The sequence below is a fragment of the Eubalaena glacialis genome, chromosome 3, assembly GCF_028564815.1.
Source record: "Eubalaena glacialis isolate mEubGla1 chromosome 3, mEubGla1.1.hap2.+ XY, whole genome shotgun sequence".
Taxonomy (NCBI): domain Eukaryota; kingdom Metazoa; phylum Chordata; class Mammalia; order Artiodactyla; family Balaenidae; genus Eubalaena; species Eubalaena glacialis.
In genome coordinates, this window is record NC_083718.1 from 62,517,037 (window position 1) to 62,661,215 (window position 144,179).

General features: G+C 39.3%; 1 protein-coding gene across 2 annotated transcripts; it reads right to left on the reverse strand.

Annotated features, from left to right (window-relative positions):
• Nucleotides 1–17,163: 17,163 nt before the first annotated feature.
• On the reverse strand, nucleotides 17,164–86,240 carry PRRX1 (paired related homeobox 1). 2 transcript variants are annotated; one of them, XM_061185730.1, is made up of 5 exons: nucleotides 85,713–86,036; nucleotides 32,251–32,426; nucleotides 27,629–27,810; nucleotides 23,762–23,833; nucleotides 17,967–18,051 (listed from the first exon to the last, which is right to left on the reverse strand). In XM_061185730.1, exons 1-4 carry the CDS (start codon nucleotides 85,951–85,953, stop codon nucleotides 23,779–23,781), a joined length of 654 nt encoding a protein of 217 aa, XP_061041713.1. In that variant the 5' UTR covers nucleotides 85,954–86,036; the 3' UTR covers nucleotides 17,967–18,051; nucleotides 23,762–23,778. The 2 variants fall into 2 exon arrangements, with proteins under 2 accessions (XP_061041714.1, XP_061041713.1); XM_061185731.1 differs by lacking the exon at nucleotides 23,762–23,833 and having other exon boundaries at nucleotides 17,164–18,051; nucleotides 85,713–86,240.
• Between the last annotated feature and the right edge of the window lie 57,939 nt (nucleotides 86,241–144,179).

A 144,179-nucleotide genomic window follows, 5' to 3' on the forward strand; every position in this document is an offset into this window, starting at 1 on the left:
ATCTATATTTCTGTTTTTGTGCAGTACCAAACTGTCTTGATTACTGTAGCTTTGTAATATAGTCTGAAGTCAGGGAGCCTGATTCCTCCAGCTCCATTTTTCATTCTCAAGATTGCTTTGGCTATTCGGGGTCTTTTGTGTTTCCATACAAATTGTGAAATTTTTTGTTCTAGTTCTGTGAAAAATGCCAGTGGTAGTTTGATAGGGATTGCATTGAATCTGTAGATTGCTTTGGGTAGCAGAGTCATTTTCACAATGTTGATTCTTCCAATCCAAGAACATGGTATATCTCTCCATCTATTTGTATCATCTTTAATTTCTTTCATCAGTGTCCTATAATTTTCTGCATACAAGTCTTTTGTCTCCTTAGGTAGGTTTATTCCTAGGTATTTTATTCTTTTTGTTGCAATGGTAAACGGGAGTGTTTTCTTAATTTCACTTTCAGATTTTTCATCATTAGTATACAGGAATGCAAGAGATTTCTGTGCATTAATTTTGTATCCTGCTACTTTACCAAATTCATTGATTAGCTCTAGTAGTTTTCTGGTAGCATCTTTTGGATTCTCTATGTATAGTATCATGTCATCTGCAAACAGTGACAGCTTTACTTCTTCTTTTCCGATTTGGATTCCTTTTATTTCTTTTTCTTCTCTGATTGCTGTGGCTAACACTTCCAAAACTATGTTGAATAATAGTGGTGAGAGTGGGCAACCTTGTCTTGTTCCTGATCTTAGTGGAAATGGTTTCAGTTTTTCACCATTGAGGACAATGTTGGCTGTGGGTTTGTCATATATGGCCTTTATTATGTTGAGGAAAGTTCCCTCTATGCCTACTTTCTGCAGGACTTTTATCATAAATGGGTGTTGAATTTTGTCGAAAGCTTTCTCTGCATCTATTGAGATGATCATATGGTTTTTCTCCTTCAATTTGTTAATATGATGTATCACGTTGATTGATTTGCGTATATTGAAGAATCCTTGCATTCCTGGAATAAACCCCACTTGATCATGGTGTATGATCCTTTTAATGTGCTGTTGGATTCTGTTTGCTAGTATTTTGTTGAGGATTTCTGCATCTATGTTCATCAGTGATATTGGCCTGTAGTTTTCTTTCTTTGTGACATCTTTGCCTGGTTTTGGTATCAGGGTGATGGTGGCCTCGTAGAATGAGTTGGGGAGTGTTCCTCCCTCTGCAATATTTTGGAAGAGTTTGAGAAGGATAGGTGTTAGCTCTTCTCTAAATGTTTGATAGAATTCGCCTGTGAAGCCATCTGGTCCTGGGCTTTTGTGTGTTGGAAGATTTTTAATCACAGTTTCAATTTCAGTGCTTGTGATTGGTCTGTTCATATTTTCTATTTCTTCCTGGTTCAGTCTCGGCAGGTTGTGCATTTCTAAGAATCTGTCCATTTCTTCCAGGTTGTCCATTTTATTGGCATAGAGTTGCTTGTAGTAATCTCTTATGATCGTTTGTATTTCTGCAGTGTCAGTGGTTACTTCTCCTTTTTCATTTCTAATTCTATTAATTTGAGTCTTCTCCTTTTTTCTCTTGATGAGTCTGGCTAATGGTTTATCAATTTTGTTTATCTTCTCAAAGAACCAGCTTTTAGTTTCATTGATTTTTGCTATTGTTTCCTTCATTTCTTTTTCATTTATTTCTGATCTGATCTTTATGATTTCTTTCCTTCTGCTAGCTTTGGGGTTTTTTTGTTCTTCTTTCTCTAATTGCTTTAGGTGCAAGGTTAGGTTGTTTATTCGAGATGTTTCCTGTTTCTTGATGTAGGCTTGTATTGCTATAAACTTCCCTCTTAGAACTGCTTTTGCTGCATCCCATAGGTTTTGGATCGTCGTGTCTCCATTGTCATTTGTTTCTAGGTATTTTTTGATTTCCCCTTTGATTTCTTCAGTGATCACTTCGTTATTAAGTAGTGTATTGTGTAGCCTCCATGTGTTTGTATTTTTTACAGATCTTTTCCTGTAATTGATATCTAGTCTCATAGCGTTGTGGTCGGAAAAGATACTTGATACGATTTCAATTTTTTAAAATTTACCAAGGCTTGATCTGTGACCCAAGATATGATCTATCCTGGAGAATGTTCCATGAGCACTTGAGAAAAATGTGTATTCTGTTGTTTTTGGGTGGAATGTCCTATAAATATCAATTAAGTCCATCTTGTTTAATGTATCATTTAAAGCTTGTGTTTCCTTATTTATTTTCATTTTGGATGATCTGTCCATTGGTGAAAGTGGGGTGTTAAAGTCCCCTACTATGATTGTGTTACTGTCGATTTCCCCTTTTATGGCTGTTAGTATTTGCCTTATGTATTGAGGTGCTCCTATGTTGGGTGCATAAAGATTTACAATTGTTATACCTTCCTCTTGGATCGATCCCTTGATCATTATATAGTGTCCGTCTTTGTCTCTTGTAATTGTCTTTATTTTAAAGTCTATTTTGTCTGATATGAGAATTGCTACTCCAGCTTTCTTTTGATTTCCATTTGCATGGAATATCTTTTTCCATCCCCTCACTTTCAGTCTGTATGTGTCTCTAGGTCTGAAGTGGGTCTCTTGTAGACAGCATATATATGGGTCTTGTTTTTGTATCCATTCAGCCAGTCTGTGTCTTTTGGTGGGAGCATTTAATCCATTTACATTTAAGGTAGTTATCGATATGTATGTTCCTATTCCCATTTTCTTAAATGTTTTGGGTTTGTTATTGTAGGTGTTTTCCTTCTCTTGTGTTTCTTGCCTAGAGAAGTTCCTTTAGCATTTGTTGTAAAGCTGGTTTGGTGGTGCTGAACTCTCTCAGCTTTTGCTTGTCTGTAAAGGTTTTAATTTCTCCATCAAATCTGAATGAGATCCTTGCTGGGTAGAGTAATCTTGGTTGTAGGTTTTTCTCCTTCATCACTTTAAGTATATCCTGCCACTCCCTTCTGGCTTGCAGCGTTTCTGCTGAAAGATCAGCTGTTAACCTTATGGGGATGCCCTTGTGTGTTATCTGTTGTTTTTCCCTTGCTGCTTTTAATATGTTTTCTTTATATTTAATTTTTGATAGTTTGATTAATATGTGTCTTGGTGTGTTTCTCCTTGGATTTATCCTGTATGGGACTCTCTGTGCTTCCAGGACTTGATTAACTATTTCCTTTCCCATATTAGGGAAGTTTTCAACTATAATCTCTTCAAATATTTTCTCAGTCCCTTTCTTTTTCTCTTCTTCTTCTGGGACCCCTATAATTCGAATGTTGGTGCGTTTAATGTTGTCCCAGAGGTCTCTGAGACTGTCCTCAGTTCTTTTCATTCTTTTTTCTTTATTCTGCTCTGCAGTAGTTATTTCCACCATTTTATCTTCCAGGTCACTTATCCGTTCTTCTGCCTCAGTTATTCTGCTATTGATCCCATCTAGAGTATTTTTAATTTCATTTATTGTGCTTGTCATCGTTTCTTGGTTCCTCTTTAGTTCTTCTACGTCCTTGTTAAATGTTTCTTGCATTTTGTCTATTCTATTTCCAAGACTTTGGATCATCCTTACTATCATTATTCTGAATTCTTTTTCAGGTAGACTACCTATTTCCTCTTCATTTGTTAGGTCTGGTGTGTTTTGACCCTGCTCCTTCATCTGCTGTGTGTTTTTCTGTCTTCTCATTTTGCTTATCTTACTGTGTTTGGGGTCTCCTTTTCACAGGCTGCAGGTTCGTAGTTCCTGTTGTTTTTGGTATCTGTCTCCAGTGGCTAAGGTTGGTTCAGTGGGTTGTGTAGGTTTCCTGGTGGAGGGAACTAGTGCCTGTGTTCTGGTGGATGAGGCTGGATGTTGTCTTTCTGGTGGGTTCGTCCACGTCTGGTGGTGTGTTTTGGGGTGTCTGTGGCCTTATTATGATTTTAGGCAGCCTCTCTGTTAATGGATGGGGCTGTGTTCCTCTCTTGCTAGTTGTTTGGCATAGGGTGTCCAGCACTGTAGCTTGCTGGTCGTTGAGTGAAGCTGGGTCTTGATGTTGAGATGGAGATCTGTGAGAGATTTTCGCCGTTTGGTATTACGTGGAGCTGGGAGGTCTCTTGTGGACCAGTGTCCTGAAGTTGGCTCTCCCACCTCAGAGGCACAGCCCTGATGCCTGGCTGGAGCACCAAGAGCCTTTCATCCACACGGCTCAGAATAAAAGGGAGAAAAAATGGAAAGAAAGAAAAAAAGAGGATAAAATAAAATAAAATAAAGCAATTATAATAAAAAATAAGAAAAAAAATTATTAAGAGTAAATTTATTAAGAAAAAAAATTTTTTTTAATTTTTAAAAATAGATTTATTAATTTTTTATACTAAAAATAAGAAAAAAATTATGTAGAAAAAATTTATTAAGAAAAAAAAATTTTTTAATTTTTTAAAATAAAAAATATGAAAAAACTTATTAAAAATTTTTTTAAAAATAGAAAATAAGGAAAAAATTATTAAGAAAACATTTATTAGGGAAAAAAAAAATTTTTAAGCCAAAAAATAAAAAATAAAAACGGACGGACCTAACCCTAGGACTAACGGTGAGAGCAAAGCTATACAGACAAAATCTCACCCAGAAGCATACACATCTACACTCACAAAAAAAAGGAAAAGGGGAAAAGTTAATATATCCTGCTCCCAAAGTCCATCTCCTAAATTTGGGATGATTCGTTGTCTAGTCAGGTATTCAACAGATGCAGGCACATCAAGTTGTTTGTGGAGCTTTAATCCGCTGCTTCTGAGGCTGCTGGGAGAGATTTCCCTTTCTCTTCTTTGTTCGTACAGCTCCCGGGGTTCAGCTTTGGATTTGGACCCGCCTCTGCATGTAGGTCGCCTGAGGGCGTCTGTTCCCCGCCCAGACAGAACGGGGTTAAAGGAGCAGCTGATTCGGGGGCTCTGGCTCAGTCAGGCCGGGGGGAGGGAGCGGTACGGAGGAGGCGGGGCGAGCCTGCGGCGGCAGAAGCCGGCGTGACGTTGCAGCAGCCTGAGGCGCGCCGTGCGCTCTCCCAGGGAAGTTGTCCCCGGATTACGGGAGCCTGGCCGTGGCGGGCTGCACAGGCTCCCGGGAGGGGCGGTGTGGAGAATGACCTGTGCTCGCCCACAGGCTGTTTGGTGGCGGCAGCAGCAGCCTTAGCGTCTCATGCCCGTCTCTGGGGTCCGCGCTGATAGCCGCGGCTCGCACCCGTCTCTGGAGTTCGTTTAAGTGGCGCTCTGAATCCCCTCTCCTTGCACGCCGCGAAACAAAGAGGCAAGAAAAAGTCTCCTGCCTCTTCGGCAGCTGCAGACCTTTTCTCGTGCACCCTCCCGGCTAGTTGTGGTGCGCTAGACCCTTCAGGCTGTGTTCACGCAGCCAACCCCAGTCCTCTCCCTGGGATCCGACCGAAGCCCGCGCCTCAGCTCCCAGCCCACGCCCGCCCCGGCGGGTGAGCAGACAAGCCTCTCGGGCTGGTGAGTGCTGCTCGGCGCCGAGCCTCTGTGCGGGAATCTCTCCGTTTTTCCCTCTGCGTCCCTGTTGCTGTGGGATCCGCGCTGATAGCCGCGGCTCGCGCCCGTCTCTGAAGCTCGTTTAGGCGGCGCTCTGAATCCCCTCTCCTTGCGCGCCGCGAAACAAAGAGGCAAGAAAAATTCTCTTGCCTCTTTGGCAGCTGCAGTCTTTTTCCCGGACTCCCTCCCGGCTAGCACCGAAGCCCGAGCCCCAGCTCCCAGGCCCCGCCCGCCCCGGCGGCTGAGCAGACAAGCCTCTCGGGCTGGTGAGTGCTGGTCGGCACCGCTCCTCTGTGCGGGAATCTCCGCTTTGCCCTCCGCACCACTGTGGCTGCGCTCTCCTCCGTGGCTCCGAAGCTTCCCCCCTCTGCTACCCGCAGTCTCTGCCCACGAAGGGGCTTCCTAGTGTGTGGAAACCTTTCCTCCTTCACAGCTCCCTCCCACTGGTGCAGGTCCCGTCCCTATTCTTTTGTCTCTGTTATTTCTTTTTTCTTTTGCCCTACCCAAGTACGTGGGGATTTTCTTGCCTTTTGGGAGGTCTGACGTCTTCTGCCAGCGTTCAGTGGGTGTTCTGTAGGAGCAGTTCCACGTGTAGATGTATTTCTCATGTATCTGTGGGGAGGAAGGTGATCTCCGCGTCTTACTCTTCCGCCATCTTGCCCCTCCCTCCCCCTTCTTTGTTTCTTGTAATAGTCTTTGTGTTAAAGTCCATTTTGTCTGATATGAGAATTGCTGCTCCAGCTTTCTTTTGATTTCCTTTTGCATGGAATATCTGTTTTCATTCCCTCACTTTCAGTCTGTATATGTCCCTAGGTCTGAAGTTGGTCTCTTGTAGACAGCATATATACGGTCTTGTTTTTTTTTTGTTTGTTTGTTTGTTTTTTAAATTTATTTTATTTATTTATTTATGGCTGTGTTGGGTCCTCCTTTCTGTGTTAGGGCTTTCTCTAGTTGTGGCAAGAGGGGGCCACTCTTCATCGCGGCACGCGGGCCTCTCACCACCGTGGCCTCACTTGTTGCGGAGCACAAGCTCCAGACGCGCAGGCTCAGTAGCTGTGACTCACGGGCCCAGCTGCTCTGCGGCATGTGGGATCTTCTCAGAGCAGGGCTCAAACCCGTGTCCCCTGCATTGGCAGGCAGACTCTCAACCACTGCGCCACCAGGGAAGCCCTACGGTCTTGTTTTTGTATACATTCAGCCAGTCTATGTGTTTTGGTTGGAGCATTTAATCTATCTACATTTAATGTAATTATCGATATGTATGTTCCTATTAACATTTTCTTAATTGTTGGGTTTGTTATTGTAGGTCTTTTCCTTGTCTCGTGTTTCCTGCCTAGAGAAGTTCCTTTAGCATTTGTTGTAAACCTGGTTTGGTGGTGCTGAATTCTCTTAGCTTTCGCTTGTCTGTAAAAATTGTAATTTCTCCGTCGAATCTGAATGAGATCATTGCTGGGTAGGGTAATCTTGGTTGTAGGTTTTTCCCTTTCATCATTTTAACTATGTCCTACCACTCCCTTCTGGCTTGCAGAGTTTCTGCTGAAAGATCAGTTGTTAACCTTATGGGGATTCCCTTGTATGTTATTTGTTGTTTTTCCCTTGCTGCTTTTAATGTTTTTTCTTTTTATTTAATTTTTGATAGTTTGATTAATATGTGCCTTGGTGTGTTTCTCCTCGGATATATCCTGTATGGGACTCTCTGTGCTTCCTGGACTTGAATGACTATTTCTTTTCCCATATTAAAGAAGTTTTCAAGTATAATCTCTTCAAATATTTTCTCAGTCCTTTTCTTTTTCTCTTCTTCTTCTGGGACCCCTATAATTTGAATGTTGGTGTGTTTAATGTTGTCCCAGAGGTTTCTGAGGCTATCCTCAATTCTTTTCATTCTTTTTTCGTTATTCTTCTCTGTGGTAGTTATTTCCATTATTTTATCTTCTAGGTCACTTATCCATTCTTCTGCCTCAGTTATTCTGCTATTGATTCCTTCTAGAGAATTTTTAATTTCATTTATTGTGTTGTTCATCATTGTTTGTTTGCACTTTAGTTCTTCTAGGTCCTTGTTAAACGTTTCTTGTATTTTCTCCATTCTATTTCCAAGATTTGGGATTATCTTTGCTATGATTACTCTGAATTCTTTTTCAGGTAGACTACCTATTTCCTCTTCATTTGTTTGGTCTGGTGGGTTTTTCCTTGTTCCTTCATCTGCTGTGTATTTCTCTGTCTTCTCATTTTGCTTAATTTACTGTGTTTGGCATCTCCTTTTTGCAGGCTGCTGGTTCGTAGTTCCTGTTGTTTTTGGTGTTTGCCCCCAGTGGGTAAGTTTGGTTCAGTGGGTTTTGTAGGCTTCCTGGTCGAGGGTACTGGTGCCTGTGTTCTGGTGGATGAGGCTGGATCTTGTCTTTCTGGTGGGCAGGACCACTTCTGGTGGTGTGTTTTGGGGTGTCTATGAACTTAGTATGATTTTAGGCAGCCTCTCTGCTAATGGGTGGGTTTGTGTTCCTGTCTTGCTAGTTGTTTGGCATGGGGTGTCCAGCACTGGAGCTTGCTGGTCGTTGAGTGGAGCTGGGTCTTAGCATTGAGACAGAGATCTCTGCGAGAGCTCTCACCCATTGATATTATGTGGGGTGGGAGGTCTCTGGTGGATAATGTCCTGAATTCAGCTCTCCCACCTCAGAGGCTCAGGCCTGACAGCCGGCCAGAGCACCAAGACCCTGTCAGCCACATGGCTGGAGAAGGTGGGCTATGAGTTGGGTTTCAGCCATTTCCCTGTTGTAGCTCTGTCCCAGCTGTCTCCAAATGTCACCCAGATACATTGGGTTATTCTACCATTCCTCAGAACTTGTACATGCCAGTCTAGGATTTGTAGATGTCCTCCTGATACTCTTCATTGAAATAGCTTGCATTCATGGTGGTGAGAGATATGCTAATAGTGTTGGTTCTCTTCAGTTCAGAGACTGGGACAGACTGAGCCTTCATGTGGCCAAGTCAGGAACAGCAGGCCAACGGTCCCAAAGTGATAACATGTCAGATTCCAAGAAGGCTTTTTGCAGTGCCTGAGCAGTATTCCCAAGCAGCCGCTCTCCTCAGCTGCAGCACTCTGACCGGGGAACTCAGTTAGACCCTCAAACGAGATTTTCTGTCGGCCCTAGAGCCTGAATGCCCACCCAGGCAAGGAGGTGAGGAGAGCGTCTCCCAGCCCCATCTCACCAGAAGAGCGGGCACCTTCATAGTTTTTAAGAAATCAAGTAGTTCTGATTTACTTGAAGCACCCAGTGTGCCCCTCCCAATCCTATGCCTTACCTCCTTATTCAGAAATTGCCTTTTCTGAAATAGTTTTCTGAAATTGGTTTTCATTTCATCTTTTTATTTATTTATATGTATGTGTATTTTTAGCACATGCATCTGTGTTTATAAACAATATATGATTTTAGTGTGCATTTTTAAACTTTATATAAATAGTGTCATATATCCTTCTGCAACTTTTATTTTTTCTTCTCAAAGTTATGTTTCTGAGAGGTCCCCAAGTAGATATGTGTAGCCATTTCTCATTTATTCATTTTTTATTTCTGAATAATATTCCATTGTATGAATATATCACAGTTTGTTTATTCTCTCTTTGATGGACATTTTATTTGTTTCCAATATTTTATTATTGCAAACCGTGCTATAATGAACATTTCTGTTCACATCTTTCTGTGCACATGTGTGGGTTTCTCTAGCTGTCCAGGATTGCTAGCCTTATTTTACCTCTGAGTAACTGAGTGACACTAAGCAAATAAATATGTGGCTCTAAGAAATAGTTTTCAGATGTCTTCAATTTGTAGATGACCTGGCTATCTTACTTTCAAGAATCCTGCCTTTTTATAACTAGAATAACATTTTGAGATATTTTCCAGGAACTCCAGAGTGTCCGGCACTAATTTATTGAAAGTGATATTTAGTGTACTCATTTACTACAATATTCAATTAATTAGGTATTATCCAAAGGGCACAAGATGCTATAAAACTGTATATTATAATATTCAAATGTCCAGTATGGGAGAATAAGATTGTGTGCTCATGGAAAACAGTGAGTCAATGAGTTACAAGGATCTTGAAATGCATGTGATATTGAAGGAAGGAAGAATGGAAAGGGAGGAGAAAGGGGGAGGAGGTGTTAGGTTGGGCTGAGTTGCAGTTAACAAATAGACCTTGTCATGTAATGGATTGACAGAATAAAACTTTATTTCCCCACCATATAATACTCCAGAATGTTTCCAGGTCAGCGAGAGTTGCAGCGTTGCTTCCTGAAGTCACTTTTCCAAGTCCCAGGTTGACTGTTGCTTTACCATCCTTAAAATGTGGTTCCCAATGTTGATCAGAGGCTGTCATATCAGGCAGCCAGAGGGACGAAGAGCAAGGGAAAGCATAGATGGGAGCTATGAGCCAGGACTGAAGTTGTCAAATATCGCTTCTCTCATTCCATTGTCTGAAAATTAGTCACAAGACCACACCTTACTGCAAGGGATGCTGGGGAATGAGACCTACCCATGTGCACAGAAAGAAGAGTAAATGGACTTTGTTGAAATGCTAGCTGTCTCTGCTACAAGAATGAGGAAAGGAATTGGTATGATTTTAACTGAAGTATTTGCAGCAAACATTTGCCAACATTAGTGAGAAGAAAGAGTTAATACCAATTGAGATGGAAAGCAATTTATAGTCAAAAATGTTTCTCTCTCTTTCCTTGCTCGGGACAACCTGCTTGTGTTATTTTTATCTGCCTACATTTCATTTCCTTCTCTTTCATCTGGTAACAACAGGTCCCCAATACTCAATCCACATAGTTTTGGGAAGGATGCCCCTAGCAAAAGAGAATAGTGCTTCGTATTAGCCAGAGCCCTCCCCCCCGCAAAGAAAGCACAGATGGAGGTAATGGCTGACATGCAGGTAGTTTATTTGGAGAATGATCCCAGGGAGCAGGATTGAGGGGCTTAGGGAATAAAAAGGAAAAAAGGGAAACCAACACAAGGATCCATTATCAAGGTGGCCACCACTGCTATGGGGACTGATGTCCAATAATTGTATGCCTGAAAACGAAAGTGGGGAGCATTTATACATTGGTTTAGTTGATGTTCTGTCTACAAGACTCTGGAAATATGCTGGGGACTGAGTGTTTCAGTAGTGACTAGAGGTAGAAGTGAGGACAAGAGGAGTTCACTGGTGCTCAGGTGGTGCCTGAAAAAGGCAGACACCCCTGGTCTGGAGGCTCAGTACACCTCCACCCCCAGGGCACAATGATTGGGTCATGAGTGTGCATAAACCAAGCCAGGACATTAAAGTCCTCTCCCAGGATATTTATAACAAGAGCTGGTTTCTCAGATCTTTCTGCTAAAGCTGAAGGGATGTAAGTCTGCCTCTGCCAGCAGCCACTTTCCTTACTCCATGGAGAAAATTTGCCTGCAGAGATGAGAGACAGAGTGTTCTGGTGATGTCAGGTCTCTTCCGGTAGCTGAGCTTCTCAGAGCTACCCTGATTCCCATGGCTCCTCTTTTCTTCCTCTGGCCTACCTCCCATCCATCTAATAAACACGCTAATTAAACTGCCTCAACATAATTTCGGTTGGGTTTCTGCCACTTGCAACAGAAATGTACCTAACAATATAGAAATGGGTAAGTAAAAGAAGAGTGTCATTTATTATAGGCCCTCAAATCTAGAACTCCATGACCTGACGTATTCTGTGCAACCAGGAGGATCTCAACCCATTGCCAGATCTCCAAGACTCCCGAGGGTCAGACTATAGCAAACTTTGTGAACTGTAACAGAAATTTCCCCTTTTTAAGCAAAGTTAGGAAGTTTGAAACACAGTGGAAAGTACATGGGCTTAAGAGGAGCTAAAGCAATAATTGAAATCTCCCTTCTCAACCCCTTCTCAAAGCTCTCTGCTGTTCTCTCTCCCCATAGACCTGATGTAAGGTATCAAACCCCAACCCATGTAAATCACAATAAATTGGGATGTTGGTTGATAGGGGGCAGATTAGCTCTGTTCAAAACTCTCCTGTCACCCTGTCCCAAGGAAGATTTGAAAGAAGCCTTCAAGCTGAAGTCCTACAGATGCACAAAACTCTGAGTCCTATTTCTAAGAGAAAAAAAAAGTGGGCTCAAGATGGGTTCAGATTCAAAATTTATGACTCAAAAAGCTTTCTGGCACTGATTTCTAGTTAATGGAGTCTCCAGAAATTAAATCAAAAGACAGCCAAGCCAAGTCTCTCATCCATGGGGATGCTAGAGCCATACCCAGGCAAGAGTACAAATGAAGGTCCGCATATTTACATCCACACACTTATATTATAAATCAGGCTAACAAACCACTGAACAATTATGTTCCACTCTCCTCCATTAATGAATCCCTCCATAATGACCAGAAAAACCAGGTTCACATCCAGAATTCTCAGACTGTTTGCTTTGTAATTTCTTTCACAACATGGCAGTGTAGGGAAGGGCCAGGACCTAGCCCCCAGCCTGTGGCCTACCCACTTCCCTTCTCACCTCAGCCCCATCCCACACCAACAGTAGACATGCGCACACAGGTGGCAACTGCAGCACACATATCCTAGGACAATCTACATACCCCATCCCCCGAAAACAGTGGTCCCAGGAAAAGAGGCCTATGGAAACCCTGAAAGCAGGTTCCAGATCATTCTGACAGGAAATTCCAAATCCCAAGTGCCTGAAGGATGGTCTACAATGAGTGGTGCAGATTCCAGGTGGGCACATCCATCTGGCCCCATAGACTATTTGCACAGTCAGAGGAGTGCTAATGAGACCCAAGGCAGGGTGTGTGGACTTTGCCAGGTCTAAGGGTATGGGCCTCATTCCAGTGTCTGGGATCCCAAGGGCTACTCTGGCTCCAGCAGTATTTCTCTGGGTTCAGTGGGCAACCCTAGTGTCCTTTAAGTAAAGCTCTTTGTAATTTGAACTAGTGCGATAAGTTTCTGCCACTGAAAGGATCCTTAATTTTTATTTATTTATTTATTTATTTATTTATTTATTTTTTATTTATGGCTGTGTTGGGTCTTCGTTTCTGTGCGAGGGCTTTCTCTAGTTGCGGCAAGCGGGGCCACTCCTCATCGTGGTGCGCGGGCCTCTCACTATTGCGGCCTGTCTTGTTGCGGAGCACAGGCTCCAGACACGCAGGCTCAGTAATTGTGGCTCACGGGCCTAGTTGCTCCGCGGCATGTGGGATCCTCCCAGACCAGGGCTCGAAGCCGTGTCCCCTGCATTGGCAGGCAGATTCTCAACCACTGTGCCACCAGGGAAGCCCCAGGATCCTTATTAATACACTTTCAGTGCCAAAAGTCTCAAGCAAGTGGTCTATAGCCATTGCTTCCATTTTTTTAAAGCACTTCTTACCATAACTTGCCAAAATGTACCTTCTTCTTTCAGCACTCTAGAACACTGTACTCTAGAAAATCACTAATCCAATGGCCTTTTCCCCACCCCCAGTTAGCTGGTCTGCTCTACAGCATTTGAGTATATTAAGCATTCCCTTCTTTTTGAAAACTTCTCTTTCCTTAACTCTGGGATAACAAACAAGCTGACCTCTCTCCTATTTCTCAAAAATCTCCTTGTAAATTGCTTTCAGTAACTCTCTCCCTAATTGGAGATGTTCTTCAAAGTCCTGTCTTTCTCCCTGGGCTAAACTACTTCCAACAGCCACTTATTAAAATATTTATTTGAGTCACAATGACACTTTCTCTTCTCGAAGAACTTATTCACACTTGTACCTCAAGGTGTCACCTCCTTAAAGATGAATCCCAAACTTCTATCATCCTTAACCTTGGTTCCAAGCCCTACTTCTTCACTTACTGGACACTTATATTTCAGTTTTTTGTTTTGTATTTTTGGCCATGCCACTCAGCATGTGGGATCTTAGTTCCCTGAGTAGGGACCAAACCCATGCCCCCTGCAGTGAAAGCGTGGAGTCTTAACCACTGGACTGCCAGGGAAGTCCCTACATTTCAGTTTTCAAATGGTACTATATAATACATCTAAAACTGCAATTATCTTCTCCTGTAATTGGGTCTCTCCCATTTTTGTTGATTTTTGTCAGTTTTGTCAGTGATTCATCCCCCTAGTCCCCAGGTTTCAAATCAGGGTTGTCTTTGACTCCATTCTCTTTCTCCCATCATAAAGTCCTATTGATTCTTTCCTTGCAAGATATTTCTTATTCATCCTTTGTTTTTTGTTCCCCTTCTCTCTGTTCTGCTTCCAGTTTCTGTTCTGCGCTAGTTTACCTTTATTCTTTTACCACAACAATCCTGCTAAAGAAGTATTTTTTGCATGGCATTTTTTTTTTTCCTGCTTTATAACTTTCAATGAATCTCTATGGCCTGAGGAAAAGTCCACACTCCTTTGTCTGACACATAATACCTTGCAAGATGAAGACTCAGCTTCAATCTTCAGTGTTTTCTTCTACTCCACTTGAAAATAAACTCTCCATCCCATCTAGGCCCATCTTGCCGTGCTCCTGGAACAAATTCCTCATTCCCGTATCCCTGCCTTCTTCCTTTCCTCTGCATACCACTCCCCCTACCTGAAAGTCATCACTTTCCCTTCTCCTGCCCAAATCCTTGCTGATGAAACTCAAGTCCCAGTTCCTCCGTGAAACCCTCTCCCATTCCAGTTCACAGTGTTTTCTTGCTTCCTCTTCTGAACTCCCATCTGCTCTATTTCTTTGACACATTAATTTATTTTCTTGAACTACTGCATAAATTTGTTCATGCTGTAGTTGCCTTTTAAATCAGATTTTAATTTGTATGAAAAAACTCGATTCCTATTTAGTTTTTCTATCACGCCTCCACCAGTTACCACACACAATGCTATAACAATAGGTGCTTAAGAAATTTTACTTTGTTACTTCTTTTTTCTAAAAGAAAAGGCTGTGCTTTATATAAAATCTGTTTTGTCTAATGATATCTGTTATTGTGGATACTAAAGATGTGGATGAAAAATAGCAAAACTCTCCTAAAAGATCCACTTTACACTTATCCATTATACTAAAAAAGTCCCCTCTTTCTCCCACCATTTGTCTTTGTTTGTGAGAACAATAGATTATTTCCCTTTTTTAGAAAATATTATTACACTCTGATAAAAGTTCTCTTGTTCATAAATCCCTCTTACCTTCACTCTTTTCTGAGTGCAATCTTAGATCTTAGCAGATATGTTTTTGAAGGTCAAAGAGAAAAGAACCAGCAGACTCAGCAAACATAGTAGTATCCTTCTTTCTTTTTATTGAAAAGGAATCATTTCTATTCTAGCGCAAACAATGTATATTTTACATCATAAAGCAAGATATAATTTACATATTACATTTCTTATGAGATCTTTATACCTTAAATGTCATTCCCTTTTTTATCCGGTCACTTCTTCCTGCTTGATTTAACCTGCCAAGTACCCTACAAATCAGCACCTTGTTTGGGGGGGGACTGGGGACACAGACAGATAGTTTGTATGTATTCATCTGTTATCTGGGTATAGATGATAAGGAACAGGGATATGCCTTTGAATTTTGTGTCCCTGAGGCCCTCTGTTGACACCTGGTTTAGGAGCCAGAAGGCTACTCCTCCAAATCACATATCAAACTTCTATTTTTTTAATCAATAACGAATGAACAAAATTGAGTGCTTGTACCCTGTGTACATTTCTCCATCAGATGCTTACATAATAGATGTCTGTGGTATTGATTCACTAGCAATAAAAGCTCCTGTGGCGGACAGCATTGGTTACTCTATGATATTCCTGGACAGCACTTGCCCAGGTGTTGGGTAAATTTGCCTAATTTCATCCAGCACTGGGGTTATGGGTTCAGGCTTTCTCTTCATCACTGGAAATGAATGTCAGGATGCAAGTTTCAAATGACCTTGTTTTACATGATCCTCTATCTCTTTACTCCGTCTTCTAAGATTTCCCCCTTTTTAGCAAAACCTTTTCACGTATGATGTCTCTTCCCTGTACTATATAACCCAAATCCTCTTTTAGCTGTTCTCCCCAAACTCCAAAAGTTCACCAATTTCTTGGACTGCTCTCATTTCACAAAGAATGTTTTAATCTGTTAGGATACACTGTTCCTTTGAAACTTGATAATCTGCAGCAGCTAGTGGGACAAAAGAATTAGTTGAAGAATACTTAGGAAGCAAGTAATGTGTGTTGTTCAGCCAGCCTACATAAACCATTCAGTAAGAAATGTTTTAATAGTATGTTAAAAGAAGAGGGAATCAGCTGATGAAAGCAAAATGCATAAGATGGGCTTCCTTCTTAATAAAAGAAGTTCAGTATCAATATAGGAAATACATTTTCAGATTGGTGGCTGTTTGACTGAAAAAATACCACCATTAGCTTAATCTGATATGCCAGGGAAAATAACAAATCTGTACTGAAAGTGCATCTTAAATCCCAAATCCTTGCCTGTCACTCAGAGTTGGCATATTTGGCCAAAGTCAACCTAAACCTTTTCAAATTACTGATTAAAATTATTAGAAATCCAAGTTGGTCAGGATGAAAACATAAGTCAAAGATATATCTATTCTGTGTGTCTTAAATTGTTCTTTGGTCAAATGATGTGATTTTTTGAGAGGTCTGCATATATAAACCTATTTCTCATTTCCAAATACAAGGTTATAAGTATTTACAGTAAGGTAGCATTTCCTTGCTAGAAAACAAGGCTTCTGGGTACAGCAGCCTTCTATTAACATGGTATACTTTTATATTCCCTTTCCTCCCATGGCTACAAAGCGCTGGACATACAGAGAATACAGGAAAGAATGAAGAAGCAAATGATTAGAGCCTCACAACACCCCTGTGAGGTAGGTAAGTATTGTTAAACCCATTTTACAAAAAAGGTAAACCAAGGCACAGCATGGTAACATGGTTTGGTCAAGTTTACCTGACAAGTTACAAAAGCACGGGTGGAAACAAAGAGAAAGAAACAAAGAAAAGGTCAGTCCTGGCTCCCAGCCCTAGACACGAAACTTTATTTCAATATATTAGAAGATAAAAATAGCCCACAATTGCCTTTTAAATTTTTAGAATTTAGATAAACCTTTAAGTATTCCACTTAAAGATGTATCTTTCAGATTTCTGTTGAGTGGAAAAAGGACAGATGACTAAACGGGTTTCCCTCTTCTAAGTGTAATTCCCGTGATAGATCAGAATGTATCAGCATTCCACCAGAGTTCAGGTGCCAAACTCAAGGACATTTTCATAGCCTCAAATAGTTTCTAATTTATTTAAAACCCTAATGTGAAAATTAGACCTGTTTTCAAACAGCTGCCCTATCAATTGCTCTGTGGCCGTAATGAGAATTTCATGTAGAGAAAGAAAGGAAATGAGATCCCTAATAAAAAGTCTTATCACTGTAGAAATAAAGACACTGGTGATGGTGTGAAATTTGCTCTTTGTAGTGTTTGAGAAACTGCAAACTCAAGCTTGCAAGAATATTTTATATATATATAATATATAAATATATACAGTATATATATAAGTGTGCATCTGACTACCCTTAAGGCACCAAGAGATATAGGCCATGCCTTTCACAACTTAGTCTTTGTTTTCCTAGAGAAATGTCTCTCCCTCTCTCAAGTGAAAAATATGTCTTCTATCAAATAGCGTTATGACAGCAAATCATTCAAGAAACAACAAATATCTTTAACTTAGGATGGCTGATTGATTGGATAGGGGTGAAGGGTGGTAGTGATGGTAATATTATCCTCTATAGTTTAGAGCTTAAATCTAGAGCTTAGATCTAGAACTTAGAGCTTAGAATTAGCCAGACATAGCCAATCACACTGGATCAGACAGGCCAGTGACCAGATGTTGTATACAATTGCTTTTTCTTTCCAGTAGCTGATAGTACAAGCTTACCATGACCAACAGAGATGGAGACAATGAGAAAGGGAATTATGTCTGGCACAGATTCTTCAGAAAGACTTTGGCTTTTCAGAAGTTCCTAGAGCTTCTGTACAGAGAACTAGGAAGAAGGATAGTGTAAGACACTGAGGTTCAAACAGGTCAATGAGGAGACTATAGGCAATTATTCTGAATATATATACATATATGGTTTCTTTGGCTGCTGTAGATTCTTTTAAAACCCATACAATCATGGGGGTGGGTGGGCTGAACTTAACTGAAGAAGCTCAGAGTATATCAAGCAAAGCATATGAATAGAAGGAAAAACAAAATTAACACACACAGAAACAAGTGGTGGTGGTATCCCAGAGGGAGGAGGAACATTTGTTAACTAATTTTCATTTTGCTCCTCTCCTGCTTTTCTCTGCCATGGTCCCAATAGTTTAGTTCTGTGTTTGTTTGTTTGTTTGTTTGTTTTTATTTTTTTCCAGCAGATGTAGAAATGACAGAGCAGGATAGGTGTCTTATGGTTTTTGATTTCTTCTTAGGCCTGTTTAATTATTTTTTTCCTCAGTTGACTGTTGGCACCTGGTTCCTCTGTAAACTATATTCCTTGGCCTTCAGTCTCAGGTTGGCAATGCTGTTGGCCATGTTGATGCCCTGTGCAGGGCTATTGTTGGCACATGTGGCAGAATAAGTAGCCATGGCGCTGTAGGGACAAAGGAGAGAGCAGGGAGAATAACAGGCATTAGTTTCATAAAGCTGTAAGTCTGTGCCCCAGATGGGTACAAGTCTCAGGATGGGGGCAGGCAGGGGCAGGTGAGTTGGACTACATGACCTCTGAGGTCCCTTACAGCCCCAGATTCCATTAGTCTAAGGCCCTTGGAAAAGGGTGGCAGTGTTTTGAAGGGCAGGGAAAAGCAGTGGAGCGTGGAACAAGACGAGGGGAAAAGTATTTTCTGTGTTGGATACAGTGAGTAATGATTTATTTCTGGGATGAGAGAAGAAAGCTGCTTATGGTGGATAACAGGTGTTTCATCAGTTGACCAGTTAAAACAGTGTTTAATCTTGTCCTGACTACATCATCAGCTTGTGGGAGTGAGGAGGAAGAGAAGGAGGCATTTGAACAAGGGGCATTTTTCATTCCTCATTCTAGGTAGCTGACATTAATCCTAATATATTTTAGATAATCACTGAATACCATATTAAATAGTGTACTTGGAGAACCAGTTAAATAATCTAAGATGACTTCTCTGCCTTTGTTGATCCACTGGTTGATAGTACCAAGCACTGCCAAATCAAGAGGTTTCCATTCCAATTGGCCTTGATTTTATAACTTACTCAAAAGTACTTGAGCAGCTTACACTGTCTTTTGGGTCAGTTATTTTGGAAATGTTTAAATCTCTTAGATAAACTAGCAAATGCTCCAGTTTCAGTATTCCTGACCTCAGAGGTAACTGTTTCTGACTGTTCTTATTGCTGAGAAAAACCCAAAGTTGTTTTTCATTGTCAGAGACTGTAATTAAGACCTAGGAATACCACTGGGCAGAAATTTGTAATTGGTGGTTTTCTGTTAATTGTATCCATGAATTTCTTTTAAAGGAAAAGTAAAGGTTTCTTAGACTTGGATGCAAATTATCCATTACTTGATATTAAACAGCTATAAGGGAACTCATTTTAATTAAATGAAAATGTTCCTAGTTGTTTCTAAGATTAGCAAAATACCTTTCAACTGAGGGCTGGAATGAGATAGACTTATAAATGGAATGACATGTGCTCTTCTGGTGCCTGCATTCCTATGCAATTTTGTCAGCCACACAGGAGTTTGTGGTTCTGGGGATCAAGTGACAGACCAGAAAGAAAAAACTAAAGCTACTCTACAAATAGAGAGACTGTGTCATTAATACTTATTTGGGACACCACATAGTCAAGATTTACAGTCAAGACTTATAGTCAAGACTCACAAGAGCCTATTTCAGCTCAGTTACTAGCAATTAACCCAGGAAAATTGGGTTAAAAAGTATAATTAGGTCTTTCCAGAAATATAATCCTTAATTTAAGACCCTTATAACACTGGTGTGTGTGTGAGTGTGAGTGTCTATGGTTGTGTCCTATGGCAGGGGGAAGACTCAGACGGGTCCCAAAATAACCCTACACTCTTCTATTTCATTGTTGTGTGTTTCACTCTTACTCATTTCTGGGTACATGATCTTAACTGTCTACACAAAGTTAGATGTATCTATAGCACCCTGTACTTTTCCTTTTAGGACTTATTTTAATTCCTCATACTATAAACCCCATAGATGAGATACCACATCTGCCTTGTTCACCACTGTGTCCCCAGGTAGAACTAACACCATATCTAGCACATATTTGGCATTCAAGAAAGTATTTAATGAATAGATAAGTAACTGACAAATATCTAGATATTGTATGATTAAACTGATCCCTGCTCAATATCAGTGATCTCTGTCATCCTGCTGTGAGTAATGATTTCTAAAAATATTTTACCAACATGCTTTTATTTTAAGGAACCAGTCCTTCCCGTTAATTTTGCTATCTTAATCGAATGTGCAAAATCAAAAGGGACATGGCAAAAGCAAGACTGATGATTGCATATTCTTAATCCACCATAAATAGCTTTTAACAGTAAAAAATGAACAAATATTGGTGCAGGTTAGACTTATAGAATAGACTATTACTTCTACTACTGTCTACCGAAAGACAAAGACAGAAAGAGTCCCAATTCATGTAGGTTTCAATTAGGAGTGAGATAAATAATCAGAACAACCTGTTAAAATGGGGCAAGTTTTTTTCTTTGTTACAATATACCAAGAAGTCTCATTTATTTTCAAAACCCATATACATATTATCATTTAAGTTCTGTATGAATTACATGCTTCCATTCAAGACCCTACCAGAAATATATGCAAATCCATAAATCCCATACTCAAGAAATTTCTAGGATATACTGAAATCTAAGATTTCAAAGAAATAAAAGATCTAAGTAGCTAAGAAAAAAGATAATTGGATTTGGGAAATGTACCTAAGTTATAGATTATGACATCAACCAAATCAGCCTTTCTCAGCCAGATTTCTGTGAGAGAATTCAGTCCTAAAGATGGTACATAGTACAATTTTAAATGCATAGGAGATAAGCTGAGATTTTGAGTTATCTGTATTATTTAAGTACTGAGAATAAAATTAAATGGCTTCTGAAAACAGGAGGCTAAAACTTCATGAGAGAGCAGAAAGAAAAAAAAAATTCTCTGATGGCAAACTGTAGATTGTCATGGAGTGTTGTGCTTTTACGTATTTGGCCCAATTTCTTGGGGGATATGTTTTCCATCCTTTCAGATTCTGGACAAGCAAAGTCCTATTTAATAGAGATACTCTCTTTTTGTGATGATCAAAGGTGTGGTCACTTTCCTTAGCAGACAAAGGGAATTAGAACCATGGAGAATTAGTTTACTGAAGATGATGTTCCTGTTTTCTACAAATGTCTACTGTATTTGCGATTTCAATTTTCTATTATATAACCATTTTGCTGCAGTTACTTCATAATTTTCTAGTATCATCTGGTTTTCTAGTCTGAAGACTTAGTATGGTTAACACGTATCTTGGAAATACTGAGATTCTCTAACGCAGGCCAGATGTTAATATCCCAGACGAGATGAATGTTGATCCACTTCCCATCTCAAAACCAAATTAATGAAATTAGAGTTATATTTTACACAGGAGATTGGATTTTCACTGAGACATTTTTCCTTAAATAGCAATCTGTGTTTGCAGAGTTGAGAACAGCACCCTTGTCTAATTGTACTGTGGTGCTGTTCTAAGGACACCGTGTTAGTGAGACCATGACAATGACTTATATGTAGCTCTCAAGTTAGAGGGATGCGAGAATAAAAAAGCAGTTGATATTAATGAATGAGTTTTGCAATATCCTATACGCTTGATAAGTGATAAGGTTTTCACTCTATAAATGTTTAGGAAAGCTATAAACTTTCAAAAATCGGTCTAACATTTCAGCATCGCATAGCCATAAGAAATAGGATGAAAGAACAGAGACCATCTTAATTCACAGCCTCTAAACAAACATTTAGAGTACGCAACTTTATAGTGGAGGCTAAAGTGATATTGTGTGCACACACTAAAGAAAACGAGTATGTTTTCCCTCCAGTAGTTTGACATGAATCTAGTTTCTCAACTTAAACTAAAACTGCCATTTAGGTAAGTAGGGACCAGTCCTTTGACATACCAGTAATAAGCAAGACGTGTCACAGGTCAGAAAAGACAAAATTAATCCAAGAGCAGCTTAGTCATGCTTTAAAAAGGCATTAGAAGTATGATGGAGAGGACCCACTTCCAAAAGTGACAACAGATGCAAGAGAGCCTTGAGTGGCTGTCAGTCTGAAAGATTGTTCATGACCACCTGTTTTCCATGTCACCAAAACTTCTAAAGCTCTGTGTTAGGAAAAGAACGAGAACCCTGAAATGTTTTCTCACAAGACAGAAACCAATGAGGTTAATAAGCTGTTTTCAACCAAATTAATGGGGCCATTCACACCATGTAAAATGACCTCTCCTTCCTAAACAGGATTAAGCTTCCTGGGCTAAAAAGATGAGGTTGAAACTAGGTAATTTATTAAGCACATGATAACACCAAGAGCCTGCTTTCCAACACGTAGAGATCCTGTCCATTGGTCTTCTGCCTATTCCTCTAACAGGATGCAGACATGAGATGAGAACTAAGACTGGGCTTATAGGGTTTGGCCAAAGCAATATTTCTATTTAGTTTTGAAGAATGTAAAGTTCTCTGTGTCTGTGACCAAGAAACGACATTGCCGTGTACAGGGCATTGAGGAATTAGAGATGAAAAAGAAATACTTGTATCCCATCTGTTGATTCAGCAAATCTGCTCTGGGACTTGCACAGAGCTGACACATTTAAGTAAGCTTGAAATTTTTCTCTCTCCTTATTTGGAGATTCCTAACAGATGGAGCCCAGCCACAGACAGCAGAATGCTAACCACCAGCAGGGTTAGAGTTTTGTTTTCACTGGGGACAAATCATTTTTGATAATTTCAAGCTACCTTGAGAGGTTGTCGTGAGGGATAACATGTTAAAATGACTGCCAAACACCAAGGAAGTATGGAAAATACTATACATGGTATGGTTTTAAAGCCAGGAAACTTATGAACGTCTCCCCCTCTGCTTTCTAATCACCCAGAGTGCAAATCCCACAAATCATGAAACAATTGAGGAGAGCTGAGGGAAAAATACTACCTGACTCAGTTTTTGACTCTAACTTTGTTTTCTATTTGGCCCTTTTGGACAAATGATGACAAGCTATGCAAAATTTCACCCCAAAGACAGATCTGTCAGCCCAAGAAGTCTATGTGTCTTCCTGAGATCCTAAGGCTTCCCAGCTTGGGATTTTTCGAAAGGCTGTAGAGCTTGAGGTTTTCATGACTCTGTCTGTGATGTGTAGAGGTTGGAGATCATCCGTTTGGTTTGTTCTTTTGTCAATGCAAGAACAGCAGGGGTATACTTGCTTCATCTAAGAAAATTCAATATGAGTTTTCCTAGGGAAAATTTACTTTTAAAGAGAGACCGGATAAATTCTTTTGGAAGTGACCTTTTGTGATTTAAATAATCATTTCCAACTTCTGTTTTTAAAACTCAGAAGTTGATTTTTTTAAACGTACATTTAGCTCTTAAAGTGGACACATTTGGGCCATATTTCATTACTAAGCCTTCAGTTTGCACTGCATGTTCAGTGATGCTTCCACCATTTTAAACTTTTCTTTCTAGAAATGTTTTATATATGAAGACTTGCATCTTTCTGTTGTCTCAGTGATTTTTGTTTCTCTTTTTGAAATGCACATTGCTTAACCGTAGGTTCCAAACGCCCCTGTGTGATATATAATAGGGAAACTATCGCTAGCTCAAGCTTAGATACAAGGTTACATAAGAGATTCATGACCCAACTGGCCTGAAGAACAACAAGAGCCAGGACAAGAACATAGTTCTTCTGACCTCTGTCCCATCTCCTCTAAAACCTCACTATTCAAAGTATGTGCCAAGTGTCAACAGCATGGGCATCACATGGGAGCATGTTAGAGGTACATTTCCCAGGTCCTGCCCCAGACTTACTGAATCTCATTCTGCATCGTACCATGATTCCAGGTGATTCATACGCCCAGTAATCTTTGCAGAGCCCTGCTCTAGGCTATCAGACTACCCTTAACTCTATGGACGTCTTTTCTTGCAGCTTTGGTTTCCAATGGTGTTCCCCACTTGAGGACCTCACTGCTTTCATTTCTAGGACTGTTAAGCCCCACTTTCTTGAATATACTTAATTCCCATTTAAACCCTACCCCCAGCAGCCGCCCTCTTCCCCCTCTGACAAGTTACCTTTTCAGTGTCTTCCGTTAGAATCCGTTATGAAGCCCCTCGTGTAAACAACATCTTGGGAGGGACGAGGATCTATTTTTGAAAGTGTGAAAGGGAGAAATGAGCCAAATGCGTTCAGCAGATGTCAGGCAGCACCGTGACCACGATCAAATGAGGGGAGGAGGAGGAGAAGGTGGGGGAAGGGAAATTGTGGATAAGGATCGCTGGCCTCTCTTTCACTTGTCATTAGTTTTCTTTGAAGCCCAGCCCTCCCTCTGGAAATGGCACTCCAGACCAACACTGCAGAGCCAGGCCATTCTTTATCTATCTTTCATAGGAAGGGATGTCTCTGCAGAAAGGTTTCTTGACTACTTCATCTAAAACAACAGTCAAAAGTCCAGGACTTGGTAAATCACTGCTACCTGAGAGGCAAAGCAGTACAAGATAACGAGTCTTAATAACTCTAGTGCTTGTGTGTGCTTTCATTTGCATAAGGAAACAGTTCTGAGCTAAGCAGTGAGCATGTGTGCCAAAGACAAGCTTCTTTCAACTGTCTAGGAGTAGATAAAGAAGACACCTGCCAGGACAGTAGTGTCCTGTTAAGGAATGCTTTGTTCCTTCTGGTGACTCAGTTGCCTACCTGATATCATCACCTCTAACACCCTCGAGGGAATGAAGGAGGTCAGGACATGCTATAAACAGAGTGAACCATAAGTCTCAGTTTGCCAGGGACAATCCCAGTTTATGCCTGTTTTCCTAGTGTCATTATTAATAGCACTCCCCTTTTACTTCAAAAGTGTCCCAGCTTGGATGATAAATTACACAGCCACCACTCTAGATATAAAAGACACCCAGAAAAAAATATGTTGGCTGTTTCCCATCCCATAATTCTGACCATATGCATGCTATCTGCTTTGAGTCTTGGTTTCCTCCTCTCTTCTTCCACAGTTTGCTGTGGAAGTGAGCAAACTGTCCTCTCTGGCAAAACTGTCTGCTCCACTGTCCCTGGGTTGCATGACCAAGCTGCCTCACTCATCCCAGGGGTTGCCCGCACACCACAGAATGTGGACCTCAGTTGCAGGCATGCTTCACAGATCTGAGACAAACCCTGAATCAAACAGGCGTGTTTACGTAGTTTCCTAGTCTTATACTATTTACTATTTTCAATATCGTGTAAGATTTAATTTGAATGAAAATATGCTTATGTGGCCTAATACTTTGGACAGAACAGGGATCATGAGCCCTGGCTCTAATTCTGCTTGCTGAAGGCTTAAACTTGGGCAAGTGTTCGGTCTGTTCTTTGGAACCAGATCAAGGACAGAGCTGCCACACAGGAGCATCCAAGGATTAACCAAGAGAAATGCCTTTTAATGAATGTCACATGTGAGATAACTAATTTGACATAATAGCACCAACAGAAATAGCAAGTTAATTTTCCATAACACAAAAGGTCTATCATTTCCTTTGCTTTTCATCACTTGGTTTTCTTTTATATTTCCTTAACAAGACTTATATTTCCTACCAAGCTTCAAAATGTGAAATCATAACGTATTTTGGTTCTAAACATAGCAGAAAAATCTCCAAGAAACAAAATAGCTTTGTGCCACTTTTAGAAATTAATCAAAATATAAACACTTCAGTCAACATTGGGTCAAAAAACATTACTATTGATTAAATTACTGCTTAAACCATCATTTTTCTACTTAAATCTGGAGATTAATTTATTCTTCATACAGAATATGAACAATCAGAGTCTCTGAAATTTTTAATTAATTATTTTTTACAAACTCTGTGTCTAAGAGAGAAATGATATAAAAGTATACCATGAATTGAGTAAGAAGTACTAAGTTATATGATTTTTAAGTGAAAGGAGCAGAATACAAAATAGTATTTATACTAAGTCTATACTATATAAAATACTGAACTCTAATTGCAAAAATAAACACTAATTATCTCAAGATGGTGGAATTATGAGTGTTTTTTTTAAAGTGTATCTAGCATTTCTACATAATCGTTCAAATTAAAATAGAACACTTCCCCAAATAGCACACATAAATTCCATAATAATTTCAGTTAGATGCCCGTATACATAGTATGTATAATGCAGGCACAGGATTTGAACTTCTGCTGAGGCCCAGGTAATCTAGCCATTAATTCAGGGAAGATTTCATCCCCATTCATGCAGTGTACTGCCCTCCGCCTCTCACTGGTAAGGACCACGTGACAGCCATCTGGGTTATTACAGCTGGTATGAAAACTTCCTCACTAGGATCCTGGAAGAAAAAGGAGCTGAACTTCCTGGTTGTGACCAAATTCAAACCAGAGACCTTGAAACATCAAGCTCTGATCCACATCCATTGCCCAAGCCATTTAATGAGCCTATGAACTATCAATATTTATCCGAAAAACAAAGCAGTCTTCCACTTATTTAAAATATTAAAGAATATATGATTTCACGACGGTCTTCAAAATATGTTTTCAGTAAATCCTACGGGAGAGGAGTCTAAATTTTAAATAGGACACAGATATGACTAATCTTTTGAAATCAGCAAAGCATACTATGTCTGAGAGCAATAGAAATGTCCAGTTTCCTATGCATAGAGTCTCCATGTACTAAGACCAAAGCAATGCAGGCTAATTTCACAATGGGGAATTTAAAAGAAATTTCCAAATGCATTTATGGTGTTTCTTTCAAGGAACTGATTTGGAACAGAGAGAATATTTAGGTGAGGTTTTTTGCTTTGATTAGAGTGATCAACTTTTGAAAGTATTTGCATTTCACTAATGTTGCATTTCACATCAGTAGCTCAGCATCAACTGGGAGATAATCTTATAATTAGTTTAAAACCTCTCTTTAAACTTTTAATTAACCTTAGCAATAAAAAGGTAAACAGAAGCATAATAAATGAATTTGTAAATACTTCTTCCTCCACTTCAATCAGCCAGAGAACACATAGCCTTGATCTGGTTTCTAAGAATACTCAGGTTTAGGTTCAAATAAAGACACTTTAGACTGATGACAATGCATTAGGCACATGTGTCTCAGCTTCCCTCTGGCATTAATCTGTATTTTCGGGACAGCATAATAAATGGAGGTTAAAAGCCTTTCCAAGCCATTGAAATAATACTCTGTTATTTGCTTCCTTGATATTTTTCACCTTTTAAATATAAAAATTTAGTGTAAATTTTACATTGTTTTTATACATTTTTTTTTTAAAAAAAAAACACACAAACTAACCCCTCAAAGAACTTCAGATAAGTAGACAAGAATTAGCAATAGATTAGGAAGGCATCTTGGATCATAAGACATCCCCACCTACTAACAAAGAACTATGGCCATGAAAGTTATCTGAATGATCCTGGGTTTTTTCCCCTTCTCTCTCTCTCTCTCTCTCTCTGTCTCTCTCCTTCTTTTTTCTTTTCCTTACTTCTTTTCTTTTCATTCAAAATCAGTTTTATTGTGAAGTTTGCCTTTGGTCCTACACTTAGAGCCTTACATGTTAAAATTCCTACTTGTGCATAATCAAACCAATCTATCAGATTTGGAAATGGAGTGAAGTTTTGTTCCAGAATGATTACAAGAGGGACTCTGGGCATAGCTTAATGATCTTTTCTTTTAGATTCTTCCCCATCTTTGAAACCTTTGCAAGAGTTCCTGAGTCCAAGAGGAGATTGCTGATGGCCTGCCCCTCTCTCTTCTGCCCCAAACCCTGCTCCTGGGGCAACTAGTAATCTCCTGTGAAAATCTGGGGATGTCAGCAAGTTGAATGTCTCTGAAGAGGTTAACCCAGTAAGAAATGTCAGCCAGCTGCACAAGCAGCTTTAAACGTGACCAACCGCTGAGAAACGTGTGGAAGTGGAGCAAGGGAGAGTGGGCCAGTCATTCACCTGTACGGAGAGGCCGTCCCCCAGGAGAGATAATCAGTGGGTCTCGGAGCAGGACGAGGTACGATGGGCTGCTCCACAGCAGTCACATCTCCTGAGTAGGATTTGAGGAGGGAAGCGTTTTTATTGGCCAGCATGGCTCTCTCATTCCTGCGGAATTTGGCTCTTCGGTTCTGAAACCACACCTGGAAGATTGTCGGGAGGAGAGAAGAGCATGAGGAGGGAGAGAAGAAACAAAGAAGAGGTTCCATGAATCAAGTCCTGGTTGATTTTTACCATGCAATACCTTCCCAAGGAAGATATAGGCTAAGTATGGAATTCTTCCCAGAACAACAGAAAACATGCCATAATCCTTCCCTGGTGGGCCATGTTCCAGGGCTATTAAGGACAAAGGCTATTAGAACAGGACCATGAGGTACTTCCAATAATCAAGCCACTAGAGGTGGGATCCATGACTAACCCATGTGACAGCAAAATATGGATTATAATCCCTGTGGTAATTGTAATTAAAAAAAAAGAAAAATCTCGTTAGACTTCTGCACAGACACAATGGCATTTTAAAAGTTTTTTTCAAAATTCTTCAAAAGGCAAAAACTTCAACTGCTTTCATATTACTTATTGGATATGTAAAGAAAATTCTCCATCTTCCCAAAAGTAGACCCTGCGACAAGGATTTAAGGAGCAAATAGTTTATCTGGGAGGTGCAAGGAATATCAGTAAGAGAGGGAGGAAGTAACAGAAGAAAAGCAACCTGTAACTGTGCTACTGAACCAGCTTCCTCTGTGGGAGCTCAGTCCTTAAGGGACTCTAAGGACTAATGCAGGGCACACACCTCCCACCGGAGGGGTGAGAGAATTGTGGATTTGTACACTGGCTCCTGTCAGTCATTGATTATAAATGTTCCAACACTTCTGGCATGGCTCCCGAAGTTCTAGAAAGAAACTTGTGAAACAGAAATGCAGATACTGAAAATTGGAAGTTGGCTGGAGTATATTTAATTGTAGGGTTCCAAGGAAATGGGCAGTACTGATATCATCGACTACAGCTCATAATAAACCTACCATTTATTAAGTGCTATTAGGGCTAGAAACTTAGATAAGCACATTACCTACATTATTTCTAGTTATCATGACAATTCCACAATTAGGTATTATTATTTCTATTTCAGAGTTGAGGAAACCGTTTCAATGAAATTAAGTAATCTGTTGAAGTTCTCACAAGTAATAAATGGCTGAGTTTTTGAGCTTAAGAACATCTGACTCATGATACTACAACTCTTCCAGACTGTCGTGGTATTTTATTCATTCATTTACTCATTCAAGAAGTCTTTATGGCGATTGCGTTCTAGACCCTGGCCTAAATACCGGGAATGGAGAGGTGAGACTTATTCTCTGCTCATAAGCAGCTCACAATCTATTAAAAGAAGAAAGACATGTAAATTTGAAAAATTACAAGAATTTTAAGTGCAATTATGGAAACGCATGACAAGGTGTGGGAGAAAGAAATCCTATGGTGCGGAGTGGGACAATTTCACAGTTCTAGTTGGTAACATCCACATAAAATACCACGTGATTGGTGCCCCATGGAAGACCAGGGTGCAAATCAGTAGAGGCAGAAGCTTTTCTGGCTTCACCTCTTTTGTTTCTAATGTGTCCTTCATATTGCTATTAGAGTTATCATTTTAAATGCAAATATAATTGTATTAGGGCTTCGCTTTAGCTTTATATCATCCTCTGACTCTCCATCACCCACAGATTAAAATCAAAATATCTTACCATAGAACAAAGACTGTTCAAGAATTAGCTCATCGTCCACCAAGTCAGCCACATCCTGTATCACTTGAATCTCATGCACTGGCCCTTCATCATTTCCAATCCTACCTGGGCTTAAGACTCCCAAATATATTTGGTTATTCTCCCACCTACGTGTATTCACACTGAATGTTCTCTCTGCCTGCGATATTCTTCCCTTTTGTCCACATGCCAAAGACATGTTTCTTTAAGATTTAACTTTAATATCGCCTTCTTTATGAAATGTTGTAGTGGAAAGAACATAACTTTAAAGTCTAACAGAGTTGGATAAAAACACTGGCTCCATGACTTTAAAGGTTTGTCCTTGGATAGTTATTTAATTTCTCTGATCCTTTGTCTCCCAATCAAATGAAGATAATTATACCTACTCACAGGTTGTTGTGAGACTTGGCTCAGAATGGCTGCTTAATGTTCATGTATTCTCTTTTTCCCCAGGCAGATTTAATCATTCCCTCCTCTGGTCTATCACTAATTCTTGAACATTCCTTTAGTGTAGGAATCATCTTACTCGAAGATAACAGTATGATATGCACATCTGTCTTCTCTGCCCCCAGTCTGTAACATCTTTAAGGAGAGAGGTCAGTGTATTATTTATGCCCAGCAAACCAAAACCAGTTCCAAGCGAATAACAGATGCTCGATAAATATTTGAGGGAAAAAAGTGAATTTTGCAAAGATGATAAGATATGGCTTCCATCCAAGAGGCCTTCACAGTCTAGTTGGGGATGTTGGCCCACATACAACTCAATATAATACATGTCATGTTGCAATAAAAGCCATAAATATAAAGAAGGCCAGAGTCAGAGGGAGTGGTTCACACTGGCAAAGGGTAAGACTTCATGGAGGAAGAATAAAGTCCCAGAGGGAGAATTCTGTCCTGCTCACGTGGGAAATGTTCACAACTCTAAAAGACATTAGAACGTAGTAGGATGGAAAAGGTGGAAGATAAAATAGTTTCAGCATATAAGAAAGTCATTTGCTCATTGTTGCGATGGGGCCAAAATAGCTCTCAACCCAAAATTGTTCTTTCACATTTTTTTTTTTAATTTCCAGCATTGCCCTGTCCAGGTTTCCTTATTTAAAATTCAGATGGCCATGGCAAAAATGGTACTTTCAGGAATTGTGGGTTATTGGCCTAAAATTATTTATTAGGCCACTGCAGGCCAAGCCTGGGGTATAAAACTTATGGGGTTTTGAAGGAGAGGAAGGGATTTAAGAGTAGAAACAGAGAACGTGTTTGGAGTACTGTAGTGAGCAGCATGGGGGAAGAGGATGTGGGAAGGCAGACCTCCGAGTTCTGCTTTGGGCTGCAGGATGGAGAGAGCAGAACTGAGTTTGTGCCTGAGGACCACTCTCGTCTGAGCCCTGAGAGACCGCCACGCAGTAACATACACATCCTCACGTATGCCTTCTCCTCACCTATCCTCGGGGGCACCACAGTGCCCAGGCAACTTTCCCCTTTTGTCAATGACATTTTTTTTTCTCCTGGGGAACACTTCTAGGTGAAGTCCCTGTTTCCCATGGGGAAAACTCTTGAACGCTCTCTTCAGGCTGAAGGGACCTCTAGGACCCTCTCCCTCAACTCAACGAATGTCTCTCATAGCATAGGGTACTAGATACAGTTCCTACCCTCCACGTCCTTCGAGTCTAGCTCAAGTCCCCATCAAGAGGGTTATTATTTGCAGAAAGAAACCCTTTAAGCCCAGACTGAACACAGATATGCAAACAATAATTCATTCGGGAAGACAAGACAGATTTGGCCCACAACCCCTCTTTATCAAAAGAGCAGCCTACCACTGGCAATATGGAAAATAATAAAATCTTGACTCTCAGCAAAGATAGCAAAGCACTGCTTGAAAAAGCATTTAGCCAGAAGACTCCTATTTATTTAAAATTTACTGTAGTGCTTAAAATCATGAACTCTGAATCTGCACATCTGTCTTCAAATCCTAGTTCAGCCACTTCCTAGCTGTGTGACATTGGGGAAACTACTTTAACCTCTGAGTCTCAGTTTCCTCATCTGCAAGATGAATAATGTTATCCACCTCAGTGAATTGTTGTGAGGATTAGACAGATTAGTTTATGTAACTACAAACACTAGTTGGCATATAAGGGCTCAACTAGTGTTAGTTATTATTATCATCATTATTATTCCTAATCACGGGTTGTATTATTTCTAGATGTCTGGCTTGTAGTTGATGTCTCATGGCATTCATATGAGAAACACATGCTATTCTCTTTCCCCTGTCTTACATGCCCTTACCCTTCTTTACTTCATAGAAACACAAAATCATCTATTTGAATGTGCTCTTAATGCAGTTCCTAAGGGTAAGGTCTTTGGTGTGTTCATTTCCCACTCCCATCCATGTCCATAATTGTGTGTATTTATAATACATTTCCTGAAGATTTGGATATTCCCAAAGTCTGGGGAAGAAAACTGAGATCGAGGACAGAGAGTTCATCATCTCCGGCCACCCTACAGCTCAAGTCGAAAGCTGGGACGTGGAGGAGGGAGGGTGCAGAGTCAAATGCTCCCATAGACAATGTTTATTGGCAGACCCTATGGATCTGGAAGGGTGAGAAACATTGGGAGGAATGAGACCTCTAGCAAGGCATTTTCTGCCCTACTGAAAGGCATTCACTGCAATTTTTAAAAATACTCTGCTGCCAAAAGAAACACAGTTAGAAAAGGATTCTGTTCTCATGCTGTCCATTTATAATTCTTTTTAGTATCAGCTCTGGTCTGAAACCTACAAGTTGTGTTTTTCAACAGTCTTCAGAGATGTGCCTCTAAGGAGGGGAATACTCCGGTTACCTGCACTCTGGCCTCGGTGAGGTTCACCCGGCGGGCGAGGTCTTCTCGCACAAAAGCATCCGGGTAGTGTGTCCGCTCAAAGACACGCTCCAAAGCCTGCAGCTGGCTGCTGTTGAAGGTTGTCCTGTTCCTCCGCTGCTTTCTCTTTTTCTTTTCCTCTGAGTTCAGTTGATCATCTGGAATAGAAGAAATTGATGATAAGGAGCTAAAAAGTCACGTTGGAGGTCCCGGTTTACATTCCTTTACTGTGTACCTACAGTGAGATTGTTTCCTTGGCTCACATGCTTATCAAAGTGCTATAGCCAAATGCCACTTTCAGTGTGCAAATGCAGGCATTGGTGCTATCAAGTCCATATGCCAAGAACCCGCAGCAGTTCTGATGCTTGGTTGTTGCTTCTAAATCTGGGACCAGACCTGAACTGTCAGAGGGATATTTTTTGTATGCTGAAAAAAAAATATTTTTTTGAAGCCTGTTTTGTCAAAGAGGGCTAAAGGAAAATTTAACTCCTCTCCATATTCTCTGGAGATGGGGGAAGGAGAGTAGATTGCTTTGTACCTCATTTTTCTTAGACAGTATTAGAAGGATCTCTGTTTTACCATTCATTTTCCTGGAAACAGCAAGTAACTCCCAACTGTATTTGCTCAAGGCTCCATGCTGTTGCTGAGGCAGGCTTCAGGGGCCTCAGCCTAGATCAGAGCTCGTGCTATAACACCGTCAAAAGCTGACACTGACCTGAGACTCACCTTCTAAGAACTCAAGAACAGTCCTGAAACATCTCTGAAACAGTTTCACTCCAAATTTGAGTTCTAAGGCTTTGAGCTCTTGGGAACCTTTGCAGAATCATTTCCCCATGTTTTCACCTGTCAAGATTCCTCCTTGGTTTTCTCTGAGTGCCCCCAAAGGCACCCTGGCAAGCTGATCATCCAGGTTGCCCATGGCAGTCAGAGAGTAGTGTGCTCCTGTCCTGCCACCCTCCTTCAGCCCAGACAGGAATGATGGATGTGTGAAGCTGAGCGGAATATCAGTTGTGCTAACACCACCATCAAGCCCTCACCCTGACACCCAAGCCACTGCAGAGCCCGTGTAGCACTCAGAGATTTACAGCTCGAGCTGCTCAGGCCCAAGTCACATGCTCAGCCTGATGAACTGAACTCACACTTCTAATCACTTTCCCCACTCAGCTCAAAGAAAAATATGAGGAGTGAGAGTGAGGATGGAGAGAAAGAAGAGCATGGCCACTCGCTCCACATTCAACAGAAAGTAGCTCTCAGCCATTTTTTCCAACATGTAAAGTCTCCTGATCCTCTCTGACTACAACCACACAAAACACTCAAGAAAATTACTAGCATGAATTCTAATGCCCCAAGGAGAGTGACCCACCCCTGAGCTATAGTAGTATTATTACAAATTGAGGGCATGTTCCAGATTTGGGTGGGGATTCAAAGTGCAGCTTAAACCTAGGAGTTCCTAGCTCAGATCTCTCAGTGCCTAACTGAGGCCTCCAAGACTTTTTGATGAGAGACCCCTTCATGAGTGCTGCTTCATCAGTGAAGCCCTTGGAGCTCAGAAGAGAGACTGCTCATTCCTTCCTGATAGTTAAAGCACCTAGATATAGTAAGTGCTTGTTGAATTTGTGTCCAGGGAAAATGTGAAACTTTTCCTGTCTTTAGAAAATTGTTTCTGTAGGAAAAAAAAAAAAAGCCGTATGATCTCAACCACATTCCCCCAGCTAAGAAGCTGCTGACACCCATTCTCTTAGCTTTATGGTTGTGTTCAGAGTTGACCACCTCTCTAATTTCTTCCACTGTGGTACCTCAACTAGGAGCCCTGCTTTGAAGGCACTTTTGTGACACTCTCAATAAGAAGGTCAGATCAGTGGCATCTTGAGAATGGAGCCAATTTAATTATCATGATTTCTGGGATCTATCAACGCCTGGAATATTCCATCCAACAACCCTGATTTTACCACTATTTAGCTATTAGCAAAATTAGTTTACAATAATGTCAACACTAGAGTTCAAACACCTAGGATCATACATCTTTCAGCTGTTGCCTTGCATTTGTATGCTCCTTCCTATTTGAATATTTGAAGGCATTCCTGTTGCTCCCATTCTCTTTCTAAATCTTTTTACAGTTCTATGTCTTGCACTTCAGGTCCCTCTCAGTCATTCAGGCCTTTTGCCAGCACCACACCTGTATTTCATGCTCCTATTAAACAGAAGTCTGCAAAAAATCTTTAGCTTCCATACCAACCCTAGACTGAGACCAATTAGACCCTAGGCTATTTTAATCATATAAAGGAAATCCCTTGTTAAGCCAATCCCATGATTTGCTTTCTTTCCTCAAAGAAAATGCTTTCTCAGGTATAACCACAAATTATAAATCCTTTATGCTGTTTGGTAAGCCCATTTCTTCTTGTACTGCCAAACTATGATGGAGAACAAGAATTTTTTATGTTTTGTTGTTAGTACTACAACCTGCTGCATAGTCTCTCAGTAGTTCTTTGAAATCTTCCACTCTTCACTCAAATTCCACTGCCTGTCCCCCATAAACCACCAACTCCCCTGACATGGGAGCAAGGGAAATGGAGAATTATAGTTTATGACAGAGAATAAATAGCTATGATGACCTGAAATGATTCCAGCAAAAGTTTCCCAGTGAATGTTCTTGTTGTTTCTAACAAATGAAAACACCAGTCCAGATCATGTTGAAGGTGAGAAAAGACACACAAATAACAGGGGTCCAAGGAGTGTATCTGGCAAATGTCCTTCAGAGCACAAGTATAATAGAAAGAGACAGTGAGGGGGCAACAGAGACAGCTTGAGTGGCAGCCCTTCGGCTCGTCTGTCTTTGCTCACTAATCACCAACTATGAGCTCCCTGTTTCCCCCCAAGAACACAGAACAGGATCAGTACAATCTCATCAGCAGCATGAGAGAAAATGTGAACATCGTACAGGTTTACAAACGTGGGGTATTTGAAACACCTGGGATAAGGGCTGTTATCAGATTCTGAACTCTGGTTGAATACAAGGTAGAGAAAGTAGTGTATTTTTATCATTGCTGGAATATCATCTTTCTGGTAAAAACAGCTACTTTAAAGGTTGATTTTGAAAGATGCTGTCCAAGGATGCTGACAGCCAATTGGCCATCAGCAAATAGCTAATTCTTTGGAATTCTGAAATGGGTAGGGTTCACCAAACTGCAGGATAACCACAGGGTACATGGATACATTTTTATCAAAATCATGTTTCAAATCCAAGGTGTTTACAGATTCTATGGATGATTATGTATGTTATGAATGATTGAGTAAATTGTAAGTATGCAGTTACTGCCATGCTTTCTAATAAAAATAAGAAAAATGATCTTATTAGCAGGTTAATTTTCACTTGGATTCATGAGTCATAAAATATTGGCACCACATGAAACCAGAGAAATTATCTAATTCAACCCTTTTATTTTACAGATGAGGTAAATGAGGCTTAGAAGAATGAAGTGATTTGCCTCAAATCACAATACAAGCTGTGACTGAGCCAGAGCTAGAAGCCAGGACTTCTTTTTTTTTTAATTTAAGGTATAGTTGATTTACAATGTTGTGTTAGTTTCAGGTGTACAGTGAAGTGATTCAGAGATATATATATAGATATAGATATAGATATAGATATAGATATAGATATATAAAATATATAAAAGAATATATATTTATTCTTTTTCAGATTCTTTTGCCTTATAGGTTATTACAAAATATTGAGTATAGTTCCCTGTGCTATACAGTAGGTCCTTGTTGGTTACCTATTTTATATATAGTAGTGTGGAAGCCAGGACTTCTAATTCCACTCTACTTTTAAGTGCCAATGACAATATACACCCTGTGCAGGAGAGCGGCAATGACTCACCAGAGATATAAATAGAAAACCACTACCCCAGGAAAAAATTTTATGGGAAAGATAGGTTTATCCAAACTAGCTGTATAAAGAGGGTCTCAGGAAGAGGGTCCACGTGTATCACACGTTGTTATTCCTGCCAGAAGAGCCATTGAAAAAATGCAACCATTCTCATCTAGGACAGCAACTTTGATCCAGATGTTCTTGGATTTCACTTTTCAAAGGCCTCTGTAAGTCCTTGCTTCATCAATTAAGTGTGTGCAGGGTTACTTTAGCATAGTAGTAAACCCTCATCTTCCATCTTCTCCTCACATTCATATTAGTGCTTCCCTTTCTTTCATTTTAGGATACAGTTCAAAATCTCTGTCTCCTATGACACATCTTAATCCTACTTTCTCTATAAAACTTTGCTGATAATGCCAATCTATATTGATTTCTCCATATCTAAATTTCTAAACATATTTTAGTACATAATCAAATACTTTTTAAAAATTATGGTTCATTTCTTTTTTATGTAAATGTTTTGTCACCTCGCTGCGCTCAAGTATTCCTATATAAAAGACATAAGGTCTTTTGATAGATTAAATGACAATAAAATTTGAAAGAGTTATAATAGTATTGTGGTATAGAAGTAGTCCCAGAAAATTAGAACCTTGGCGATTTACGTAAGGTTTTACGTAAGGGCTGAATAACTTCTGAATTCCAATGATTATTTTTAACAGTGCATAGTAAATAATTAGGTTAACATTATCTTTTGTCCCTGGATAATTTTACCTGTGGAGGAAAAAAATCTTTTTACCATGTTTCTTTTTCAAACAGGTTCACCACCAGATTTAGAGAGATGGGAGAAAGCTGGGTGGGTCTGACTCTTCCGTAAATGAAGGAGCTGGTCCTTCTTTTTTATTCCCTACAAGAAAAGCAGATCTAAGATAAATGAATGATTTCAACAAACAGGAACACGCAGGGGGGAGAGCTGCTAAAGAGAATGGTGTTTCCGATGGAACAGGATGTTAGAATACTTATCAAGCACTTCTTTAGGAAAGAAAGTCGTAAATTCTAGGGAGGAGACCCCTCACGCTTTCAAGTAGAAGTTAAAGAGAACAATAGCTCTGTCCTTGGCTCTAGCTTGAAATTCACTCTGAACTTCACTCGTGGCTGCTGAAGCTTCACTGAAGGGAGGGTGGAGAAGACAGGGAGGGGTGCCATCCTCAAGCCTGAGGAGCACGCAGCACACCGCGGTCCCCCCTCACTAAGGTTTGCACTCACTGTGCAGGCTCCAGTGAACTCCCAAAGGCCCTGACCCTCTCCTGCTCTGTACCTTCTGGGACCCTTGAGATTCCAAAATCAGTCAGCCAAATGTAATTTAAAGGTACAGCAAAAACATATTTTAGGAATAAAATCTGAAGAAAAAAAATGTGTTTCGTATGCCTGAGTCACATCAATTTGAGAAGAAATCTGATGCAAGAAGATAAAACGCCAGCTTCAGTAGCAGAAACCAACCACCACATCAAAGCTTGTCATCTGCCTTTTGGCTGAAAACATGGCAGGCGAGCGGATCTAAAAAGCAGCCTGTTGATCATTTTATGGGCATTGAAGAATGTTTTCAAAGGAACTTATATTGCACAACAACTACTTACTTTAATGGGATTTGTGTGGTTCAGGCCCTGTAACCTTTGGAAAATTGAAGGGATGTACAATTGTAAAAGCCACTAAAAACTGTTTAGCTTTTATTGCAAGTCTTATGAAAAGCAGTGAGATACAGCTATGGCATTCATTTGAGCTTCTTTGGTTACACTAAGCTTCAATTGTAATTAGGACAGCATCCTTTTAATAAGTGCTCCGATAAATGGCACATAGGTCCTCACCGGGATGAGTGTAGACTGAGTTTAGCACATCCCACTGACCAAAGCCGAGTTCAGCAGCACATCTGCATCTTCTCGGCAGCATACCTCGTATCCTCCACTGATGAATCCCAGCAACTGTCAAGAGTGACCAGGTTTCAGCCAATACAAATGCCCAACTGTACAGCTATTACTCACCTTAGGGTCATGGCTGCCAGAACCTGAACTTTGCATCATGGTCTTTGATGAGTATATTTTTTCCTTTACTGTCAACTTGGCATAGACATGGTTTATTTTTGGTCAAGTATGAGTCCTAAACCTTAGAAAATAACATTAAAATGCCTTAAACATTTGGGGGAATATATGTTCTTTGGAGAATAAAATGCTCTAAAAAGTGTGAAATAACGTTATTTTGAATGGTTTTCACCCAAAGGATGGATCAGTGGCTCTGTGTAAAGCTACAGTGGTTTCAGGCAGATACAGCTCAAAGTTGAGCTCTCTGAATATAACCAACTCTCATTTGAAATAGAAAATACTGGAGAATATGAGGTATCATAATACAGTTTGTACTGCTTTTCACTTCTTCATCTCACATATTTGCTTTCACCTCTGTAGGACCAATACATTTCCATACAGTCAAAAATATCAACACAATCCATATCATCTTATCTACTTTAACTCTCTTAAGACATTTTTCTGAAAGGATTCCTGACCAGAACCTTGAGAATATCCGATACAAAGCAAGCCTTCCAATGCAGCCCTATATTGGAACCCTAGCTTTCTTCTGGGACTATATTGACAATTTTCCCCATGCTATCATTTTTCCATGTGACTCTGGGTCTATTTTAGACTCTAACTTCAGAGTACAAAGTTTACATGTGTATTTAATTGAAGCTCTTATCAATGCTCAGTGAATACAAATTAATAATCAGACATAAAATATTCATATATTGGAATTATTATCATAGGAGTTCAGTTACTGCACGAAATACCTTCTCTTCGATAAAGACATAAAATTCCAGCTTCAGATATGTAACCTACTCCCAATTCTCTACGGATGAATCACTTATTTACTCATTTTTCAATTCATTTCTGGATGTCTAAAATAGTGGAAAATGAGAATGTTTTACTCGGAGCCAACTACACTATAATCAGGAGGGAGTGCAGTGGAGTAGAGAGGAAAGTTCACTGGCTTGGCGATCAGAATGACCTGTGTTCTCCTATAGGCCCTGCTACTTTAATAGCTGTGTGGCCTTGAGTAAGACACTTCACTTCTCTGAGCCTCAATTTTCAAAACAATAAAATGGAAGTAAGACTACCTACTTCCTAAGGTCACTTGAAAATATAATGAACACAGAGCAGGCAGATAGTCTGGCAGATAGCAGTTGTTTTGTAAGTGGTGGATTTTACAGCTACCACTGCTGCTGCAATTTCTTCTTGGAGGTGGATTGTCAAAACCACCGCTGTTCTTCCTTTTTTCTTCTGCTTACTGTTTGTTGGTATCTAACTATTCACTAAGATCTCTATCACAGCATAATTGGGGAGATAGTGAGAAAAACATTCAAATATGTTGATCTGGCTTAGTTAGGTTTGATGGAGAGCATAGTTGAGATCTAGGGAGCATGAAAAATGAGTAAAAACTTTATAAATTAAAAAGAACTGAAACATGACAATAGACCCAAAATTGCACATGGAAATCAGTGCAGTTTGGGTCACTTTTCTACTGCTAGTCAATTCCTGGCTTTCTAACAAGGCAATCAATTTTCCTTTCTCAATTAAAATTTTGAAAAGAAACTTTCAGAAAGCAGGCAGATTCTAAGACTCAAAGACAGTTAAGCAACCTGTTCCTTTAACAAGTAATCTCACTAGAAACAAGTTTAAAAAAAAAATACAGGAAAAAGGAAGAAGACAACCGAGGGCTAAAACCCAGGCTATGAAAATTCAATGATTTCACAGCCTGTTTGCCTCGGGTTGACTAATTTGGTTGCCACATGTCTAAAAACACAAAAGTTGGGTCATACTACTCAATATTTATCCAGTGACTTTTTTTTTTCTAAATGTCTGAGCATTTTGGTGAATTCCAAAGGGATAAAAAGAAACCAAGGAAAGCAAATTCTGGGAAAAGAGTGAGTTCTGATGGAGATTTTAAAAGCTTTCTAAACTTGCAGTATTCCAGGTGTGTGGTCCCCTTGGAAGCCGGGTACTTCAGTAGGATTACAAACAAAGCTCTAAAGGAGTTATAAGCTCCTGTCTTCTTTGAGTAGCATTTTCCCTTTGTAGTAAGACTTGTTGTTATTTTGTAAAAGACACAACATCAGTCTTAACATTAGCAGTGGAAATTGGTGTCTTCATGGGAGGCAACCGCTATAAGTCATTTTTTTTTTAATGATTCATTTTTCGGGTAATGAATTTTAATGTCCTCAAGAAAAATATGGTAAAAAAACACGTTTTTTTTAAAAAACAAACAAACAAACATAGCTGACAGCAGATAGTAATGAAGGAGATGTACATGATTAATGAGTCAGCTCAGCTCTTGAAAGGACAGTAGTGGTGGAACAAGACTCTTTTACTTGGATAAAAAGACAATTATGAGGCTTGAACACTGAAGAATAGAAGCATGACTTGTATTTCCTTATGCTTTTTCATCTCAAGTTAAAAGGACAGATGCCTATAGCAGAGAAAGCCACAGAGAACAGAGAATTAGCTTTTCATCACAATAAAGATGGAGCCAAGGATAACTCTGTTAACACTGTATAGGGTAAAGGAAGAGGGCTAAAGAGGAGATTAAAGCCCCTCTCAGGTGTTACTCTGGCCTCTGACATCAAACTAATATAAAGACTAAAATATGCCAAAATGGTCAACATAAGAAGCCTGGTATCTTTAAACTATGTTTAAGTGAAAGGAAATTAAAATTCTCTTTCAAGAATTAGAAAAGCCAAAGTGTAAACAGTGGTTTAAAGCTTGACATATTCTGAGAAATGTGTCACACTGCAACGTCTCTGGATTTCAACTTTCTTATCTGTAAAATGGGGTTGCTTTAAGACATAAACAATACATGTTTTTTAAAAATTATAACAACTAGGTATATACACATTTCCTTCTATTTTGCTTTAAATTCTGTTATGGAGCAATTGTGGAAATTGGCAATTAGGGCGTTAGATTGGCAATCAGGAGGTTCAGATCCTAATTCAGCAGGATTGCTGACCAAATATGTGATGTTTGGCCTTAGTGTTCTTACTGGAAAAATTATAGGTTGGACTAGGCAACTAAGATCTCTTGCAAATCCAGCACTGTGGGTTTTTAGGATTGTTTTTATATTTTCAGTATCTAGCCCAATAGAAAACTTTTAATAATTGTTTGTTTAAGGCAATGACTGAACCATGTCCTTTGGTTTTTGTTGTTATGTTTTTGGTTTTGCTTTGTTTTGTTCTTGTTTGTTTTGGAAAACCTTTGGCTAGATGACATATTGGATGAAGACTACTCTGTAATTACTCATGCCTGGAGGAAGCTGAAGTGACTGACCCATTCCTGTATGCCCAGAGTACCCTGCAGATATGTCTCCAAACTGAAATTAATGTGAATCTTTATTTTAAAAGAAATTAGTTCACCTATAATCACAGTCAAGAAAAAGAGGAAACCTGAGAGGTTTCTAAGAAACAGTTATTCTAACATTTAAATTTACTTAACAGAAATGAGAATAACTGTTATTTCTATTATTACTTCTACTAGCTTTGCCCACCTAACTGTGGGTTGGGTGACAGTACACCTGCTGAAGACACTGTCTATGTCAACCACTTTAGACTAATCCCAAAACTGGTGCCACTAACAATGGTCACACTTATTCTTGACCTTCACATCCTGTCTCTATCACCTTATTCATTCATTTGAACAAATATTAAGTGTGCATCTACTACACACCAGGCAAGTAGGTGCTCTGAGAAATAGACAAATATTACATGTAGTCCACCTTCAAGGAACTTTATAGTTGATTTGGGAAATGAAGCCATGAGCACTTGAAAAGTAAAGTAAAAACAGAGAAAAGAGATTCCAGTAGATGTGGTGGCCATCAGAGCCAGTAATGGGCGAGGGAGGAGTACAGAGACACCAAAGCGTGTGGCAAGTAAGAAGACACGGTCAGCATGAGCCTCCCTCTGTCACATGTGAAGTTCAGCATCCTTTTTTCAGCTGCATTATGACTTGTCATTCCATTCACCCCATTCTGGTTGTTCAGCTGATGATGGTGACAAATCACGCCTTCCTCATTTGTCATTCATACTCTTCTTTGACCTTGTCTGTCTTTGCCTAACCACACACACTAGGCCTTTCCCCTATCCACTGACTCTTTATATTGATGGCACCTTCTCCTCCTCCAAGTCTCAGTTAACCTCCATAGTTAACCTCCTCCTGTCAGCTCTCCATAGGGACCCTCTTTGATCACCAAGCAGAAGTAGCCTTCCTATAACTATTTCCCTTCCAGAATCGGAATGAACCATCTGCTTTGTAACTTATGACAATCTGTAATTATTGCTGTTGATTGGCTCACACACTAGAATATGAGTTTCACGGGGGCAGGAACCTTTTCTGACTTGTAACTGTAGTATCCCAGCCTCTAGCATTAGTGCCTGGCATACTTTAGGCTCTTTTCTTTGAATGACTAATGAATATGTTAACTGTGCTTGGTGAAAATGCCTAGTCTGTACACCTGGTTGATTCACACTCAGCCACCAAACCTGACAGCCCTTTCAGGGATGAGTTTCTATAAAGTCTTGGCACAGAAACTTTCCTGTTATGAAGGGTTACTGCAATCTCTACAAGGCACATAAATTCCAGGAGCATGCGTTATCCAGGTCTTTCATGCACTTTCTTTGTACACGACTTTGCATCAGTAATTATCACCCCAGTTAGAAGAGAGCTTTGAGGCAGGTGAATAAGTGTGTAGAACAGAGCCCTATACATCTCAGTAACACTCATTAAATGTTTGACTTTGGTAATGATGACACATTATGGAATTATTGAACATTTTAGTTGTGACCTGATACAGTTATTTCTGTTCCAAAAATATATATTTTTAGCTTTAGGTTGTGTTCTCTTCTAGTTAGTTATTTCTGTGTTTTCTGTTCCTTTTCACTGGTAAAGGAGCTTGGGCAAAAGCATGACTAATTCATTCGCCAACATACAAGAACATTACTGTCTGTCAACCACACCTAAACCTTAATTATATGGTGATTTCCTCTCCAGGGATATGTGACTTTTAACCGGTAAGAAAGCTGATGCACTAAGGTCATATGAGAGAAAAAAGGTTTTGGGCAAAGCACTCAAAAATCCATGTGGAATAATCTTATTCCACTGAATCATGTCCCCTGCTGTTGAACAGCCCTAAAGAACTTGTTAGTAGGTGATTCTGTCTGCCTAGAGTGGAAACCTATGAGTAATCTATGTGTCACTGTGACTCATGTCATGGCCACCACTTCCAACTCCGCATCATCTGAAAGTTGGCAAGAAGACTTTATACTGCTCAACTCATAACAGGAAGAAGCCAGGATGGAGGAAAGACCTAATAACAAGTTTTATTGATTAAAAAGAAGATAACTAGAAAAGGAGGATAACCAAGGGTAAGAACAATGGCTTTTTAGTCACCACCTAAATCATTCTCTTCTTTGACACCTGTTCCCAATGTGCATCCATTGCCAATACAGCCATTCTTCCTTCCACATCCTTGCATCTTTTTACAGATTTTCCCTACCTTTAGATTTTTTTCCAACCTTTAAGTTATTTTCAAGAAAGGACTTTGATAGCAATATGTTGAACCAAGAGGAAGGACAAACCAGGACAAACTAGTGTTTAATTCCACTACAAAACCATTCTTCAACTTTCATTTGCTGGCTTTCTTCTTATTTCTTCTCTATTCCTCTGCAACTTTGATAAAATGGCACAGGGTTTGACGATGTGGTTAGCTTACTGAGAAGGCAGCACCTTTAAAATAAAGCATCTTAGGAATAAACTGGAAGATTTTATGAACTCAGGTGACTCACAAAAAAAACATAATATGGATTAGGTGTGTAGGTGGGAAAAGAGATTTTAGAAAATAAGATTTTATAAACATAATGTTTGCCATAAATTTGTTGAAGGAAGTGTGCATACGGTAACTGATCTGGGAAAGTGAGACCATCCTAAGCTGCAGGTTTACACTTTTTTATGTAGCCAAAGAGGGAGTTACCTACAAGTAAGTCAACTTCCTTCTTGCTATTCAGTTGTGTTTTGCAGACCCCTGCTGGGCTCCTTCACTTTGTTCTGTTTGGTTGTTTTCAAACTAAGGTTTTCCAGTAGTGGTCATACCTCCCTCGTGAGCATAATTAAACTTCTTTCTTTACTACAGGTCTGTCAGTTTGGAAGTAAAACTCCTTGGCTAGAGGATTATCATGATTTTCTTTCCTGGAGACTTCTAGTTTTAGCACCAGTCTCAGATCTTCCCAAAAGCCAAAAGGGCACTAACTTTGTTTGCCACTAAGCCTAGGTGGTCACCGAATGACATCAGTATAATTAACTTCTTGACTTGAGAGAGTCTAGTTTTATATCAGACTTTATCTCTAACTAGTCATAGCCCCAGATCAGATTTTCACGATAGTGATTTTATACCTTTCCCCAGCAATCCAATATTTATGTCTTTTCATAGAATTGTATTATAAAGACAATTTTATATAATTGGTGGGGGCAGGGGTGGGGGAGGTACTCCAGTGGATTAAAAGTCAGACATCCTGGGTTCTTGACCTGTCTGGTACTAAAAATCATGTGATTTTTTTTCCCAGTCATGTGATCTTAAGCATGTAACTTTGCCAAGCTGGGTTTCCATTTCTACTGTTATCAAATGTGGCATGTTGTTAGATTTTTAAATATCTTTTCCTGATTTTAAATTATAAATTCTTCTTCAAATACTTGTCCAGTGAATAAATCTGTGCCCTCAAAGAGGTATATAGTAAAGAATAATATATTTACTTACTAATTATCTCCAATTTTGGAATCTATGATTAACTAGATATTATATAACTCCAAGGATACACACTTTTGTAGTCAAATTTGCAGTGTTCTTGATGTTTTAAATAACATTACTGATGATCTTTGTGGATATCAGGGTTATTTCAGCATTGCATAGATGCTTATTTTCTTTTAGATAAACTTTAAAGAAAATGTTCAGATTTAGCAAGTATTCAAACAGTTGAGAAGAGAGCAAAGATGAAAAACCATTTTATAAAGTTCTGGAATTTTAAAATAATCTGACATTTAGAGGTGGGGGACATATTTTTTTATAAAAAGTCTGTGTGCACGTGCATGTGCGTGGGGGTGTGTGTCTGCATGAGTGTGTGTGTGACTCAGCTCAGAGAATCCTGGGTTGAACTGCAACAGTGCTATCAACATGAGAACCAAAAGCAGATCCAATTGCCCACAGTGGAAAGGACCAACCTTTGGCACTGTGAAAGATTTTACTTGTTTGGGCTTTCCGTGTAGCCCACTAAAACCGTTAAGACCTATCATCATTACCTAGTCTCATGTCAGCTATATCTGGTAACTCACTTTGACGTATTAGTTTCTAGGTAGGAGCTCCCCGACAATGGCTCATGTGATATCAGTGCCAGCTGGACTCAGCTGTAAACAAAAAAAAATCTTAAATAGATATTTCAGATGTTTAAAATTTAAATAAACCAAGGCAGAGTGTGTAAGGTTCCAAGTAAGTCAATTGCCAAGTTGTGCTGGTTGGTACAACCAAGTGCTATATCAATGGGGTCTTAAATTGCTGCATAATGCAGACATAGAGGAGGGGAAGTGGCACAAAAGGAGTAGGAGTGCATTAAAGATGAATCACTAAGGATGCTCTTCCATTGAACTGTGAGTATTTATACAATAACACCGTCCCACTAGGACCCAGGTAATATGCGAGACTTTGGAACCATTTGCAGTATATGTTTCAAAATCCAGACCAAAGCCACTAGGTAGATTTTATGGGTCCCTCTAGAAAAGCAGTTTCTTGTCAAGGCTGGAAAAATAATGTTACAAAGGATCCAGTAACAACAGAATTTAGGCCTGTTAGTTAGATTCCAAGTTGATGCCTCTTCCAAAAGGAGAGCTTTCAGAAAAACAATTTATTTCCCAGGCTGAGAGAAAAACTCTGACATTTAGGATTAAGAAAAGTTTGGTGTACAGTCTATTATACACAGGGTGCAGATCTGTTGGGGCAAATCTGTCTACCATTTTATTTGTTTCAACAAAGACTATCATGATGGCGAGTTTCTCCAAGATCATCCCTTGTGGGAGCTCAGGACAGGAGACAGGAAGATGTATGTCACTGGCTTTCCCAAGTCTAGCTTGCTTCTCAAGGTGCCTTTAAGAATATAGTACAGCTAAGAAGGCAAGTTTGCATACAGTCCTATACAATGACTCCAGTGACCAACGGCCAATAAATCAATTACATCTTTGTACCCTGCTTAACCTTTGGATATGACAAATATTTGGAGTGTGTTTTTTGTGGTCTCAAGCCAAAAGTTAACCACAGCCTAGAGATTTTTAAACCTCAGGAATAGAACTAGAAATCTATGTTCCCCACTTTATTCTCAGTGCAGTTGGAGAGGACAGAATTCCATTAGAGAGAGACAATGTAATTGTATTCATAACTTCTGAGGGTTGAGAGGTTGCATTTATATGATGCCTTTCTTCCAAAGATCATAAAACACCTCACATATGCTATTTCATTTATATTCCAAATGTGTTCACAGTATAAGAAAAGAGCACTTAATACAATTTTAAGGAAAAATATATTAATAATTTAATACAGTTTAGCAAAACTAAGTAAAGTAACATTTACTTAATTTAATGTACAAGAGAAACCAATGTTCAGTAACATTCATAATTAAAAATGGTTAGTGGGTGAGTTCATTGTTTTTATTTCTAATTAAAAATTTTATTTTACTTTTCCCAACTTCTCAGGATCACATGAGTTATTCTCTTTTCTTAACTCTAATTGCACTAAGTGCTTGATTCACACAATTTAGCACATTGTTATACACTGTTACATTGTCTTCTTTGTTTTCTATGTATTTTAGTCTCAATAGCTACTCAAAGGGAGAGACTGGTGTGTATTGGAAATGACAGTAACTCAAGACAGAGCCTTGAGTGCCCGACCTGTATCTGCCCCTCACTGTCATTCAACAAACTCGCAGCCTTACTATGCTCCAGTTTCTTTACTAACAAATGAAAAAAAATCGTAAAGGATTGTTGTGAGGTTCAGATAAGATTTTTTTTTCTAAAAACTACTATGCATACAAATAAGACATTATTATTGTAAACTCTGTGAAGGCAGAGACAATATTTTGTAACTGTCTTACCTACTTTCCAGGATCTAATGTGATGTTGTGTTAATATGAATTCCCAAGTAAGTACTTAATTAATATTTCTTAATAACGAACAATTACTGAGTACTTACTATTTTCCAAGAACCACTGTTAAGTACTTTACATGGAATATCTTATATTTCATTACCTTAATAGGTCATGTTATTATTATGCTCATGTTGCAAATGAAGAAACCAAGGCTGAGAGGGATTGAGCAGCCTGACCAGGGGCACATAGCTGACACTTGACTCTTAGTAGTTTGGCTACAGAGCCCAAGTTCTGAAACTCTTTACTCTGCTTGTCTTTCATAGAACCAGCATTCTTTCCTGAAAGTATGCAGAGGTTATAAAATGTCCTTCCTAAAACTATCAAAAAATGAAAGAACTTTTAAGAAGTGCATAGGAATTTGTGAGCGTGCGTGGGATATAATTTTAACTCAGAATTTGAAATAAATAAATACACCAACTTCTTGATATATGTGATTGGGTTGCAATCGTATGATGTGTGTAAGAGGTGTTTCTTTCAGAGAAACACTTCCGAGCATTTGATTTGGCAAAATGTTAAACATTGAAGTTACAGCCCACAAGATGTTTCTATTCTTCTCCTGATCAACTAGTGACAAATTCTTCCCAGAATCATGGGAGCATAAATCCGATTGTGCACAAGGCCAGTGGGAACAAGATAATTGCATGGATCTAGTACCCATCCGTTACACTCAGCATCATCAATCACTGAACTGCCACGACCTCAGCTTTCAGGAATCCCCACGTTGTTTGAAATACTCTACTATTGCCATTTATGGAAGAACCATATTATACTGTCTTTGTCTTAAGTGCTATCAAAATAAAATTAAAAATTTAAGTGTTTATCCTTCAGAGGGTGCTCATGTGATAGAGCAACGGAAAACATAAGAAAAAACATCAAAATTCAATATCATCTGATGTGAACGTAGATAAGCACCTCAATTTAAGGATCCGGTGAGCCCCACTAAGAAATTAAGTTGGGTAGTTCTCCTTTTAGTTCTTTTGTGATGGAGACTACATTTGTTAGCAGAAATGTGCCTCTGCTTTTCCCTCACACGCATCTCACACACAGGCCAACTCCATAGGGGGAGTCTGACAAATGAGCAATTCTTGAACAAAGCAAGCAAAGCATTTGGCCTGAGTAGAGATGGAATGATCAGTAGCCCACAAATTAAACTGAGTTCATGCCCAAGGTGTATACGAGCCTTTAAACCATGGAATTAAAATAAAGTTGCAATGATGAATCAGTTCAGGTTTCCTATCTTGTGTTTTCTTTCTATTCAATGTGACATATGTTTATTGAACACCTAGTGGCTGGTGGGTATAAAAGGTCAATGGCCTTCACCCTCACAAGGAGCTCACAGTTTAGTGAGAAAAACGGATCTATAAACAGGTAACTTCAAAAAAAATGAGCTAAGTAAAATAACGGAGGCATACACTGCACAGCTGTGGAACAAAGGAGGGATCAACTGTATCTTAACAGATGAAAAAAAGAGTCACAGAAAAGGAGAAACAAATTGCACTGAATTTTCAAGGAAAAAATTACACTATGACCAGGGGGGGATGACTGCTTGTAATGGATGGAGCAAAGTGATAGAAAGCAGTGTTACTCATTCCTAATAGAGGATTTTCACTTCATTTATTCCTCATTCCAGCCCCATGAAGGAGCATGTCATTGTCCTAATTGCAGAGTTTCAGAAAAGTAGACATCTCAAGAACGCAGGGCTGGTAAGTGATATGATCTTGACTTTCCTGTGTTGCTGAAGCTGAGCATTGGGAGCTTTGAGAAGAGGAGAAAGATGGAGCTGTAGGGAAAGCAGGGCCAGATGGTGGAGGGCCTCCTAAAACATGCATTTGGACTTCATCCTTTAGTGCAGGGGAGTCAGTAATGAATTTTTCAGCAGGGGAGTGGGTGACAGGAGCAGTTTTGCCTTTCAGATAGCATCCTGCTAATTGCATAGAGTGTAGTTTTGGCTGGGCATGAGGCAAACATCGACACTTTATATATTCAAAAAGTCAGTACTAATAATGTGGCCCATCCTGCTACTTTTAATGCTCAGGATGCTTTAGGCATCTCTGATTCTTTTTTTTTTTTTTTTAATTTATTTATTATTTATTTATTATTTATTTTTGGCTGTGTTGGGTCTTCGTTTCTGTGCGAGGGCTTTCTCTAGTTGCGGCAAGCGGGGGCCACTCTTCATCACGATGCGCGGGCCTCTCACTATCGCGGCCTCTCTTGTTGCAGAGCACAGGCTCCAGACGCGCAGGCTCAGTAGTTGTGGCTCACGGGCCCAGTTGCTCCGCGGCATGTGGGATCTTCCCAGACCAGGGCTCGAACCCGTGTACCTTGCATTGGCAGGCAGATTCTCAACCACTGCGCCACCAGGGAAGCCCCAGGCATCTCTGATTCTTAAACTTCCACCATAATATCTCTGTCCATCATCTCTCACTATCTCTCCGGTATGTACCTGTTTTTAACTTCCCTGCTCATCTTTCTTTCAATCTATTAAGTATATGTGTATCTGAGTTACAAAAGATGCAAAGTACAAATTCAGGACGTGAAGAAGTGCCATTTTTTACTGTATGGCAGAGCTTTGAAGGACTTTCCAAATGGTCCAAATGTATATCCAAAAAGTCCATGCACCCCTCCACTAGGAGCCTGCAGTAACACAACCCATCAAAGGCTCTATACTACCTGGTATTGCCTCCACCCTCCAACATTCCACCTGAGACCTACTGAACTTCCCAGGCTCCTGAGGAGTCTCACTTTAAGCAACTTGATTTATTAAAAAAAGAAAGAAAATTTCCAAAAATATAATATCAGATATGACAAAATATTGACCACAGGATATTTTAAAATTGCTAACTCTATTGGTATATTTTAAGTATAATTATATATATATGAAAACCCCAGAAATGCATGCATTTGTACTTTGAGGCAAACTGGCATTTCTCATCGTATTTTTGTGTTGTTTTGTCCAATTCAAATCCAAGCGAGCCTGTCTCCTTCTGAGCCCACAGGAACCCTTATTTCTCTTCTCTTTGCCATTCTCCAGCTCTTTTTACTATAACTTTTCCTTCAGCCTTGAAATGGGCAGACCCCCTCAAGATCCTCATCCCCAACCCCATTGCTCATAATTCAGTTTTCTGTGAATTGAGAAAGTTGCCTTCTTGCCATTTATCTGGAGGAGCTATGTGCACACCGCGGCTCCAGAATGGAACAGAGAAAGAAGTGAGACACATTCAGAAACTCAAAGAATCCCTCTCTTTTCACGGAACTAAACATTTACCCCTCTGAAAGTGTTTTATACAAGAATAAAAATCAAAAGTAAAAAAAATAAAAATAAACAAGGCTTATTAATGTTTGCTGGAGAAACAGAAAAGCTTTTTCCACAAGAAAAGTCCTTTCTGTACTGAAATTGGCAGCCAGACGGCCTGAGCATTTATCTCCTGCATAGAAAGTGCTCTGTCAGGCAAGCTGTGATTAACAATAAGCTGAAAAACACGCCCCAGACTTCCACTGTATTTTATTTGGCAGAGAGGAATTATTCCTCAGCACAAAGTATTTGCAACTGGCATCGGTTAAACAAGAAATTATAACCTTTAAGAGCCCTATTTATCATTAGCTGCAAAAGTGCAGACTTCATCATCAATTACTCTGACAAAGGATTACAGACCATCAACACTGCACACAGGATAACACCAGCCTTGGTGGCCAGTGGGCCACTCTGAAGGGAGGATTAGAACATTAAACACCAAGAGCCCCTTCCCCAGAGACCCCCCTCGACCCTTCCTCGCCCACCCTCTTCCCCTTTAAAGGCTGACTCTCCCATCTCTTGCACTCTCTCCCCTCACCAGCAAGCTTTCAGCAAAAAGATGCAATGGTTGTGAAAGGCCTTACTTAAGAACCTTTGGCCAAATCAAGTCAGCAGCAACTTTGCTCCAATTCTGCTCTGAATGAGCTCTGTTGATAAAAATGGAAATGACAAGATTGGTTTCTGAAAACTAAAGAAATAATATGGTCTTATTCCTCTCAGCTGCTTCATTTAGAGGCTAACTGGTCAGAAAAATAGTGAATTTTAATAAGCAAAAGGCCTCTACTGTGATTCTAAAACACCCTCCCAAACCCTGAATGGTGCCTATGTATTCTTGGAAGAAGCCTTTTTGCATTTCACTGAGGCATTAAACCATCTTTAAATGATTTCATCCCTTAGGAACAGAAAAACAAAGAGATGCTTTGTTTTCCAGACTTTAAAATTAAAAAAAAATTTAGTCTCAAGTGCATATATGTGGTTCGACATCTTTTTCAAGAAACATGTGTGTGTATCTTTATTTAGATTTAACTTTCCAGAGAAGTATGAGGTCATTGTCAGTATTACTATCACCTTGTTGCCAGTTAATTTAATTTAAATGGTCCTGGAGTTTCTCTCAGAGACTTACAGATTAATATTATTATTCCCTTCAATATTTTGCTTTTATTGACTATATTTGTCTCAGTATACAAACATCAGTATTTTATCAGAATGAAGTAAAATAACAGAATATATGTAAACCACTTATTTTTTGTTTAGTATATAGTGATCAATAAATGATGCTAATGATGCTGTTGGCAATAATGCTGATAAAGATGAGGAGGAGGGGGAATATGCAATATTAAGATTTGTGTTTATAAAGCCTTTTTAATGTTATGAAAGAACACTTGTGAACATATATATCCATATATATACGAATGCAAGTTATACATGTCGTATATTCTTAACTGTGTGAAACAATATTCAGCAAAAAAAGACTGGAAGGAGATAAATCAAAATGTTAAGAGTATTTACCTCTGAGTGATGCAATGACAGATATTTTTCTCATATTGTCTTTTCTATACTCTTCTTTAATTTTCTATGATGAGCTTCTCTTACATTTATTATGAGAAAAAAACAGAAAAGGTACAGGCAAGGAAAAAAATCAAAGCTAAAATATTAGGCTTGCAAGGTGATTGTGAACGTATATACTTTTCACAGTCAATATGATAACTCTTTGACTGTTCCCATTTTTACAATAAAGTAACTGAGACTTAAAGAGATTAAGTGATTTGCCCAATGGAAACCGGGTAGGTACCACAGCCAAAGCTGAGACATGGCTTATTCTACTTCTAGGCCTATGTGCTTTCCCTTTTTCCTTGCTGCCTCCTGAACTGATGTGTGTGTGTGTGTGTGTGTGTGTGTGTGTGTGTGCGTGTGCACACTCAGGCACACTTGCACATTCACATTCCATATCTTTCCCAGTTAATGTGGGTTTAAGAAGCGGGTCTATTCATATATGAGGCTCCTAATCTCTCCAGATTAGAGCATGTTCCTTCACATTTGGTCTGCTATGTTCATAAAAACTATCACAGGGCTATCACTTGTGGGTGACCGCCTCCAAAAATCACAGGAGTTTGGATGGCTTTATTTAGCTCTATTAGGTTCAAAGAATGTACCAGGCAGATTCTCAGTCCAAAAATAATCTCCTTTTATTAGTGCTCTAAATTAACTTATGGAGGAGTGAGCCGAGCTAAATTAAAGCTTTCATACAGCGAGGCCCCAGGATTTTTACTGAGTGGTAAACGTTTTCTCTCCCTGTGAGAACTTTACTATTTCCTTCCTCTAAGAGAGGCTGTGCTTAGATGCAAAGAAAGTAGCTCAAAGCAGATCTCAGAGAATTCATTTTATTTGACAAAGACTCTTAGTTTGAGTCCCCAGTGTGGAATATTTAAGATTTTATAGGTTTTCCTAGCTTTTAAAGTAATTTGCATGTAAATAAAGAGATACTAATCTCTAGCACAAATGGAAAAATGTGTTCTTTGCCATTTTTTAACTGGAAAATTGAATCATAAGAGCCATTGAGTGAGGTATTTTTACTTATAAAGAACTTCAAGTGGCTTAAATCTTAACCACATCCTTTCTGGACTGCCAGCTGTACTTATGTTATCTTTTCATAACCATTGGAATACTATGGCACATTCCTCTCTGAGAACTGCACACTAGGGAAGAGGCAAAGTAAGACAAAAAATATGATACTGAGATCCAAGTTTGCCTCTTTTTCTCTAATACAGACGCGTCATCGCTGGCTGTGACTAATAATGCATTTAGCACCCTTCCTGCAGTGGGGGGATAACACCCACTGAGTTTCCAAATCGCTCTAGAAAAGCATGCCAGGCTGGTCTTACTGTCATGTGGCCCTGGGACTTTTCATGTGTCACACTCTCCTTTGCTCCTGCCTAGCTGGCACCTTGCATGAGTGACCCGTGCAGATGTGAGGTGTGGATGCTGTCTCTCTTTTGTGCTGGATTTTGGACCCGTACCACTACAGGGAGAGGAAGCTAAAAGCCCAAGCCTTTTATGTTGAAGTCTAGAGGGAAGCACATCTATATTTTATTTCTCCACACTGAACATCTGGAAGGTCCCAGAAAAATCATCCTAAATCACTCTAAGCCTATGTTACATTACATCAACTGGGGTGCCAGATAAGGGTCCAGAGAATAGAGCAAAAAAGAGTACATCCAGGAAAAGAAGTGAAAAGAGAAGACGCAGTTAGGATAGTTGGAGGGAAAGGTGTGATTTCATACCTCTTATAGATTTCTTGTTGACTGGAGGTGTGACTTTCTAACAGGAACTAACAGGAAGTGATTTTTTTTTACCTTGAATATATATGCATTTTATTTAAAAAAAATAAAAGATCAAATAAACAAATAAATAAAATAGTTTCAGGACCTTAAATACATCTAGTTTTATGTTTTCTTTTTATTATTTATCAGTAACTATTATTCTTATAATATCTAATGCCAATATGAGGCTATAAGTTCACACATAAGGACTTTAAAAATGATTCCTCACTGAATAGAGCAAAAGAGCACATCCATAATTATTAGCCACTATTAATCAAATCACTGCTTATGTGTTGCAGATTTAATATTTTAAAATAATGAACCAGCACTACTTCAGTTGCTCTCTTTTTTTTAACACAATCCAAATCTAAAAACTTTGCAGCAAAATTTCTTTGATGTTTGACTCTTGCCAGCATACAAATCCAAAAATGTTGGTGGCAATAGTCTCTACTTTCCTTTTTGAGTTTTTATTTTTTAATTGAAGTATTACAATATTATGTAGTATTGAATATATTAGAATATTATGATAGGAAATGATTTGAACTAATAGAAAATATAATTGACTGGGAGTTGATATGTCCAAGTGAAAAGAACTCAAGTACAGCTGGCAGTAAAAAGGCTTCTGATCCTGACTCTGAAGAAGAAAATATTCTCCTCTATCTAACTGTGGCTGAGAATCTCACGCATGTACATATTCCCAGCATGAAAGAATGACTTTTCCACCCAAAGACAAATATTCCTTCACTAAGTGTATGTGAACAGACACATGACACTAGCGTCAAATATATTCCAGAAAGGTTTTGTTAAAAGGTGGGGGTGGGGGGGGGACAATTGATTGAATATTTAGGTATGTAGTATTTATATAGCATCTTATTTTGAGCGGTTACAACCAGAAGGCAGCTTTGGAAAAGCCACTGGTGGAACATAATGGGCATTAAAGAGGTACTCCATTTGCAAACACAGTTCTGCCACCAGCAACCTGATCTTGTGTAAATCACCTCAGATTCCTCATTTTGCAAATAAGAGGTTTGGAAGCCACCCTCTCCAGCCCCTTGTAGCTCTAATCGTCCATGGGGGTAGAGTTATTGCATTTAGCCATTCTAATATCAGATATCTTGTAAATCAGGCCCCCAAAGACATCCCAGTGGGTGAACTAGACTCTTCCATTGCAAGTTCTTGCAACTACATGCAGGTTCAGAGAGCCCCGGCCTCTCTCCCAATGCACTGGATTGTTAGACTCTGCCAGTTCCTAATTTACTTCATGAAGAGGCTGAATGACAAATTAGAAGAACTGATGCCTTTAGCCACCACTTAGTTTCCCGCATCTGTTGTTATTCTAACAACAACAAAAAAATCCTTAGATGTTATCGTACTTAAAATTTTTTATCTATAGAAACACTTCAAGCACAGCTGTTATTCATTAGACTCCGGTGGCTGAAAGCATTTGGTTACTACAGGAAAAGGAAAAAAGAAAATCAGTAACGTTTTATTTACAGTCTGCTTTCATTGTGAAATAGTAGAAGTTCCTGAGTTAATAAAAAGATGTGCTTGGTACTAAAAGCCTAAATATGCTTTCTTAAAAGAGTGGTAAATACTGCGGGCACATTTCCCAGATTTTAAGCACTATTCCAATTCTCTTATTTTCCCCATAAATATGCTCACACTTTTTAGCCCATGTGACTAGCTTTTGAATAAGAAAATGAAGTTATATAGGGAATATGCCTCTTCTAAATGGGCATATGTATAATACATGCACACAAGCATGTACATGTACAAAATTTTCATATAAATTTTATAAAGATAATTTCCACCCTACAAAGAAAACAGCTGTTCTGTGAGATAGTGCACTCCTTAGCTGTGAAAACCTTTAAACAAGCCCTGGATCTTGTTTAATCCAGGAATACCAGAGGAGGAATTCCAGATCCCAGAATAGGTTTGATTCAATCACTTATAAACTCTCTTTCAACTGTGAGTTCAGAGATTCTGTAAGTTACCATTTTCTCCTTAATTCATTTTAGAAATTGACCCAACCTTTTTACTGTGTTTCATTTGTTGGCAGGGGCTATAACAAACACAAGTGAGAAACTAAAACCTTGTGGTGCTGAAATCTGGATACATTTGCACCTGGGATTTTGGACACATTTGCACCTAGAAACCAAAGTATGTGGTAATAAAATCCTTTGTGACAGCAACCTTCTTCCAAAAAAACTGCAAAGTGCTATATAAAACTAAAACTCTATGGTATCTATCTGTGGTGAACAATACTATTCCCTCTCCTCACAGGCAGAAAACATGGAAATTAGGAATCAAATGTTTGAAATAAAATGGAATTATTACTCCCAACCATTTTATTTTGCAGACAAAAACTCACCTGCAATTTATACTATGTAGATTTGTTTCTTTGCTACTACTGATACATCTCACTTTCCTCCAATCAGATCAGATTTCTGATCGTCTCATCTCAAAATTTAGTCCAATTCAAGGTCTGATCTTCTCGTCTTTTTAATTCAATTTCCAAGAAATTCCAAGTAATAAATGGCCCCATCAACCCCATTACCCATCCTCCATCATACCAACTGTACTATCAAACGTCTCATTCCTAAAAGTTCTCTTTTTAAGAGTCTGGCTGAGCAAGTTCTACCTAGCAACACCAATTTTCAAATTATTTACAATGGTAATTGTTGAATTTAGTGGGGGTTAGGGGTAGGGGAAGAGGGGGATCACAGCCCAGCAAGAAAGTTAACTGTTGTTCTTTCCTGGTCCCCTTCGTAAGTAAGGCACTGCTGTCATATCAAATATCCTGTTTCCTGAAAACATGACTCTGAGATTGGTATGTGCGGGAAGTTACATCATAGCAGAATTCAGTCTCGTTGACCCTAAGTGCACCCATATTCCAGCTTTTGCCCTCTGGCCCCACCTCCTTAATCACATTTGCATGCTGTCTCCACTCTTTATAGTAACATTTAGAACTTTTCTACAGCATATTTTATTGTGCAAGTCATTTATCAATGCTATTTCATCTTTTCTCACCCTCGTTCCTTTGAGGTAGAGCCCTGTGATTAGTAATAATAACAAAACCATGCTATTTGGCTTTTCTATAGCTTCTGTCTCCTGAGAACTCTACATATATTAACAGCACACACAGTGTTCTCCCAAATGGCTCAGGTCACAGAACGAGCAGGGAAGAATGCTATGACTAGCCTAAGTGGAATAAATTGAAGGTTGGGTTGGAAATGAATCAAGATGCTGGTGTTAATATGCCCAACTATTTAGGAAAAGTTCCAGGATCACTTAATGATGAAAAGCAATGAGGCTGTCAAAATTTGCCTGGAATATATATAGGATTAAGCAAGCTCCTAAAGTTTCCCAAGGTACCTCAAGGTCAAGGGCTTTCTGCAGAAGGTAAGGCTTTTTGATGATATACAAATTCCAAAAGCCCCAAACGCAGAAAAATGTAAGAGAGGTAGGGGTGAGTGTGTGTTGGGTGGTGGTGGGGAATTAATTAGTTAAAGATTTCTTTAACTTATTTCCATGAAAGTTCTTTACTGAACCCATTTAAATCCTCAATACTTGTCACAGACTATCATTTTTTATCTTGAAAAAAAAATGATTCCACAACTAGGACAAATCTAATTCTTAAATAATAAGAGAATACTAGTGACCTGAAATAAAAACAGCTTTGATTTTTCATCAGATACATGTAATGCATAACTTAATAATAATAATAAGGTTATAATGCTCATTATAATGTAGGGTTATAATAATAATGTAAGGTTATCTTTTAACTACATTCTAGAAAGTTGGCTACATTCTAATATATAATTCAACAGTGAATCAAGGAAGAATATTCCAACAGTCTTACTAACCCCATTTATTGGGATTTTTAAGGCTCTTCTCTTGAGTTAAACTCTTCAAATTAAGAATTTAATCAAAAATATTGAAACTATGGAAAACTAACTAGATTTTTAACCCATAAAGATTGTCAGTTATTAGGAAGAACTTCCTGAGCCTGGACAATCATTAATATAGATGCATATTCTTTCCCAGAAATATAAATCCTACTCCAATTTTGGACTTCCAAGATAAAAATAACTCCTGTATCAAATAATCTGTTCCTCTCTTGTAACATCACTTTCCATTTAATATTATATTTATTTTGGGTTTATCTAATCTAGAGCCTAGATTCTAGACCCATCCATCAACTCAAGTTTCTTGAGAGACAAAGACCTTTGCGTTCTCAGAGTGCTTAACACAGTACCATGTACATATGTTGGTGCATTAAATATTTCTTGAATTAATGTTGCAATAAGGTAGGTTTAAGTGTTGTAATAAGGCATTGCTTCCCCCACCCCAACAGAAGGTCGAGTGGTCCCCTGAAACCTGCAGCTAGAACTCTGTCAGCCACCAGAGCACAAGGGTTAAAATATTTCCATTTTACATTAAACCCTTGGGACTGTGCTCCCTTAGTTTATTTATTTTCAATTCTATATTTGTCACTCACACAAGAATAGGCGAGGAAAAAGAGGGAGAGGAAGGAGAAGGGGGAAGGAGGAAGGAGAGGAGGAGAAAAGGAAGGGTGGGGGAGGGAATGCAGAAGAATGGGGGGAGAAAAAGAAGAAAAGGGAGAGAAAAAGAAGGAGAGAGGAAGAAAAGATGGGAACTGGGGAAAACAACATAATTCAATGTACCTGAAATAATAGCAAAAACATGAGAAAGAAAAAAATAAAAAGGAAAGAAGGAAAGAAGGGAGGGAGGGAGGGAAGGACGGAAGGAAAGAGGGAGGAAGGAAAGAAGAAAGAAATGAATGTAATTTCTTCTCGAAGTCAGAATTCATTTGAGTGGCAACTCTATAAAAACAAGTTGGTTCTCATTACTTGGGTTAAATTTGACCTGATTAAATCCATTGGCAGTGTCTAAGACATTACTTTATATTTCATGCCTAGGTTGGCTAATAAACATTTATTAACCCAATCTGAGTTTGCTTGCTGGCACCCAACCCATCTGCTTTATTTCATTTATTCAACAAATGCTTTTTGAGGAACAATTTCCCAGGTCTGTGATTGGCATTGGAAAAATAGTGGCGAACAAAACATGTCTCTCACTTGAAAGGATTACCCGACTCTCTCTACAGCCATCTGAAACCCAAACTAGTGCTATTATCCATCCCCAAATTTTGTCAAGCAAGCATCTTTTTCATCACATTATCCTCTCTAAATTCTTTTTGTCTGCCCAGACAAAACCATTAGTACCTCTCCCTGTGATCAAACCTTTTCTAATGGACTATCTCTGATCAATCCCTGCAGTCCCTGGTTCTGACCCCAATGGCAGTGCTTGCATCAAGCCAACTTACTATTCTCTCTCCAGGCTCTTACATCTTCTGAAATTTCCATCTCTCTGAATAGTTCCTAAATTTTTTTAATTCAAACTCTGCCAAGAATCACACATCCAGACCTTTCTGACACAAAATCCAGGTGGCCCATATTTAAACCATCCTGACCCCATAAAAACATTTGAATGTTTAAACCCAATTTATATTACAATTACTCTTATCACAAAAATTCTCATATATAGGAGGAGGTGGCGGGTTTTGCCAACAGTGTATTCTCTCACATTTTCAAATCCAAAAACTAGGTTACTAATGTTAACTACCAAGTTTGCTTTTGGGTATGACTAGGACTAACTGCCAACACCCAACCAACTTTTCTTGTACATACCACACATACTTGAACTGTCTGTGGTGGCAAAATGGACTGTTATGTATAAAGGGAATTCCCTTCCCCCAATCCGTTCTAAGTGATTAACATCTATTCATCTTTCATTATTCAGCCCAAAGTTCGTATCTTCCATGTAGTTCTTCCTTAGCCATCTGGCTGACAACTTTATCCTTTGTGACTCTTCTTTATCCTGCCTTGATCCTGACTCCGTCCTAGAATCCATGACATGTTGCTGATTTAGGATTCATATGTCTGCCTCTTCTAAACTATGCGGTCCTAGGGGGCAGGGCCCAGACCTTACACAACACAATATTTCTAGTGCGTATAACAGTGCGTGCAACAGTGTAGGTACTCTGTAAATGTTGAATGAATGTGAGAGATGGGAGGAGGGCAGGTCTTGTATATCATGAAAGACTAATCAAAAATGGCTAGCAGGAGCTACAGACCTTCTGGCAGCTCCTGAATTTTCCAAGTGAAATATTGCCTGAAATCTGGTGAGAAAAGTGTTTCATACAGATGATGAATGCCAACCTAGCCTTTCTCAGCCAAAATACAGCCAAATCGTTAAAACACCTTCCCTTTTTTAATTTATCTGTCTTGTGACATAATCCAGCCTCAGGGCGTCAAGCTCCCCACATCTCACCTCATATCGCCACCTGGTGTCCAAAAGCAAGAAAAATATCTAAGAAATGAAAAGGATTGTTTTTAAGCTGATAAATATCAGGACCTTAGAATCATATACTGAAAGTTTAAAAAAATCACATGCTTCTTGGCATAGACTTCTGGTCACAAACATAAAGATTAAGTGCACAAAACTCCCTCAAAGCACAGCCTGTTTCCACTCACATCTTCACGCAAGAAAAGAATGCTGTCAATCTTTTCAGTTCCGTGGACTACCTTCCCCCCACCATAGATTCCACGTTTTAAAAACTTTACCGGAAAATAAACTATAATTTGTTATTTGCATTAAGTAAACTCAAAACTGTCAGTCTATGGTGTCGTTTAGCCTGTGATAGCCAGGAATATCATCATTCATTATGCATTCAATCAGCTCTTTAGTGAGTCCCTACTGTATTCTAAGAGCTATACAATGCTCCACAGAGATACAGTAAATTAATATCAATCCACTCAAGAAATCTTAAAGTTTTTTCTTTGTCTGTAGAGAGTAAACATATATTTTCATTAGGTGTTTTGAAATAACTGAAAATTAGTAAAGTTTTCCTATCACTGCCCCTAAGAAGCTGGGGAATCTGAACTTGTGTACCAGTGGATAAGGAAAAAGTAGATCCTGATGGATTGAGTACAGCTTCAAATCAATAATTCCTGAAAAAAAAGTCTCAAATGTCTACTTTTTACTCAGATTATCTTTCATCTGGTTTTAAATATGTAATTGGTTGTTAAGGCATATTGATGATAATTTTATTGTCACAGAACTAAGAACTGAAAACGCATAGCTAAAGAATAATATGAATTTTACTTGAACTAGGGTCACCATGAAATCATCAAATAAGTTTCAATAACAAAATCAGCAATTATATAGTGAAGATATAGGAGGCAAAAAATACCTAGATCAGAGATTCCTAGTCAACAGTCCTCAGAACAAAGACAAAGCTTTCAAGGTTCCAATATAAAATGGGGAGGAAATAAGTACAAAGCAGTGAGTTTCTTCATGAGTTAAATGCACCCATATGTTTTATTCTGAGATTATAGTCATTTTATTATTTTGGTGCTATAGTATCCTTTTCTTTATGAAACAATATAGTCAGAAAAGAGTAGGAAGTTTATATAAATGTCCTTATTTGGCTAAACAAGTAAGAATGCCCAGAATTTTTTGAATAAAATTTTACAACTAAATAAATTTCTAAAGTCTAGATTATCCCGAGCATGAATCTGAAATTAATTTTGAAGGGTTAAAAGTTGGAAACCCTCAAAACACACCTGGCTTTGTGTTATCTTTAAGAGCAAAATTTAAAAATCCAATTGCTTTTTCAAACGGATTGCTTAAAAAAAAAAGGCAATGTCTAAGAAAAGTAGAAGAAAACCCCAATACCTCCATTTTTGCAAGTATAGCCCAATTCCACAGATATCTCTTTACACTACGTAACATTACATTTTTCTGACCCACGTTGTACTCTGAGTACTAATGTTTCCCTTCAGTGATTTTACACCACTTCGAGGTCCAAATTCAGCAGGCAGTTCTAGGCTTTATCTCCCAAGATCTCTAGGTTAATAGATTTAATAATAATAATAACAATAATAATTTTTAGAGAGGTACTGCACTGGATTTAGAGGTCACTCAGCAAATAAATAGATATATAGCCTAGATGCTTTGACTTTTAAATCATAGAGTAAGCAACATGTTGCTTCTCAAACAAAATATGCTTGATCCTTAGCTTTAAGCAAAATCTATTTCTCTCCCACCCGTTCTCTTTCTCCCTCCTTCTTTTTCCCTCTCTCTCACCACAAAGCTTTCTGGATTGAGTAGAAGTATTTGGTCACTTGCTCTCTGACCCCAGAGTCTCCTGAGACTATATATTCATTTTAAGAATGAGTCCCTTTAGTTACCTAAAGTGTCCTCGGACTAAATTGTTTCCAGATGTTTACAAATATTTCAAGGAAATATTCACACAGATTTTATGGCTGAGTGATAAAGGACTCCACAGTGTCTGCTCAATTGTAAAATAAGGATCAAGTGCTTATTATAAAATAACTTCCATTCTGCAAGTATTTGCTACATGCCAGGCACAGCGGTAACCACGCTCAATACATTATCTCACTGGATGCTCACAATAGCCCTATATGGGAGGTTTTGTACTCCTCGTTTTGGAGAAAAGGAAGGTGGGGCTCAGAGAGTAACCACAGAACATGAAGTGAGGGAATGGGCTGCTATACTAAGTCCACATTCTTAGCCGGTGGGCCCTGCCTCTCTCTCAGAGCAAAGCTCTTCTCCTGTTGGCTTAGCACAGGACACAGAGGAAAGAATTCACAGAAGCTGTGGAGCATCCCTGAACATCCAAATAAATTTCCTTTAAAAGGTGAGAGAAGAAGGTTTGTAGACCAAGAGTCCTCCTTGTTTAATATCCATGAGTACTTCCCACAGACTTGTTCACCAAATATAGCAACAGACTGTAAATGTATGACGCCAACACTTTCTCACTATTTAAAAACCAGGGCTTCTCCGGTTGCGCAGTGGTTGAGAATCCGCCTGCCAGTGCAGGGGACACGGGTTCGAGCCCTGGTCCGGGAAGATCCCACATGCCGCGAAGCAGCTAAGCCCGTGAGCCACAACTACTGAGCCCACGTACCACAACTACTGAAGCCCGTGCACCTAGAGCCCGTGCTCCGCAACAAGAGAAGCCACCGCAACGAAGAGTCGCCCCCCGCTCGCCGCAACAAGAGAAAAGCCCGCGCGCAGCAACGAAGACCCAATGCAGCCAGAAAGAATAAATAAATAAGATAAAATAATAAAATAAATACATTTATTAAAAAATAAATAAATAAAAATAAAAACCAGCTTTCACGTACGGAGTTTGAAATTTGCCTGTTTATATTGTTCTTCACTCACAATATTCTGACCTGTAAAAAAAAGAATCCTAAGTGGTCAAGGTGACCTTTTTAAAAGAAGCTCTTAATATCATAGAAACTATGCTTTCTGTTTAACTTTGTGTTACTCTGGAAAGAGACTAGTATTAATTAAAAAACGCTTAAATGACTTTTATTTGGGGTGGGGATGAGGAGGTGTCCAATCCATTATTGATTGTTCTAACTAATGGAGAGAAGCAAGCCATGACCATTTACAAGGTACTCAATGAATGTTAGTTGCACTCCCCAAAACAAAAGGTAGTCCAGAAGCCTTCTGTATTTACGCTTGAAAAATATTATATAGTTTCTTTGTTTTCGTTTACCTAGGAGGTATACATTTCTAACAGGTTTTGCCTAGGTTTAGTTTCCAGATGATTTTGGGTTCTCAACGTGCAGTCTCTGGGATAATGAAATGAAGTATCTCTGGAGTGTGCAAGTTAGAGACAGCGACCATCGACATTAAAAGAATCCACCAAGTGGGAAATCCATATGCAGGCAATTAAGAGGTGACGCTGTTTGCTCTGGAAATGTCTCTCCTGGAATTGAGCGCACAAGCTGCTGCAGCCGCCTGTCTCCTACCGATGTTAAATGTCATCTATTCATGCCACCTCTTCCTCTGTTCTCATCAAATAGCTACCCTCCTAAGGCTAGAATTTGAATGAGTGTCAGAAATTGCTGACCTTGCCAAGTCACATTTTCCTTAGTCCCACTCCCCAAGGCACCACAGAACTCTCAGACTTTTGACCTTGCTGAAAACCATGGGATTATTTGAATGAGATCTCTTCCCCACTTCTCTCCTTCCCCCCTTTCCAAGGTCTCCAATAGCTCCTTTTAAAGAAAAGCTGGGTTATAAAATGCAGAGCTGCCCGCTTTTGCCCTCTTAGGTTTTCTGGCCCTCTAAAAGCCAGCATTTTTTCCAAGCTGCCATTCTCCACTCACCAGACCATATTTTTAAAAAAATATCTGGAACACAAACAGCAACTTGTTTTTTGTACCCTTGACTAAAAATCTACCAGGCTTTTTTTTTTTTTTTTTAAATGTAATGTTGTTTCAAATCATTTTTAAGTGAGTTTAATGCTGGTGAAAGGTGCCTAGATTGACAGCCTGGAGGCGGAGGGTCTATATTTTTAACTGTAACAGAGTGAGGCAATGTCAGCTACTGCCAAGGAAATTCACAGGCCTCACCCTTCTGCTTGCAAGCGTCCTTGTGGGATTGAACAGGTACATGTCCATTTGAAATTTGCTTACTTAGTGTTTATATTGTTCTTAACTCACAATGTTCCAACTTGTAAAAAAATTCTACTACACCCAAGTCCTGTTCAAATGCTGCCTTTTCCAGGAAGCCTTTCCTCACGTATCCCTGCTAGTTTGAAAAATCTACCGTCTGATTCCCTAGCAGTTTGCTACCCTTCTGTTATACTAGAGTTTTATAGTAGTGTTGATCAGACCTCAAGCCACATACATCTTTTTTCTTTTAATTTTTATTAGGGTATAGTTCATTTACAATGTTGTGTTAGTTTCTTCTCATATACATCTTTTCTTCCAAGTTGTGCCCCCTTCAAGACTCCATTAAACAAACAAACAAAAAAAGACAAATCAAGCATGCATTATCATTCCATTTTACAGATGGGTAATAGAGGCCAAGAGTGGCAGACATAGGCAGGACTGAAATCTAGATGTTCTGATTTCAAATTCCAAATTCTTCTATTCTTCACCTACCAAAACAAATATTTTTTAAACTTCCTAGTCTGGATGAAAGCACTGTAATTCCCAAATCATCTTCCCTCTAACTGTGTCTTGCAGATTGCCTCCATAAATCCTCTGGCTTGGAATCAGCCTTCTGAGAACTGCTGAGTTGTTCCCTTCAGCTACTAGTCAGGACTTGAATTACCCTTTGACCAGCCTTCCCAGGTCTGAGCTGACTATGACCGGCCTTGTCAGGCTGCAGGGCTTCCCCACCTCACACTGTCCTCTGTGTCCCCCCTGCATCAGGAGATGTGCAGGGCTGGTTCCAGCCACCACTGGTGTAAAATGATTTATCCTGACCCAATTTCCTCTGCTCCTTTTTTCAGATCATTAATAAAGACATTAGTGGAAGCTCAGAAGAAGTGAGAAGCCTAATAAAACCTTAAATAAGCCCTGTTGCAAAGCCAATATTTCAGCCTCAGGAAAAATATTGTCTAAATTCCCTGTGTTAAGAAATTAATAAACCGTCTCTGAATTCTAGCCTCAAAGTTAGGGGACTGTCAGCTTGTTCCAAGGTTCAGTTTATATGAAGTCCAGTTTTTCTTTCCAACTACTGAACTTTTCTGTGTGGTCTGTTTAATTGATTGCATACTTGCACATTTATGCTGACTATAACATCACTTGCCAAATAACTTGAAAATCATGAGAAGTGTTAGAAGGTTTAGAATGCTGAGGAAAATGAGATAATGAGGCATTTCTTAACTCTCGTGGTACTATAAGCTGCACAATGCTTAAAGTACTGGAGGTTCAAAATATTCTTTAAAAGCAAGAGGAGATGTTGAAAACATATTTGTGGTTACCAGGGGGTAAGGGGGGGGAGGATAAATTGGAAGATTAGGATTGACATGTACACCTTACTATATATAAAATAGATAACTAATAAGGACCTACTGTATAGCACAGGGAACTCTGCTCAACACTCTGTAATGGCCTATATGGGAAAAGAATCTACAAAAGAGTAGATATACGTATAACCGATTCACTTTGCTGTACATCTGAAACTAACACAACATTGTAAATCAACTCTACTCCAATAAAAATGTTAAAAAATAAATAAAAGCAAGATGTACCTATTCAAAGTTTCTTCTTTCCAACTAGTGGTTTCTTACATGTTTGAAATTCTTCCTCCAGTTTAGAATCACTTCCAGGTCATAGAAAATTCCATCTGTAAAGAACTATAAGGGAAGATCTGATCAAGCCCCTGTGAGACAAAATGTCTGCCCGGAGAAACAGGCATGTAGAACAGAAGACGGGAAGGAGTTGCAGTTGCTGTTGAAAGTTTGAGCTGGGTCCACCTGGTAGCGTGAGGTACCCTTGAGTGATGGGGAAAAGAGGAAGAAAAGGTATGGAGGACGGGTGATCTCAGGATTGGACATGTTAAAATTACACTGAAGGTGAGCTATGTGAGGGCCAGTATTAGATTCATCTCACCAATTAGATGATTGGCTTTTTTTTGGCAAAAGCCCATGTCATATGCATCTTCAGTATCCTCCAAAGTGCTTGCCATGGTGCCGAACACAATAAATACTTGTTAACTGGATGACCAGTGGTAGGTAAAATGTTCTGATTTGAGCTCATCTGAACTCTGCGTACTATTTCATTGTTTGGAGAAAAGACCTCGCTGACTTCTGACCTTTGACTGCATTAATGCACACACACTAAAGGGGAGGAACTCCAACCTAGGAAATAACAAATAACGTCTCAAGGCATTTCAGTTATCACGTATCTGAATTGCGGTCGCTAGTAATACTACCTTCTGATGTTTTGTTAAATTACAAAGACCCTGCTTTTGAACTTAAACTTAAAACAGAATCCTTCCTTTCTGGGAAAATTACAGGCAGTACCTGAATTACAGGCTCAAACTTTTCAAATCACAAACTCGAGAAAAAAACTGCCCACATTTCACACTGCACTGCACCCAACCACTCCCTCTTCTTTGTCAACTGGTTCCAGGGAGCTCCCTGAGAAAAGGCTTGCAAGTTTGAGAGAAAACCTGGGTAAGGAAATACAGAAAAGATGAGGCTGAGAAAAGTAAGCACCTGGGGTCAGTCCTCCAGGCAAGGCCTCTTGTATCTACTAAGCCAGCTGGCTCCCATCAGCCTCCTAGACCCCTATAGTAAGCACAGTCTGGGTGCCTGCCACCGATGCTCAGCTTTTCATCCATACAGCTGGTTCAAAACACCATCGCCCCCGACCTGGCCTGTTGCAATAACCTCCTAATTGCTTCTCCTTTCCCCTCTAATATCTATTTTCCATATAGCAGTCATGCTGTTCTTTTAAATTCATCAATCAGATTACAAAACTCCCCAGCTTAAATCTCTCCACTGGCTTCCCACTGCCATCACACGTAGAATATAAGCCCAGCTCCTCACTGTGACCGACAAGGTCACTATCACCTGGCCCCTACCTATGTCTATGATCTCATCTGCCAAACTCCTATCACTTGCTATTTTCCAGTCACACTGACCTTCTTTCTGTTCCTTGGACCTATCAAGTTTGTACCTGCCACAGGGCCTTTGCACTTGCTGTTCATTCCCACTGCCTGAGAGGCTCTTTACTCCCATCTCCTCATGGTTAGCTCCTTCTTTTCATTATATCCTTGCTCATATAATCCTGTTCATTTCCTTTATAGAACTTAGCATCATGTGTAATTGAATCATTTATCTAGTTGTTCGTTTATGTACAGGTTTATCACCTTTCTTTCCCAGGAGAATGTAAGGTTTAGGAGAAGAAACAATTTGTCTTTTTCACTGCTTCATCCCCAAAACCTAGGATAGTGACTGCCACACAGCAGGTACTCAAAACATAGCTGTCAAACATGAGAAAATGAGTGAGAGGAACAGAAAAGACAGTGGAATGGGAGTCTGTTCCTCAATCATGACAGACTTAAACTTAGGCCTCCAACTTGGTTTCATCAGCAAATCTCAGAAGATGGGGCCTTGGGCTGCCCAGGGTTTATTGAGTGTTGGTCCAGATGATGAAAATTCAGTATATCATTTCCCATTAAACTACTGTTCTGTGTGTTTATCTTCATCACTGGGAACGAAGAAAGAAGAGGGGTGAGAAGGATGATCGAGGCACCAAAACCTCAGTGGCATTCTTAAAGAAACCGGGCAAAGAGGCCACACCATAAACGACATGAGAGCACCAGGAGAGAAGGGCTGAATTCATACGTTGGTGGTCAGGGGGTAGGTGCTAAAGAAGGCTGCCAGAGATAAAATTCATCCAGTTCTAAATTTTTCCCAGCACTGGTCTTATACCAGTAAAGAGGGAAAGTCATCCCTTTCCTCCTCACTGTTGAGCCCCTGAGACACTTCCTTCCAGGACACAACCCTCTGGATGCCTCCATCATCACTACTGTTCGTCTATATCATACTTTTACTAGTCTGTTGGAGGCTTCCTGGGACCCTAATCACCACTTATAACATTGCATCTGGAAAAATGAATTTCCAATTCCAAACAACCAAATCAGACTGACTCTTTCAAATAAAACCCTCTTCTTTGCTATTAAAAAAAAAAAAAAAATTTCCATAGCAGGAAAGAATATAACCAGAAATTTTGGACCTGTCATTTTGTTTCAATATTTTAATCCAGTATTAGACCTGACACAATTTAAAAGATTTGTACCACTCGTGAGATGAGGTAAAGACCATATATACCTGATTTAATCTTCTATGGACTTGTAAAAACTATACTGGTATGCTTTCTATTTGAGAGGATTATAGCTCAGAGGGGCTGGGTGGCATGTTCAAGGTCAGAGCCATGATCAAAATCAAGTCCTTATCTTGAGGAAAGCTCTCTGGCTCTCCTAATCTCTTCTCTAGTACTGTCTTCAGATCACCCTTTCAGTCAAGTTCACCGAGCCCTGTAATTAACCTCAACTTTGCTGCTTAACTGTCATTGAAGTATCCAGGGACACGAGGGGTTTTCTTTGCAAAAATATAATTTTCTAAAGGACTATTTGCATTTTTTAACTTGTAAGCCCAGTGAACAGTCCAGTACCACAGTTACAGGAGTACTGTGCTCCCTGGACTAAACGTCACAGAAAAGCCATTCAACTCAATCATTTTCTTCCACTTTTCTAGCCACTGGAGGATAAGTGATAGGATAACAGAATACGGGTTACCAGAGGGGTCAAGACAGGTTCTGGTTTTGTCAGGATTAACTTTGAGGCTTTAGGCAAGTTGCTCAGCCCCTTCTGAGTCTCAAAACCCTATTTGTAAAGTGGGCATGACAATATCTACCACTCAGCATTATTGTGAAAATTTAAACAGTATTAAGTAGTATAAATCACCCAGCACAGTACCTGGTCATGATGAGTGCTCAATAAATCTTAATTTCTTTCCCTTAGCTCCCTTCCTCCATTGAAAGATCCAAAGACATTAGATAAGTGGTATCATCTCTGAGCCGCAGGGCCAAACACAGAGAAATATAGAAACTAATCCAAATTCCCTTTGCTAACACAGGAACCTTCTTTGTTATATCATGGATACATTTTACATTCTTTTGGGTTAATAGGAATAGAAACACATTTTACAGTTACATTATAGAAGTTAATATCACATAGAGGATTATCTTTCTGTGGAAGCATTATGCTTGCTACTTAGAAAACTGTATTTAAACCAGGAAGCCCAGCTGTCTTTGGTAACTGTTCAGCCCAAAGAAACACTCACTGAGAAGGTGAGTCAGCAGGGCTAACTTTCAAGACAATCACAACCAAGGCGAGCATCTGCAAGACCTGAAATATGGGATGTTATGACACTGGGTGAATTACTTCTTACGTACTTAATTATGCAACAACAAGATTTGCAGGAGCATGACCACATAGTTCTCCTGAGTATACTGCCAGTATGCTCCAAAAATGATTAAATATAAAATAAACAACAGCTAACTGTAAATTATGAAGTTGTAATTCCACTAAGGGGGTGCCAGTGATGTCATAAACCACTAGAGCAAAGTTTAGGTCACCAAAGGATCCCAGATGAGCTTAGAGGCCTGTAACTCAGCAGTGGTCTCTACTGCAGATATGACTCCAGGAAAGTCTTTCCCCTTGGTTTTTGCCCCTTCTCATCTCTGCCAAGGTCCTCCTTTCTTGTTCTCTTCCTCTGAGCTCTCTAAAATCACACTAACCCTGCCTTTCTAAATGCAGTTCCTTTTTAACTGAATGGTCTGTCATTTAAGAGGCTATCCACATCTCCTCCACACTCTTTGAACAGCAATCTATGAATTAGATATACTTCAGTAGAAAAAAGCAAAGCCTGATATTTAACAGAAAAATCCATTTAGGGCAAAAGCCCTGGAACACACCTTAAAAGGAGATATTTGAGATGTAACTTTAGTATGTGCCAAGCTAATGTATGTGCCCACTAATGGAATAAATTTGTCTCTAAACATGGCAAACTTGGAAAAGTTATGTTGAAATTTCAAAATACAACCTTCCCACAGTCAATGTCTGAAAAAAGGGTAAATTAAAACTTGGCTTTCTCAGGCCATGTAGAAGATAAGTACACAAAATTGCATAAATATTAGAAAAACTGTACTTTATCAACCATCAGAAAGGAAGGACTTTGTAAAAAAAAAAAAGATACAAAATACTGAACTATAACTTCCTAAATGTGGCATGCTTTCATCTTAAAACTTACTTAAAACTAAAGTGAAATTGCAAATATTAGTATCTGTGTGATAGATTGCCCCTTCTTTAACATTTTTCTTCTAGAAGAAGAGCTGAGATAACAATCACTGAAAATTTATCATAGGATTTTTACAACCCCCAATAATTGCCTCAAACTGTTCTTCTTTGTTTTACGTGAAGCATTTAAAACAGTGCCAGGCACCTAGTGAGTGCTTTATGTGTGCTCTTTTTATCTCCCACTTTGTTCATGCATTCATTTATTTAATAACTGCTTTTTATTAAGCCATCTACAACATGAAAAGCACCGTGATAAGCACTCTGAAGTTATAAAATACCTGCCTCTCTGCCCTTGTCTTCAAAACTTTATACACCTGGTTGAAAAGATAAGATTGACACTTAGGGAGAGTTAAATAACAATGGAACACATAAAACACAGTGGATGTCACAAAGAAACATCATTCAATACCAATTACTATGAGAGAAAGTGGTGTACATCAGTGTTTTCAAACTTTGCGGTGTATAAAAATCATCCAGGATATTTAGAATGCACATGATTGGTAGATTCTGATTCACTGGGTGTGGGTGGGGCCTTGGAATCTGCATTTTAAGAGTCTTCTTTCTGATGCATGCGGGTGAGTTAGGGATCACACTTTAAGATACACAGGATTAGATTGCAAGTGCATTAGAGAAAGAATCAGATTACCTGTTATTTCTCTTTATCCTTTTTCTCTAAATCATTAGAAATGAACTGCACATGGGAGAGATGTATATAGGAGAAAGAAAGGAAGAATATAAGGACCAAAGGATAATTTTCCTGGATGAGGAAGGACTCCATGCTCCCTAAAGGAAAGCAGTAACCCAGTTATCTACACCCCCAATTAGAGACTATATAACACTGTAAAGCGCACAAAGCATTTTTAGCAAACACACAAACACTTTTCCATATGTCAGAACTGATATTCCCAACAAAGCTGTGCTCCTAATCTCTGACTAATACCCACTGGGCATGTTTAAGAGATGATCTGCCTCTCATCTATCACGTGCAGAAGGTACATGGTACCCTGCTTCTCTAGACAGCTAGCACACGTCCTGCAATAAACCGTCTTCAAAGTGCCTCACCCACAGTGACCCATTTTCTCCACATGCACAAGCATTAGCCATGCTGTTCTATTACAGAAAAATGCCAGGGAGATTTAATCGTTAATTGCTTGGCAAAAAGAAAAAATAAAGAGTCCTGGATGCTTCATGATATACAAATGCAGTCTGTATGTCTTCCAGGTTTATCAGATTTCAAAGCCATACATATGAAAGCAGGTCACGTATCAAACCAAGAACAGAATGTTTATCTTACTCAACTGGTTAGGAAATCTAAGTTGGCAAAAGAATGGCAACTTTATATATAATCACATTTAACTTAGTATTATTCATGTACAAAAAAATTAAGTAAACCCCACAGAAATCTCAGAGGAGTGGTATGACAGTGCTATGTTAGAGATATTGTACTACAGAGAAAATTTAACATGATTGGTCTCCTGGAAACTTACTGGCTGTGTCAGGTCTGGGATAAGAAGTCTTGACAGCTGGTAGCCTAAGCATATGTCATATATTCTCCATTAAATTCAGTGTCTAAATTGGGGGTGGGTGTTTGTCTTCTTCAGTCACAATAAAGTCTGCAGTGATGGATGAAGCACGTGGAAATATGAAAGGTTGGTCCCATCTCAAAGTTTAAAAAGATGTGCAATACTGTTTCATGCTAAAGAAGGGGAGGGTGGCCTGAAAGAGATGACCGTAGTCAGGAACATCTGAGCCAAACTCCTGGCTCTGCCAGGAACTTATGGTGTGGTCTTAGGAGTGTCACTAAAAATCCTAAGGCATCAGCTCTGAACTGTAGATCAAAAATGGATGTCTCCCAGGTCACTTGGTAAGTGACATGCTGTAAGACTGTGACTTTTGGAGGATGGGAATATTCCTTTCAGTGACATTAAATGACCTCCAGCATGGATTGGGAAACCATATTGAATACATAACTGAGCCTGAACTTGTCAGAGAGGTTGTAGAATTGGAGAACAGGGAAAGGGCAAGCATTCAGGGTCTTTGTTTACATCATCTCATCATTCCAAACAATAAACCTGTGTGATAGATATTAATGTGTCAGTTTTTTAGATGAGAAAATCAAGACCCAGAGACTTGTCTAAAGTCAACCAGTCAGTAAATTGCAGACCCATCAGTTAACACGGATTTGTCTAAAAACAAAGTAAAATGCTTTGAACCTCCTAGTGCCCCTAAATCTAAATTAAGTATTCTTGCTTTTGAGAATTGGATATAAATGTATTGAAATACATTCTTGTTTTTGATCTTTATTTGATAACTTAATTTAGAAAAGCCTCCATTTGATTCCTTATGGTATACTAATGTACATAAATTTAGCCCTTTATTTCTCAAATATTTTCACAAATGCAATATCTTTTTGGCCTGCTACATTCCCATGAGGAAGATAGACACAGTTTATAATGAAGTTATACGCCCAGTTTATAGCGAAGAATAAGAGCCAGAGGAATTAAAAGAGATTTGTGCAGCATGGCAGTGTGTCATGAAGTGGCATGCTGGGGTCTCTCTTTCTAACTCAGTGTTGTTTCTCTAGATAATAATGTATCTAAAAGAATCTGGTTGACATCAAAGGTGGTGGGATACAATGAAAAAAATTAAAACGGGATCAGAAGAGATTCCTGATCAAGATTCAAGTCACTCAACAGTAGCTCACTAAAATTCTCCAAGCCACAGTTTTCCTATCTGTAAAATAAAAATAATTATGCTACCTCTACCTGCTTCTTAGAATTGCCTTTATAAAACATAATAGCAGTGGCACATGTTCTTAGAGTTTGTGAAGCAGTTTCATATTTTATCTCACTTTATCATTCCTATTATTAATGTTATTAATCCTTTAAGACAAGTAAGTCATCAATTTATACAAGTAATAAGGGAAAAGAATTAAGCAAACCAGCAGCCTGAGTATATTAATTCAGTTTAAACAATTGTACTTTTAAGGCCTACCCAAGCACAGCTGGAATTTCCTGGCTGTTCAAGGTAGCCCTCAATCTTCAAACACACACACACACAAAAAAGAAAAATCCAAAACAGTGCAGACAACAGATATTCTCATCACCCTGAGAAAGGAGAATGTTAGGGTAAAGGAAAAAATATATAAATTTAAATAACACTTCATATATTCTGAGTAAAAAATGATCACACGTGGAAAAGTCTCTTCTTCCCTGAGGGAAGCTAGAACAGACTCAATAACAGTCAAACATGCAGTGATATTATTTTCTTCTTCTCTTGTCAAAAGGGATTCAGCCTTTGAAATATATGTAGTGAAACTGCAGATTTCAGTTTCGTGATTAATGAACCAAACTACATTTTATTTCTTAAATGTGTTAAGGATTCATCCTGTGTTCTTCCCTCGAACTTGAGGATTAGAGCAGCTGAACAGCACATCTGGTTATAGGCAAAGAGCTCTCTGGGTGGTTCTCCTTCTTTCCTCCTTTAAAACTAGGCAATGTGGGAAACTGCAGAAACTTTTATTGGGGAAGAGTGATTTTTAATCCTCAAAAATGATGATTACTCTCCCTGTTCCCCCTTTTTCATGAGAAAGAGAAAGATTAATTATTTAGCTATATCTAATTCATAATTTTAAAATTTTGTTCTGCATGATGTTATATCACTTGTTAATACTTTCCCTAAAGAAAATATTTGCATTCGTCAGGCAAATATTTCAACATCATTTTGCCTGGGAATGATTTTTACATAGACTTCATAATAACAATTTATATTTTCTCTGCAATTATCACTTTAAATAAGGGCTGGGGGACTGCAGACTTTCATATCTGGATAAATGCATTGTCTTTGATTTCTCTAAGTGCTTCGTCTTCTGTCAAAACACATTACCGTGTCCTGGAATATGTTGCTATCCAACCCGATCATCATTCTACAGGGTACAGAGAAATATATATCATTTTCCTCCTCTTTTTTCTACAAAAGGCTGTATGAGTCTTAAAACATTTAATAAAAGAAAATTCAAGATCCAGGGATCTACAATAATAGAAAATTTTCAGTCCCTTAAGATATTTTCTTCCCAACTTGCTTTGTGGCACTTTTCTTACTAAATCATGTAAAAATGATTTTTTTGAGCAGTAGCTCTCCAACTGTGGTCTTGGAATGTCCTTTAGGTATTATGCAGGCTTTTCCAATTTCAAAAGGAGACATGTGCTCATGTCTAGGGAAGGTTCCCAGCTAGAACAAGCAGAAAAGAAAAAGAAACTGTTTACTCTGAAGGTCTTTACTGCTGGAAATGTACCCACTGGAACTTGAGAACGCTGGGAAATAACTGTGATGTCACAGCTCTCATCATTCTTGGAGAACTTTTGTTTGTTGTTTGTGTGTTTGTTTAACTTTTCTGATGAGAGCAAGTGGGTTCAACGTGTGTGTGTTTTCTTAATTTGGTGGAAACACAGTCTTTGAAAAATTAAGAAAAATCAGCCATCAAGAATGTTGTACATGGGCTTCCCTGGTGGCGCAGTGGTTAAGAATCCGCCTACCAATGCAGGGGACACAGGTACAAACCTTGGTCTGGGAAGATCCCAAATGCCGTGGAGCAACTAAGCCCGTGTGCCACAACTACTGAGCTTGCGCTCTAGAGCCCGTGAGCCACAACTACTGAGCCCACGCGTCACAACTACTGAAGGCCACGCTCCACAACAAGAGAAGCCACCGCAATGAGAAGCCTGCACACTGCAACGAAGAGTAGCCCCCGCTCGCCGCAACTAGAGAAAGCCCGCACGCAGCAAAGAAGACTCAACGCAGCCAAAAATAAAAATAAAGTAAATAAATTTATAAAAAAAAAAAATGTTAATACAAACATTGTGTAAAAAACAAAAACGAAATACTTTAACATCTAACTGTTACCTGTGTCTACCTCAGGGTGGTGAAATTTAGTTGACTTTCCCACTTAAACTTTTTAATGTAAAATAATACGTTTTCTAAAATAAGCATGTATTGCACTTTGGTATTACTCATATTTTAAAAATTACTTGCATTAGAGATTGCATAAACAGAAGAATCATACAATACCTCCCTAAAATTATCTATTTGATTTATTTGCTTACTACACCTGTGGAATAAACCCCGCCCAAAAAAGTCTCTAATCTTAAGAAAATTCTCAAGGTAAATTAACAATTTAAAATATTTAGAAAAGAATTAAGCAATACTTGTAGAGGAACTGATTATTTCTACAGTAAGCATTGAGATAAGGGATTTGCTTGGTCTAAAAGAAGCAGACAAAGAAGATGTCACAAGGAGGTGATGGAAGCAGAACCTTGAAAGGTAGCATGGGTGGGTTTGCAAAAATGAGGCATGGAGCAAGGACATTTTAGATCAGAATTAAAGACGCAGAAAAGAGACTAGAGCACATGTACTAGCCTAACTGGCATACTAGGGAAAAGTAGGGGAATGGTTCGAATCAGCATGTGTGTGTGAATGAGCAGGTTGCTGGGGCAGAGATAAAAATATAGATTGTAAAGAGTGATTTAAAAAAAAAAAACAGGACAAAATTTGGTCTTGAGATAGAAAAGAATGAAAAGCAATTGTGAATTCTAAAGAAGAGGAGAGCCATGATTTTTTTTAAAAATATATTTGTAAAAAATGCACTAGCATTCACTCATTCATTCAACCAATATTCTTTGAAGATCTGTTATATCCACTCTGCCATCATGTACACATAGAGAAAGACAAGCATGGATGCAGGCAGACCCAATTAGTTAGGAGGCTGGCTTACCAGTGCAGGTGAGATATCGTAAAGATTTAAAAAGGACATGAATTCAAGTGATTTTAGAAGGTAAAATTGTTGGGATTTGGAGTTGGATTGGACAGAGGCATAAAGGAAGGAGTCAAGGATGAGTCTGAAGTTTCTGAGTGTTGCACCCACATGTTTTGATACAGGAAAATGGAAAAAGTTATGAGAGGATCAGACTGGGAAAAGGAGCTCATTCGTGCCATGTTTAGGTTGTTTTTGAGGTTGAAGCATTTTGTGCTGTTCAAATGGAAATGTCCAATAGGTAGATACATATATAGATCTGCAGCTCCAAGGGGGGGCCTTGAAGTTATATCCTGGGAGTCTTTAGTATATAGATGGTTACTAAAATGATGAGCCTAGAGGAGATCTCCAAGGCAAAGGGTTTAGAGTGGGAAGAGGAGGGGAGGGGGCTTAGTACTTATGCTAGGTTAGAAAGGGTATCCACTAAACTTAGGGAGCTCATTCTATCACTTAATAAGCATTTACTGAGCCCAGACAACAGTTTGGCACCTGTCCCAGTGGTATGTGACTGCTGTAATCCAGACCAGTATTTAGGGAAGTAGCACTGGTAGAAAATGGAAAGAAAAGTCACAATGTACATAATTATTTAGTGTCACCTCCCAGTTTGGATTAATGGTGATGTATGTCAGTGTCCAGGTATAAAGAGTTAGATTCAATGCCTGTTTCCACTAGAACTTTCAACTTCATATATTTATGAGTTACTTGAAAAAGAAGCAGAATAGTAACCAGTTTCCCAAACCTCAATCCCCAAGAAGTCTCTAACCGGCTATTATAAAATGAATCATCAGAGAGGACAAATACATGAAAATACCTAGTACATTACATATTTTGATCAAAAGCCCTCTCCTTTTCTGAGGATTCTAGAACAGCATTTAAGAGGCTTCTGTGGCCTCTAGCATCAGTTTTCTCCACAGCACACAGATCTTGGACAGCCAGTTGGGGCACAGGAAATGAATGCAAAGAAGAAAAGGATGGTGGACAAGCTCAGAAGGCCGGAACGCTGACTCCCTATCACTCAACAGACCCAAGCCAATTCTACCAAGACCTTTGCAGACTACCATGAATTTGTGTAGATAAATACAACGGCAACTTGAGAAAACATGTTCTCTGTATATATCTGAAGTTCTGGCTAGGCCTTTCACTTTGCCCATAGTCAAGCTGATTGAACTTAGCATATCCTGGCTCAAATTTTGATTGAGTTGAGCCCCTTGGCCTTTAAGTTGTATATCTCAATCGTTTTTGAAGAGATTTGGCCTCCGCATGTATATTCAGAGTACTGGAAGAGTACCCATCTGTTTTTATGCTTATTTATAACTATACCACCTTCCAGCACTGTGAGGTCCTTTAAAATATAATGACATGACTGATGATGAGAAATTAAGTGAATGGGGTGAATGTTCTTACTCTCAGACAAACATTTGTGGGAAAGCAATTTCCCTTCCAGTCCTGGCCTCATGCTTCTGTTTCTAGTGAACACCCAAGCTCAAGATTATCTTGGAAGGTATGTATAAACTACCATCGATGCTAAGAAGACAAAATATTCATTCTGTCAGTTTGTTGTTCCCAGCATTGCCTTGTCCTGTTGACCCTCCAATGTCAGGGTGAGAAACAGACCAAGAGAGAAGTAGAAGATCCCAAGATGTACAAGGGTGTATCCTCATCTGTCCTGTAAGTCTCTTGAAACTCTTGCCCAAAAAGGGAGGATCAGTGGAGGCCAGGAGACAGATTCAGGGGTTGGAAATGGTTGTGAGTGCCCAAGTTGCAGGCACACAAAAGACGGCGGGGGCAGCTATTGTTCTTCCTTTGAGGGGAAGAGGCTTACCCTAACCCTAGGGCCTAACTCTAGGGTGGCCAATGCTCTGCCCTATCCAAGGATTTCAGGTACTATGAGGGTTTCTGTGGCAGTTTTGCAGCATCTCACTACTACTGCCAGCTCTCCGTCTCTCAGAACTGCCCCTCTTTCTTTAAATACTTGAGTTCATCTACAGAAATGTCTCACCCACCTCCATAAGGACAAACCTTCTCCTTCCCATTGGAACCCAGGCATCAGCCCTAGCACCCACCTATCCAGGGTCATCTAGTCCCACTCTCCTCCCGTCCCTTCCTGCTAACCCTGGAATACTGACCACCCTCATTTCAAAGTAGAGGAAGGCACAAGGCCTACCAGCTGTTTCCATGTTTCCGTTAAAACGCATGTGTAGCGTATATTTACGCAGTCCCCGCAGTGACTTCACGCTATTGATATTTCCCATCTTTTGCTACTTGTGTAGAGGGGTCTTCCAGCACGTCTCTCTCTCCTGCGGGAGTCCAAGGGTTTTTGATGGCCGGGGTTAAGTTCCAGCCCCGACCTGGGAGGAATGCGCCCCCTTTCGGCGAGAGAGAGCAAGGAGAGGTGCGTCTGGCAAGGCTCGCGAGTGCGTTCCACCTCGCCGAGAGCTGCGCCCCAGCGCCCCTGGAACTGGGAGGAAAAGGGCGGAGGTGGGGTGGCGGTTTTCGCATCTTCGTCCCGCCCGGCAGAGATGGAGAACATTAAAATCTAAGATACTGTGTCTCTATTTTACAAGTTAAAATTCTTCACTGAATTACTGAATTAATTCTCCCTCGCCCAATCTACTCCCTCCCCCACGTCTCCCTCCCCTCTTCCCCCAAATAGATGAGCGTCGAAGAGAGCCTGCAGTTCTGGCCGGTTGCGACCGCCATTCCTGCACGAGAGTTTCGGTATAGTCTCTCCTCATCCGGCAGTTAAGAGCATTTCCAATCGCTTGCAAATAACTCCTTGAAAGTAGACAAAATAGCAACCAGAGGGCCTGTCCTTGTTCTTTGTCATAACTCGGGGTCTTGGGGATTCAAATTAATACACACTTTTCAAATGCATTCCTCATTTGGAGCTGAGTCTGGGGAAATCAATAATGGCAAAAATGAGGCCCAAAGTTCTTGGGAATTAGAGTTCCCTCATTACGTGGTGGAGCAAAGCGACTAGGCTATCCAGTGCCCGAGAACTGCATTCTGGTCCTAACTCAGACCTATATAAATTCCTGTATTTGAGAACTCCGGGAACAGCAGAATCCTTGATTCTAGTTGCACTCAGACTCTTCTGAGAAGTCACTTGTGTTTGTGATTGATTTGTTCTGACGTGTTTTCTTTATTTTCTTTCATAAAATTTCCCCAACCCACCACCATTTGTGCCTTTGTTCCCCTCCCCTCCCCTAAAGTTGCTTGCCCCTGTAATCGGCTTCCCAGATATTTTTTCATCAAGAAAAGTGCTTCCAGGACAAGTGAAATGTAGTGATTTTTTTTTGTCTTAAACCTAAAATTGATAGGCCATAATTCTCTGTACGACTATTTCCTTGAGGCTGCCTCACTAAATTAGACAAATGACAATGCCAAGAATCTACTAATATTCAGACCACGGTGGAGACTCCTTACTCAAAAACTTACGTTTGTTTGGAAAACAAATCCACTGACCCTGAAACACCGATGACTGTCCCTCCTCAGACGTCTCAGCAATGTTTCTCCGCATTTACTGATTTAATAACAAACAGCATTTAGAGAAAAGGAGTTCGTGGCAGTTTGTTGATATTATTATTACTTTTTGAGATGGTTGGTTTTTAACTGAGTGCTGTTAGCCTGCTCACCAAACTATTTGATTTTACAAGAATCTAAATTCTTGTGGATAAATAATAATGCTGTTGACATATGCATCTCCTTTGAATTGTTGAAAAGGGAGTTAAAGTGTACCAAAACTATGAGAGTGGCACTCGCCCCGCATCAAATTAAAACCCGGAATTCGACAAAGAGCGTCCAATCGGATTACAATGGCGCGCAATCACAGGTAGTTCTGTAAATGTTTGAACACGAAGTGGCAACAGGGAGTTGGCCCCTTATCCACCCTCAGGGGGACAAAAAAAAAAAAAAAAAAAGGAAGCCTTATATCCTTTTCTACAGATACACTCCCCCGATTCCTAAAAATTGTACTTCTTATGGCTTTTGCTGACTCCATCTCTCCTAAAGGGTAAAAAATAAATACATATTCTCAGAGCCATTGAAAGTCCGCACCGCCAGGAGCGAGAGGCACGCGAGGTTCGCCGCGCACGCACAGGCGCGCACGGATTTGCAACTTCCTCGTACCCGCGTCCCTGGCGCCCCCGCGAAGGAGAGGGGTTCTCCAGGAGCTGGAGGTCTGCTTTGACTGTCGGCCCTGCTGAAGGAGGGAGCAGGTAAACAGGATATGGGAGAGGAACTGTAAAAGAAACACATCTTTTAAAAGAAAAATCAAATGGGTCTAGGGATCCTCATCGTTGAAAATCTATAGATGTTATTTAAAACCGAAAAAGGTTCCCGGAGGTAGCTGCTGACCGGAGCGGCGTTCAAAATTCGGATCTGAGCTGATCTGAGCCAGTGGAGTAGGAAGATCTCCTTGGCTCTGAAATTGCTGGGGGTTTTTCGCAGGGGGCGGGAGGGGGGTGACATCTTGTTGGTTTGGAGATGATTTATTTACTCGTGTTGTAAAATCTAAAATGACGCCCCTGGGAAGACGAAGGAACTGCAGGGACCCGTGTGACCTACTGCTCCCCGCCTGACGCCCCTACACTCTGACCTGAGCTTGCCCGGGGAAGGTTAAGGTCGCCGAGCAAAAATGCAGGTTTGCGCGACGCCCAAGGTGCGGGAAAGGCGCTCCGGAGACTTGGGCAGGGCCTCCTCAGTGAAGTGAACTGTGGAGCCAGTGACTCACTGTCTTCTAGACCTGGGGGATCTGGAGCCCCAGGGAGTATTGGCAGCCGAGGCCTCGGACTTTAGAGGCTCCCCTCCCCGAAGCTTCAAACTCCAAGCGCCCTTCGCTCCAAAGCGGGAGGGAGTCACTAGACGGTCAATTTCTCCGAAACGGTAAGAGGAGGCCATTCAGCCCCTTGCTTCTGCATGTAAGGTAAACAGGATTCACAACCTCTTTTCTGGACTTGACATTCAACCTTGGGGACTCAGTGACCTCCCTTGATCCTGGATTTCACTGCCTCCTCTAAAGAGAAAAAAATTCCAGGCTACGCTTAAAACGGTATATTTCGTTCGCTCCCTTCCCCTGAATCGAGGCCCAAATTCAGAGTGGCGGCACCGGCTCCAGGGCCCCAGGGTGGTGCCGCATAGGAAAATTTCTTGGCGCTGTAGGTGTTGCAGATATTGAGACTCCAGTGGAATTGATGTTCCGATATGAATTCCAAGCAGGGAGCGCCCTGGAGAACGGTCCCGCTCTCCTGGGCGTTTCTCTGGCCTAGAAGAGTCGGCAGAGACGGGCCCCCGGGAATGTGGCAGGCGCATTGGGCGGGTGATTGCTTCGCGCCGCGTTTACACCTCTCCCTTTGTGACAAATCGATTTCCCCGCGCCGCTGTTCTGCATTTGCATCCCGCCGTGGCCCGCGGTCCAGCTGCGCCCGGTGCACAGCCTTGTGAATGTGTGCTAGTGTGCACGCGTGTCTAATTGACTTTCCGTCTACCTTTTTATGACTACATGTGTTTCCAACAAAAGGTCTTATTAGGACAATCTGGTTTCACTAATTTAGAGGTTGGGAACGTGGAAGGCAGGCGCTTTTTTTTTTTTTTTTAAGAGTTTGCAGAAGTTCAGATTAAGAAATGACAGCGGGATGCACCGTCCTCCTAGAAGTAGGTCTGCCTATTTTTATGACCTGTTTCTCTTTCCTCTCCCTGACTACCCCTGTTCTACCACCACCCCCTTTTCACTCCACACGCCCCCATTAGCCACTGGATTTCTAACCGTGTTAAAGAACCGTTTCTTTAAACACTTAAGATATTTGAACCGAGAAGTTTGAGAAATTTACTAGGCTGGGAGTATCAGTAAAAGGAGAAAGAAATCCTTCAACAGAGAGGAAAGTGGAGTGAATAAAAAAAAGGGGGGGGGGGAAACAGAATTGTGGTGTGGAGTGCAGGAGATCAGCGGGAAGCCTTCACTTTGGACAGTACTTGGCCCCTCTTTGCTAAGATGGGTCCAGTTTGTAATTCAGAAAAATTTGCAGTATTAATGATCTAATATTGCAAGTGTAAGTGGAGTCTGTTTTACTTATTTCAGCTGAACAGAAAATTTAGGAAGAACCTGTTTCTATATAGCTCTAAGAGGAAAAGGTGTCTTTTAAATGTTCCTCATCTCTCCAAAGGAGATTAGGATTTCTCACTCTGGAGTAGACTCCCAGCAGGCTGCTAAAAGCGCCTGACTCTTGGTGCCCTCCTCTGTCCCTCGCAGCTGGCAGCCTAGCTCCAACCGCCTGCCTGGAGGCTCCTCTCTTCTCTGATTCACAGTCTGACCCTCACTGCCCACAGTGGACTGGAGGCCAGAAGGGCTCTACTGGTCCTGACTTCCAGGTAGCTCATGACAGGTTCCTTGGCATCTCCTGGTTGCGGCCCAAGACTAAGGACAAGGGTCCTCCTGGACACTTGCTATCACTCAACTTACCAAACCCTCTTATTCTCATCCCAGAGATGGGGAAGGAGGTTGAGGAAACTTTGCTTCTAAAAGCAACTACTATTTGTTAGAAGGATAGGCCCTGGTCATCTCCAGAAAGCAAGGCCTGTGGCGTGTGTGTGTGGGGGGGGGGAGGGGTGTTTGGGTGTGTGTGTGTTTTCTCGGCTACTTTCTCAGCCCCAGGTGTCCATCAGCTCATCCCCATCACCTCGCTCTGCATTCTGTGACCTCCTTCTGGAACTGTTTGTCTACCATTCTTCCTCAAACACCCTCTCCCCCAGAATCTGTTTCCTTTCTGGGGTCACTCCCCACTAGGCCTCCTTACTACTAGAAACTCTGTGATGTGCTCAAGTATCAAGCAGGCAGGTTCCCACAGGTGTCATCCCTTTTTCCCTCAGGACAAATGGTCCCCGACTCCTCCTGCTGCCCTTTGCCTGTCGCCAACCGTCCCACGGTTGTCACGTGCTCAACGCAGCCTCAGCTGCGCCAGGCCTGGGTCTTGAAAGAGCCATCCCTGGGCTGCCTCCCCACCACTGCGGCCTCGCCTCAGCTTGGGGGTGCTTCCCAGCTGGCCTCCTCAGCCCAGTCTTACTCTGTACCCACTAGGAGGCCACCATGAACCCGAACTCCCCTCTCTTTGTGTTCACTTAAAGTCAAACGACAGGAACCGCCAGCATCTCTCCAGCCCTGGCCTGCGTGGGCCCTGGGCTTGCTGTGGCCACTGACCCTGGGCCTGCTTTACACAGCCCTCCGCTTGCTTTTGGGGCAAAGCAACCCTGGCTGGTCTCCCTTGCCGCACCCTGATTTTCTATACAGCAGTTTCTTCACAATGTTTTCTGTTGTGGCTCCAGCCTTCAGTTCTCCGAATAGTGATAAACGTTGTGATTAATAATTAGCCATGGCAAAACAAAAAACGGCAGAATTTGCAGAATTAGTGAAGCTGGGTAATAGGCACATGGAAATTCATAATCCTATTCTGCCTACTCTTTGTATGTTTAAATATTCCCTAGTAAAGTGTTTTAAAATAATATGATTTCACAGTGCATTTTCTTGAGCTACAAGTGCCTACGCCTTCGGTGGTTGACACATACGGCCTGCCTGTGCTGGGCCTGAGCAGCTCCCCAGAAAGCACCAGTAACCTCAACAAGGAGGCCTCTGCGCCTAGCCATTATCGGGGACTTGGGGACACGGGTCTTCACTCCTCAGAGTTGCCCAGTTTTTCCCTAGTGTCAGGCCAGGTCAGACTCCCCATCACCCTCTGCCTCTGTGCGTAGTAGGGTGGATCTGCCCCAGTTTGCTTTTGGCTAAAAAACTCTAAGGGGAGCCCAGGCCTGGACCAAGGATGCAGGGCGAGCAGCAGGCAGCCTGCGGTAGAGATGGGCTCTCCCTGCGGCCTGTTTCAGCTTGGCCCTCCCACCACTTTGCACAGGCCTTGCTTCCAGATGTTTCTAAGTCCCGTTTGCTTTGCTATCTGTTTTCTGAGAGTCTGACCTTGGCACTGTTTTTTGAAAATCACAGAATTCCAGTGGACCCCCTGGTTCCACAGGCTCCAAGTTCCAAGACGAAATAGCAGTCAGCAAATAATGGCATGGAAAGGGATCAGCCTCATTTAAAAACTTCCAGCCAAGTTCTGACTCCAGCAACCTTGTGTAGGAAATATCCAACCCCACGTCACCTGGGATGAGGCAGGTGACAGGTCTGTTATAGACTCCAGGACGTATGGATATACACTCGGAGTCACGTTTTTTGAGGTACAGCTAATAACGCGAGGTGAGATTTCCTTGGGGGCGCGATACCAATCAGGTAGGTTGCGGAAGGGAGACTATACATGGACTTTTCTGGAAATTTTGGGGCCAGTAGGGAGAGCTCCTTCAATGCGACACAGCGCTCCGCGCTTCCCCAGCGCATCTCTCCCGTGCGGGCTCATGCGGGGCGGCAGCTCGGGTTTCACCCCTAAAGGACACTACCTTTGCTTCGCCTGAGTCTTCCCGTGTCATTCAGGCCTTTCATTCTACCGGAGGTCTCAAACCCTTATGCAGGTGTCCGCAACAGCCGGGGACAGAGAGTGGCTCCGGGGACAGAGAGCGGATCCGGCTTTCTAGCCGGGCGCTCCGGCGCCGCCTCTCCGGCACACCCGGCCTTCGGAGCCCGCGCGCGGTGCGCAGCCAGAGCAGCGCGGGTCTAGCTCGATTTACGCGGTGCCCTCCGCCACCTCTGTCCCGTCTGCCCTCCAACCCGCTTACGCCGCCCGGGAGAAGCCCTCCGGACTCGACTCAGCATCTTTAACCCAATGCCTTCCCAAACAGGGCGGGCTCCCCGAATTTGCACCGCTCTGGGACCCTTTTCCAGCCCAGCCCCGTCGCCCCGCAAGCGGGAAGATCTGGCAGCCGCACTCGTTCGGGACGGAGAGGCAGCGCAGTCAGCTTCGGCGAGAGTCTGCGGCGGGCAGAGTCCCTGACCCCAACCGCAGGGCCTCCCTCCAGCGTCCGCCCTGGCTCCGTCCTCCGCGGAGCCCTCCTTTTCTCATCCTTTTCCCTCTGTCTGTGACCGGCCATTCCTCCGGCCACTGCCACCAACCTCTCCTGGTTCCTGACTTTCTCCCCCTGGCCCCAGGCGGGCTCCAGCCGCCCAGCCCGGACCCCCGCCCTCGACCCGGGACACACACCCCCGCGGGCATGCGCCCCTCACTCACTGTCCTGTTGCGGGGTGTCGCTGCCGCTGGTGAGTCCCGGCGACTCCAGTAGGCTCCGGCCGGCCTCGCCCACGCTCTCGTCCGCCTGCGCCGCCACCATGTCCCCGGCTTCCTCCAGGTCTAGCAGGTGACTGACGGAGAAGTTCTTTTTCGCCTGCAGGGTGTCGAGGTTGCCCGGGCTGTCCAAGCGGCCGCCCAGCGCCGGTTGCCGCTCCAGAACGTGCCCGTAGCTGGAGGTCATGGTCTCCCCCTCCGATCCCACCCACCCCCCTCTTCCCGCTCGAATCAACACCAAACGCTGTGGGCGCGAGGGGGGAGAGGAGAAGAGTGGGGAAGAGAGGGGGGGAGTGGAGAGAGAGAGAGAGGGAGAGAGAGAGAGAGAGAGAGAGAGAGAAGGAGGGGAAGAACAAAAAAAAAAGTGGAAAGAGGGCGGGGGACCCCCTTGTGTAGAGCAGAGCGTTCTGCACCAGCAGCCTTCGACAGCCTCGGTTGCTTTCCTGAGGCCAAGTCCGGCGGGGTCCAAAGAGATAATCCACACCAAAAAATAAAATTAAAAGTCACCCTATGTTCAAGTCAGGAGAAAAAAATCCCTTCCAGCTCTCCAAAAGCGTCCACGCGCACACACTAAAAATAATAATAAGGGGGAGAGAGGAAAGGGGAGGCCAGCAGGGCGGGGGAGTTAGGCAAACAGAAGAACAGAGAAGAAGGGGTGGGAGAGAAGAATCAAAGTGGTTTTTTTTTTTTTTTTTAAGGTTAAAAAAGTTATTCCCAGGCAAGAGTTCAAGCACCAACAGAAGAAGGCTTGTTCCAGCTTTAAAACATCTTCAAGAAAACGTGTTCCCCCTCTCTGCACTCCTGTGGATTCTCAGGAGTGACTAAAGTTTCAGGAGGAGAGGGTGATGTCTTGCAGATGTATTGGAGAGCAGGATTCTCACTTTACTTTTCGTAAGGAAAAAAAAAAAAAAAAAAAAAAGGGCTCCAAGAGTCCGAAGGAGGGTGGTGGTGGGTTTCCCCGTTCCCTTCTCCCTCTCCCCCTCTTCTTGCTGAGCTCCTTTTTCCTTCTCAGTTGGATCAAGAAGCTCTCTGGCACTTCAAAAGGCACAAACTGGCATGCAGAGGAGGCTTTGTAGGGAATACAAGAAAATTGGAGACCCCTGGGAGGGCAGATCTCGACTTAATAGGAGCCTGTAATTACGTGGCAAAGCCTTTGTGCGGTGCCTGACGTTTTACAGACCCCTTTTCTCCATCACAATCTCCTTCTTCCTCCTTTCCCTCGGACCAAAAAAACAGTCTGATTAAGAAAACCCCCTTTGCCAACTTCTGAGCAAGAGAGAAGGAGAGAGGGAGGGAGTGAGAGAGGGAGAGAGGGAGGAGGGGGGAGAAAAGGGAGGGAAAAGAAAGCGAGAGAACCCCTTCGGATTTTTTAAGTAAAGGTCTAATTATCATTCCCCTGCAATAGTATCACGGGGAGAAAAGACAAACTGAAACCCACAGTCACTTCAAACGGGCTGATTATTTTGCTTCGGCATTAACTCCTCCAGATTTGTTTAAGATCCTGTTGGAAAATCTCATTTGCATGTTTTGATAACAGCTGCGGGGAAACTTGTTGGAAAAAATCCACAACTATCTCAATCAAATTTTCTTCTCCCTCTGCCTTTTTTTTTTTTTTTTTTTTAACGTTTCCTGCTGTTCTAACAATTTTTAGGTGGTGGGGCTGGAAGAGCGTCTGAGAACAAGGGAGACAGCAAGCATATTAAGGCTACATTTGGCCCTGTAGAGGCACCCTATTAAATAATGTAATAAAATGACAGGAGTGATCATAATGGAAGGCTCTCCCACGCTTCCTCCGTGGACTGAAGGCAGGTTGGGGGAGATCTAGAAGGCACTGAATCGATTCGAGTCTTTCCGCGCCGCTAGGAATCCCGGGGCCAGGCAGTAGGAAATTTACATATTTATTTAGCTGGAAGAAAGGACTCTAGGAGTTTGTCATAATTGCTCCCCTTCCCCCCACGCTGGCCAATTTCGTAACCTCTTTGGTGCGGCCAAGGTCGCTTCCCCAGGCTACGACGCTAAGCCGAGAGGGTCGCGCTGCCCAGATGCGGAGGAAGCAGGGGCACTCCTAGAGCCAGCTGCGGGCGGAGGCTCCAGCTGAGGTTCAGGGTACAGTCCGGCTGCCCTGGGGGTGGAGGAGGGAGGAAGGACGGAAAGGGGTGGACGAACCCCCATCTAAGTCTACGGATAATGCTTTGTCGTTCTAATGCTGAGCCCTAACTTGACAGACGACAGAGAGGTGCTGAGCGATTTTTTCATGACCTGTTGGAATTTGGTACAGCTTTAATAGTCTCATTAGAAATGAGTTACTATATGACTAGTAAGTAAAATATTGTTTTTTGGTGGCGTTTTATGTTCGTTAAACACACACACACATACACACATATTCCCTCACTCCCTTGATTACTAAACTTTTTTCTTTTTTCTTTTTTTCCCTTTTTCTCCTATAGCCCAGAGGCTCGACTGGAGAGGAAGAAGGGTCCGAGTGTGTGTAAATGGTTTCTGGGCTCCAAACGGCCACAGTTAGCCCAGAACTTCCAGCCCTGATCTAGGAAAAGAACATTTGATGCCATCAAAGGGCTGCAGATTGAAACCAGATGTGCTCGCCTCGGTTCTTTCCATGCATTTAATTAAGGAGCCGGGATGGAGGAGCCTTTTTCATCATTAGCCCACCCACTCCCTCCCTCCTCTTTCCATCCCTTCGCCCTCCCCCGCGGCCCGCTCGCACCCGGACCGGGAGCCCCAGAGCCCAGCCAGCGCCGCGCGGTGCGCAGAGCCCGTCGCTCCGTCTCCCCAGTGGTCGGGGCTGTAAGCAGTAAACATCTGTCCGCGTCTGGGCTGGGGCGAGCAGCGCGGCAGGGCTAGCGGGATGCCGGTGGGAGACAGCCGAGCTCCCAGGTGGGCCCGCCGGAGTGGGAGCGTTGGAGGCGGGTGCCTTGCGCGGAGATTTCCAAAACCGTTGGTTGCGCGCGCCTAAGCCGAGCGCCACATGTGTCAGTGCCACCGGCTGGAATGGACGTGACTTAATCGCATAGAGAGGTTTTCACCCGGCGTCCCGCTGCATGAGCTTAGGTGAAAGGGCTGAGGGGCCGGCCGTTTCTCCCTTCTCTCCACGCCCCGCGAGGCACGGCTGGGTTTGTCCCCGCAGCCGAGTCAGCCTCTTCGAATCTTCCCAGAAATGGAGCAGGCCCTAGCCTTTCCCTCCTTCTCCACCCTCATTACACAGTTGTATTTTAATGTTTCTTTTCGTCCTTGATACCAACCGAACTGCCTTTTGTGACAAAGGTCTGGATAAGGGACTAGGGACTTCTGACACCCCCAGGACTTGCCGCTTCCCCTGAAGACCCATTGATCTCAGTCATATGAGGGGAGATCGCCCTTCGGAGGAAGTTGCCTTGTCCAGAGTGTGCCGTCAGCCTGGTTGGTGACCGAGAGGTAGCGACAGGGGAGATACGGGCAGTTGGAAACAATCAGACGTCTCCACTTGGGTTCCGCTGTGTTTTCCAGGGGGATCGGGCGCTCCCTTTACATCATCCACTTGTCATACTCGTAATAATATCAACCAATTATACCAATACCAACTAAGATGCTAACGGTTTCAACAAAAACACCGGGCACATTTGCTTAGCATTTGTCGACCAAATTACATATACATGCATATATATGTATGTATATGTACACATATATACATCTATAAATTTCTATGCACAATATTTTCCCAAAATGTCTTCCGGAGTGAGAGCTCAAATACCAGCAGACTGTGCGGGGATGGCCCAGCTGCCACAGCGCAGCTCTCGGCGCTGCGCTAGAGTCCTGAGGCCCGGGAGTCCCCCTCCAGGAATTGGGGTGGCATTTGAGGACTACGTGGCGGGAGAAGGGCTGACAGAGTGTTCTCCAAGCCCAGAAGAAGTTGGAACTAGGGGGCAGACTCCCGGGTGTCCAAGGGAAGGGAGATGCCAGCTTGAGACAGGGTCTGGAGACAGGCGGCAGGGCCCCTCTGGCAGTCCCGGCGTGCTTATTTTGGAATCCTGCGGGAAAGGCTCCCTGGACTCTTCACCGCTCCAGAAGGCCATTCCTTCCCAGGGTATCCGTACGCCTCAACTACAGGGACCAAGCCCCCGATTTCTCACCGCAGGGAGCTGGGGCGGCGGGGTGAGTTGGGAGGACGCTTTGGGAGGGTCCCCAAGAAAGCAAATCCTCGAGGCATAGACCCTGCAGAATTGATATTTTCTTCTTGTTTAGATCTTTGTGGAGTTTTTCGCTTTTTATTTTTTTCTATTAACAATTGCTAGTGGATTGGATCCACATCCTTATTATGTTTACACAAAACATTTGTAATTTGTTGAGATTCTGGACTGTAATTAAAAACCAGCCGGATAACCCTACAGGGAGATTCATGAGCAAGGAGCGCATTCACCCGGTACATGGTGAAAGGCGTCGGTTCCTGCTGCCAGCTGGCCAGGCGGGAGAAGGCTGGCGCGGAACCCTCAGAGCCAGCGCAGACGCTGTACCTCGGGCACACAGAGGCGGGCCGCGGAGCTCCTTCTCAGAGTGCCAAGGGTCTCCACGCCTGGCCTCTCCCTGTGTCCAGGCGCCAGGCCTTGCTCGCCAGAGGGGTGGAGGGAGGGGGAAATTGGTGGATCAAAGTTCTCTCGGCTCAGGTTGCAGGAACCAGGAGGGCCAAGCACCTCTAGAATTAGAGAATGACCATCTGGCAGAAAGATGTCAGGGGAGGAGAAGTTGTGGCTGGGAGCACATGCTCATCTCCCAGGCAAGCGGCAGGCCTGGCCTGGGAACTTAGAAGTCCTCAGAGAATGCTGTGGCCTGTTTAGTTACCTAATCACTACTTTGTTTTCACCATGTGACTTCCTTTCGGGGAAAGTTAGAAGGAGAGCATTTCTAACTCAAAATCTCTAAACATGTGTAGATCTTTCCTTGGCTTTTGCTTTGACTTCCATCCATCAATCAATGATTGTTAAAATGTGAAGCCCTGGATCATGTAATTAACCAGAACCCTCTTCTTCATGATCCCTCCAAGATCTGAGAGTGGCTTTCCAACCCTTCCTTCTGCCCTATCCTTTTTAAAAATAACTCCTGTTTCTAGATTCCTCCCCAAGTAAGTGGGAGCAAAGCTCGGACTAGTAAGGAAACTTGCCAAGAGATCAGACCAAAGTAGGAAGGAGGTTTGGTTCCCAGTCATGTGCCCTTGTGTGGTCCTATTCATAGTTAGGTTTGGTATTGATTATTGTCCAGGATTTCCCTGGCACTGGAAGCTGGCAGAACTCTGCCTCATCTGGCTAGCAGAATGCCCTCCTCCCCCCACCCTAAGCAGTTTCTCCTCTGAGGTGGAAGCCAGGAGTTGTACTCTCTGACATGTTAATAAGCTGACATGATAATCACGTGTGACAGGTCGTAGGTTCCATGACATGTAAACAAGACAATACCACCCTCATGCAAATAACATGCTATAGGGGTGGAAATGCTTTCCTGCCCATGGTTGACATTCTAGTATATATTCATTAGCAATAAAAAAGGGGAAAAGAGTAAAATGCAAGATAGATTCTTCAGGGTTCCCATATTTTAGTGTTTCCGAGAAGGAGATTTTATGCCAGACTTGAAAAAAACTCTCCTTTGCCCTCCCCGTTCTGGTTCTTCTCATCTAAGTGGCATCTCAGGAACATTTCTCCTATGCATGGGTGAATGCTCTCTACCCACGCCCACCTCCATCCAATAGCCCTATTGGATTATTTTGGGATTTTGCAATAATCAAAGGAAGTAGGACTAAAAACACATTTCCAGGTAGCAAGCTGGTAATAGGTTCATTTTGTTGCAGTTTGGGAGGGCCAACATATTCATGTAGGACCTAGTGCAGTTTCACTGGAGTTATCTCCTCCTCAAACCACTGGACACTGACTTTGCACATGCCACTGAAGACACCGGGGACCTGCACACTGGCAAATGCAATGAGTACTCTCAGACTTTCCTTTGCCAAATGCCTTCGCTCTAATTGACAGTATTGAGCACTCTCTTTTTGAAATTTCTTCTCCTGGTTCTCTATTTCAATGACCACTTCTTCTTGGCCTTCGTAGAGTGTTCCTTTTCGTCAGCTTACTCCTTAAATATTGATATTATCCAGAGTTCTGTCCCTCATCCTCACTGTCCTTTCCAGTAAACAGGTTGTTACTAAAAGATCTCATATACTTTCATGGGTCAACTACCCCTTGTTCATCAATGAGTCTAATATCTAAATCTTAAGCTTTACCACCTACTCACTGTCACCTTGGGCAAACTGGGCAAGTTACTTACCTCCCTATGCCTCAGTTTACTCATCTTTCCAATGAGATAAACCATGTTCCTACCACATATATTCATGAGAACTAAATGAGAATGCATGCAAGCCATTAACACAGTGCTTACCGTATAGTAAACCCTGAAAAAAAAATAGCTATTTTCTTGATGGACATGCACGTCATTAAGGAACCTTAAACTTAGCATGTCCAAAACGGAACTCAACCTAATCTTCCCATGCTCCGCCTTTTTCCCCAGTAGGAAACCTAGGAGTTACCCCAAATTCCTCCCTCTTTGACATGACCTCCAGCTTATCCAGGTAACCACTAAATTCTGCCTGTGTTATCTAACTAGCATCAATCCTGTCACTAAGTCAATAAGTGCTTGTCGAATTGCAACTGAAGATTAAGTAACACTGGAGCAAATAAATAGGCAACATTACATGGACGTGTGTAGCTATAATATTATAGTGTGTTCACATTATATTAACATAATAACAATTAGTAGTCAGGATGACTTGCCAAATGCCCTCAGAGGAAATATGAATGTGCAGACGCCATACCTTCTCTGTCCTGAGGAATTCAAGCCTTACTCACCAGGCAGATTCAGATGAACCACAAATGGCTGCTGGGAGGATTAAGAAAGAAAAAAACAAAAACATAAAAATTGCCTTATCATAATCATCATTTAACAAATGTAAATTCCCTTCCTCTGCTCTGTTAATTCCCTTCTTCAGATGGCCCTGGTTACAGGTTCCTTTGGGTTCCATGGAAAAATAGGATGCTAAATTCTTGCTGTTTTCCTATTTTAGAAAAATCCTGGGCAAATGCATGTGACTAAGAAGCATAAAACTGGGAATGGTTCTAGGCAAACAGTAGCACACAGCGCTGCCAGGGAAACCATTGCTGAACCTTCAATACTGTGCTGGAAATGCTCAAGCCTGGTGGATTTTTTTTTTTTTTTTTTTACCACACTCTGATAATTAGAGAACCTGCATGTTCATTGGATTCTTGGCCCTATGTAAGACACCAGAGCTGAGGTCCTAGGCTGGCTTATTGCCTCTGCAAGTTCCTAAACGTTGGGCCCCTAGAGCTCTGTTTCTAAGCCAAGCAAAAGTAGGGTGGAATCTTACAGGATAGATACAAAACGCCTTGGGCCTGGGTAAATTTGGCCAATTTAAAACTTATGAGGCTCTTCAGCTGACTTTAGTGCTTACCCAGTGGGCATGACACTTAGGATTACCTTTTTGGACTTGCTGCTCTCATAAATCTGGAGCCAAGCACAACCCATTCTCCACCTGCTTTCCTCTCCTGAGTCCTTCCATAAATCTCTAATTTTCTAAACAGGTCTCTCACTTCTTGTCCCCCAGTTCTCCACTTTTCCTATAGTACTAGCTCATAGGTCAACAACCAAGCTGGTTGCACCTTCTATTGTCTATTTACACTTGTTTGGTTAGGTATATTATTGTTTGGTTAGATAAAAATTTTTTATCTGTCATGTTAAACACATCCAGATCTGCCTTACTTCAAGTTTTGCTCCACAGTAAATAGTGGTAACAAATTTCAGTGACATTTTTTTCTTGCCTGCCTCAAAAGGATGCTGTGAGATAATGTGTATGTATAGTACCAGTTTCAGTGATTATTACCTCCAGTTGTCACATTTTCCTGCCATCCTTTTCTTGCTTTTCATCACTACAGATAAGAAGGAAGTATTTACATAATGGAAGTTAGAAAAGTGATTTTTTAAAAGTCTAAAATAATGTAGTGTTTCAACACTTTGCAGATCATGAACCTAATACTTCAACACTTTGTTAAGTCACCATTCACCTCTTTTATACAAATACAGCTTTGCTTTTCATAAACCTGGTGTCCAGCTCTGCATTTAAAACACCAGAACCACTTCTCACCAACATACATGATTTAAAAAAAAACAAAACTTCCTTTTGCCACTCACCTTTTATCTTTTCCTCTTTTTGTAATTTTTCTTTTGAGCATCTTCTGCTCCTTTAAGCCAGAAGTCTGAATTATTTCCTTCAAAATTTGAAGGGTAAGATTTAGTGATCTCTCTAATTTTCATTACTGTTTGGTGTCTTGCTTTCCTTATGAAAATTATGATACAGGATTTCAGATATCCAATTTTATGTTATTTTGGACCAAATGGCGTAAAGCAGGAGTCTACCATTAACCTGTAACCATTACCAGATAGTCTATTATGTTCCATGTTGAGTTTAGTGTGATGGAAAGAGTAGAAGCTTTAAAAACCTTGGAAGTATATTTCTTGATTCTGCCTCTTAAAAACTTTGAGCAAGTTATGCAGTCCCTTTGAGTCTCAATATCTGAGTCTCAGCATCTAAGGTACTGCTGAAAAAAAAATGTAGCATAACATAGTAAGGATCTAACAGAGTGCTTGGCAAATAGTAAACGCTCAATAAAACTTCAAAATTTCCACTTTTGTTTATTATATAGTAGCTTGTAGCAGAACAACAATGCTCCCTCTAAGAGCAACTAGGAAATCTGAAATATTTATATCCTCCTCACCCCAAATATCAAAGAGCTTCCAAGACAGTCAGGACTTGAAAATCGTGTTCCAGAGAAGAATGTTTTTGGAAGTAAATCAAACTTTCTCTATTCCTCCTTAATTGTTGGGTGGTCTGCCACTTTCTGTCACATTTTGGACTGGAACAAGAGACTTAAAAAAGAAAAGAAAAGAAAAGGAAAGGAAAAAAAAGTACCTGCTAAGAAACAGATAATCCAGCAGAGCTTTATGCATTTGTACGGTCATGGAGAAAGAAAAATTAGAGTTTGGGGCAGCTGAGATTTCATAGAAAAGTGAGGCTGAGACAAATAAGAACAGTAATACCATTTTTCCCTCAAGGTGTTTGCTAATTAAGCTGCACAAGGCAAAAGGCTCAGTATAACATAATGTGAATAAAAAGCAGATCAGCAATTTTGGCACCCCAAAAGGGCCAGGAAGACCAAAATTGAAGTTTATGACATATCAAGGAGGAGAATCCACGAGAACACTTCGGGCCCTCTGTTAGGAAACATAGAAAGCTACATCCCTAAGAATGCAAGAAACTTAGATGAAGACTGAACCTTACCAAAGACTGACTTCAGTCCTAGATTAAATTGAGCTGATTTGCCTCTCTCTTGCCTTCTAAAATAGGTTGAATCCTCTCTGGAGGAATATAACACCCAGAGTCACTATAATTTTCATACAAAATGTCCAGCATTTGAGTTAAAAAAAAAAAAAAAACCAGACATGTTAAGAAACAAGACCAAGAGAAACAATGTGCAACAGAAATAGGTGTCCCGGATATTGGACGTAGCAGACATGGACTTAAAAATAACAATAATCAATATAATATTCCACTACTGAAACTATAAGAATCAAGTGGAATTTATAGAACTCAAAAATGCAACAGGTGAACTCAAAAATGCAGTAGATGAGTTTAACTGGATATTTGACACAGCTTAAGAGAGAAATAGCTGAAAAATAGATCAGAAGAAAATATCCAGACTGAAGTATGGAGGAGAAAAATAATGAGAAGTAGAGAGAATTCTGGGGAAATGGAGGAGTAGAAAGCACCAAGAAACTGTCTCTCCACCTTGACAACAATTTTGCTGACAGAATCTGTCTAATATAATTAATTTAAAACTCTGGAGTATATTGAAGGCTTGCAAGTTTCAGGGGAAGGTTTGGACAGTAAATTGAGGTTAATTTCAGTCAATTTTAGCTCTTAGCACAGTAGCAACTACTACTCATACCTTAGCCTCAGCCCCGTGGCAGGCAGCTGTGCACACATTGCTGGAGCAGCTACACACAACTTGTGGAAGCCAGGGTAGGCAAAAAGGACCCTACTCTCCAAATATCAGGAATCAGTGCTCTAATTGCTGATCACTGATTCTGATCTCAGAAGTGCAGAAAGGAGGATGGTAATTGCTGTAACATTTCCCCCATTGTTCAAGCTCCTCCCCTCAAGCTAAAGTGATTCTAAGGGAATTAAATGGCCAGTGCTCTTTCTCCCCACTTCATTTTTTCTTTCTTCCCTTTTGGGAGACAGACACTAAAGCCTAAGACATTCAAAAGCAAGTGCACATACAGGGAAAATTAGAAAGTGACCATGCATGGGAAAGGTGAAGGCTCAGAAAAGACCTGAGGAGATTTTAGGTTTACACCTCAGGCTGATCCTTGGAACAGAGATTTCCCCAAATAAATAAATAAATAAATAAACAAATAAACAAGCAAACAAACAAAGAAACACATACATACATACAATAATGAAAACCAGCAAACCCTAGGGAAAAGGGAGAATCTGATTTCCAGAGTTTTCACCTTATTAGATTCAAACATCAAGTTTTCAACAAAAAGTCATAAGGCAAACAAAGAAACAAGAAAGTATGGCCTATTCAGAGTAAAAGATAAATAATCAGAAAGTGTTCCTTTAAAATACCTGATGGAAGATTACCTGGGTAAAGAAATTAAAATAACTGTCTTAAATATGCCCCAGAAAATGATGTATAAACAAAATGAAAATACCAATAAAGAGATAGAAAACATAAAAAGAAACCGAAAAGAAATCCTGGAGCTGAAAAGTATAATAACTGAAATGAAAAATTCACTAGAAGGATTCAAAAGCATATTTGAGCAGGCAGAAGAAAGAATCAGCAAACTTGAAGACAGGACAATGGAAATTACCAAATGTGAGGAATAGAAAGAAAAAAGATTGAAAAAAACTGAATAGAGCCTAAGTGACACTACCAAGCAGACCATTTATTCAGTGTTAGAGTTCCAGAAAGAGAAGAGAAAGAAAATGGGCAGAGAGGATATTTGAAGAAATAATGGCAAAGAGCTTCCCAAATCTGATGAAAGATATGAATATAAACATCCAAGAAATTCAACAAACTCCAAGTAAGATGAACTCAAAGAGATCCACACTGAGGCACATTATAATCAAACTTTTGAAAGCCAAAGATAAACAGAGAATACTGAAAACAACAAGAAGAGATTCATCACATACAAGGGATACTCAATAAGATGATCAGAAGATTTTCTCATAAGAAACTTTGGGGGCCAAAGACAATATATTCAAAGCACTCAAAGGAAAAATGAACTATCGACCAAGAATCCTATATCCAGCAAAACTGTCCTTCATAGTGAGGGATACATTAAGACATTCCCAGATAAATAAAAATTTAGAAATGTCTTTACCACTGGAACTTCCCTGTGAGAAATGCTCAAAGGAAAAGTGAAATGAAAGGAAATTAGACAATAAATTGAAGCCATGTGAAGAAATAAAGATCTTGATAAAGTTAAATACATGGTGATTATAAAAGGTAGTATTATAACAATGGTTTGTAACTCCACTCTCTATTCCACATGATTTAAGAGACTAATATATTTTTAATTATTGTCTAATAGTTAGTATTATTGTAACTTTGGTTTGTAAATCTACATGTTGCCTTATCCATAATTTAAGAGATGAGTGCATTTGAAAGAATTATTAGTTTAGGTTTTGGAGCACACAATATGAAAGATGTAGTTTTGTGACATCAGCAACTAGAACAGGTAGTGACAGAGCTGTAAACAGTAGAGTTTTTGTATGTTATCAAATTTAAGCTGGTATAAATTCAAATTAAGGTGTTATAACTTTAGGATGTTAAATACAATCCCCATGGTCACCACAGAGAAAATAACTATAGAATACATACAAAAGGAAATGAGAAAGAAATTTAAATGTTTCACTACAAAATATCAACTAAACACAAAAGAAAACAGTAATGCAGGAAATGAGGAACAAAAAAGCTGTAAGGAATATAGAAAACAAATAGCAAAGTGACAGAAGTAAGCCCCTCCTTATCAGCAACTACTTTAAATGTAAATGTACTAAACACTCTAATAAAAAGACAGAGATTGACAGAAAGGATAAAACCACATGATCCAACTATATGCCATCTATAAGAGACTCACTTTCCAAAGACACAAATAGGTTGAAAGTGAAAGGAAGGAAAAAGATATTCCATGCAAATTGTAACCAAAAGACAGCAAGGGTAGCTGTACTAATATCAGAAAAAATAGACTTTATATCAAAATAAGTTAAAAGAGACAAAGAAGAACACTATATATTAATGAAAGTTTCAGTACACCAAGAATATATAAATATTATAAACATTTGCATACCTAATTACAGACGTGCAAAATACATGAAGCAAAAACTGATGGAATTGAAGGGAGAAACAGACAGCTCTACAGTAATAGGAGGAGACTTCAATACTCCACTCTCAATAATAGATAGAACAACCAGAGAGAAGATAAGAAAGGAAATAGAGGACTTACCACAATAAACCAACAAGATCTGACAGACATACAGAACACTCTACTTAACTATAACAGCATATGCATTCTCCTCAAGTGCACCTGGGGCATTTTCCAGGTTAGTTTCAATCGATTTAAAAAGACAAATATTATTTAAATTATATTCTCTCACTACTACAGGATGAAATCAACAGCAGAAGTAAGACTTGAAAATTCACAAATTTGTGGAAATTAAACAACACACTCTTTGAATCACAAACAGTGGATCAAAGACAAAACCACAAGGGAAATTAGAAAATAGAGATGAATGAAAGTGAAAACACAACATACCAAAAGCCAGACAAAGATACTATGAGAAGAGAAAACTACAGACAAATATATCTCATGAACATGAATAAACAATTCACAATAAAATACTAGCAAATCAAATTCAGGAGCATATCAAAAGGATTGTACATGAGGACCAAGTGGGACTTATTCCTGGAATGCAAGGATGGTTCAACATATGAACATGTACCCAAAGAAATATTTTTAAAAAGTATAACAGTACTATTTATGACAGACTCAAAGAGCAAATAACCCAAATACTCAACAATAATATCATGGATAAATAAATTGTTATATGTATAGAATTAAAAACTTCGTGCAACAATATGGATGGCTCTCACAAATATAATGTTGATGGAAAAATGCCAGACACAAAGAGCGCATTTCGTTTGTTCCATACATTTTTTAAAAAGTTGGTTCCCTCCATTTCCATGTCACAAGCTGAAGACATAACATATTATGTTTCTTACAGAAACTATAATTCAAGCAGGGAATTGGAGGCCCATTTCTTGCCACTCATTTACCATTTGTCTTCCACAGAGAATTTCTGTAAGAATAAGTAGCAGCATGAGAAAAAAATGCTTAAAATATCACTTGGTCTAAGAAGCATCAAATATTTTCACAAATTGCCTTCTGATATTTAGCAAAATCTTAACTATGCTTTTATGTGTTCAATTAAATGATATACCAAGTATATAGCACTGAAAACAGATGTCTGAAGTATATAAGGACATTACAATTTTCTCCTAGCTGTACAGGTGTTCATGATGATCTCAACTTTATCACCTCAGAACTGTAATAATAGTAATAATTGCTACTATTTCATGAGTATTTACTATGTGCCAAACACTGTGCAAAGTGTTTTGTTCCCATTATCTCATTTAATCTTTACAATAACCCTGGGAGGTAGGTTTTACTATCTCCTTTTACACATAAGGAAACCAAAATTAAGTAATTTTCCCAGGAGAGTCACCCAGACATGATTAGTATCTGGTTCTCTCTGACAGTCAGGCATGTGCTCTTAACTACCTTGCTAACTGGTGTGTTGTGCTGGTGTGCATCAGTGACATAAAGAAATGCCAGTTCAATGGTCTGAAACTGTAAATGTAAGATTTAGTATAAATTTAGTTCCAAGACTCCCTCTGTTTCCCTACCTTTAGCCTTCAATTTACCCTCTTGAGTCACCCTACACTACAGTGGCAACTGAAAAACTAGAAATATCATGAGGAAGAAGAGAATGTCTTTGACTGTCCCTTTGCCTGTCTCACCAAAGGGTCCATATTCCCAAATAAGACACCACTGAATGTTTGGGGCTCTGTCTTTGCTTTTTCTTTCTGGGGATGGAGTTAAGAGAGAAGTTGTATTGTAGCATTCAGGTTTACTATTTTTCTTGGTAGAACAATGGAAAAGAAAGAATTATGAAGTGTATGCTTAGATATCCTATAAATCAAAGGACACTCGTACTTAGATTATTTTTTCTCTACATTCACACCCACCCCATTTTTGAAAGGTGCCATGTTTTTGTTTGCAATGAAAGATTCCTTTGCCATGTCACATCAGGATGCATATTGTCATCAGCATGTTCTTCAGCTGCCAGGAGCCAGATTCCTATTCTTAGACCATAGGGAAGACTTGTTATTATGACTCTGCCCTTGGATTGTGTTGGCGAAATATGTTCTTTCTGGAGATAACAGCTTCAATTGAAAAATGAATCTGTACTTGTACAGGTTGAAGAAGAATTTCAGCTACTGCACCCTGCTGCAGCAAGAAGACTAATAAAAACCTTGAACCCATTACTCATGTATGAGGTAAAGGGAGCTTTATTGAAGATCAAATAAAAAGTATAAATAGTGAGTCAGACAGCACATGAAGTGAAGATTCCAACATTCTTTTTTTGCTTATGTTGCTTTTAATGGCATTTGGGATTAAAGGTCAAATAGAATTCAACACAGTAACCCTTGTAAGCCTTGATTTTCTATATTTGAAGATTCATCTCTTCATCCAGAACTTCACTTCTCAACAAGATGTCTGTCTTCATTGCACTTTTCATGCCTGTTTACCTCAAATCCTAACCAGGAAAATGGGTACTTGTAAAACAATCCCCCAGGGCTTTCTGCACTAGATACTCATTCATTCACTAATTCACTCACTTAACATGTGCTGAGTGCCTACTAACCCTGAAGATTTAAAAAAATCAAACAACAAAACAGGTCTTCCCACAATACGCTCACTATCTAAGAGGGGAGATAAACAGATATTAAGAAAATGTTTTGTGTGGCAGAGTTGATGATTGAACACTATATTTTTCAAACTGAAAAAAGTAATTTCTTTAATTTCTAAAATTGATCTATTTCCCTAGTCCTTCATCCAGTAGAACCAAAAGAAAAACTTAAATTCAATAAGTAATGGTATCTCAGACTCTTGGGGATTCAATAGTTTCTCAAAGATAATTCGCTATCCTTGAGGATGTTAATACTCAATCTTTCAGCTTGCTTTCCATCCCCCTGGCTTTCTTCTAGGTTAGCATCTGAGAATGTTAGGAAGGGGTTTCAAGTCTCAAAGAGGCTGCAAAGAGAGAGTCTAAGATCCACAAATAAGATCTATGGCCCTGTGTTGATTTCTAGGTCCTGTATGACAAAGCTTCTGGTTGGAATTTATTCCTGGCCTCCCTTTCACAGGTATTATTGATGAAGGTGTGCTTTTGTTTCTCATAGCTAGTTAGGCCCCAGTGGTCCACCCTGGCTCATTAAGCTCCAGTTTGACTCTAGCATTGCACAACCCTCTCGGTTTTAGCTCACTGTGTTCAGCTTCCTAGGATTAGGATCCTTTTGGTTAAGTCCTCTCATTCCTTGTCACAGCAATACCATATAAGCCCAATGGCTCAACTGCTTTCCTTACCTCCCCTCCCCTTGCATGCAAATTTCTGGATCGTTTTCATCCACTAAAGGAGATGATGGAGTATTTGGAGGGCTAGCTTAAGTCTTATAAGCAAACCAAGCCTTTCCATTGTTTTTTGTTTTTGTGTGTGTGGTTTGTTTGTTCTTTATTTTTGTTTTTGTTTTGGTACAAGACAGCACCCTGTGAGATCATCTCTTTCAAGAGTTGCAAATAGGAAGAAGGGGGAAAATCTCTTGGAGTTGGTGGGAAATGGAGGGGGGGTACTTTGTGGGGGAGAATGACTGAGGAACTGAACCTCCTCCCATGTCTTTTAAACTTTTCTTCCCACAACCTTTTAGGCGAGAAGAAGTAGCATTTGCTCACTTTCCTGTATGGAAAGGATGTATGTCTTCTGAATTCTCTCTACCACTGGGAATTTGATGTTCAGGTCAGCCTGTCCTGCTTCTTGATGTTTTAAAAAGAGTAGAAAAAAATTAGAGATTTATTTTCTCTTTCCACAATGCTTGGCTTCTAAGAATACTGTCATAAAAAATGACTCAAAAATCCCATTTTGGTAGTCAGTAGTTGAATATCCACTACTCTTTTTTTTTCCATTTCTATTTGCCATTTCCAGCAGATGGATATTTCCAAATAAATAGAAAGTTAATGGAAATAGGGGGGAAAAGGTTTATATTTTAATGTTTATTATATATTATGTGTATTTATTTTCTTATGACATTTAAAATAGATTATATATTTGTAGTTTTATAACATATTATATAGTATTACATAATATTTTAAAATACATTATCCCTATTTTAGATGCATAAGCTACAATGGAAACACCAAGAAGGAACACACAACTGTAGACATGTTAGGGTAAAAGAACGAGAAAGATAGTTAATTAAATTGCTATAATTGGCTTTCTTTTGGAAAACTGAAGCAAGAGATACAATCAAGTTTCTTGTTATTATTACTTTTCAGGATTTTCACTGATAGAACATAGGTTTTCCAAGGACATGTCTAAAATGTAGAGTCTATTCCGATAAGCCATTCAGACTGAAGGAAAACCAGATGGGGAACTATAATACAATTTATTAATTAAAGAAGAACCTTTAGAGGCTGTAGGACAATGTTGCTTTATCATCCTTAAAATCAATACAAATTAAATAGTATTACTAACATTGAATACTTTGGAATATATTTGGAAGTGCACACAAATACATGCACACATACACAGGCCTAGAGAAGCATATTTCAGGTAGTGCTTGGTGATCCATTCAGTCATTGATACCCTGTACATTTCACCCTATGCCCAGCTGACACTGTTCTCCCTTTTCCCAAGTGGGCAGAAACTCAACTATAGTATGCTGAAAGAAGTTTGACTAATAAAGTTTAACGGTAGAACATTGTTGAATGAATAGAGTCAGGTTACAATTCTTAATTCTCTTTGATGCTAGTGATAAAACTTTGAGTACCCAAAATACACTTGCTGAAACTTACAGACACTGAAGGCAGACACAATGTTGCCTGATATTATATCTTTTGAATTTAGTTGCCTCTGTATCTCAGGCAGGAGTGAACTAACTTGTTAATGAGTGTACAGGATTCTGTCAACAGAAGACATAAATCTTAGACATTCAAAGATTGGCTTCTGTGATTGATTAAACAAAGAAGAGTTGAACTGATTGTGGTTATCACAGTCAAGTGTCGATTATTACTGTAGTTTATGACAAAAAGAATGCCACAGAAAAGCAGAAATAAAACAGGTCTTTTATGACAATAAGATAATAAAGTTAGAAATTACCTTTTGAAAAGTATGAAAATAAACTACAACTAATAGAAAATTAAAATTTTAAATTTGTAAAAATATATAACCTAGGCATAATTAAAACTATAACTTCAAAATATTTAGAAAATTATATAGACTTCTGGTAAACAAGGCAGGCTGAGTAGGCAAACTCGATACCAAGGGAAAAGAATACTTGGAGTCAGAAAGGAGGCCCTAAAGAAGTCTCATGAAAAGTAACATCCACTGAGTTTTCCTCTGGTTTTTTGATCTTCCCTTTGCCTTAAATTTCCTGAATTTCACTACTATTTGAGTAAATGTGGGCTTGTTTTATATGCACCTTCTATTTTCCTTCCTTAACTTCACTTCCAGCAATCCTTCTTCCATTGACTGGACCACTGTAGCAATTTCCTAACTGGTTACTTTATGGCCAATACCTGTCTACCCTGCCAAGAAAGTAGATATCTTAAAATGCAAATATGATCATATTTGTCTCTTTCAACATTATCCAGTGGTTCTGTATTGCCTACAAGAGCGAGATTAAACACCTTAGTATAGTGATGGCATGCACTTCCTTCCATTAACTAGATTAACCTTACCTCCCACCCTTCTCTTCACGTATCAGGACCTATGCCATTTACTTGTCTCTAATGGTCATCACACTTACTTTGCTTAAGATTAGCTTTTGTTCATTCTTCGATGTCACTTTAAAAGTCACCTCTCACAAGAGCACTTCCTAGACTTTAAAGAATATTTCTATTCCTCCTCATGTCCCTTTCTCTATATCTATCTTAGCTCTCACTTTTTTTCCTTATAAACACTTAAAATTTGTAATTATATATTTATTTACATCGTACTTTAAAAATCTGCCTCCATCACTATAAAGTAGTCTTCATGCAGGCATAGACTGAACACATCTCGTTCACTATTCTAAGGAACTTGTTTAACGAATGAGTATATGAATGAACCCTTATTCCAAATGGAGCGAGCTTCAGCAACCTGAATGTATCAAGCTATTTCAACTTCTGCCTTCACATTTTCAGTTTCCTCTGTCTAGAGCATTTGTCATTCTCTGAAAAGTCTGGGGAGTATATCGCCATATTTCATGACTCAGCTCAAGCATTATAGAAAGCCTGGTAGAGTTGACCACTCTTATCTTTGGACCCTGCTGAACCATCATTCACCTTATCATAAAATTAATCACATTCTATTACTTTTATTAGTTCACATATCTATTTCCCTCTACTGGAATGTAAGCTCCCACTGGGATTTGTCCTTATTCATCTCTATTCTCCCAGGGTTTAGCACACTTCCTTTCATTAACTGGATTAACTTTACCTCCTACCCCTCTCTTTACATATCAGGACCTATGCCATTTCCTTGTCTATAATGGTCATCACACCTACTTTGCTTAAGATTAGCTTTTGCTCTTCCTTCAGGTGTCAGTTTCAAAGTCACCTCAGCAATTAATCAGAGCTGGTTGGATGAATGAATGAATGAGTGAGCTTTTCTGAAATGCTTCATAGCACTTGTGATTGATATCTTCATATTATGCCAAATGATTCTTCTTAAAAATTATCACAAGATTATTTACTTTATAGTAGGAAGAGAAAGTAAGAGCTTTCCAAAGGGAACTTTGAAGGACATTCCATCTCTCTATAATCAATGGGATTTAAAAAAATAACATCTTTGACCAATACCACCGATAACTACTACAGGAAATAATAGTCAAAAATAAGGGTTAAATTCACTGACATCACTAACCTCAGCCAAGCACCTTACTGTACTGCAACTTCATGGCCCTTTGAAAAGGTTTAAATTGGGCATGGTCTGGAATTCACAAATTTTTGGTTTGTGAAATGTAAAAAATAAAATATATATTTTTTAAAAACTGCACTGACTTAATCTCGGGTCACTACCTCTCAACTGGAGTCACTCTTGGCCTTGATGGGACCAAGCTTGGGAAACTGGTTTTATCTCAGTAGGACTGGTCACTTTCCTCTTTTGATTTGGGATCATCATAGTGCTTTCTACCTCCAGGCCCACAGTAGTGATGTTACTTCCTCAGCTTTAAACTTACACAGTTATGCATGGACCGACTCTGGTGCACAAATGAGCATAAAACAGCCATCACTGCAGGTGCAGAGTTGCTTTTATAATGAATTACTGCCTCCTTACCGGAACCACGAGAGACCTGCTGTGTTTGTCACTTTTTAGTTATTAGGCAATGTCTGCAAGCAGTCAAGATTTCTACTCCATACTTATGCTCTTCTGGAGCAGAAAGCAAGTGCTATAACAGCTGTGTGTGTATTTGTTTTCTTTGGGGCAGATAGAAGACAAAGAAACCACAAAACAGTCTAAATTACAGCTCTTCCTTCACTTATGTAAGGATTACAGGAGCAGGTGCAAAGTGTTTGTTTCTTCTGAGCATATAAGGTTTCTAAGGTTTTGTATTAATAATTTATAAGCAGTCTATCATTACTGTTTTATGTACAGTTTGAGTACTGTCTTAGCTATGCTATAGAGCTACTTTAAAAGACGCACCTGATGGGTATTGTGGCCCTGTAACCTGATTCGTATCAATATCATTATTCTTACTCTGAGGATCTGTGTCTGAGGATCCACAAAGTGAACAGTCACAGCTACGTGGTATGGGCGAGATCTATGATGAACTGAAACCCTCATTCTAAATACCCCAAATTCCAAGGATCCAAGAGGGTCAAACAGAAAATATTTGATGTTTTAGGGATATTTCTCACTCTATTCTACTCTTGATTGTTCACTAAGTTGAAGAACAAACTGTCTCAGAAAGATCCACATCTTGAAGCACCTAAAGACTAAGACCGGCCTTTTTCCTGATCTTTAGACAATCCAAGCTTGTATCCACCTTAAGGGCCATGTGGAATTGCTTAGTCATAGATTATCATTACATTTCTAATTTTCATAGATATTGCCAAATTGTGAAACACTGAATTTCAGAACAAGTTTCTCACACAGGATTCCATGTAAGGATATGGGTGATGTGGTGAACAATATCTTTAACAACATTGGCTAGTAAATACAACAGTGAATTATGTGTTTTGAAAGAGACTGATAATTATTACTCATATATAGGCATAAAGAAAAATGTTCTTGAAGCCCAAGGTGTGGCTATGTTTACTTCTCCTGACAGGGAGCATAAGGAATATTGTTTTGCTGCTGTGTTTTATGCGGTGGGACAGCCTGCATTTGGTTTCTGTGCCTGGAGCCAAAGAACAATGATCGGAAGCAGCATTCCAAGGTGATGTCAGATGAGGATCAGTGTATTAGTTTGCTAGGGCTGCCATAATAAAGTACCACAAACTGGGTGTCTTAAACAACAGAAAGTTGTCATCTCACGGTTCTAGAGGCTAGAAGTCTGAACTCAAGGTGTCATCATGATTGATTCCTTTTAAGGGCTGTGAGGAAGGATCTGTTCCAGGGCTTTCTCTTTGGCTTAGAGATGGCCATCTTCTCCCTGTGTCTCTTCACATCATCTTTCTGTATGTTTCTGTCTCTGCATCCAGATCTCCCTTTTTTATAGGGACACCAGTCATATTGAACACCAGTCATTTTGACTTGATTACCTCTGTTAAGACTCTATCTCCAAATAAGGTCATAGTCTGAGGTACTGGGGGATAGGACTCCAACATATCTTTGGTGGGGAGGGGAAGCAGAGAAACACAATTAACCCATAACAATCAGGATGGTCTGAGGTTGGGTTATCAACAGATGAGCAATCCAAGATCCAAAGGCAAGGGAGACTGGAGATTTAAGAGAACCAACTTGTGAGGGAGTTCAAAGAGTCCAGGATGATAGAAAAAACTTAGAATAATTACTAAGCTGAAGTGCCAATGATTGCAGCAAATTTTTATGTGATGCCCATAGCAGCTGTAATGTTTGGGACAAGAGAATTTGAAGGGGCAGGAACACTGGACAGTAAGAGGACTACAGTAGTAATGAGGTGTCACAAGGCTAAGTTGTGACACAATTAATAATTAGGAGCTCATAATACTGCTAAATATTAGCATTTTTGACCCTTCTGAGTTTCTTATTTGTTATAATTTTGTTGTTTTATCTTGTTCCTTTTGAGTTCCTGTAGTTTTATACTGAGTTATTTAGATTGGGTTTAATCCAAAGTGGTTTTTACAGCAATAAAGTCTAGTTTGCCTAAGTCGTCTGTGTTCCATATTTATTAATTTTCTGGAAGATGAATCCTATTAAAAGAGAATTGGAGAAACTTTCTGAAATCATTTGAATGTAGGTATGTACCCTCTGTTTTAAAGAAGAGCACAGGAATCTAATAAAAATGTGAATATGTCTACAAATTCAGGTTGGAAAGAAATGTTTTCCCCATCGTAAATTTAAAAAAAGTTTTTTTAAGTTAATTTTTATTTCATATTTGAGTATAGTTGATTTACAATGTTGTGTTAGTTTCAGGTGTACAGCAAAATGATTCAATTTTACATATACATATCTATTCTTTTTCAGATTCTTTTCCCATATAGATTATTATAGAGTATTGAGTAGAGTTCCCTGTGCTATACAGTAGATCCTTATTGATTATCTATTTTATATACAGTAGTATGTATATGTTAATTCCAACCTCCTAATTTATCCCTCCCCCCCATCTTTCTGTTTTGGTAACCATAAGTTGGTTTTCTAAGTCTGTGAGTCTCTTTCTTTTTTGTAAATAAGTTCATTTGTATCATTTTTTAGATTCCACATCTAAGTGATATCATATGATATTTGTCTTTGTCTGATTTACGTCACTTAGTATGATAATCTCTAGGTCCATCCATTTTGCTGCAACTGGCATTATTTTATTCTTTTTAATGGCTGAGTAATATTCCATTGTATATATGTACCGCATCTTCTTTATCCATTCCTTTGTCGATGAGCATTTAAGTTGCTTCCATGTCTTGGCTATTGTAAATAGCGCTGCAATGAACATTGGGGTGCATGTATCTTTTTGAATTATGGCTTTCTCCACATACATGCCCAGGAGTGGGATTGCTGGATTATATGGTAGCTCTATATTTAGTTTTTTTAAGGAAACTCCATACTGTTCTCCATAGTAGCTATGCCAATTTACATTCCTACCAACAATATAGGAGGGTTCTCTTTTCTCCACACCCTCTCCAGCATTTATTGTTTGTAGACTTTTTGATGATAGCCATTCTGACTGGTGTGAGGTGATACCTCATGGTAGTTTTGATTTGCATTTCTCTAATAATTGGTGATGTTGAGCAACTTTCATATGCCTCTTGGCCATCTGTATGTCTTCTTTGGAGAAATGTCTATTTAGATCTTCTGCCCATTGTTTGATTGGGTTGTTTGTTTTTTGATATTGAGCTGCATGAGCTGTTTGTATATTTTGGAGATTAATCCCTTGTTGGTCGCATCGTTCACAAATATTTTCCCCCATTCTGTGGGTTGTCTTTTTGTTGTTTATAGTTTCCTTTGCTGTGCAAAAGCTTTTAAGTTTAATTAGGTTCCATTTGTTTATTTTTGTTTTCATTACTCTAGGAGGTGGATCCAAAAAAGTATTACTGCAAATTATGTCAGTGTTCTGCCTATGTTTTTCTCTAAGAATTTTATAGTGTCTGGTCTTACATTGAGGTCTTTAATCCATTTTGAGTTTATTTTTGTGTATGGTGTTAGAGAATGTTCTAATTTCATTCTTTTACATGTGGCTGTCCATTTTTCTCAGCACCATTTATTGAAGAGACTGTCTTTTCTCCACTGTATATTCTTGCCTCCTTTGTCATAGATTAGTTGGCCATATGTGTTTGAGATTATTTCTGGGCTTTCTATCCTGTTTCATTGATCTATAAGTCTGTCTTTGTGCCAGTACCATACTGCTTTGATTACTATAGCTTTATAGTATAATCTGAAGTCAGGGAGCCTTATTCCCCCAGCTCTTTTTTTTTTTTTTTTTTTTTCCTCAAGATTGCTTTGGCTATTCAAGGTCTTTTGTATTTCCATACAAATTTTAAGATTTTTTTTTGTTCTACATCTGCAAAAAATGCCATTGGTAATTTGATAGGGATTGCATTGAATCTGTAGATTACCTTGGGTAGTATAGTCACTTTGACAATATTGATTCTTCCAGTCCATGAACATGGTATATCCTTCCTTCTGTTTGTGTCATCTTCTATTTCTTTCATCAGCATCTTATAGTTTTTGGAGTACAGGTCTTTTGCCTCCCAGGTTTATTCCTAGGTATTTTATTCTTCCTGATGCAATGGTAAATGGGATTGTTTCCTTAATTTCTCTCTCTGATCTTTCGTGGTTACTGTATAGAAATGCAACATATTTTTGTGTATTAATTTTGTATCCTGCAACTTTACTGAATTCACTGATGAAGTCTAGTTGTTTTCTGGTACCATCTTTAGGATTTTCTATGTATAGTATTATTTCATCTGCAAACAGTGACAGTTTTACTTCTTCTTTTCCAATTTGTATTCATTTTATTTCTTTTTCTCCTCTGATTGCCATGGCTAGGACTTCCAAAACTATGTTGAATAATAATGGCAAGAGTGGACATCCTTGTCTTGTTCCTGCTCTTAGAGGATATGCTTTCAGCTTTTCACCATTAACTATAACGTTAGCTGTGGGTTTGTCATATATGACCTTTATTATGTTGAGGTATGTTCCCTCTCTATCCACTTTCTGGAGAGTTTTTAATCATAAATGGGTTTTCCCAATCATAAATTAATATAATTAATATTTTAAGCCTTCAACCCATAAGGCAGAAAACATAAGCATTAGGCTTTCCTGGACTTCTCCATCCTGGGTTATGTCACAGTTTGTAGATTTTACATAGGGTGAAGATATTGGGTAGGGGGCATGTGGTCTTCAGTCTTTCTGCCACACTGATAGCCATTTAAATGTCTGCTGCCCGCATGACCCTTTCAATACCAGTAGATTCCTGCCATACATATTTGGAGCATGGAACCCTTTCTTGGTGAGATTACCTGTGCTTCTATCTTCCTGAGCACCACTCAGCCATTTCTTCTTGGAAGTATCAGCGTATTCCTTGTAGTTCTACTGAGAAGCAGTAGACATTAAAAAAAAAAAATTGATATCTCTAAGGAAACCCAAAGACAATAGGGAAGACAACTGTAAGTCCACCATAGGAAATTTTAGCCTCTGACATCTACAGCTACAGCAAACAGTAAACACAGCCTAACTCCTAGTATGATAAACATAAAACCTCACAAAAAGGTCTACTTTCCTCAGTTTCTTTTACCCAGTACACCATTTCTAGCTTTCAATAAAAAGTTATAAGGCATACTAAAAGACAAAAAGTACAGTTTGAAGAGACAGACCAAGCATCAGAACCAGAGTCATGTATGACATGAATGTTGGAATTATTAGGCTGAAACTTTAAAACAACTATGATTAATGTGCTAAGAGCCCTAAAGAAAAAGGTGGGTGACTGCAAGAACAGATGGGTGATGTAATCAGGGAGGTGGAAATTCTAGGAAAGAATCAAAAGGACATACCAGAAATCAAAAACACTGTAGCAGGAATGAAAGATGCCTCTGATGGGCTCTTCAATAGACTGGACACAACTGAAGAAAGAATCAGAGAGCTTGAAGAAACATTAATAGAAACTTCTAAACTGAAATGCAAAGAGAAAAAGGAATGAAAAGAATGGAATGATACCGAACAGAATACTCAAGAACTTTGGGATAGTTACAAAAGGTGTAATATACATACAATGAGACTATCAGAAAGAAAATAAAGAGAAAGGAACAGATGAAATATTTGAAGCAATAATGACTGTGAATTGTCTAAAATTAGTGATAGACACCAAACACAGATCCAGAAAGCTCACAAAATACCAAGCAGGATAAAATTAAAAATCTACACATAGGTACATAATATTGAAATGGCAGACAATCAAAGACAAAGAGAAAAATCTTGAAAGAAACCAGACTTTAAACACCTTACCTACAGAACAGCAAGGATAGAAATTGCATCAGACTTATTTTCAGAAGCCATGTAAGCAAAAGAGTAGAGTGAAATACTTAATGTGTTGAAAGAAAAATCCACCAAAATAGAATTCTTTATTCAGTGAAATTATCCTTCAAAAGTGAAAGACAAATAAAGATTTTCTCAGACAAACAAAAATTGAGGGAATTTGTTGTCAGGACACCTGCACTGCAAGAAATATTAAAGAAATTCTTCAGAAAGAAGGAAAACGATGCAGGTCAGAAACTTGTATCTACATAAAGAAAGGAAGAGTGTTAGAGAAGGAATATATGAAGGTAAAATAGATCAGAAACTATGAGATTCTTCAAAGGATGAGCTTACATACTTAAATCACTAAATATGCAGAATTGCAGTTTTTCTCAGCAGAGAGTCATGAATAATAATGGTGGGGTTTTCCTTTATTCAAAATGTTATTCCCCTATCAATAATATAGGCCATCCCAGGTAATTCATATATCTGTTCAATAAATAATTGTTGGATATGTACTAAATGCCGGACCCTGGTACTAGGAAAAAGGAAAAAAAGAGATAAAATGAACTATTTCTGCCCCAAAGAAGTATACAGTTTACTGAAGATTGAGAAATACTACTTAAAATTTAATAATACAGTAAGATAATAGCTGTAAGTGGCATATATACAAAGTTAAGTGGTACTTCCAGGGAAGCACCTGACTTTATCAAGATATGTCTGGCAAGGTTCATCAGAGGACACAGCATTAAAGCTGAGACTTAAATGGTAAGAGAAGTTTGAAAAGGATGACACCAATGTGTGCAATGTTATAAAGAAGCATGTTATGTATAGAGAATGCAAAGTGATTTGGTATTACTAGAATTTAGAGTGAGAAGAGTGGGAAGTGAGTATAGCGCAGTGGGCAGGGTTAAATAGTAAAGGTCTTACATGCCTGACAAAAATGTTGTTTTGTGCTGTGACATATTTTTGTTTTCCTATAAGCAATGCAAGTTCATTGAAGAATACTGAGTTCTAATAAAAAAATACTAAGTAACATATATTGACTGTCACCATATCCCAGGCTCTGTTCTAAATGTTATTATTATTCATTATATTAATTCATTTAAGCCCCACAACAATCCTCTGTAAGGTACAGCATGGTTAAGTTACTTGCCCAAGGTCGTGCAGCTCAGTGGCAGAGCTGGGCAGGAGTATAACATAATAGCACTTGTGTTTAGAATTATCCCTCTGATAGACATGTAGAAGATGAAGAGGATGGAGATAAACTAGGGCAATGGTCATGGAGATGGGGAGGAAGGGCAAATATTCAGAAAGTAGAACAGACAAAATTGGGTATGCTAGAGCAAGGAGAAGAGAAAGATTTAGGATGACTCTGAGGTTCTTGGACTAGAAAAATAAAAGGAGATGACGACTCCATTCTGAAAATAGGGAATATTGGGAGGAAAGCAGTTTTGAAATTACTTCATTCATTCATTCATTTATTCATCTCTTCAGTTGTATATTATGGTGTGAGAATGGTATAGAACTTTAATTAGAAAGACTTGTGCTAGAATTAGCTTTCCAAAGTTCAGAGGTTGTGCAAAGAACACCTGGATTCATTCATTCATTCTAAAAGTATTGAGAATACTATGGTGAAAAGACGAAATCCTTGATCTCATGGAGCTTACATAGTGGTAGGAGGGTAGAGAGCACGAAACAGATAATAAAGAAGCAGTGGTATTGCTTTGATTCTGGACATAGACAAGATGATTTAGTTCAGTGATATATGCCTGAAGAAAACAAATCAGGTTGATAAAGATTTAGCATTTGTTAGGAAATTTAATGCTAGACCAAAGGATCTACCATCATGAGAACATGGTACATGAGTTATACAAATCCAGAAAATCTGCATCAGGAGGAAAAGAGCTGAGATGACCAAGGTTGAGTGCTTGACAAGAGTTTAAGGGAGCATAGAATATCAAAACCTCTAAGTTTAAATGTCATACAAAAGATCAGATTTGGGGCCAATGAAAGGAAATGGGAGTCAAGCATCAGAAGCAAGTTGTATCTGGAATTGAACAAGAATGGGGTTGATAGGAAAGCAAAGTGAAGTTACCGTAAAATTTCTTTTGGGTCATTAACTGTGTATGGTGATGGAGCTGTCAAAGAATAGAGATGGGGCATGACATTAAATACAGCAATACATAAATAGTTGTAGAAAGAGGCATAATATAAGTTATTTGCAAGGCATATAATTGTCAAAGAATTAGTATCTATAACATATTAAGAACTCTTACAAATTAATTTAAAAAGTCAAAGAACCCACTGGGAAAATGAGCAAAGGCTATGAATAAGAATACCACAGAAAATGAGATCAATCTCACTATAACCAATGAAATGTAAAATAAAACAACAAAATAAAATGTACAATAAAAATGAAAATCAATGAAGTGAACTGTTATTAAATAGTATTCTCCCCCAACTTACACACACAAGTAGACCAATTTTAGTGATTATAATGATTAAACTATATACATATATATACACACACACACACACACACACACACACACATATATATATACATCAACTTGAATAAATGTTGAAAACAATGTGGAAGGTGAAAACAAGTAGAAAAGAATGTGAACAACATTATATCATTTGGGTAAAAATTTTAAATGTGCAAAATTATGCTGCATAATGGGTTTTGATATAACCACATATAATGCAGTATGAAAACAACAACAACAACCACAAATACACACCAGTTTCCAATTACTGGTGCAGACAGAGGAGAGGAAATGAAATGCAGGGGTGAGGGTGGAGGGTGGCATTCCGTTGTGAGCTTCAAATGTACCTGCTATGTCTCCTTGTAAAAAAATTAGATCTGGAACAAATATGACAAGAGAGGAAGGTTTGAAAAATGTAGCTGGTGATAATATACCATTTCTTATGTGCTGTTTGAAATATTTAATAATCACTTTAAAACATTTGAAGCATAAACTATATGGCATATTAACATTTAATTTCTCTGTGGAATAATTGGGGAAAGCCACTTGTTCAGATATGGCTGTGGGATATGTGTCTGCCCTTGTCCAGTTTGGGTCATATTCTCATTCAGTAGATTTTTTCTGTATCCAATGAAGTTTTAGTCCTTTACCTTATGATTTAATTGTTTACTTCTATACATCAGAATTTCAATATTAATTACAGAAAATTCTCAATTTCTCCACTTTATTTCAAAGTGCACATAGTAAGTGCAGTGTTTTAAAAACAACTACAGAAGGATATTTACTTACCTGGTAACAGGCAGTTTCTGAAAAATACTGATTACAACACTCTGTAATTTCTCTCATTTGGGTTTTCAGTCTTACTCTCTTCCATGTTGTAATGGGAGATGGAGTCTTTTTTTAACTCTGGTGGAAAAAGAACAGTTATCAGTTTGGATAAGTTCTGAAAGAAGGCTCATTCATTGTTCAGAAATTATGAACTTCATGATATTTTATTTCTAAAATTATTTAAACACCTAGTTTCTACTGCAAAGCAGCATCCTAGGATAGAAGTGTTGGTTTGTGCCATTGCCATGCGGACTATACAAGACTATCCAAGAACACAAGGACGTAGCCTCCTGCAGCATCTCATGAAAGAGATACCACCCTTAAATGAATTAATATGCTTTTGCAGATGATAGGTTGTTAGCTAAGAGCAGATTTTGTAGCAATTTAAATGCCAAATCAAATGCTCCAGTATTAAAAGGCAGTTCATTCTTTCCCTATCTTACTCCCAACGCTCCTAGCAGTAACAGTAATTTTGGAAATTGCTTCCAACATGATTTTGCTCAATTTATTACTAGTAAAGCTTGATTTCTTCTTCTTAGAGACATCACATCCACATCAAGCATGCATGTTTCTGAATAAGCTCAGGGCTTTGGCTAGGGCAACCTGAGCCTTGTTTTCTGCCAGGCACACTGGAATGCACAACTCACAATGGTTTCCAGATATATCAGTTCCCTTCCTGTCTAGGACACTGCGTTGCCACATGACCTTTGCCAAGTCACTTCTTTCTGCTCTCCCGTAACATAAGGTTGTAATTATGATGATCTCCCTCATAGAAATGTGATGAGAAGCTATTCATAACAAAGACTGTAAAAATTGCAAACATGATGAGAGAGGCAGATATTAAACGTATGAAAAAGTTCTAAATTGAATACCAATTTCCTCCCTGGCTCAATGTGTTCTTAAAATTTATTTGTAAGGACAACAGTAGCAAGAGTGCCTCATTAGGCCCTTCTATTAATGTTATCCACTAAGTCTATTTTTTTCTGATTCCAAATATGACCTTGATTTTTAGATAAATGATCTTTGTGTGTGTGAGGTATCTTTTCATTGTTCTCTCATCCGCCACATGGACTTTCTTTTTTCTTTCCCCTCAAAACTGAGATCATTTCTCTAGTTTTAAACTGGCAATGTGATCTTTTTCAGTGCCAGACACATGACGTGTTCTAGTAGCCGTCTGGACTTGGGGCTGGGATCATATTCCCTTCCATCCCCAATATATGTTCCAAACACTTGTGAGTGTGCTGAAGGACAGAGGCTTAAAGAGGTGAGATGAGGCCAGGCTGGCATCCACTCTGTAGGATTCAGGGACAGAGTCATACTTCAAAGTGGTGTGAGGGAGTGATTGACAATGTACCAGGGCTGCTCATGGTAGGTGGAAGGACAACGGGAAAAAAATAAGCTGCCTTAGTACATTTTTTCAAGTTTCTGTTAATCTTCCATCTGTGGACTCTTTAAGCTGCCTTCATATTTGGATGTGGACATTGAAGTATTGCTGACCAATGCCAGAGTCACAGGAATATCCTGCTGTGCTTTTGATCTTCCCATATGACTAGATTTCCTGAATCATCATGTTACTGCATGTGTGCACATATGTGCACACGTGAATCTTCTGGCACATCTCCCAGAAGAGTTAGTCCTAGGACAAAGGGTCCATTGGTGCTTTCAGAATGTAATATTGATCACTTTGGCTTTCCTTGGCTCAGAGCCAGACACTTTGTCTTTCACTGCACAAGATGGCTGCCAACTCCACAGGCTTGTCTCAATGTGACAGGGCTAGGCAGTGTTTTCTAAAGAGCATAATAATTTTTTAGAAGCTTTGAAAAAAGTTGTTTAAAAACGGAACTTTGTGTGTTGCCAACTATAGGCGGTGCTTGGAGTTTGGCTCTTGTCTTTCAACCCTTATGTTCTGAGGTACATTCTATATTTAGTTACATTATACTTTCTAATATTCAGTCAAGCAGGAAAGTCAATGAGACAGAATAAATCACTAAGTTTTTCTTTTTTTTCTCTATGGTTTTGCGCAATTTGCTAACTAGGACCGGTCTTAGCCAAATCCATAATTTGTGGTTCAAACTTAATGATAAGCAAAGGTCAAATTCACAAAGATAAGGTAAAGAAATCTCTTCCTAACTTTTTCAAAGTGTACCTTTCATGTATAGGATTATGAAAATTATAAAAGCAAATAGTTCAGAAAAGACCTTGATGCCAATTCTTGACCTGTAAAATGATACAAATCATCAGTGATCACTAGAATAGAATAAAAATTTATGAATAGCTTCAGGCAGACTTCCTTCACATTAGAACATGGCTACAAATTTCAGGCCCATTGCAAGCTTCTAGATTATGCAAGAAAGATACACCAGAATCTTATTTTCTCCTTTTTTCCCAAGTACTATGTCTAGCATTTGACCTAAGCAGGAGATAAAATAGGGAGCATTCTCTCATTTCCAGATTTCCATTCTTTTTTTCAGCCCTGCTGCCTTCCACACACCAAAAATGTGTTGACTGCCTTTCTCTCCTCTCATAAGAAGGCATATCTGATTAGTCACAAAATACCTGGATGTGAATTTATTTCATGTATAAACCTTTCCTGTATTCCAGAGAAATAGTTTCTTTTTTTAAAAAAAAAGAGGGCATAAGGAAGAAACACTCATAGTAGACTTTTAGCTATCGTGGCTTCTTTGAGAGGGAATGGCTGAGAAGGCTTTCAGTCTTGCCATGATTTTGTTCCAAGAGTAAGACCCTGTCCCTTGCTTCCGTGGTGTGTTATGCTTTGTTAGGAGGTGAATCAGCTGTTTTCATTAGCCTCTATTTTGTTTGACTTCTGAGAGATGCCACAGAGCAGATCTTTAATCCAGGCCAAAAATGGAATTTAATCTGAATTCCAAACATTCCGGTTGTAATGGAAAGAGCACATGAAGCTTTGGAATCAGGTAGACATGAGTAAGCTTCCTCATTCTGTCACTTACCAGCTGTTGGGGAAGGTATTTAACCTCTTTGAAATTTGTTGCTGATATACAGAATAAGAAAAATAATAATACTTAATTAATGGGGTTATTATGAAGTTAAATGAGATAATGGATGTGGAAGGCCTAGCACAGCATTTGACACAGCTGACTCTTTAATAAATTTCCTTCACTGAGCATCCTTTAATGTCAGTAGTCTCTATCAAACTCTGTGGAGCTTATTTCTTTTTTTTTTTTTTTTTCTTTATTTTTTTCTGGAGCTTATTTCTTAATGACAAGTAATCCATAAACTCAGCTGTGATACTTTTTAAAAATTATTTTCCATGGTTTTGATATCACCAGTGTCAAATTTAAACTTGTGATGACAGCACAGCTGTGAACTCTTTGGGTGTCATATCTTTGGAAGTAGGGCAATGTGACAGTCCTGGAGAAAATTGCCATATTTGGCATTTTTGGGGTACACTTAGATTCTCAAATTCCCAAATGGAAAGGGTTGATTGAATCTCTTTCATTTACTCTGAATAGCCTACCTCAAATCCTTTCTTTGAAAGTAGACAGATTATAAATAAATGTGTAATATTATTATTATTTTTTTTAATTTATTTATTCATTTTATTTAATTTTTTTTGGCTGCATTGTGTCTTTGCTTGCACCCAGGTTTTCTCTAGTTGCTGAGAGCGGGGCTACTCTTTGTTGCAGTGCGCAGGCTTCTCATTGCGGTGGCTTCTCTTGTTGCAAAGCACAGGCTCTAGGCGCGTGGGCTTCAATAGTTGTGGCACACAGGCTTCAGTAGTTGGGGCTCGCAGGGTCTAGAGCTCAGGCTCAGTAGTTGTGGCGCACGGGCTTAGTTGCTCTGCGGCATGTGGGATCTTCCTGGACCAGGGCTCGAACCTGTGTCCCCTGCATTGGTAGGTGGATTCTTAACCACTGTGCCACCAGGGAAGACCTGTGTAATATTATTATACACATTATATTTCTATCATGTATAAGTGGACCCAATACTCTTTGAGGTTAATAGTAGTATGTTTTCAAACTGTCAGAGAGAAACAAAGAAATTTTAAATTAGAGAGTAAAATGAGATGAGTTCAATGATAAATCCAGGACGGTCTGTTGACTCAGTAGAATGATGCTTTTTTTTTTTTTCCCCAGAATAATAACAACAGCCTTGAAAGTCTAGACATTAATATTTTGACCCAGGAAATCACCCTCCATGCTCTTGAGGGAATGTGGTGTTTTGCTACAATTGTTCTGCAGTGTGCCTGTTACTGTCTATTAATCCCACACATCTTGATGTCATCCAGGAACACCAAAAGCAGGTTGTAATTAGGAATAGGTCTCAGGTTAATAGAAGCAGCACTATGGTGAATGGACCATCAGAGCCCAATCAAAGATTAAGTAGATTTGCAATTCAAAACTTGGATTTTGGGCCTTTCTCCCTCCAATTTTAAAATCATGTTTGAGTTCTCATCTCAGACAACCATTTCTTCAGCATTATAGTATTCAGACTCCATGCTTGTATAATATAGAACAATGATTTTCTTGTTCTCCTTTCCTTACAAAGGTCTCATAGAGAAGCATGGCAAATAGAAAAATAATGAAAATCCATTGTTCTGAGTTCATCCTCAGACTGACTTACTAGACAAAGCTTTGCATTAAGGTGATTGTAAGAAATCTTCGCATCCACATGGTTGGGACAAAACTTTCTGTCTTCCTCATTCATTAAGCATTGTCCAGCTAACTCTTTGCCACGGAAAAGTTGGACAGTTGAAAATATTCTGGTCTTGTATAAAACTTGTCATTGTACATCCAACTTACCTGAAAAGGAATTTAAGGGAATTTGTTTTTCATGACCCCATGCCTCATCCCTCTTACATTTTCAGTTGTCACATTAGCAGCTTCCGTAACTGCAGTACTGTTTATTTTTACAAAAGCCAGAGCAATGATCCATTAGTCTCTGATGATGGCACCAAGAGTTGTCTTTCTTCATTCCATAAACATGTATGAAATGTCCTGTGCATACCTTATGCTGTACTTGGAACTTTGGGGAATGCAAAACTAAGTAGAGAATGTGGATCTGCCTCAAGGAGCTTGCCTCAAGAGAAGGCATGACAGTTTCCCTCCATGATGCAGAACTTCAAAGTCAGAGATACCCATCTATTGTCCAGAGTACCATCTACTCCAGAGAGCCTAACCTCGGAGCCTATAGGCTAAATTCAACTTACAGACATAGTTGTTTTGGCTCACAAAGTATTTACAAAATAAATTTGAACAAGTCATTGATATTTTGAAATGGGAAGGTATTACATAAAATTCTGGATTTATGACTGCTTTTGAAAAAAATGGGTAGATATGGCAACACAGGGTTTTCTTTCCTAGTTGGCAATAATTGAGTGGAGTCCCCAGTTTTTCACAGTCCTCATCACTCTGTCACTGTGTTCTCTCAATTTCCATAATTTCTATAGAAAATAGTGGGAAGTTTCTAGGAAGGTGGTAACCTGAATGTATCTTTTTTTTTTTTTTTTCTGGCCATGCCATGCAGCATGAGGGATCTTGCGGCATGCAGGATCTTAGTTCCCAGACCAGAGATTGAACCTGTGTCCCCCTGCAGTAGAAGCATGGAGTCTTAACCACTGGACCACCAGGGAAATCCCCCGAATGTATCTTTTTTCCCCTGTTATTTCAACTTTGTCTAGTCTGCTTTCTGAGCCTCCAGACCACTGAAGCTGATTGGTATATACTCATGTTCCAGTGAAACCCAAACTCTATGGGACACCCAGAGGAGAAATGTTGTATAGGGCTTTTTCTATATGGTCTTGGAGAGCCTGGAGATCTCCAAGATGAAGACTGAGAAACCTGGAAAGCACCTGTTTCTAAGACAGTATGGATCCTTGGAAGAAGTTTGGCATTAGTATCAGTGAATGTGCCTGTTCTTCTGGCCTTCAAGAGCTAAGGAGAAGCAAAGCAAAGGTTGAACTCTCATTATACCTGGGATTAGAAGAGAGAGAGGATAGCTGGAAGCAGTAAGGTTTCCATACAGTCCTTCAATAAGAGTCGGCCTCTTGTTTGTAAAGTCTGCTTCACCTTCCACAATGCAAGAGCCTATAGACAACTTGAGATAATCCAATAACTAGACAATGAGCTCATAATGAAAAGTGATCAGTTGAGGAGAGCCCAACAATCTACAAAAAGAAGATAGATCATAATGCACAAAACACCCACACAGCTGCTGAAGGAGACAGATGACAATTCATAAAGATTCAAATGCAGTTCTGAAATACTTCCTGTATGTGAAATCATAATTTCTGAGCTAAGCAATTCAGTAAATGAGTTGATGGAATTGTTGGCTACCACCTAGACTCAAATTAGTGGCCTGAGATGTCAAATAAAAGTAATATCTCAAAGCACAACATAATATTTCACAAATATGGAAAACACACACACAGAAACTTGGAGGATAGAACAGGAGCCCCACATATGAATGAAGGAAGTTCTCGAAGAAGAAATCGCAAAAGGAGGTGAAGCAATGAAACAAATATTAGATTTCCCTCAAGTTCAAATAAAGGTCTAATTCTTCAATTAAAAGGACTGATGAGAAAAGACATAAACCCGATAGGATTTTTAAAAAGAAAAAAAATAGTAATGTGATTAAAATTTCTCACAAAACTGCAGGAATTTAAAAAGAGACATCACAGGTTCATAAAAGATGAAAAACTTATTAAAGAATATTACCTAAAACTTTTAACAACAAATTTGAAGTCAGGAAAAGAAGAATTTCCTAACAAAATTATCAAAGAAGACCCAGGAAAACTGCAATGGATCAATTACCACAGAAGAGATTGTCAAAAGATTAAAGACTTACCATTAAAAACAGTACCAGGAACAGATGGATTCATAACTAACTTTTATCTAACCATTTTTAAAAAGTTTTCCACATTCCTTGATGAAAAGATCTGATATAATAAAAGTGTCAACTTTCCAAAAATTATTGTTTAAATTTAAAATAATCTCGGTTTTAATCCTTGCAGAGGCTTGGGGAAAATGGATAAAAAGACTTTAAAGTTTATAAGGGAGCAAACATTTTTGAGAATAGCCAAGCAAATTTTGATAAAGGTGAATAGTGAATAGGGACTTGCCTTACTATCAGAATATATTAGTAAACAGTTGAAATTGCATTAGTATGGTTATAGGCATAGGAAGAAACAAATAGATCAATAGAACAAAATAAAGAATCCCAGAAAATACATGATTTGATATATGAAAAGAAGAAAAATACTGAATTATTTAATAAATAGTGCTGGCACAGAAAGCTACCCATCTGAAAAAAATAAAACTGAAATCTATTTTACGAAAAAATTAATTCCATATGGATTAAAACCTTAAATAAGTAAAAAAATAATAAAATATTGCAAGAAAATCTAGTACACAACAAGTACAATCAAGGAGCAGAAGAGACTCAGCAGTATAAAAGACTTTTTGATAATACGAAAATTAAAATTTTATTTTTAATTTAAAATTAAAATTTTAATTTAAACTTTAAATACTTGAATGACAAAATATCATATATCATATGTTTTAATATTAAATATTTTATATTATGCAGAAATATACTCAAAACGTTTATAAAATTTATAAAATTGATTTGGGAAAAATATTTGTAATTCAGAAGATCACCAGATGTTTACTATGACAATGAAAAGTTCTTACTACTTGACAAAAATGGGATGTGAATCTCAATAGCAAAGAATATGAAGAGGCAACCAAATGGCCAACTAATATATGAAGATATTCTTACTTTAATTTGCATTTCCCTAATTCTCTTTATTCCCCATTAAATTGACAAAACTAAAATGTATTGAAACATCTATTGTCACATTCATGGAGACATGGGTTCTCTTATATATTGTACTGAAAATGTGAATATTTTCAGTCTTTATGACCACCAATCCGGCAAAATATTAAAATTAACAAAACATGTACACTTCTACCCATTAAATCCCACTCTTTAATATCTATCCCATAGAGGGGAAAAGCCATTAATTTCCAGAAATAAATTTTATTTGATTAGATATATTAAAACACAGTTGATACTGACAAAAAATGAGCTAATAAAGTAAATATACCTCAGTATAGAAATAGTAAATTATGGTACAACCACACCAGGAAATATTATGGAGTCATTAAAATGAATGAACTACAGGTCTAGAAATTAATTTGGAAAGATTTCCAGTAGATATTTCTAAACAAAAAGAAAGATAACATAGCATAAATATGATTCTATTTTTAGAAAACAATGATAAGGTTTTATATCTATGTATACACATACAATGATAAGATTATATGTATATAGCTATATCTATCATATATTATATACACATAATCCTATCATTGCACATCCTTCTATATATAATACGTTTACATACGGAAGGATGTGACCATAAAGAAAATGTGAATGGTACAATACAAAGTTATTAGCATGCTGTGGAAGAGTTATTTAATCATTATGTCCCCCTTGTTTCTCCCAATTACCTCCTTATGTTTCCCAACATTTCCTAACTATCTTTGGAGTTAGGTTGGGGCCACATGACAATCTTGACCAATGGACCGAGAGGAAAAATGAGACAGTTCAGAAATGATGTGTTTCCTGCATTTCTCTCTTCCCTTGCCTTGGAAAACTTGGAGGCTACATGTTCCAGATGGCATAGCTACAAGTCTGAGGAAGACTGCCAATCTACATTAAACTTTGCATGAGGAAAATTAAACTTATTTTGTTAAGCCTTAGAGATTTTGGCATTTTTCTCTTATGGTAGCTACATTAATTATCTTAATCCAGTGATTAATATTTTGAAATGAGATGTTGCTGAAATTAAAAATCTAAAATATATGCTTCATATTAGTGTGAAGCTGGCAGTGAGAAAATTGACATCAGAGGAAAGAAAGATAGAAATTGATGTTATACAGTGCCCCACCCCCACCCCCAAGAAAAAGAAAATGAAAAGGTAAAATTATCACTCATGGTAACTTGGGCATTAGGCCAGACCTCATGCATAGCAGAAGAGATTAGAAAAGACAACAATTAGTAGTGAATATTGGCTACTGCTAATTGCTTTTGTCAGAGTCTTATAAGAAAGTGATCAACTCAGAAAAAAAATTGGCCAATTTTCAAGCAGAAGTTAGAAGGATTACAGAGATGAGAAATTTGGGATCATGCAAGGTTGGAAAAACTGATTGCTTATCAACCTCAAAAAGTGTAAGATAGTAACAAAAAAAAAATTAAGGTCCTTGTTGGCATAAGTGATCACATTCAGATTTCTCACTTTTAAGCCTGAAAGCCTTTAGGTGGCTATTATTAAGTTGAGAAAGACAAACGTAGAGATAAGAAAGCAAAGACATAAAGCAGATCTGAAAACTATGCCTCAATAAGATTTATAGTGTGGTTACTGGCACATGAAACTGAGCAAGTGGATGAGAAGCTTACTACATTTTTTAAGTGTTAAGCCAACCAAGATTTTAAGGAACTACATTGCCAAAGAAACCAGTAGCTTAGACCAACTGTGAGATTTTGATCAAGATATGGAGGGTTCTACTTACCATCAAAAAAAAATTACCATCCCACATAAGACAACTAAGAAACCAAGAAAATATATAAAAAATTGATTTTCAAGACATTAGGCATGAGGCAATGAAGAAAAATGATCTTTGAGAAATGGGAGACAGAGTAGGTGAGCCCTACAATTGTTCCAGCTTAAAGCCCAGAAAAAGTTTCCAATCAGGGCACAGATGAAGGAGTACAGGTGGAGCATGGCAGTCTCCCTAAGTTGAAAAGACAGAGATGGGAGCCTGGGTAGTAAAAACGTGGCTAGATTTTGCAGGCAGAGTACTAGAGAGAAGAGAGCTGCACAAAGAGAAAATTCTGGACATCTGTAGAGGGTTCTTCTCAAGTATTCAGCTAACTAATGATCAACACATGCATGTAATGAAATACCCAAGATTGAGTGAAAAGGCACCTGAAAGGATTAGAGGGAAAATCCTGTGAGCAAGAGTGAAAAAAATTCATAATGTATAGAGCTTTGATTAGAGTACTCAGAAGGATTTTGTCTCAGGATAAGGAAAAATTAGTCCCTGACTCAACACCACTATGTCTAACAAAGCTTTAAGCAAGATCCAAAGGATTAAACTGCTCCCAAATAATTTAACAATGTCTCAGAATAAAGCTCAAATATATTTATAGGAAAACAAACAAATGAAAAACTCCCTAGCCATCAACAAAGTGAAATTCACAATGTCTGGCATGCAATCAAAAATTATCAAGCATGCAACCAATAATGGCTGATAATATGGGAAAAAGATCAATTAATCAAAATCAAATCATAAATGATACAGATGACAGAATTAATAGGCAAGGATATTGAAACAGTTATAGGAAAAGAATCTGAAAATATATATGTATATAAATGAGTCACTTCACTCTATAGCAGAAACACAACATTGTAAATCAACTATACTCCAATAAAATTTAATTTAAAAAAACATTGTAAATCAACTATACTTCAATAAAAAATAAATTAATTTAAAAAACAATTATAAGTACATTCTATATGTTCAAGAAGCTAGAGAAAAGCTTGAATATGTAAATCAGAAACATGGAAGATATAAAAGAGAACCAAGCTGAACTTCTTAAAATGAAAATTACAATGTCAAAGATGAAAAATACACTGGACAGGATTAATGGTAGATTAGATATTGCAGAGGAAAGGATTAGTGAATTAGAAGACATAGCAATAGAAATAATTCAAAATGAATCACAGAGAGGAAAAAATGTTATTGAAAAAAGGATGAACAGAGCTTCAGTTAGTTGTGGTATAATTTTAAGCAACCTAATATACACGTGATTCTAGTCCCCAAAGAGAGGAGGGGAGGGACAGAAATTTTTTAAAAGAAATAATGCTATGGCTTCCCTGGTGGCGCAGTGGTTGAGAATCTGCCTGCCAATGCAGGGGACACGGGTCCGAGCCCTGGTCTGGGAAGATCCCACATGCCGTGGAGCAACTAGGCCCGTGAGCCACAACTACTGAGCCTGCGTGTCTGGAGCTTGTGCTCTGCAACAAGAGAGGCCGCGACAGTGAGAGGCCCGCGCACCGCGATGAAGAGTGGCCCGTGCTCGCCGCAACGAGAGAAAGCCCTCGCACAGAAACGAAGACCCAACACAGCCAAAAATAAAAAAATAAATAAATAAATTTAAAAAAAGGAAATAATGCTAAAAATAATGGTCAAAACAATTACAAATTTGATAAAAATTATGAGAGCAGGAGTGATTATATTAATATAAGGCGAATGATACTTTAAGGCAAGAAATATTATTAGAGATAAAGAAAGACAATTCATAATGTTAAAAGGTGCTAGAACAATTGAAAATCCATATGTGTGTGTATGGTGGAGGGATAACTTCCATCCATATACATATTAAAATCACTCAAATTGATCATAAACCTAAGTGTAATACCTAAAACTATAAAACACTCGATAAAAGCAATGCATGGAATCTTTATGACCTTCAGTTAGGAAAAGATTTATTAGATATAACATCAAAAGCATGATCCAGGAGCTTCCCTGGCGGTCCAGTGGTTAAGACTCCATGCTCCCAATGCAGGCGGCACGGGTTCCATCCCTGGTCAGGAAACTAAGATCCTGCATGCTGCACAGTGCAGCCAAAATTTGAAGAAAAAAAAAAATTAAAGAAAACAAAACAAAAGCATGATCCACAAAAGAAAAAATTGAAAAATTGGACCATCAAAATTAAGAATTTCTGCTCTTTGAAAGATACTACTATGAAAAGACAGGCTTCTGGCTGAGTGAAAATGATTAAAAATCACATATCTGATAAAGGATTTATATCCAGAATATAGAAGGAACTCTCCAAATTCAATAAGAAAAGAAACAGCCCAATCAAAAAAGGCCAAAGTGTATAAATGACACTTCACCAAAGGAGAGATGCTGATGGCAAATAAGTACACAAAAAGAAGTTCAAAGTCATTGGCCATTTTTGAAATATAAGTCCAAACCACAAGAAGATCATGTTACACACCTATCAGAAAGTTTGAAATTAAAAAGACTGACCATACTAAGTGTTGTGGAAGTGGAGAAATTGAAACTCTCATATACTGCTGGTGGAAGTGTAAAATGGTGCAATTACTTTAGATAACAGCTTGGTGGGATTTTGAAACTTAAAAATACAGCAACCATGTGACCTAGTTGTTCTACGCTTAGGTTTTTAAGCAAGACAAATTTATATTCCCATACAAAGACTTGTTCTTGAGTGTCATAGCAGCTGTATTGGTAATATTCGAAAACTAGAAACAACCCAAATATCTATTAACAGGGGAATATGATGAAATACTACTCAGTAATAAAAAGGAATGAGATGTTCATGCCTGCTGTACAGCATGCATGAATATCGAAATAATCATGCTGAGTAAAAGAAAACAGACCAAGAAAAGAAAAGCACGCACTGTATATAAAGTCCATGTATATAAAATTTTAGAAAATGAAATGATCTAGAAAGCAGATCAGTTATTGCCTAAGGATGAGGGGGGGCAGAAAGGGGAGGTGGAGAAGAATTCTAAGGGGCTTGAGGAAATTTTTATATGTGATGGATATGTTTATTGTCTGAATATGATGATTTCTCAATGTAAACATATGCCAACACCTATCAAATTATATTTTAAATATGGGCAACTTATATATCAATTATATCACAATAAATCTGTCAAAAAACCAGGCAATTAGGGCCTCAAACTTCTGCAAGCAGAAAGTAGACTGAAAAAGGTATATAGTTCCAAGGACAGTATATTCCCTAAATGACTTTTTCAGGTGTATGGGAAAACAAAGGTTATTGAGAACAGTGGACAGAGAAGATTCAGAGAGCAGAACTGGGGGCTGACCAAGGTGCTGCCCCCCACACACATCCCCATGCCAGCTAGGAGGCCTTCGTATTGCCTGCCCAGAGGACTTCAGAACTTCTGAGGACCAGTGACCGCTGTGTATCTTCCATTCTTCCCTTTCAAAATGGGGGCTGTTTACTGTTCCAACATTATTTATTAACATCTTGAGCAGCAGGGTTGGGGTATGAAGATGACTTGGGTATTTAGTTCAAAGTTCTTCAGTCTTGATGGAGATACTAATTTACATCCTGGACTCTGAGATGGAGGCAGCACCTGAATAGGACTTTTGTTGTCTCTTTTGAGAAGACATTGACTGTGGAAAGGAAGGAGAAAACGGGCTATTTGTCACAATGACAGTGCTCACTACATACTCCATGAGCTGCCTTGATTTTGCAGCCTGTTTTACAGTTTAGCTGGGGCTTTGTGACTAATACAGCTAATGGTCTGTCAGTAGAATTTGTGTGTCACCTGCAGGCCAAAATAGTTAAAAACTCTTTTCTTGTATAGTGATCTTGAAGGTCATATGTTCCAGATGATATAGTTACAAATTGGAAGAGGACCACCTTACCTTCATCAGATTTGAAATAAGTGACAAATTTTTATTGTGTTAAGTCACTGGGATTTCAATAGTGAATACGTTTTAGATTATTGGGGTGGGGGTGAGAAGGGGACAGAGGAAAGTGGAGGGAGACGTCAAGAAAAAGAGGAAAATAATTAAGAATATCACTTTAAAATGTATAAATATAATCAATTTATTAATTTCTATAAATATACATACATTTACATAAATCAAATGTCCTTTGAAAATAATGGGGCTATAGAAATATTATAGAGAAATATCCCAAATATTTCTACACATATAACTGCTTGCCACTGTGCACTATAGTAAATATATTATTGTTTATTATATTGTAGATAATGTATTGTATACCAATGCCACAGAAACTTCGGACAATTGAGAGAAAAAAATTCCTACACCAATACTCTTGTTAAAGTAACTTTGAAAGTTTCTATGCATTCTTTTCCAATCTTTATTCATCTGTACATACATTTCACCTAGAGTAATAACAATGTAATGACACGTAATTTATTCACTTTATATTATATTACCACTTTTAGTAGTTGTAATAATATTTCACAGTGTGTATGTCAGCATTTAATTATTTATTTTCCCAATTTTGGATAGCTCTAATGTTTTCAAACTTTTGCTATTGTGAATATCTTCCTGCACATAACTTTTCCCTCATAATTTTTTTTTCTAGGCTAGATTCCAAGAAATGTGTTTACTAGGTCATTTTATATCTTAACTTCCTAGACTCTGTCACCCCACCACTTTACTCACCATCTTTTTTAATCAAATACATGAAGGCTGACTACCACTTTGACCTATCTACCCTCTCTGTTTCCCAGCTTCAACTTGAACTCCAAACTATTTAGCATTTTGGCACATCTGGCACCCACTTTCCTTTCTTACATCCTCTATCTGAAAGCATGGAACAAGCTTTTTTTTTTTTAACTACTTAAACTATCCACCATTTAAAGAAAAATGTGTCACTTCCTTTAAGAAGACATACTATATGTAACCAACTAAAATATATAGAATTTAAAAGAAATTTAGATTCCACTTAGGAAAGGAGAGGTGAGAAACAGATTTATCAAGTGGAGAGTAAGTTAGTTTACTCAGGAAGTTTTCATGAAGAAAATAACCTTGAGTTGTGGCTTAATATATATTCTGGACCTAACATATTGAGAAAAATAAAATAAGCAACCAAGTGTACATTTGTTTGTTTCCCAGATCTTTCCTTTCTATTTACTCTGTTTGGGACTCAGCAAAGTTGATGAAGAGATGTTGGTTACGGAGGGTATTGGAACCCAAGTCAGTGCAGAGAGTCAGATTGTCCAGAATCACATTCCTGACTGTAACACTCACTAGTTATGGGAAGCTGGGCAATTACCTAATTTCTCTAAGCCCTAGTTTCCTCACCTACAAACTGGGAATAATTATATTTACTCCATATGGTTGTAGTAAGAAGTGTTTACATCTGTAAATTGCCAGGCCTAGTAGATAGGCCAGCAACAGCAGGAACAGTATCAAACGCCTTTCCTGGTGTAATGTGGGCTGCATATAAAAAATAAAAATGGTTGATGAATGTCATTGGTTATCAGATTTATCATTCACTATGAAGAATCTCTGAATGAATTACATTAGATCAATTACATTAGATAAATAAAGCATATCTCACCAGTTCATTCTAGGTATTAACAAAGTCACCAGCTTCCACTAACAGTATCTTTGGGGAAATGCTTGACTTTTGCTTAATGACTACATGAAAAGTATAAACAGGTGAAAGGGGGCCACTTCTGGCCTACAGAGGAGTTGAATTCATGGTTATTTTGTATTTCTTTGAACAGAAGGGAAAATAATGACATACATTTTCTAAGAGTTTAAAAAATCACATGAACAAAGAAAATGATGTCAAGAGTAACCATCACAAATCACTTTTTAATCACAAGATGCCAATTAAATAGTCATTAATGATTCACTTTTGGGCCCTTGATTTTACCTTCTTAAAGATTTCTAGCTAGTGTGAAAATGACCAAAGTATTGAAAAACTGCCCAGCAATTGGGGAGCCTGTCACTTGGACATTAGGAATGTCAAGTGTTCCGAGCAAAGTCTGGATCTCATCCAGGTTCAGTGTCACTGCAATGGGAACCTGACTGGTAGGAAAAGTGTGTTCTTCTCCTACCTCTGTGGATCTCTACCGTGGTTGGTGGGACAGCTGCCAGGAGCTAACTCTGTGTGTCAGATCTTCATCCTGTTGCCTGCAAGGCAACAGGTAGCACCTTACCTGCAGAACGGAACAGATGGACTTCTCTCTGCAAACTTCCAGACTGCAGCCTCCTACTCTGGCTTAAGGCTGAGAACCGACCCTACCGATTTATTTTCAGATTTCACGAATGAGAATGAAATTCAAAACACTTTTTAAATTGGATTTGATACGCACGCATATGTTCAGTTTTAGTCCCAGGGGAAAACCCAAAGCTTGATAGGTTTTGATGCGCAATAACACCATTCTCCTTTCGAACGCTGATTTCTCTGGCCTCTCCTATAAGCATTGCATGCCTTATCCCTGCCACAGAAATTCCATCCAGGCAGGATTGTGAATCTTATAGATTTTGCCTCCCTTCAGCAGCCCAGGAAAATAAACAGCTAAACTAAACTTCACTGTAAGTTGGCTTCTCCTGAGCCATGTAAATATAACAATACATATTTTTACCTAGATGTAGTAAATACATAAATATACAAAGGCTTCTAACCTCCTTGTGTTGCTTCCAGAAGCTGAGTAAATGTTTTCCTGGGATCTGTTTTAGGAGTATGTTGTTTTCAGAGATGTCTTATGCTGACCTGTGTTAGTGATGCTTACCTTCCACCTTGTAAGCTATTTCAGTGTTGTGACATCATTTTAAGGAAAAAGAAACCAAAATTAAAACACCAAAGGGTTTTAATTTTTTCCCTCTTTTCTCATGTTTCTACTTCTCCACGTCCCACCTACACTAGTATTAAGCTGATTTCCTCCAGAACCCTTGTGAGTGTCTGTCTTCATTCTAAGTTTTCCCCTCCCCTCTGCTGGATGGCTCCTTGGTATTGACAAAGTCTGTGTTCAAGCCTTCTCTGCCCTCCTTGGTTTGCTTGTTTGTATTTTCCCTGCCTGAGGCTGGACTGACTGTAGGGCTTTCCACAGAAGAGGTAGGAGTTTGGATAAGCCAGCAGTTCAAGCAGGTTTTATGACCAGCCAGTGTAATAAAATGCATTCAGGGGTCACCCGAGAAACTTTAATCAGCACCAGGGGTCACTGGATAGCACTTCTAGACGGGGGAGACAGAAATGAGGAACAGAGACTCAAAAGAGAGGACGAAGAGTTGGGGGAGGGGGCTAGGGATCGAAGGGTTCTCAAGTTATCAGAAATAACTTTTTTAAAAAATCAATGTGTTTTGCAATCAGAAATGGTAAGAAGAGACATAATTGCCCAGCGGAAACTAGGGATCTGCTGCAAATTTAGATGAGAATTTTACCCAAAGACTTAATTTTTTTCCCTTGTGCAGTTTGCATGAAAGTTTGGCCTTATGATTGGTCTCGGGATGGATATCAGATATCTCACCCTGAAGGGAGAAACATTCCCACCAAATCCTTCTCCCCTTAAAGGAAAAAAAATTTCTGCATCCAATAATCAGAGCCTGGGCAGACAAATTGGCACCACTTTTTTTTGCTCTCCAGCCTCCCTTTTATTTTCTGCTAGAAATAAGACTGCAGACTTGAGTCACAATTCACAAATATTTGGTAGTATTATGTTGCAAGAAACTGGGGCAAAAAAAACCCCAGAAGAAGGTAATTCTTAAAAGCTTTGCTTTCACTCATGCAAACAAACTTTATGCTTCTCAATAAATCTCCTGTTTTGTAAGTGGCCGTTAAAATAACAGATCATTTGATTAAAATTCTGTTTTCACAACAGTCATTTGGAGTTTTGGGGAACCTCCAAATGTGGTCTTGGCCATGATGTCATTAGCATTTTATTAATGCATTCAAAAGGTTAAAAGCTCTTACTTTTTATAGGGCTTTTAAAAGCAAACATTTGATTGTCTCTTGCATAAACTGACTCTGAACCCATTAAAATGTGACAACTTCAGAACCGACCCGATTTAAGGGTAAAAAATTGATCAAGGATTTGCCACATTTTTAATTGCTTTGAATGAGGTGGAAACTGAACTGAGGCCAATATGTTGCAATGGAAAGAATTAAATCCAGTCCAACACCTTTCGATATAATAATGATATCTTTTAAATTAGGGTTTTTCCCTTTTAGAGTTGAATGATTCTTTATGGCACAAAAATAGTTCATAGTTTGAAAGGCTTCTTTTTTCCTCTTTTAGTCCAGTCACAATGCAGTTTGTCATTAGAAATAAGATGGAAATATTTTTTTAAAAATATGTTTCAGGTGGTCTAGCCTAAAAAAAAAAAAAAAAAAAGCTCAGGGCGGCAACTGTAAATCTACCTTTGTTGTTTATTTGGATGAAAAAGCACATGTGTCTGTGCAGATTTGAAATGATGTTACCAAAAGTTTAGGCTCTTACTTGTAAATTAGGCACTTTTGGGAATTAGGTAATAAACCCACAATAAAATAATAAAACCAGTGGTCCTGAAGCCACTTATTGTTATTTTCCATTTTGTCTCATTCTCATCATATATATTTTTAGGTTGGGATACCCCATTTTATTGAATGACATTTTGTGTACAAAAAAGAAAATTCCTGCTCCCCCAACTTCTCCTCCAAATGAAAATGTCCATTCTTATTATTTCCTACTTTTACATCACTGATTGTGAAGAGTTTTCAACTTACCTTTATTGTTTTATTCCTTTATTTTTTAGTGACTGATCACATTTCTCACTCTAGTACATTCTGTTTTTCCAGAGTACATTAGGTCTTTATTTTTTCCTCCTTCACAAATGAACTACTGAAAAACCATCTCCCTGGGCCTTTCTTTTTTAATTGCTTCTGTGTTCTGAGGCATTGGGGGAGCTACATAACAAGCAGAAGTAGATCAGTAGATAAGCTTGCATAACACGCACTTAATTATACAAACAAGTCTTTCTGGAGAAAGTCTTCTGACAATTACCTCCCGAAATAAATATACCTCAGTGGCTGTCAATAGTAATAAAACCTGCACAATCATTTCTTAAAGCTTTTATTGTTTGCCTGTAATTAGCATGTTGATGTGATTAAAGCTACATTTGACTTTTGATAAACCCCAGACTCCTATAGATAACATTTCCAGCGGTTCGAAGCTGCTTTCATTAGAAGCGATATTTATCTGATTTGTAACCAATCAATTGGAAATAAAACTTTCCTGTGGCATGCCGTTAAAACGGCCTGCAGCAGCCCTGGTTTCCCGAAGCCCCTCTCCTCGTCTATGTCCTTGAGTGAGATGGATTCCATATGGTTAGGCGCAGGAGAACGGCAGGGATTGAAAAGGTAGGGAATGCGGCTCTAAGGAGAGCCCCTCCAGACGTCCTGCCTTATTTCTACTCGCCGCTATTCGAAGGCACGGGTAACTGCTGTAACCAATTTTCTTGAAAAATACACTTTCGTGTGGCAGCAGAAAAGCCTGCAGAACTGGGGTTTGTTAAGGGCATTTTGCGATGTTTACTCTGCTTCTATATTTTTAAGTTCATGTTGGATTCTTTTATCAGACCCCTTCAATTCTGATCTTAATTTTGTCCTTTTTGCCCTCCCCCCAAATTATTTCTCCCTCTGTTTCCATACTATTATTCTCATTTTATATCTCCTTTCTTCCTTTCTTTCTGATTTTTGTTTTTGTGTTTGTTTTCTATAACATTTGACTTGCAACCAGTTTAAATTTCCTTGTTCAAAATTACAAAGCACTAAATTTTGAAGTTTTGAAAAATAGACAAATAATGACTTTCAACAGTTTATCTGACCCAGCAAACATGCTGAATACTTTCTAAATGTTCATAAGCGATAGAGGAACACGGAGCTAATAGTATCTATACATTATCACTGCATGATGTTACATCCTCCATCTCAGCTTCTGTATAATTTCTCCTCTGCATTAAACTACTAATCTATTTATTCTTGTTCTCAATAGGAAGAAGAAAAGAAAGAAAAAGAAAGAAAGAAAGAAAGAAAGAGAGAAAGGGAGAAAGAAAGCGCACCTTCAGAATCTATATATTTATTTAAAGCATTTCTTCCCTCTTATCCTTCACATTCCCCAAACATTTCATACTTTTAGAAATGTAATAGAGAAAGGAAAATATTTTCTAAAATGGAGCCAGTGTTGACATGCAAACTTTTATGGATTTCCAGTCATGGCTCATTAAAATCTGTCTTTAAATATATGGTAAACATGTGCATAAATGCTATATATGCCATGCTTTTCAAGTTGAGTTTTAAAGTGAATGTACATAAACAAAATATTTTATTGCTATTGAAATGAAAACATGAAATCTATGTCTGTGAAGCCATTTACACCAATCTGGACATGTTCAAAGGTTTTCAATTTTTATTTAATTATACGGCTTCTCAGTGCCCATTTCAAGTGTTTTCTTGAACAATGTAATTTATAACTTTATAAATAATCCTATACAATTCCAACCTTATTTAAGTACATGTATGTCTTTGCACAGATAATTCAAGTGCATTGTCTTGAAAATACTGATTCTTTCTAATCTTAAAATGACCTCAGTTATGACATTTAATATATTGAAAACGAATGCCATTTCATGTACATATTACCTAGAGGCAGTTGCATTTAAAAATTTAGAAAATAAGAAGAGGAATTTTTCCTGTAAAATGAATAACTAAGAAGATAGCAAGATTGGGTGTGACAAGTATGTCTCTACTGGTGTGGGGTTTATGAACATGCCTTATAGTTAGGAGAATTTCTGGAGAACGGCAAGCTCAGGGAAAAGATTAATAGTACGCTATGTGCCTTTTGAAAGCAGCTTTTATCAAATAGTTTAAACATTTTCTTTTCCATTTATTTTAGAAAATGTTTTAGAAATCATTAAATATCCATTTTAAATAAGTCAACTGTAAAGTGGTTCTTCACTTTAAATGCATTCCCTTATTTCTCCATCTCCCAATTAAGAGACATTAAGGTAAGTCTGTTGGCAAATATATTATGCTACCAAAACACAAAATATTTATTCTCATCTTGATTTTGAATCCTTTAACGTAAGAATATTAATCATGTGTTCTTTGGATACAATTTTTATTTCTGTTGAAAAAACAGTAAGTATATTTTAGAAACTGAAGCTGGGATTTTTTTTTTTTTTTGCACATAAATTGTCTTATATTTCAGCAACCATATGATCACTAAAATAACAGAGAGGCTCAGAGCATTCTGGATTTGAGCAGTGCCTTTAAAATATACTCTGCCCATAACTGAAACCACAGTGACAATATTTCAAGTGATAGAAAGAAAAATGGTTTGCAGATTTACAAAGAGAAGTCAAACTTCTGCAAAGTTTTATTCTCATAGGAGTTGTCTGGCGTATGGACGAATAAGATTGAGATAACATCACACCAAATAACTAAAGGTGGAGGGAAAATCTCACTTAACTGGATTTTTAAAAATTGGTCTTTGAGTGTATGTTTGCACCTGTGCGTGTTATGTGTTTGTCTATAATAAAGACACATAGGTGACCATGGCACGATGATTTAGCTGTTTACTTTATGTACCTTCCCTATAATTTACTTCTCTTGAATTACCTATCATATATATAACTTTCAAACTTTTTTTCTGGTAAACATACACTTATCTAGCCGTTGACTATAGCTACACAATGACAAATATCAGAATGAAAACTGAAAAATCTGAATTGTTTCCCTTTACAATGCCAAAGAGCTGAGTGTCTGAAAAGCATCAAGGCACTGGTGCAATGGTTTCAGTTTTTACCCAAGGTTTGGCATCATGTAGACATGGTCACAGGCTCGTTCCCTCCCTGACGAGGGTGCTTGTCATCTGTAGATACAGGATATTTCAAAAGTACTCAGTAGAGCAACTGCAGAAGTGATTGAAATGACATTCTCCAGGCTGCATACTTGAAGAGGGTAAGGTTTGAACACTTTTTCTTGCAAGTAGCCAAGCCAAGTCATTCCAATTCACGTCTCTCATTTTATAACTCAGATGATTTTCTCCCACATCAGTCTTTGCACCTGTGTGTGTTGATTCCTTTATTTTTGTTTCCTGAAATTAACATGATTATTTTTTAAAATTCTATACATGATGGAGATTTAAATTTTGTTCCTAAGTCCTATGCACATCATCAACAAATGCCTCTGTGTTTCTATGTCTCTTTGAAAAAACTGCTCCTAGACAGGGAAAGAATCTTCTTATTTCAAGTTTTACCTGAAGACAGAGTGGGCTTCATGCTTCAGAGTTAATTCTTTCAAAGAAGCTGAATGTCCGTGAACTTGGGAAGGGTAAGACAGGAACAAATAGGCCAATTTCTATTGTCTCATTAGACTACAGGGCTGATTCAAGTTTAAGTAACTCTCAATTTGTTAAAGGCATTGACTTGTCTTTCTTTTTTTTTTTTTTAATTAATTAATTTATTTTTTATTTTTGGCTGCGTTGGGTCTTTGTTGCTGCGCCCGGGCTTTCTCTAGTTGTGGTGAGCGGGGACTACTCTTTGTTGGGGTGCGCAGGCTTCTCATTGCGGTGGCTTCTCTTGTTGCGGAGCACGGGCTCTAGGCACGCGGGCTTCTGCAGTCACAGCTTGTGGGCTTCCTAGTTGTGGCTCGCGGGCTCTAGAGTGCAGGCTCAGTAGTTGTGGCGCACGGGCTTAGGTGCTCTGCGGCATGTGGGATCTTCCCAGACCAGGGCTCGAACCCGTGTCCCCTGCATTGGCAGGTGGATTCTTAACCACTGCACCACTAGGGACGTCCTTTTTTTTTTTTTTTCTGACATTCCTGAACCAAAGTACACTTATGAGTGTGTTCTGATATTGTGTCCTTTCCAAAGGCTGATCACACATTGCTAGAAACAGTAACACCAGCTAAATCCACTCCAGCTCCCCAGACAAAAAGAATGAGAACAAAGATGTGCCCTTACAGTGTGTTTCATTTTATATTCTGTGTATTCATGATGCTTTTTAAAACTTACTCCATATTCAAACAAAACTTGTTTGCTTAAATTTAGATTTAAAACAACCATCTTCTTTTCAGGTCTCTATGTGGCTGCATGGCTAGTGTGATTCTATTTTTCATTTTTCCACAACTTGAAACACGTTGTGACAAAGCCAGTTAAAAATGAGGTCCAATAAAATGTAACAGAGTTCTGTAAATACATGAATATTGCAACCTCTACACTCTGGGTCTCAAAAACCTAGTTCTTAAAAGCAAAAGCAACTTGGAGGATTCCTCTGCAGGAAGTCCTCGACACAAAATGGCGCCATTGGGCAAGTCCACTCACAAGAGAAGGTGGCGGGGGAGCTGCAGGCTCTTGCAGAGAAGTGAGTCATGGGCAGCGTGCATGCGTGTCATTTGCATTCGTGCACATGTCTCTGTGCCCCTCACTGAACTGCTCTTTACGTGTAGTATGAAGGCCTGATGGAGGGGGACAGAGTGGGCTCCAGAGACACACACCTCCTGTTTGCTCTGGTCTTAGTAATTATTGCACAGTCACTGCAGAGCCCAGGAGAAAGAACACAAAAAAAGAGGTTTTATGAGGAAACAAAAGAAAAAGAAGAGAGGAAGAAAAGAAGAAAGTACAGGCACTCTCTGCTCCAACGGAAGCTATGCCAAGAAGCAACTAACTAAAAACAGACAGAGCAGAGGGGAGAAATGAGGAAAGAATAAAATGGTTTGGAGTCAGGCTGACAAATGCACGAGAGAAAAATTCACATGGTTTCAGAGCAGTACTTGGCATCTATCTCAGAAATTCATGTGTGTGTATAGTTTTTCATTTTTATTTCTGGAAGAATATTTTGCAATTTCTCTTTACTGAAAAAGATGAGTTATTTTCATTCTTCTAGAGTAGTGGAGAGAACACCCTTATCTTCCCCCCAAAAGGCTACCTCCCCTAACTTAACACATTTTTTAAAAATGTTGTGTGTGTGTGTGTGTGCTGACTCACTAGATGACGTCCTACTGTCTATAACCAAATAGAGTGCTAAAACCCAAATGTCTGGGCCTACTGTCTTTCAACTAGTATCCTAACACCCCCTTATGAGGAGATAGAGGCTCATTGGCTTGTTTCAAAAGAAGGCAGAGTGTAACTTGGGCCCATTTGACTTTGCATTACTTGAATAGTCTAACCAGCCCCAGGGCTGAGGTCTGCAAGTATTTGGCTTATTTGATCTAATCCACTGATGGCTTGTGTGGTAATGAATGTCTGAAATGCTTGTCTATGATCAGGAATTTTTAATGCTGTCCTCATGGGCTCTGCTGAGCTTTCCTGCTTGTAAACGGAGGCTTAACACACTCAAATCACCCATGGAACTGTGTGAGCTGGCAACACCCAGAGAGAAAACTTGCCATTGTGATGCTAATTTCCTTCTCACCTTTGACCAGAAGGGGTAATTATATATAATTTGTGGAAACAGTTCCTCTGGAGTGAGAACACCTACGGGAAACACGGAAGTTTGTTTAAACTAAATTGAATACATTATAGATAAGAAATACAAATGCAGTTTGAACTGGATTGTTCATCTCTGTCCCAGGATCAAAACTGAGGAATTTTGACTCCTCTGAAAATCACAGCCATACTATGGACATTCTTATTTGGACCTCTCTCTGCAAAGCTACAAAGACTGAACTTGATGAAGCAAAGAACCTTAGAACAGCTGCCAGGGGCTTCTGTTCTTCTGTTTTCTTCTATGGCAGACATGTTCTAAAGGCACTGATAGTGATTAACCATAAATGACTGTCTAAAGGGTGGTGTTTAAACATCTATTTTCTTGCCCCTCCACTCCGCCCTGCCCCTTTCCCCCGACATCAACCTTAAACTAGTCTTATCAGGATAGACACACCTGGAAAGTCATTCTGGAGAAGTGTGTGCATGGCTCCCACCTCTAGGGTGGCCACCAGTGTTGCCCTGAGAACACTGGTGTAGCATCCTCTAAGAGAAGTCTCTTGAAATATGTTTCAACTTATGTGTCCCAATTTCCAGGATTTTTTTCCATCAGAAGTGAGCTCCTCAAAGGGGTGAACGTTTCAGTGGTGCAGTAAGAAGCAGTGCCTAAGCAGACTGTGATGTGGATAACAGTGATGATCCACAGGTGCAGCACTAACCCCCTTTCCGGGTAAATGATGGTAGTTGGGGGACATGTATTTTAACCACCGTCAATTTAGGAGCCAGAATATTGGTATTTTAGTACTGATTGAAGTACTGTTTCTATCTGTTTCTACTGTTGATTGACAGTTGCAGATAAGTGAAAGTCAAATCTGGCCATTCCCATGTAGTGGAAATAGCACGAGCTTTAAAGTCGGACAGGTCTGGATGCACATAGTAACGCACTACATGTTAACCTTGCACCCTTGACTTCCCACATCCTCACCCTTTAAAAAGAACACCACCTCAAGGGATTTTTAAGATAAGATGCAGAAAGTGCTCGGTACGTTTAAAAAACAAACGGGAAACAGGGGAAAAAACAAAACCAAAACCAACACTCAATGAAAGTTAGTTCTTTCTTTTCTCCTAAAAATATAACAAAACTACAATTTTTGAAGTGAACCATTTTTGGTGCAAATCACTCTGAAGTCTAGTTGTCATCCTCTTTAACAGTTGATGACCTTGCTATAACCATGATAGATTAGTTGTAGAAGTTAAAGGAGACACGATACACAATGTCTTAAATGCTTAATATTATGTGTCATCTGTCTTTAGTACCAAATATCCGTAGGCAGTTTTCTTATGCTGTAATAATCATAATATCTTTTTGAACATTGTGAGAGCTATAGATATATTCTTTCATTTATCTCACATAACAATTTTATGAAGTGGTTATTCCTGTTTTACAAATGGGACAATTAAATCTCATTATTTGCTACCACACAAATAGTGGAGGTGAGATTGTAACCCAGTTCTACTTGGCTCTAAATCCCAAGCTCTTAGCCACTGTGTATACTACCTTATGCTATTCAGCCACATGGTACAGAATTTCACCATAGCATCACTGCAGACAATCATTTAGATTCTGCTCAAATACTCTGATGACATGAAATCTACTTTTCCATCTAGGTAACTCATTCCACTTTTTAATAGTTCTGTTTTTCTATAGTTATTTACTTGGAATCTGATGATCATCACTGTGAAGCTGAGAAGGACATCCAAACAATTGTATGAAAAGAAATGTGTTGTTGTACAGGGTAAAAAAGAGAAGAAGATGGTGAATTCTCTACAGGTCCCCTGGCCATTATCCAGTTTCTAGTAATATTCCCAGGGTCAAATAAATGTTATTTTCCACTTGTTGGAACATTTTCATGACCAACATTTTAGAACTGCACTTGCTACATGTGGGTATTAAAAACTTGAAATGTGGCTAATGTGGCTAGTCCAAACAGAGGTGTGCTGTGAGTGCAAAATACACATCGAATTTCACAAAAAAATTTCTCATTAATTGCTTACACATTGATATGATAGTATTTTGGATATTGCTTAAATAAGTACATTATTAAAATTATTTTTACCTGTTTCTCTTTACTTTTGAAAATGTGGCTACTGGAAAATTTCAAATTACATATGCATAGACTTACATTTGTAGCTTGCATTACATTTCCATTGAACAGCAATTGTTCTGTACCCTCAAGAGGAAATGTACCAGATGTCTGAAATGTATCAGATCCATACCTTGCCCCAAACAGTCTCAGAGAACAATAAAGGCAAATGCTTATTTATCTTCCACTCTATGCTGTTTTAAAGCTCTAAGTACAAGGTACTTTGTATGCACAAAGAGATCATTTATCTTTTGGCATGTGTCTAGTGCTAAAGTGAATATCCCTTAATCATCCTTGTTTAAGTTTGACAAGAATTATTTCTTTATTTACACCAGAAATATTGCTCTTTGTGTTGTAGAGAAATGCATGGCCTTAGTTCTTAAAAACCATGGAGTTAGCATTGGAAAAATTCGGGCATCTGTTCTCAGTTTTGCTGGGTGTGGGTAGGTGGGTACGAAGGGAAGGTGTGGAGCAGAGAACAGATGGAGAGCTCTCCTAAATAGACACCACGATGAACATAAAGGTCTTTCCAACTCCTGAGTCCTTCACTTGAACACAACAGACTATTATCCAGAGTAACCAACCATGGCTGAAGACCTGAGTTGGCTCCGATAACTGTTCCCTGGGAAATCAAATGGTATTTCCAACCTCCCCACCTAGAAATGGTTTGTTCAAGTCACAAGAGGAGGCTACAGCTGATTTCCATCTTGGAGGAAGGAATTGTTCCTGTCAGCCTGCCTGCCTGGGATTGCAGCTGAGCCATATTTAGCCTCTAAAGCTAGATGTTTTAGTGCCTGGCTCTTTTTAACTGGCATATGTTAAGAGCTTTGAATTAACAGGTGCATAAAAACTGTCAAAACACACTTAAATCTCAAGACAGACCGTCAGTTGTATTAAAAAATATGGTGTTACATAAACATGCACTCTCAACACATCCAGCATATAACAGCTTGGAAAGTCCTTTCTCCCTGCAAGCAACCCAGCAATGTTAATCCATCCTATGAAACAAAAGGCCATGGTCCTTTAACCTCTTGATGGAGGATGGTGTGTGTGTTTGTGCACACACACGCGTACGTATTGGGGGGGATCAGAATCATGCACAAAGTTTTCCCTTCTGCAACTGAATCTTCTTTCAGTTTCCAAGATCCCCATTTATAAACTAATCTAATTGAAAGGAAAAAGAACTCCCAGAGCTCTGGAAGGCACCCTTGAAGTTGTTCCTTTTAAGGAAAATAAATTTATCATGTAATATGGTGAAATTTAAATTAAAATTATCACAGGGTGGCAGAGAGAGAAAATGCATCACTTAAAGCTGCGTGAATTATGTGTAAAAGACACTACTTGGTTAAAATAGGTAGAATCAAGTAAGATCCAGTACTTGATCAGAGGATAAGCAGAGGATAATGTTTGCTTCCGTGATTTTAAGTTCCTTTATTATATTTGTAAAGGCAATAGTTATGTTATCACTAACTCTAAAATTGGCATGAAAGAACCTGACATTTCTGAGTTAATTACTTTCTTGCACATAATATGTGCCATAGAGCATTTTAATTTAATCAAATTAAAAGTTTAATATGACCTTGGCTCTGTGTTTCATAGTGACATCTTAGATTCAGCACTAGGCCCTCATCTACCAAATAGCTGGGTGACCATAACCAAGCCAGTTACTTTTTCAAAGCCTCATTTATTTTTTTAAATTGTAATATGAAGGTGGATAGAAGTGGGATGGGAGAGAAAGTCTCCTTAACCTTCATTTTGGTTCTATCAAGAGTAAAATCCTATGATTTACAACATTGTTCCTGGACTAAGAATGTCACTTCTAGATACCCCTGTGTAGAATACTAGGGCCACTATAGTGAAATGATGCGGCAGCGTATTATTTGTTTGTTTATCTTTTTGTTTTTTCTATGTCCTAGCATTTAAATTGTTTATGTTTTTTTCATTTTTAATATACATTCCAGAAGGCTGTCAAAGATCAGACTTCCCAGAAAATAGAGTCTGGGATGGAGATGTGTGTGCCGAAGTTTATTGGAGAGTATGCTTGAGGACAAGGGCTGTTAAGTGGTCAAGGAAGCAGGACTGGGTAGGGAGAGCCATTGGGTGTGATACAGACACAACACAGGCCTCAGCCAATCCTATTTGGCGTTCTGGCCCCAGTTCTTCCCAACTGAGGCATGGGGGCCTTTGTACCCCCATAACTCTTAGACTTTGGTTCCAGGCTGCCGCCCAGGAAGGGGGCACAAACTTTGGCAAGACCACTCTCTTTAGCCTAGGGCAATTCCTGAAGAAAGAATCTCCAGTGAGCCATAAGCAACCAACACTTTCACAGCTGGGGGAAGGGGTGCCTTAGTCCTGAAGGGGTCATCTGGGCAGTGCATCACTGTGACCATTACAAAGACAAATATAGGATCTGTTCTCATCGTTCTTATTGTAGCTTCTCTCCTACTAGATGTATGACCTTAGACAAGATGCTTAATTTTTGTGTTTCTTAACTCATGCTTTGCTCATTCCCAAATTGTGGATAATAGCAGAACCAGATAAAGTGATAATGAAGACAAAAAGAACTAAAATTTTCAAGCATCTAGCAGAATGCCTGACATGTAATCGGCTCTCTTTAAAAGTGAGTTTCACCTTCCTCTCTTATCAAATGATAATCCTTTTTTCATGTCTAAGGATAGTTTCAAAAAATAAGGGAGATCTAACAAATAGCAGATTGTCCTTGAGGTTAGTCCACAGATGAAAATGTTGTCGTGTTGTAAACTGCCTTGTTCCATGAGGAGTGTTGACATTTTGGATCAGGGTTGTGCTTTCTGCCCCTGGAGGATGTCACTCTTGTCAGAGGAAAACAATCAAATGACGTAATGCCCTTACCCCACCACCACGTCATCCCATTTCAACACCATCCCTGGTATTAGCATTACTCAGCATTAACTGTTAATACATTAGGGATTGAGATAGGAAGTATCCTTCAGAAAGGCTATTTCTGCCCTACTTATACATTCATTTGAGAGGCTATCACTAAGCAGCCTGCCAAGTTCCTCCGACATCAGTTTATTAAGCTGCATAGGGTTTGGATAGGATAGAACAGAGGTAGACAGAAGCATCTAATTATTTTGCCAAATCCCCTTTAAAATATGAAACCAAGCCAAGAGCAGATAGCATGCACAGTTCCCAACACTGTTTCCCATTGGGAAGGTGTTAACATTATTGTTATTGTTTTATCCTTATTGATTGGCAAGGACAAGTTCCTTTCTGTAATAAGTATGGAGGAGAAAGGGTTTTTGCTGAAAAGAACTACATTCTAAGAAAGATCAAAGCATGGGTGTTTCATCTGATACACGTTTCCTCTGTTTGGATACTCAGCCCTGC

Excerpts from the sequence above, each read along its gene's own strand:
- PRRX1 (XM_061185731.1), bottom strand. The coding sequence starts at position 85,953 with ATGACCTCCAGCTACGGGCACGTTCTGGAGCGGCAACCGGCGCTGGGC. Across the intron at positions 32,427-85,712 it reads CGACACCCCGCAACAGGACA|ATGATCAACTGAACTCAGAG; the intron begins GTGAGTGAGGGG and ends CTTCTATTCCAG. Across the intron at positions 18,052-27,628 it reads GGGACGGCCTCTCCGTACAG|CGCCATGGCTACTTATTCTG; the intron begins GTGAATGACTGG and ends TTGTCCCTACAG.